The following is a 144,179-nucleotide window of genomic DNA, read 5'->3' as shown; positions in this document are numbered from 1 at the left end:
TGCTCTTGATGGGTCACTGAAAAAATGCTGCTTCCTCATTTTATTACCACAGCCTTTTCCTGGGCTTAGTTTAGAGACTTATGTGAGGAATCAGAAATGGAAAGGAAAGAGCTGAAAATGAGGAGGGCTTGAGGCTCAGAATTACCAAGAAAGGCTCCAGGACAGAGGACAGACTTCGAGGCCACTCCAGTTTTCTGAACACAACAGTGTGAACTGAGAACCCAGAGCCTCTCTAGGATAGTCTATTTGCTAACTTAGATTAGACTAGACTTAACTGGTCCATTGTTTGGGGGGTCTTATAAAGAAAAGAGGCAGAGGGAGGAAAGGAAGTCAGTCCTTAAGGCTAGTGTTACAGTATGCAGAGAACAGCCCAGGCAACAACTTGCCCAAGCTTTCTCAACAACTCAGACAGGAGAGTTTTTTTTCTGGCTTGTGTTGTCAGGATGCTATCAAATAGGCCTTCAGGGTTTTCCCAGAAGGATGCTACCATTGGGAGCTGAAGTACATAGAAATAGTATGCAATGGAATATGATCTCTGTGGCACCTGGTTCCTACAGAGGCCAATCCTGAAATGTTGTTTCATTCAGTTTAGATGAAGAAAGGGGTTGGAAAAAAAAAACCCTAAGTTCTTAGTTTAATTCACTGGTATTGTCACAAACCTACATTCTGTGAGTTTAGTCTCTGATTTCCCTCTTAAGTGTAAAGTGAAAATACAAGGCAAGCATTCCCCATCTTGTGATATTTCAATATAAAATTTGGAGATAGGATAGCATGTATCCCCACATTAAAATCAATAGACATATTAAAATCAATTCACTGTATTGAATTTATAATTGTGAAGTGAGAAGAATCTCAAGAAACATTTTTTTTTAAGTCCTTATTTGGAAGTAAGCTAAGGTTCCCATTTTTCATGAGCCATCCTGGCCTCAACCTCCTTTCACTGTGTGTCAGAACTCCATTCTTTCAGCTACGTCACTTCCTCTCTCATTTCAAGATCCTCTTTCTCACTCTCTACATAACTTGTTCTTTCTTCGTCTTTTCCTTCCCTTCCTTTTTCCCTCCTTCCTCCTCCCCCTTCTTCCTTTGTGGATATAAACCCTCTGTATTTATATGCCAACATTTATTGGCAGAAGTTCTACAGGTTTATCTTCAAACAGACGTTATCTCCGGAACCCAACTTGATATGAGAATATGTCTTCACCATTAAGTCTGTGTAGAAACTAATTACAAAATAAAGGAGTATGAGTTTCATTCATTTTTATTTACATATTCTATAGGTTATATGTATGTATTTAGTGGGTTCCTAGACTGAATAATCATTATGCCAGACTTTGTGTTAGCCTCAAAGAAAATCACAGCCTTGGCTCTTGAGAAGACTATAGTTTAAAGCAAAGACAACTAGAAGGACAGGCTGTGCCTACATGCTACCAACTGGCTCCTCTTGCATAGTGTGGCTGGAACTCTTTGGGTCATTCTTGAAGGCCATTGTTGGTCAGAAGTAACAGTTTGGAAAAAACAACAACAACATATTGTTAGATAAGGCAGGAGACCCTTAGTGCTTTTGAAGAGGTATAATGTACAACAGGAATAAATGTTTTTGACAAAACTAGAACAGAATGATGAGAAATGAAGATGGTGTTAAGGCATTTTTTCCTCTAAAGCAGTGGTTCTCAACTTTTGGGTCTCGACCCTTTGGGGGTCAAATAACCCTTGCACAGGGGTGGCCTAAGATCATCGGAAAACAGGGATATTTATATTATGATTCATAACAGCAACAAAATTATAGTTATGAAGTAGCAGCAAAAATAATTTTATGGTTGGGAGTCACCACAATAGAAGGAACTGTATTAAAGGGTCCAGCATTAGGCAGGTTGAAAATCACTGCTTTTAAGTCAATTGGGTCATTTTGGTTCAGGGAATTGTTACAGTAATTGTGTCAAAAGTAAACAGTTCGAGATTATTTTCGTCCAATAACTTTTTTAAAAACTAGAAATTGAAGCTCAGAGAAGAGGTAACATACCTGACTTTGTAAGGTTAGTTGAATAGATGCCAGAATTCTAAAAATATTATTAGCTACTGTTTAGTATTGAGCATTGTTTTCCTTTCAGAATTTTTTTTGAACATACTCATTTCTAAACAATATATTAAAGTTCTCATATCAAACATAATAAAATCAGAGCATAATATGTTAGGAAAACTTTTAGATAAAGAAATGTAAGCGGTGTGGAAACCTATTGCAGTGGAAACTTCCAGAGTCTATGAGGGTGATCCTAGTGAGGACTCCTAGTAATGGGGGATACTGAATCTGAACTGGCTGCCTCTTGTAGCTAAGCAAGGCTCCCAGTGGCAGGCCTTGATTGTATTCAGTTGAATTGTTGGACTAGGTGGCCCCATGGAGATCTCCAAACATCCCACGTTGATCCTAGAACAGATGGGCTGTCCCTGTAAATGCAGAGCAGGACCCCACTGACTAGGACCGCATCACAAAGCACATTGAATCTGGAGCTTCAGGGCTACATTCTAGTCTCTTTGGTGAGGGAAGGTATTCTGCAGGCTACTGAAAGAGAAATGTGGACACTATCTCAGCTACAAAACCTTTGATCTACAATCTGTCCCGTGAGGGTAGACATGTGCTGAGGCAACGGTGGTACAGAACTCATGGGAGTGGCCAAACAATGTCTGATATAACTTTAGGCCCACTCCATGAGAGGGAACCCATGCTGACCAGGAACAGGATACATACATACATACATACATTAGAAATGATTCCTAATGATAATCTGCTGTATCATTGATGCCTTGTCTGGTCATCATCAGAGAAGCTTCCTCCAGCAGCAGATGGAAACAGGTGCGGAGACTCACAACCGGACGTTATATGAAGAGAGAGTCTAAACTGGAGGTCTTCATGGGTCCCTCCCCTTGGATCTTGGAGAATCTTACAGAAGAGGGGGTGGCAATATTGTAGAAGTCACAGGGAATGGAAGACACCAGGAGAACATGGCCCACTGAATCAGCTAAGCAGGGCTCACATGGGTAACGAATTACCTCCAAGTGCCTGCCTTGAGGACATTTCTATCAGGGTGCAGAACAAATGCTACATGCGGCTAAGGACACTAATCTGAAGGATATCAAATGAATCTAAGCACACTGAGTTCTTAAGTCCATTCACTTTATTCATCTAAGTCAATTCTATCTACACAGTTTCAGCTCTGTCCTCACATTCAGCTCCTCTCTGTGCCATTTTCCTGTCCTCATAGTTTTAGTAAGCTCCTATGCTTTTGACCTGATCTTCGTCCTCTGTGCCTTTGTCCTCCATCTATCATTCCTGGATCCTTTCCTCTGGCCCTGATAAACCCCACTAGAGATCTCCTTTACCCTCTACTGAACCTCTGTCTTCCTCTCCTCTCTCTGGTCACAGGGTTCTGTGTCTCCCCTGGAATTCGCTCCAGTCCTTACTGCACCTGGTAATGTAAAAAGCCCTATTGTCCTCCATCAGTCTCTCTACCATGCCCCTAGGCCTGAAGGAAGGGCATGGTCTAAGCTTCATTTGCACAAGAAACAAAGCTTTGCATCTACAGCCTGTTTGTCTCCTAGGCTTGGGCGGAGGAAAGCGGGGTGGGAGTGGGGGTGTGTGTGGGGGGTAGTACCTAGTAGAACAATGTCTGAGAAACCTAGCTGTTTGTTAAAATGGTCTATAGTATTTGGTCACACAAGAATTTCATAGCAGAACACAGCTGAAATATTAAAAACTGAATAACACCCAATATTTCATAATAAATGACTTACCTCTAGAAAAATACCTTGAAATTTCTAGGTATAGCTTTAATATCTAGCTGAATCTCTATAATGTATTCTTGCAGCCCACAAGACATGGGCTCATAGAGACTGAAATGGCAAGCAAGGAGCCCGCAGGGGTCTGAGGCAGGTCCTATGCATATATGTTGTGGCTGTTAGCTTGGTATTTTTATGGGACTTGTAACTGTGGAAGCGGGTGTGTCTCTGACTCTTTTGCCTGCTCCTGGAATTATTCCTCCATTTGGGTTGCCTTGTCCAGGCTTGCTGTGAGGGCTCTTGCCTCATCTTATTGTGTTTTGTTTTGTCACGTGTTTGGTTGTTGTCTCATGGAAGCCTGCTCTTTTCTGAAGGGAGATGATGGGGGAGAGGATCTGTGAGAAAGGGTAGCGGGAGCTGGGATGAGTGGAAGGAAAGGAATCTGTGGTAGGAATACATTGAATGAGAGAAGAATCTATTGTCAATAAAAAAAAAGAAAGACTTTAAAAAATTCTACTTGTGGAATAAAAATGTTTAAAATAATTTTCATGTAATTTTTCTATACTAACAAAGTTAAACAAGATTCTATCAGTTTCCAACCCTCCCCCCCCTTATTTTAAAAAGAACTGGACTACGGCAGAAATAGCAGATGATCACAGTGTTGATAGGATTTCATCTGAATTATTTAAAGACTCTGATGATTATTTATTTTCAATATAACCAGAAATTTCTTTAGTCATGTTATGTCTGCCCTGACAAAGAGGAATAGGAACCAGTGAATTTGCCAATAAAACTTGCTGTGTACATTGAATAGTGTATGACCCCAACTTGGTTCCAATTTCTATTTAATTTATCCTCTTATCTCCCTGTTTGTTAACTCTTTAGAGGAAAAAGAGTACCTTATTATTTATAGATCATTTACTCAAAACTAGAAAAATGTTCATAAAACTATGAGCATTTGATTCACTTATCAATTAAAAAAATGAGCAAGTTCTGAATCACTGGAGAGGTTACTTAGATACTAAAAATTGAACCAAAATGTGATGCAGATATTCTACTCCCTAGTATATACTAAGAGGAACCAAGTCAGCATACATATAGAGATGCCTCCATGCCCATATTTATTGTTTCAGTATCCATCAGAGCGAATAAGGAAATAAGTCTAGAGACCCATTAGTGTGTGTGGACAATTATGAAGCCATAACGAAGGATAAATCTTGTCTGTTGGAAAGTGACTGGAACTGGAGGAGATCATCACATTAAATAAAATAAGCCAGAATTAAACAGATAAGTATTGGATGTTTTTTCTCATATGTAGATCTTAGACATTTAAAATAAACATATATATGATGGCCCAGTGGAATGGTTTAGTAGGTAATAAGCCTGACAACCTGAGTTTGTTCCCCAAGGTCTATATAGTGAAAGGAGAATACCAACACCCACAAGCTGTTCCCACATTCCATATGCCTTTTGAGGTACACACACACACACACAGAGATACACATATAATTAAAAATATATGTATATAAAGTTAAAAATAACATGGAAGTAGAGGATGATTATTTGGCAAATGGGAGAAGAACTGTAGCAAAAGAAATTAAGGATATTATCAAAGTATATTATATTCATTCATGAGAAAAACAAATGTTTTTTAGCAAATGAATATATGCTAAATGAGATGGCTGGTCTTGGATGCTGATTTGACTGGGTTAGAGGATACACAAGACTGAGGATACACACCCATGTCTTTGGATTTTTTTTCCCCTGAGAGAACTGACACATAGAGCAATGACCCAGAGGAGACATAAGAAGAAAGGCCATGAAGAAAGCAGCCTGCTCACCCAGGGCCAGCCCTCCTTTACTCTCCAGAGAGCATACTGCTGCTGAGCCTCTCCACGGACAACCCACTCCAGCTCCTTAGTTTTTTTGGACTGAACTTTTTGAATACCAGTCATTTTCAAGGGTGATTCCAGGCTTTTCAGTCCCAGATTTATTGAGACTGCCAAGGAATCCAGCTTCTTGGATTTAATAGCCACCCATTCTTTCTGCTTCTTCAATGTAGAGACAGCTATTATTGGACTACTAATGCCCCTACCATGCAAACAAAGCTAATAATCCCCCTACATTGTACATATTGTGTGTGCTGCTCTTGCTTCTTTTCCTCCATAGAACTGTGACTGACTGATGTATCAATGGGAAAATCCAAGATCTGAGGTCTTCAGATGCATGACACTGAATCTTGAGTTTATCTTTGGCAATGGTTCTAAGAATGAAGTATGGTACAGTGAAAATCCATCACTTCAGTATAGACATGCCATCACACTGTTCACACATTCTTTTTCCTTTCATTGATTGAATAAATCACAACCCAGACTCATACATTAACTTACTATGTTATCATGGCAAGATACATTGAAAATAGTTCAAGGGTATGCAGTAGTGTACATGCAATGAGGCACTTGAATCTGGCGCCTCACATCTGGCCTTGACTTTCACGTGCTGTCTCTGAACTCTGTTTTAGCTTGCTTCCTAGTAGTAACAAATCTCTCTGTTGCAAAACCAGCTTTTTTTTTTTTTTTTTCTCCCTCTCCCTCCCATTTTCCATGAAGAGTTACACTATAGTTTTCTCAGCCACAGAATCTGAATCCATGCAACTAAGGGTCCTTTTGAAGAGTCTGTTACTGATCCAGGCAAGACAATTGTGTTTTCACCTCCTAGTGAGACACAACATGAAATGTTGGAGTTAAAATAGGAACCACATTAGCAGTTTTCTTTAAATATTTATTTTTGTTTTATGTGTACTATTTGTCTGTGGGTATGTATGTGTACAATGTATGTGCCCGGTGCCCTCAGAGGACACAATAGATCATGGGATGCCATGGAACTGGAGTTACAGACAGTTGTGAGCCACCACGACAATGCTGGGAACTGGATCTGGGTCCTCTGCAAAAGTAACAAGTGCTCAGTGATTATGCTCCACCTTCTCTCCAGCCCCAGATTTGTGTTTTACCTGCATATTTTCACTTAATCTAACTAATTTTATGTCATTTCACTGCTTTTTCTGTATTTATATCTTGCTTACTTACATATATACTTGGAAAGAAGAAAAATCCAGTTTTTAAACAGAGTAATATGTATCTCCTCAGGAAGCATTTACCACTTTGTTATTAGAGAGAAACTGAAAACGGCATTTAAACAAAAAATTAAGAGGAAAACATTTTAATCAAATTTACATATTAAAGAAAAATTCATGGGTCTATAATCCGAGTAATAATAAGTGTTTTTCAAACACTGCAGGTATTCCATAGTATACATAAAAAAACCAAAGACATTATGAAAATACTAATTAAATAATATCTCTCTCCAAAGCACTGCTTATCTCAAGAGTACATCTATCTAGTTTATGGAATATTGGATTAACCTTGAAGCCAAATTAACATCATTCACTAATAAAGCTTCCCATTTCCCCAAATATCCATTATTTAGAAGGCATTTGTGATAAGGAACAGGTATTATTTATGCACATTGGTGTTTATTTTTACAGCTAACTACAAAAGATACAGAAACTGAAAAGTAGAATTTTTATGGCAGACAAACAGCAAGATAATTGTTTTCTTCTGTGTTTGAAGGTTTGAATATGTTATATTTATTATTTGGAAATCCAGCCATGGCTTAAAAGTGAGTAAATCAATGAAGATAAATCAACTATATTCTACAATTTTCTTTCTAATATTAGATAATTTAGAGCTAGACCAAAAATTGGTAAAGATAATTGACAAAAGAAAAGTTGCCATATCATACTTAATATTTTTGCTTAATTATTGAAGTTAAAATATAAATACAACATTTTCCCCTTTCCCATACCTCCCTCCAAACACACCATGTCTTCTCGCTCAAGCCTTCACATGACCACTCTCACTCTCTCAAATGGTGACCTCTTTTTCTTTGCTTATTAAATATGAAAATGTGTGTGTGCATGCACACATACACAAATATATAACACAAATATATAAATATAACCCACTGAGTGCTTTTTTGTTATTTGTGTGTATGGTTACTTTTAAAAATTAATGATACTATTATTAAAGGTGTTTATTTATTTAATGACTTGATTGTGGATGATTTAAAGAAAGTTGTGATGCATCATGGCTTTGAGTTTCAGGATATTGGGAAGAACCCCAAGATCTTACAAGATCTAAGTGCTCACATCTTCACCTCAGCAAGTCAGGATACATTAGCCGTAATTCTTTAGGTGACAGTCATATCCGTAGTCTTCAAGGAAATCCACACTGAAGGTGTTGGTTCAGCATAGAATTAGCACTGGGGCACTGGTAAAAACCACTCATAATTCCTGCATAGACAGCTTCTATTGACAGAGAGGTGGTTAAGCTCTCATGATCATCAGTAAAGAAATAATATGGCTGAATCTAAATAACCCTGACTTTAAAATCATTTGACACAACTATGAAAAACAGCTCTTCACTGCTCATTCTGAAAAGCTAGAAATCATCCCGACGGAAGGGATTTGATGGAGACATCCCGTTTAAAACTATGTGTTCCAAGGTCTCTCTCTTTGCAAAATGTATTGTTGCGGGTCTATGTATTTGTTCCCATCTGTGGCAGGAGTCCTTTCTGATAATGGCTGAATAAGGCACAGATAAGTATAGCAGAATACCATAAGGAGGAATTTTATTGCTGCATATTTTTAGCCAGTAATATATTTGGTTTTACCCTAAATCTCTAGGCTATCAAGCTCAGGGAACCTCAAGGAAGAGAAGGCAGAAGGAGTAGAGGAGACAGTAGATAATAAGAGAAATAGACGCTCTCAAACAACTGAGCAAAACTCACATGAATTCACAGAGAATAAGGCAGCAAGCACAGGACGTACATGGGTCTGTACCAGGTCCTCTGCATACATAGTATAGCTTTCAGTTTAGTACTTTTATGGGACTCCCGAATGTGTAAATGCATGGGTCTTTGATTCTTGTGCCTTCTTTGGGGGCTCTTTTATTTTTCTGTTGGCTTGGCTTGCCCAGTTTCGACATGAAGGTTTTGTTTTATCTTATATTTTATTTTGTTATGTTTCGGTGTTATCCCCTAGAAGCCTATTCTTTTCTAATGAGAGACAGACAGGGAGTGGATCTGGATGGGAGAGGAGGTGGGGGGAGAACTGGGAAGGAGGGAGGGGAAACTGTATTCAGATTAAGAAATAAAAAATATAATAGTAAAAATTCAGATTAACAAAAAGAAAATGCGATTCCTGTGTTTCAACATATTTTTCAATATGTTGGCACTTTTTGATTCATTCTGTTGTTTTTCTCCTCTGACATGGACAGGATTCCCCTGAAAAAGTGATTAAAACACATTGTGTACATGTTTAAAATAGATACTGCCGGGCGTGGTGGCGCATGCCTTTAATCCCAGCACTTGGGAGGCAGAGCCAGGCGGATCTCTGTGAGTTCGAGGCCAGCCTGGGCTACCAAGTGAGCTCCAGGAAAGGCACAAAGCTACACAGAGAAACCCTGTCTCGAAAAAACCAAAAAAAAAAAAAAAAAAAAAAAAAAAAATAGATACTAAACAATATATATTTTAAAATGATGAAGAAGCTGCATAACATAGGAAATCATTTTTTCCCTTCCCATACTTCCTCATTTTGGTATAGAAAAGGACACAATTGAACACCACTGACACTGCTTTTCAAGTCATTCATCCTAAGATATAATTTCAAGTTCTCATTCAGTACATGGAAGCTACACAAAACACCAAAGGTTCTCTCTCCCTCCATCCCTCCTTCCCTTGCTCCCTCCTCTTTCTTGCTTCTTTTCTTTCAGGCAGGCTGTCACTATAGAACCCAGTCTGAGCCATCTCTTGAGAATCCACACTGAAAGCACCAACCACACATGTGCTGTGCAAATAGCAAAAGTCCAGGCACTGATTCACCATCATTATGTAATCAGAGTCGGCATTAGTCCTGACATTTACCAGTCATGTGACCTTGAGAAAACCTTGACTGAGTTTCTGTCCATCAGGCTCCTCATCTGTACAATGGGAAAAATAATTGTGTATATGTGTCAGAGGGTGATGGATGTGTATATGTGAAGGTATATATTATGTGCTTAACACAGTGATCAAAACAAGGGAACACCTACACACTACACACAGAAAATGCTAACATTGTTGATAAATTTTTATTTACTCTTTTAAAAAGAGGAAACTAGGTCTCAAAAATTGAAGTAATGTAAACAAAGACTAGACAGCTAACAAATGATGAATCACAGATTGGTTTGAATTCAATATATTCTTTTTTGCTTTAGTTTACATTACCAAGAAATTATAATTTTAGCAACATCTACTATAATACTTATGAAAAATGTGATCAAGACTTGTGAAAGAAATAGCTTTTTTCCTAATGTGACTTTTTTTCTGCAAGACATTATTTACCACATTTCTATATACAAATATAAAATATACCAAATAAGAGATTGCAAGAAGTAACAACCCTGGTCAAAATAAGTGTGATTTTATTATTCCAAGATCTCCTTAATTTCTCCTTTCTTCAGGAAGAACAAAGGCAATAGAAAGGGTATGAAAAACAACAACTGATCATCAAGTGTTGACTATGCTTCCTGCCCAGCACTGTGCACCATACATGTAACCCTTCCATACACCAGAAGGATTTTACAAAAACACCTCTAAGCATATATACTATGATTTCATTATCCATTCATCAGATGATGAACATCTAGGCTGACTGAGTTTCTCAGCTTTTGCGAAAGGGCAGCAATTAACATGCATGGCCAGGTATCTCTGTAATGAAACTCAGTCCTCATCAGATAACCTTATTTTTGCTCCACGGTTGGTCAGAGTGCAGAGACTGAGTAACTGCTGAGTGGTCAGCCCTGAATGAGCCAGCTGTATCATATAACCCTCCTCACATGGCTCGTGGAATCCTATGAAGAAAGGGGGAAAAAAGGTTGTGTGAAGCAGAGGTTGGGGAATACTGCTGTGAGACCAGAACTGTGCACTCTAAACTCACAGTGGCTGTGGTTGACTGCACAGATCCTGTGCAGGAGCTAACCAGGTGTAATTCCAGCGTAGATGGGGTAGTTCTCCTGAAGTCTTTTAGTTGATTAACGTTGCCAGTTGAAGGATGCTTGGGAGAGGGAGTGAGTGTTCTTCAGGGAAGTAGTCCACGCTCTAGTGGATGGTCCTAAACCTATGCATATATGGGCAGCACTGAATAAACTCAGAGCTATTAAAAGAGGATGGGAAGCTTGGAAGGGTGTGGTAGAAGTGTTCTGAGAGGACTCTGGGGGGGAAGATGGAGTAGTTGTAATCAATATGCACTGTACAGTTGTCTGAAATTCTAAAAGAACAAATCCTACAAAATAAACTCCGAGGGTTTAAAAATCAAAGCCTCAGCATGTCAATATCATTCCTGGACTGATAATGACTTTTGTTTCAGTAAATACTTCAGTTTAAAGAATTGCTAAAAAAAAAAAAAAGTCCTTTCTTGATCAAAATTTGGAAAAGATACTGCATACTAGGTCATATCATTTATCCTTCTTTGAAGTTATACCATGCATCTATATCACTGTAAAGGCAGTAGTATTTTGTTTTTCAAGCTCACTGCTGGGTCTTTGGTGTGTAGCCTGGTGCCTGAATGGGTGAATTTATTTTTGAATTTAGTAAAGAATGAATGAAGCCAAGAGATTTCTAAGGGTTGTATCCAAGTACTCACAGCTGGCTTGTTGTAGAACTGAAATTTCCACTGCATGTTTGAGTGCCAGCACTGTTGGATACACATTGTGCCAACTGTTTCACCTTGCCTGCAACAGTTAATGCCATTGTGATCATGGAGAGAGGCACAGGGGCATGGGAAATGGTGGAACCTTATGGAATACGTTTTTTTCTTCCTCTTTCTCCTATCTTCTTCCTCTTCCTTTTCTTCATCCTCTTCCCCCTTTTCTCCTCCTCCTCCCTCTTCTTTCTCTTCAAGGCATTTAACCTATAACATTAAGATATAAACAAAAGATATAAAAGATTGTGCCAGTCAGAAGGATCGTCAGTAGAATCGGTAAGTTAAGCGCCCATGTGCTAAGCAAAACACAGGTTATTCTGGAAATAGAAAAGCAATGTAAGCATGGTGAGAAATCAGGGATTAATGAAGAAAGGATTGAAGTAAGAATAGGGTAGTAGGCAAACCAGGCCTTGTGAGGGAATTCAGATTTTATTTTAAGTGCAGTAAGAAGTCTCTGGGGGATTTAAACAGAATAACATTATTTGATCTGGGCTTCTGAAAGGCCACCCTGGCTAAAAGTAAGAAGTAGAAATGGCAAATATATGTACCATGACTATATATGTGCACATGCAAACTTAAATCCTACACATTGACTTTGGAAGGATATAAAGAATGGGAAAAGAACACTGTATGTGTATGGGCATGTGCTAACTCCCCAAATCTCTGGATGTCTGCTGATATTCTCTCTTGTTACTGTTTTGATCCTGCTTTCTGAAGTAGCAAGAATGACCCCAGAGAGAAAAGAACTTGCCTAGAAGTAGCAACCACGATGTGTGGGGAATTCTAAACTAGATATAATTTCATATTGAAAACAGCTGGTGCATGATGTCAATCATAATTCCCTTTAAGATGCAGCTTAACCTGAATACCCTATAGCTATTAACTGTGCTTTTAATTTTTTACATGAACTCATGAATCCTCCATAGAAAATTCTTGAGCTTTCTGTTTTATTTTTATTTTGTAGTATAGAATTCAAGATCTTGAAGGGACTTTATCAGTAATCCTCACTTTTATATTTCTCTCTCTCTGGTTTTCTTTCCTTATTTGTTCATACAGAAATACATACATGCACACAGTGCTGAAGCAGTAGTTTTAGTATTTATCACATATTCATCACATTATATTAATTTCCTCAAGATTTTAGAACATTTGAGATATATTTTTTAATTAGTATGATGAACTTCAATTTTAGTGGTCTTCATTTTCCTTCCAAATACATTTTGACACTTTCTGAAATGGATGGATTAATGTTCTATAACTTCTTTTGTGCCTAATTCATATGTTAATATATGTATATATTATACAATTCATATATATGTGCATCTATTTGTTGAACTGTATGTGTTAGTTCCTTATTACTTCCAAAGTGTGTTTCATAGATGGAATCATTTTAATTTGTGTTTTATTTCTTATGGATAGTAGCATTGTTTCAAAATGGATTATCCTCTTGACAAATATATTCTAGGTTAAATTCTGCCCTTCAAAAATCTAGATATTTTAATTAAGTGATAGAGGTTTGAAAAATAAGTTCATAGAGTATCACATAGACAATTGGTTAAATTGTAAGTACTACAAGGAGTTGTTTTGCCAATTTGATATATGATTATGTGGTATATGTGTGTATTGTATATGCATGCATGGATGTGCAGATGTGTGTGTCCCTGTGTGTGTGCAGAATCCACAAAAGGATGTTAGGTGTCCCATTTTATTATTCCCTATCTGATTCCTTTGAGTCACAAACTCTCACTGAACTTGAGGCTAGGCTGGAGGTCAGAAGTCTCTAGCAATCCTCCAGCCTATGGATCTCACAGCAATAAAGTGATAAGTGCATAGCCATGCCCAGGCTTTTATTAATACATGGATGCTGACGATTTAAATTCAGGCCATTCTGCTTTTCAGTGAATATTCTTATCTGGTGATATGTCTCCTCAACCTAATTATAAGGGATTTTAGTATTTTTCAATGTCACTATGGAATTTTATACTTCTAACATACAAAACTTGAAGTGAAGGATAGATAAAGGGCAACAAGTGTTTATTTTTATAAAGAATAGACTCCAAGAAGGAATGTGTTAACATATTGTAGATCCTAACTTCCTTATTGCTTGGATTTAAAGACTTTAGAATGATGTTTTTCCCGTGGGTCTGTAGCCTGATTTATAAGGGTTTCACTCAGAATGCTGCTGACATTTGAAATTCAAGAAACTCTGAACTAGAAGGAAGGACAAGAATATAGTATTTATGACTTGATAGAGCACTACACTGTAAAAACGCTGTGGGCTCTGAAAAAAAAAGAGACTGAGCTTATGAAGGCACTCAGAGAAGATTATTTTTTTTTTTAATCTCACTTCATAATCCTCATGATATAAAATACCTCCAAACTCAACTTCTCAAGAATTAGAAAATATTCTCCATTAAAAGTTTCAGTGGGGCTGGGCGGTGGTGGCGCACGCCTTTAATCCCAGCACTTGGGAGCAGAGGCAGTGGATCTCTGTGAGTTCGAGGCAGCTGGCTACAGTGAGCTCAGGAAAGGCGCAAAGCTACATAGAGAAACCCTGTCTCGAAAAACCAAAAAAAAAATAAAAAAAAAAGTTTCAGTGAATGTTTTTATTATTCTGTTGGGGATGACTATCCACTTCAGGTTTCTTTGTCTCTGTGAGACCAGTGGAAACAAAGAAAATAGTATTTTTGTGAATTAATTGTATCAGAATAAAAGAAGCCAAGTCCCCAACATTCAACACAGTGATGTGGGTTCCACTAGAGGATGGGTGTTTGTAGGCAGAGTCATTATCTGCATTCTCCTTCTCTGCTGAATGCTGCACCTGAAGAGGGGGGAGTACACCTGGTAAAGTGTCTGCAAATGTGAAAGCAGAGAAGGCTATCCCAAATATCCAACTTAAATGGAAATGGAAATGTGTATATCCTTTCAATGTCATGCTATCTTCACTGACAAAAGCATATATTTAATATTCCATTTTTTGAAATGACAGTTTATATGTGTCATATGTATTTCTTCTCATTGTTAATGTTTGGCACCTTCATTTTCTTACCTAATCAGACACTCTATATACAAATATATATCCATCATATTCCATCTTTCCATGGCATTTCCAAGAACAATATGTAGTTACAGGCTCAACATCACAAGTACTAGAGCATTGAGTTGGTGGGATGTGCAATGTTTGCCCAACATGCATGAAGCTCTGGGTACAGTCCCCAGCACTGAATAATAACAACAGCAAAACCAGGTTACTATTTGTGTTTTTCAAATGTATGTTTTGAACAACTATATTATAATTTTCCAAATCAGGAAAAAAATAATGCAGTACTGCCATCCAAACCTGTCTCTATTTAAATTTTGCTAACTGCCTTATCCCTCATCTTCAGGAGGAGGTAGCTGTGTGTTAATTTTTCTGCTTGGGAGTGTAACATTAATGCCCAAGGTACTGCCATATCTTCCACATCAATCACTCTTTTCTCATTTGTTTAGTGTCTTAGAATCACTCATTTCAATTGTTTAGTGTATTAGAAGGAATATTTTCATGATTATGTAACCTGCTTGTTTCTCATGAAATCCTCAGAAAATGACTGTCCACCCACTATTACATTTGCCTTAATTAACCATACCAATTCTTTTTTTCATAGGCTTTTTTTTAATTCACTGCCAATCTATTTTAAGAAAGAACTTTATCTCTTATTTATTTATCTGTCTGTACCATAAACCCTACAATTTATAATAGAAGTCATAATTCTATTCTCATACTCATCAGAGTTATATAAAATTATAAGCTTCCATGTCATTCAGGTAAGGTTATTGAATTGTCATAATTTTTTTAAATCCTGCTCCCCTAAGCAGTTATCATGTGTTTTTGACATGTCCTCAACAAGACTTGAACAACACTTTAGTGTTGGGCACAATGTGATGCACAAAGGCTTGTATCATAATTTCTCTCTAGTGTCCCATGTATCAAGTCTCTAAAAAGCTCCAGTCTTTTTAGCTAACAAGATTAGAGTGTTTATAATACCCCTATGTGAATTTCATTGCTTCAAGACTCTTTCAATATGAAGAGTTTTCAATTGTGTCCAACTTGCTTCATGACTCACTTGTTTTGCTTCAAGTCTCCTAGGTGGCTCAGTTTCATGGATCTCTAACCCTCTTGTCATGGCTTCTAACCCTCATCATCACTACTTTCCTTGCCTGCATAATCACAATCTAGCAATCCTTCTCAACCATCTCATAAAGCTGAGTTCCTCTATACATAAAACATTTGCCCTGAAAGCATATATAACAGTAATTTTGTGTGGATTGAGTAGATTATATTTATAAATGTGTGTGGTGTGTGTGTGTGTGTGTTGCATGGAATAACAATTAGTGAAAACAAGATGCCATGAATTTGAAGAAGAGTAGGGAGGGTTATAATAAGGCTTTGGAGGGAGGGAAGGGAAAGGAGAAATGTAATTATATTATAATCACAAAAATAAAAATTTAAATAATGTTGAAAAAGGGTAAATGGATTTTAATAACATTTTGATCACTGACAACTACTTTGCAAAATATTCATTGAGAATGTTTCTGAGACACATGCTTAGAAGACCAACAAAAAAGAAGGGAAACAACTTAGTTCTTAGTGCTTGAGTTTTAGGTCACACTTTCTAGTTTATGCCAACTAAAGAATTAATTCTGTAAGTTGTACCTAAGAGTTCATCTCTCTGTAGTTCTTGCTCCAGAAAAATGTTACATGAAAAGTTATTTTTATAGAACTCAAGGCATCTGTAACTCCTGATATTAGAATTAAAACTTTAAGAAGCAAATATGAGTTAGTTAAACTCCACCAAGTCTCTTTAAAGAGATTATATAAATTTATACTTTTTTTTTTTTCCGAGACAGGGTTTCTCTGTGTAGCTTTGCGCCTTTCCTGGAGCTCACTTGGTAGCCCAGGCTGGCCTCGAACTCACAGAGATCCGCCTGGCTCTGCCTCCCGAGTGCTGGGATTAAAGGCGTGCGCCACCAACGCCCGGCTTATAAATTTATACTTTTATAAATTAAATGATAATATGTATTATTTACAATACAAAGTACTATGTAGGTAGGATGGTATACAAACAACAAGGGAGAGGGATGTTATTATGAGATCGCCAACATATTCAGCTCTTCCAATTTCCCTGCATCATGATGTTGACTCTAAAACAACAGAAAGCATTTCTAAATATTATTTCCTTATACAACTTTATGATTTTTCTGGTCAGATGTCTTCTTCTTTCTTCTTCTTCTTCTTCTTCTTCTTCTTCTTCTTCTTCTTCTTCTTCTTCTTCTTCTTCTTCTTCTTCTTCTTTTTCTTAATGTGATGAGGCCTCATGTATTACAGGCAGAGCTTAAACTTGCTATGTAGCCAGAATGATTTTGAACCTCTAATTTTGTCCCTCTCCCTCCAGGACACTTGGATTATAAATGTTCACTGCAATGTCTGATTATATGTATTGTTAGGGACTGATCCTAGGACTTCATGCACGATGATATGCAAGCCTTCTTAGCATTGAGGTGCATCTACAGCCCTGGATATAATGTCATTAGCCAAAGATAATACAATATTCTGTAATATGAAAGTTAATAATTGAGGTATATATAGTTCAAACTGCGGGAAGCCTGGGTCAGCAAACATGACTGAAGGAAGTGCAGAGATGTATAGTTAAGAACACTGGCTGGTTGGACCTGAGCTGAATTCTCATTACCCAAATGAGAGTTCACAACCTTCTGTATCTCCAGTTTCAGGGGATCCAATGCCCTCTTCTGGTCTTCACAGGCACCAACCATGCATGTGGTAGACATACGTACATGTAGGTAAACATACACGTGCACACACACAAAATTAAAATAAACTTTTTTTTAAACATGATAGGTCTGAAATTTTACTCTGCCTTCCAAGTGAAAATAGCTTCCCAACATTTCATGAGTAGATAGAAATACAATACACTGGGTTAAAAACACAAGACTTTATTACTCACAGCATTAGTAATAACCCTGTCACTTTTTTACTAATGCATTACCCCTAATGTTATAAAGCAAATAAAAAGATAAAACAATGTTTGCTCACAAAGACTGTTGACTTTTCTAGGAAAGGGTCCATGCTTAAGGGAAAAGAGTCTCTTCTAATATGCTGGAGACTTTGCTCATCTTTCTTTTGGAAGTGAACATTATCTATCCCACAATAAACAATAAGTAAATCAGTCTTTAGTCTCTAGAGGAGACGATATGTCTTCTAAACCTGTCTGGTATACAAACATCTTTGTAAAGATCACTGGAAAAATAGGTAGCAGCTGTGTCTGTGAGGTTTTTGAAATCCAAGAGACTTTAGGAAAACTGATACCCAGCTGTGGGTGGATTTGGATTGGTTTAGCATCTCAGCAATATCCCTGCAGACTCAGAGGCTTGCTGCTTCTATCCTTTGTTCACCATAGCCTTTGGCAATGTTTTTATTGTGGCTGAAAGATGTTTGCAATAGATTATATATATATATATATATATATATATATATATATATAATATTGGCAATTTTCCATTTATTAGTCAGCTTTTGTGTTCAACAAAATACCAGAGGCAGCTAACTTATCAAGAGAAAGTGTTTACTCAGCCAATAGTTTCAGAGGTTCAAGTCCAAGAGCAGGTTGGGGTGGACAGTGGTGTATCTTCTGGCCTGGGCAGAGAGGGTAGCATATTATGGCATGAGCAGATATTTATGAATGAGTTTGTACTGCCAAACACAATGTCATGCAGAAGAACCCATTCTATAATCCCTATGAGAGAGAGAGACCTCATTGCAAAGGACTTCAAGATTTTTCACTAGGCTTCACTTCCCAAAAAACTTGACAACTGCACAGGGCTACCTGAAGGATCGATCTATCACAGTGTACCTTTCTAGGACACTCAGATCACTCAAACCCTAGCTGTCTGCACAAAATGATAAAAAACAATGTTTCTTCCCTTGCACATGTTTTGTTGGTGAAGCTACATTTGTATACTCCCCCACTTGTCCTCTGCCAAGCTTGGGTCACACATATCATCTTAGTCACAGAATGACAAGGAGAATGAAACAGACTATGACTCAGTTCACTCTCTTTTCTGTAAAATGTGTGGACTAACATCTCAACAAATTGAGAGTCTACAGAAAATGCATAAGCAGATGAGGCACATGAGGTATCAACCCAAGACTGTCAGATTCAGATTCCAAAGACATCTCTAATTCTTTACTGAATTACTGAATAACCAGGTATGAGTTTTGTCTTGCTGAGTGGGTCTTAAGTCCAATTATAAAGCTGCTGGTTACTGCTAAGGTATGCACACCACTACTGCATCCTTGGGGATATTGTGCCATGTTGGTTGTTGTGGTGGTTCATAGACATCGTAACTGGATAAGAATGTTGGTTACTTCTCCACTTTGGAAGTTTGCATGGCACCTTCTTGTATTATAGATGCTATTCCTCAAGGAGAAAGCCTTCAGTCAGTTCCAAGTCAGAGCCTCTGGAATCTTTCTCAAGTGCATGGTTTCTTCAGCAATAGGGGTTTATCTTTCACTGTGAGGGACAACAGTAAAATAGACTTCTACATGGGCAAAAATATATGATCAGTTGAGGATCTTTTGCACTTTGAGAAAACCGTCACTATGGAGTCGAATAGGACATATCCATTCACCCTGAACATGAACACTTCCTGTTCTTACTGTTTGTACTTTTATTGTTATGTGGTATATTTTCCATTGATCAAATTTCTCATATCGTTATATTTTTACTATGAGACTAAGAGATGCATCAACTGTCCAATCCCTTTAATAAACACACCTCAACCTTGCAAAGTGCTGTTTCATATTTTTATCTTTAAACAATGAGTAGCAATATGCCTCCTCATATTCCCTTGTGAGTCTGTCATTATCATCTTCATCAAGAAGTCATCTCTTGAATTACCAGAGAGCTAATTAGCATGATTCTGAGGGCAATTTGTATTTGAGTGGCCTCTAAAAATGGGCTTTATAGAAGAAAAGTGAAAAATCTCCATTTGATTAATTTAATTACTAAAGGTGAAACTCGGCAAAAAAAAAAAAAAAAAAAAAAAATCTGGACACTTCCCTGTAGTAGATTGACTCTTTTTTTTTTCTCCTGAGGCTAAGCTTTACCATCCAAGAGCTCTCAGATACACACCCTGCTGTGATATAATGGGATCTTGAGAAACTGGGTTACTAAGTATTTCTAGAAACCTAAGGAAGATTCTTTAATCTTTTAACCAGCAGAGCCTCAAGTGAATATGATGAAGGATTTTCTTTTTTACTATTTGAAATCATATGTTCTCATTTTTTTCTTTCCTTAAAAGAAATAACCGCATAGAGCATTCTACCTGATCTGAAAAATCTGAATTATGCAACATTGAGTTTCTAAACAATCGACCTTTTAGCATTTGATCTTGGACATTGGTTCAAATGGTGTTTCTTTAGCTGGTTTGTGTTGCCTAAAAAACAAAACAAAACAAAAACCAGAGTTATGCCTTCCACCAAAACCTCAAAAAGCAAATGTGCCCTAGTTCGCAGACTTATACTCTGTAGAGAGAATCAAAGCAGAACTCTGGCACAGAGGGCTTCCCTACAAGAAGGTGGTCCAGAAGTGCACTACTTACTAAAAAAATTCAAGTTGGTATCAGAGAACTCCAGTTAGCTTATGCATTACTTTGTGATTTTTAAATGTTGTTTCAATGCTCTGAGATTTTGGCTCCCCTATTTATGAAATACAGGCTTTGGATTAAATGTTCCTTGAGAATCTCCATCTGCATATCATTATTTCAAGACAGATGTCATTCTATTGGTTCTATTAATTCTGTAAGACTCTTTTGGTATGCTTCCTACCTGGGATGGCATACTCAGATTCTTTTAAAACAATGTTTTTTGAATGCTTAAAAGGTGAAGTTCCATGATTTTTTTTTTGTTCCAGTCTATCTTTTTTTTTTTATTTTCCTTTTGGGATATACCAAGATTGAGAATCATGGTTCTATATCTTCCTAATACTCAAACGGTCTGTTGTTGCTTTTCCAAATCCATTGTTTTTAAGACAATAATAATTCATATTTGAGAGCTTACGAGAAGACAGTTGAACTATGTATCATAATGTGCCTTTCTACTGCTTATATTTACATGGTACAGCCTCTACTAAAACAATAACATTAGTCCAGATGGAGGAAACCCAGTTATCTACTGTAAATTCTTTCTGTTAAAAATGTGGAAGTCAAATAAGTGAAAACATATTTTTATGAGTATGTCATTTTATATTTTAGAGTAATACATTCCTAATATAACTATATTTCCTATTATGTGTTTATATATTAATATTACAAGGTATGCAAATGCATTATGAAATTTCCTCCCAATTTCTTTGCTTAGTTCCTGACTTACTGCACTAAGATGCTTTCTTCCAAAACTTGTTTTGAAAAATAGCTCAAGAACTATTCTTTATCATGTAGTGGTAGAAATATGGGCTTAAAGGAAACATGTTTTTAAAGGATTAAAGTCAGAGGCAAGAGTCTTTACTAAGCCATATAGATGGGAGATAAGAGTGACGTGTGCATATGGAAATGATCTCTTCTATAGTTAGTTTCTCCTAGAAACTCACTTGGCAAGGTGGAGATTGTGAGAGTTGTAGTGTATAAATTATGGCAAAACCCACGACCATAAAAAGCAAGACAATTATCTTCAGTCCCAGCCACAGGAAGACCCCAATGAAATGTGACTCCTCAGGTGGAAGTCTTGTTTTTTAATTAATTATTTTTTTCCCAGCGGGATCACAATTTCTCCTTCATCCTTCTTCTTCTCCTAGTCTTTCCCCACAGTCTCCCTCCTCCCTTTATCTACTCCTCTTTCTTTCTCTTCAGAAAAGTACAGGCCTCTGATGCATATCAGTCAGCCATAGCAAATGAAGTTGCTGTAAGACTAGCCACCTCAACTCCGATTAAGCCTGGATGAAGCAATCCAGTAGGAGGAAAATATCCCAGAAGCAGGTAACAGAGTCAGAGACAGTCCTGTTTCCACTGTTAGGAGCCCCAAAGAAGACTAAGCTATACAAGAGTTACATATGTGCAGAGTCAGTCAGTCCCATGCAAGCACTCTGCTTGGAGGTTCAATCTGTGAGCCGCTATGAGCCCAATTTAGTGGATTCTGTGGGTTTTCAAGCGGCATCTTATTCAGAAGCACTTCACAGCTTTCCATCAAAGGTTGAGAAGTAAACACCCCACGCTGCAGTGGTGAGGTCATTTTTCCCAGCTCAGAATGCTTAGCACTTGGGGCATTTTGTGATGATGTAAAAGAGCCAACGGAACTGGATATGAACTTTAAAAAATTTCAAGTAAGGAAATTAAGAACTTAAAGGGTTCTCGGGGTGTTACTGAGTTCCAGGAAAAGAGTGACTTCCTTTGAACACAGGACTGTACAGATTCTCACTGTCGACATTTGTTCTTTGGTCTGAATGACAGAACTTCAGAGAAAATATCCTTGGTTTCTGTCATAATACCAAAGTGTACAGGTGAAAGTGATGCTTCTCAGCAGCTGGGACAGGGAAAAATGCACCTCCCTGGATAAGGATACAGAATTGTGCAGGCTCTGCTTTTATTCTAGGATGGAGAGAGATCTGCAAAGTGGCAGAGAGATCACAAATTTGTTAGCATGGAAGCTACAAAGGGTTAGTGGGAAGACAAGGTAAAACCAAAACCAGACCTGCATTCCTATGCATCTAAAGAAAGTACAAATGGAATTCACATAACTCATTTCCTCCAATAGGAGCTTTCTTCTCTTGTTAGAGACTATGATCCCTTAATTCCATGGAATTGAAAATTTTGTGAATAAGTACTAGTGATTCTTTTTTTTTTTTTTTTTTTTTTTTTTTTTTTTTTTTTTTTAGTACAGGAACTGGCTAATGCACTGCTTGACCTTGGCCTGTCTTAATTCATGTTCAGAATGATGTTAGTCCTAGTCCCCCACCCCCACTCCAGCTTAGTACTGATGTGTCCATTCTTAGCCACTTACCTATTTCTCTCAAATAGCCCATCTTACTCATCCTCCATATTGGTTGCAAAAATGTCATTCAATAAATTTAATATTGTCTCTCCTTACTCACAACTTCTTAAAGGAACCTGTGGTGATATTGTGTTCCCCAAAATATTGTGTACCCTAGTAAACTTATCTGGGGTCAGAGAACAGAACAGCCACTAGGCATAGAGCCCAGAAAATGGTGGCACACACACCTTTAATACTAGCATTCTGGAGGCAAAGATCCATCTGGATCTCTGTGAGTTCAAAGCCACACTGGAAACAGCCAGGCATGGTGACACACGCCTTTAATCCCAGGAAGTCATGGCAGAAAGCAGAGACTAGGTCTGGTTAAGCTTTTAGGCTTTCAGCAGCAGTTCAGCTGAGATCCATTTGGATGAGGACTCAGAGGCTTCCATTCTGAGGCAACAGGATCAGCTAAGAAGCTGTAGAGGTGAGGTTAGCTGTGACCTGTTTTGTCTTTCTGATCTTTCAGCGTTCACCCCAAAAACTGGCACCGGATTTGTTTTTATTAATAAGACCTTTTAAGATTCATGCTACAGGAACCACGCTGCTAAGAACATATGGATCATTGTGTTCATTATACCGCTAGGTTTATGCACATCTCCAGTATGGAACTTTGTCCCAGGAACACATACTCACTTTCAAGACGAATGCACTTATATTCTGTAGATATAGCAAAGGTGATGGAATTCTTGACAAACATATATCTCTTTTCATTATTACACTTTCTATCTAATTTATATTTCTCTCTATACATATTTCTATTTAGGAAACTCCCATGTGCCTCTCAAAACTATGCTTCTTTGGGGTAGCCTTACTTCTATGATGTATTCAGTCAACTCACCCTTTTATCTTTCCAGTATCTGACATAACAGGATAATGTTTTAACAACTATTTTGTGTATGTTATTTTTTTTTACAGTTTTTTCGGCATCTTTCATCATTAAATGATCTGCAGAATCTTTAGAAAGAAAAGAATATACAAAATATATCAAGTATTGTGACCAACTCTTGGTAACTAGTAGATATGTGACTACAATGGCTTAAGCAAATGATTTACATTCTTACTAAAATATAATTCAGATGGAGGTATATTCAGGCTCATATGGCATTTTCACAAAATCAGTTGAAGTTCCATTTATTAATTTTCAATGCTGGCCTGTCAGTTTTATTTCAAACATAAAACAGTATCACATGGCTGTGGGCCTGTTCCAGCTCCATCATCAAACACAAGCTTCATGCAAAAAATAAAACAAAAGCCAAGTGGCAAAATTAGTACACCATGGGCTTGAGAACTGAATATACTAAGAACTAGACCCAGCATTTATTGATTTCTTTAATAGTTTGAAAAAAATGTATAATTGGGACTTAATGTGACAACTTAGCTTATACTTTTCCCCATATAATACAGAGAACAAAAGCATATTGAAAAAATAAACTAAGGCTTTCAGACTATAAATTGCCTCTACTATGTAGCAGCTCTACTTCCAAAAGCATGCATTCTTTGCATTTCTTAGAAACAATTTAAAACATTTTCTTCAGATGATTATTTTCCTCGTGTAAAAATGTGTCTGACCCTAAACAAATTTGAAATTTCATTAGATTAAAATTTCGCCTTTTCCAAGTTATTATAATCCTTTTGTTTTGTTTTCCCCAGAGCAGGGAATTGAACCTAGAACCACAGGCATGCTAGGCAAGTGCTCTGCCATTGCACTACACTGCCAGCACCTTGTAATCCTTTTGACTTTGTGTACTTAGAAAGTAATCTATCCAATAATAATCATTTTCTTTAAAGATATTTATCAGGAAACTCATCCTTTTTCTTCCAAATGGTCAGAGTCTCAGAGTGCTTGGAATAAAGCCTGGGCCAACTACATCCTCATGGTGAATGATCAAGACAGGCACTTCTGCCCATCTTATTATGTAGATCTCACACATCTGTTCTCTACTATGGCATCAACTGGAAAAATTTATATGCTGTTTCAGACTCTATAAAGAGCCAAGCTTTTTAAACAATGTAGATAAAAGGCACCCATCATTTTGCCCTATTTCTGATGATAGCAATCTTTGTAATACTGCAGTTCTTTATCTGCTGACGACAAGGCTGTTGACTGCATAAGGGAAGCGACATCTGCAGTGTGGAGATGCTGGCTTGGCATATGGCCTGCATATGGCACAGTTATTCTGCCTTGGGGACGAACTGTTGCAAGGTTCAAACCTTGATGTAGGCATTGGCTAACTGGAAAATCTAAAGCTGAGAATTCTCCATCTCTGAAAACATCAAAAGGAATAACTTTGATGTTTGGAAAAATATTAAAGTGTTCATCATTGCTCCTGGCAGATAAATGCCTCTCCATAATATTTTAATTTTATTGTTTTCTCTTTTGTCTTCATCCTCCTTCATTTTTTTGCTTCATCTTATCTTTAGACTGTTATTTTTTTTTAGTAATATTGGAATTCTCTGAGTTTTAGTAGCCATAAGAACAGTAGTTATTAGTTGTGATTATACTTATATCTGTTTTCTGCAGGCTATTAGTTTAAGGGAGTTTTATTATCATTATTTTGAAAGCCATGTTCTGCGCATTGCCATTGTGCTCCTTTTTAAATGTTCGTGACATTAAAAAACTTTACTTTAAAAAAATAATGAGGAAAGCGAGCCAATTAAGCTTTGCAAAGGAAAAGAGACAACATCTTTTCTATCTGACTGAAGAGTCTACAGTAAAATCAGATCCTTTCAGAATTAATGAATTCTCTCTCTCCTCCCCTCCTCTCTCTCCTGGGATGTTGTTCCCCTAATGTCTTACAATGAAGACAGAGCTCCCTTTGATTTACCTTGATAGAGTTTATAGCCAGTTGAATTAAAATGGATATTTATTAAGGCATTTGACTTTTTCCTTGCTCCATAATCTAGGGATGCACAAAAAAAGAGAGAAATTAACAAATTAAAAGAATACCTCCTGCAGGGAAGTGTTCAATAGATGGAGAAATCAATACTAGATGATCCCTTATCAAATGTGGGTGAAAAGACTCTCAGGCTATCTTTTACAATGTTTTTCTGAGTTAGTTTGTTTCCTCTATCACTTCCTTTACTTCCATTCTGAAAAAAACCTATGCTGTTCCTTATGTTCCTTTTAAGTTAATGGTTTATAAATTGCTACACTTTCATATATGCTAGCAGAAGACATAAGATTCCTAGGTCAAAGAGAGGATTTTGTTGTTAAAGGAAAATTCAGCAGCCAGCAAGCATCCTCTGCATCACTTTCCCTTCCCCCACCTCTCATTGAGAGATATGAGGAAGGCTATACTGTACTACACAAGTCCTAACCACAGGAGAGGAAATTCTGCATTCCAGCTGGGCTTTTTGTTTCTTTGTTTGTTTTTGTTTTTTTGTTTTGCTTTGTTTTTAAACACAAAGTGAGTTTCTGTCCTCTCCAGAAGGAAATGCTGTTTCTGCCTTCTAAAGTGAAGGAAAGCCTACTGTTGGGAGAGAGATCTTGTTTATCTTCCAAGGAATTTACTACAAACCTCTGTAACAAGCTAAGTTTGTAAGACAATAAAAAAGTCTACATGCTTCCAGGAGCTCAAGTCACCTGTCTTTGTTTGTTCCTCAGTAATGACCTCACCTCCCTTGGCTCATACAATCTCAACTCCTGGAGCTTGACCCAGTGCTTGACTTTTGGATCTCCACATCTGCTTCCATCAGTTATTGGATAAAGACTCTGTGATGAGCCTACATCGGACCAACCTTGGCCCTCTGCATGTGTGTGACAGTTGTGTAGCTTGGTCTGTTTGTGAGGCTTCCAGAAGTGAGATCAGGACCCCTCTCTGGTGCTTAGCTGGATTTGGGAACCTGTTCCCCATGCTGGATTACCCAGCCCAGCCTTTATACAGGGGGAGGAGCTGGGTCCTACCTCAACTTGATATGCCATGCTTTGTTCAAGCCCATAGGAGGTCTACTCTTTTCTGAATGGAGGAGGAGTGGGTGGATGGGAAGAGTTGTAGATGGGAGTGGGAGGGAAAGGAATGAGAGGAGAGAAGGAGGGGAAATAGTAGATGGTATGTAAAATAAAGGAAAAAATGTTAAAAAAAAAAAAAAGACAGCAAAAGTTCCAGATGCATTTAGATGTTGTTTTTCAATCGGTTCTACTAAGTCTTAAATTTCAAACTAATGTCTGCATTGCTCTTTTAGAGATAACCTTCTGTATGACTCTACAAACCATTGGATTGCTCCTGGCCCTCAAGAAACTGGCAGATATTAATTAGTAAGTAGATACAAACCCTCTAGCTCTAAGTGAAGTCTTCTCCATTCTACCTCAACTTTGTAATGACTACCTCTAAGAAGTATTAGTGGCTAGGCTAATGTTTCTCAGAGATGTCTCCCTAAACATAGCAGTCAAGCCTCCTGGGTGTGTTCTGACAGATTTGGGGATATTAAATCACACAAGAGAAGTTAATCCATGTTTACACTAGAAAATATCTGCCTGTGTGAGTAACTGATGCTGTCATTTTTGGAGATCAGAATTTCCCTAATCAGAGTGGCCCCTGGACTCCTGGATCTTTGCATCAGAAATGTGCTTCTCATAATAAATAATACAGTCAGAGTCGATGTGTAAGAGGTCAGAATTAGCAAGAAAAACCTGGTTAAGAAATTTAGACATCAATACTCAAGCTGTCAAGTTTAAAGCTTCTTGATAAAACTTGCTCTATAGACAATGGATGCATGGGAGGATGTAAGCTAAAATAGTGTTGTGGCCAATGTTAGGAATAGTATACAAAAAAAAAAATCATTACTCAAGATAGAAACCAGGAAACCACACACATAATTCATCAATTAAAGCACTGTCATGTTGTCATCTGTTGAATAAGATTGTCCTTAGAAAGACATTTTTCATAGGGTGCAGTATTTGCACAACTATTTAATGAACTCTCAAGTGGTGGTAACATGAAATATTCCCTAACTGAAAATATTCCAAAGGCAAAGTCTCCATTGAAGATAATCAAGGTGACCCATGGTTTGAATTATTAATATCTAACCCAACATTATGAGGAATTCCTATAAATTAATTCTGTAGATGTAGAAGCTGAGTTTCAAAGAGAGAGGGAAAGGGAGAGGGAGAGGGAGAGAAAGGGAGAGAGAGAGAGAGAGAGAGAGAGAGAGAGAGAGAGAGTACTTCTTTCTTATATGTAACAGTGATAATAACAAATATACAAGATACACTACTAGTAATTTAGTTTTTTGAGACAGGGTCTCACTATGCATTTCTTAACTGGTTTGGAACTTGCTATGTAGGTGATGCTAGGCTCAAACTCATAGAGATCTGCTTGGCTCTATCTCCCACATGCTGGGATGAATGGTGTGTGCCACCAAGTTCAACTCTTACAAACATTTTAGAAATTTTCATTACATATCATAGGTCAGACATTAAGCCAGGTAATTTACCTAAATTATATTTCTATACCTAAATTATATTATAGAAAGCTATGCTTTAAGCAAAGAAAAAAACAGATAGCTAAGTATATATTTACATTTGGCTATGTTGTTACCTTCCTTGGAAAAACTACATGGGAAAAGTTATCCTTTTTCGTGATAATGAAATTAACATTTATGTCTCTATAAGTACTGAGCTGGTATAGAATGTTTTAAACAGAGAAACTTAAGGAGTTCAAACTTATTCTCTATTTCAAGACTGTGTGGGAAACAAATACACATGAGAGGAAAAGAACATTCTTGGTAGAGGTTTGGAGCTGTTTGCTTACATAATTGTTATGCAAAACCACAAAGCCAACCTTCTATGTTTTACCATGTAAGAGATAAAAGGTGATTCATTTTACAGTGAGATGAGTGAAGAGTTCCCAAGTAAACAGACAGGGAAGTGGGAAAAGAACTCTGGTACCCTTCATCATGACACTAACAGACTTAAACATATGCTCCCCAGGGTGTTTACAAGCACAGAATGATTCCTTCTCTCTAAAGGAAAAAAAAGTGGCTGTATATCACCACACTGGCAGTACTGGTAAAATATATGGTATTTATAGCACATGCTGGAGTGTATTTCTTACTCAAATATTTGCTCCACTGATTGACAGCTTCTATTTTCAAGCATTTGTTGTTGAATTTATGGGGACCTATAAGCATGCTCTTTTGGGGAGTCACTGAAATTCTAAACTAAGCTTATTTCTGAAGGGACGTGTTACTCCTGGATGACAAAAGAAGTGAGTATGAGCTTCTAGCACTACGCAGCCACTTCCTCCTCAGCTTCTCAGGGTGCATGAAATCTCAGCAATTCTGAGAAGCCAGTTCTCCCTGGGTGATAATTATAACAAAACCGTCTTTGCTAAATGTTCAGACTTTTGGAATTTCAAATGCACTATGGATGTCATTGAATTACTATGTGTGTATCCAGAAATCTAAATTACATTTTAATCTTACTTTGCTGTTGTTTTGTCTTTTAAAATTGAAAAAAAAATATGCATTAACAATATAGAAGGGGATAGTTAAAAGCATTTGTGCATGGAGGGGTGTAAGGCTGGAGATATGGCTCAGTCATTAAGTACATGTCCTGCTCTCCCAGAGGACACAAGTTCGATTCCCAGCACCCACATGGAGAGGCTCACAATCTCCACTAACTCCAGATTCACGGGAACTGAAGCCTCCTACCCCCCCTTGTTCACGTTCACAGGCACCTGCATTCACATGTGCACATACCTACCAACCAACCCACCCACATATACACGTGTACACATATAAAAAAAACTATCTTAAAAATCAAACAGTAATCCCTATATAACTGTGGACAGTTTTAGATATCAGAATATATATCCCAGGCTTGGCTCAAACCCAAGATAATCTTGCCTCCACCCCTGGAAATTTGAGATGAGAGACAGGCAGCATCATGTCCTGCTTAACTTGTATATTAGAGGTATTTTGTAAATTGGCAACCATTGTATTTGGATTTTTTTCCTCTTGAATAATTATGCATTGTACATACATTTTTTCTTGCCAATGAATAAAGATTTGCTTCATCTATAAAGTTATATACAAACTTAGTGATGTAAATATATCCAAATGTATTCAATAATTCTTCTACTTTTATGCATTTTGAATGCTCCCGTGATAGCTGTATAATAATATTCTACCTAGGTATATGCTTTCATACTTGAATTTTGTTTATTGAATAGATTACTGAAACTGGGTGCAGATTTTGAATTTTGAATGAATTGCCATGGATGTTAACTAACCAACTAACCACTAATAATAAGTGCTGTTTGTCACTAATTATTAGTTTTTATTATTTAGACAGACATGGTATCATATAGCTTCAGTTTGCATCTCCACAACCACAACTGCAGTTAAATGTTATTTCTGTGTTCATTGGCCAAAAGCAGAAACTTCTCATTGTTTATCATTTCATGCTCTTCTTATTAACTGGAGTTTCTCTTCCTCTACCAGAAATCCATTTTAATTTCTGGGTATGAAATAATTTTAAAGGTTATAGTTGGATTTGACTTGCTTTGATTATTTTACCTTGTAACCTACATATAACTCCATGTATTATTTAATAAATAGCAGTTTGGAAAACTATTCATATCAAATCTCATTTATAAAGAGATCTATAATTTTAGAGTCTTCATGGCTCTGCAAGTCTCTCTGTCCAATAACTATTGATTTCTCTTTAGTAAGTTTCATGCCCATGTTTAGATAAGATAGAACAAATGTATGTCTCATTTTCCCTACCTAAAAGATTTTTGATATTGTTCACATTAATTCCTTCAGTAAACTTTTTAATCAACTTAGATTTTGAATAAAAATCGAACTAAACACATCATTGAATATGATTTATTTTATATGAATGGGATTCTGTTCAGGCAGCCAGCTGTTTCTGCCATTTCTCACATTTTTTGCAAGTCGCTTATTTGCACTTCCTGCTTATTCAGTTAATATTATTTCCTTCGTGGGTCTCTGAGGGATTTGAAGATTAGAAAGTTATAGTTATAGTTTTCCTCATTAACAAGTTCAGAAAAGAAACTCACTAAAGAGGAGTAAAGTATATAAGTTTGAAAGACATGAAAAGATATTTTTGATTGGTAATACAAGTTAGGATACAACACGAATTAGGTACAACATTTTGGAATCACCAAAAAAGGTTAAATAGTGAAGTATTTTCTCTGAATCTGCCAAATATTAATGGACTGGACATTGTTAATGTAATTCTTGACTGTATATATTATATATACTTATTGTATTTATTTTATATAGTTTTTTATACTAGTTATAACCTTCTTTTATTATTTTAGACAAAAAAAGGAAAAATGTGGTGATATATTGTGTACCCCCAAAAAGCTTAACTGGGGATCAGAGGACAGAGCCAGTTATTAGTAGACATTAGAGGTCAGGCAGTGATGACATACACCTTTAATCCTATCACTCTGGAGGCAGAGATTCACCTGGATCTCTGTGAGCTCAAGGCCACACTGGGCTACACGAGAGTAACAGATCCAGGTAGTAGTGACACATGCATTTAATCTCAGGAAGTAATATGGCAGGACATAGAAAGGTATATAAGACGTGATGAAACAGGAACTCTCTCTCTCTTGAGGCAGTAAATATCTATGTAGACACGAATTCTCCCAAGGGTCACCAGAAAGTGATGCTACGGGCCTGACAAGAATATGTTTTTATATAGTATGGTGATAAGTGGAGAAATCTCAAATTAGGTTTAGATTTGGAAGCTAGATAAAAAAAATAATCTGTACAAAAGAGATTACTAAAACCTTTTTACACACAATTGAGATACATAGTTTTAATTATCTGTGTTGTCTAGGAAATATGATTTTTGTGCATTTGTATACATTTTTATAAATATTTGACATCATATACTCTGAAAACTGTTTCTAGCTATAGATTGATGTTTTATATAGGATCAATTTTAAAATAATGATATTTAAATGGGAGAGAATGCCTTAAAAATTAGGGGCAATATCATATTTATGAACACTTCAGCAGGTTTAAAAGCATCCAGTGCTTATCTGTGGGTCTCACAATCTTCATTTTCTAGGGCTTTATGTTTTGAAGCAAAGAAAATGCTGGTCTATCTTTTGTTGTAGTTTCATTGTTGTTATTTTTTTGGTATTTTTACTTTTCCTGTGTTGTGACGTATTGTTTAGGATTAAATTACACTTTGATTTTAGGAAATATGAACAGTGGTAGCCACATTTTTGCAGCGGATTCCTTTAAGTCCGTGGAATCTTCTCTGAGCATGTGTATGAAATGTCTGGAAGCCAGGCTTGTACTTGGGCCCCCCTTAAGCTTTTGACAAAGGCTTTCTGAACCTCGTCTGACCTTCAACAGCCATGTTCCTCCAAGCCACAGGGCAATTCCACCAAATTCGATGACTTGTTTGGGAGCCTGACAAAAATTTCTCCAGGCAGTGAAATCATGATTTAAACATATGGCTGTCAGACTAACTTAGGACAGTTCAATCTGTAAAATAGCTACTTTTCCTAGAGGTATGAAGCCTCAAGGTCACCGCAAGAAGAACAAGAGTATTTCAACATAGTTCAAAGACCTAATGATGAAGGAAAACACAGAACAGCAGTCTAGCTGAGCTGCATTTCAGACATTCTTCCTATATTCTGGCTTCATTCCGCATTAACAGATGAGAGGACTACAGACATACCTAAGTTTATATTAGTATAAAACAAGAAGTGTAAAACAAAATAAAAATTGTTTTATTATCAGTATAACAGTAGTGCTGACATATGCCTTTAATCCTAGGAAGTAATATGGCAGGACACAAAAAGGTATATAAGTTGGGAGGAAATAGGAATTTGCTCTCTTGAGGCTGAGGATTTCATAGAGGTAACCTAGTGGCTGGCTGCTCTGCTTCTCTGATCCTTCAGCTTTCACTCTAATATCTGTCTCTGGGTTTTTTATTATAAGACCTTTTAAGATTTGTGTTACATTTGGCACCCAATGTGGGGCTCACACTCATGACCCTGAGATTAAGAGTCTCAGAGAAACCTTGGGTAATTGTCCAGGCAGCCAGCTATTTCTGTCATTTCTTTACATCTTTTGGAAGTCACTTTTTTGTACTTCCTGCTTACCCAGTTAATATTACGTAGCTGGAGCGTTTTCTCTCCGGGTACCGCCAAGCCCTGGCAGTCCGACAGCCCACTTATAAAATAAACAGACACTTATATTATTTACAAACTGTATGGCTGTGGCAGGCTTCTTGCTAACTGTTCTTATATCTTAAATTAATCCATTTCTATAAATCTATACCTTGCCACATGGCTTGTGGCTTATCGGCATCTTCACATGCTGCTTGTCATGATGGCAGGTGGCAGTATCTCCCTCTGCCTTCCTGTTCTCTCAATTCTCCTCTCTGTTAGTCCTGCCTATACTTCCTGTCTGGCTACTGGCCAATCAGTGTTTTATTTATTGGCCAATCAGAGCAACACGTTTGACATAAAGACCATCCCACAGCACTTCCCCTTTTCTTCTTTTCTTTTTTTTTTTTTTAAAGGAAGGTTTTAACTTTTAAACATCTCCAAAGCCAGCTTGGTATATTTGGGAATTTGGGTGTAGCTTCTCTTACTACTTCCTGCTGGAGGGGGGTGCTGTACCTTATGGGGACACAGAGAAAATTTTAGGATTATGGAGTAGTCCGTGAGGGTGTATTGTCTGAGCCAATTGCCTTGAAACCATTCTGGATGTTGGATCATCTGGGCCTTGGTGTGAATGGAGACCTTTCAGGGGGTCTTGGCTGGTCAAACCTGATGTATCTTAATCTGGAACAAATCCATAGCCTCTGGCTTTCTTTGGAAACAAAATCAGCGCCTCCTTTCCAAAGCAACATATCCTTACATCCAAATTTTGAAGTCAAGGTACCTTTAAAATATACATTTTGATTAACTCAACAGCTTTTACCATCAAATGTTTTTCTGTAGTTAAAAATATCAAAGAGAACATAATCCAGATTCTCTGTGTGATATCCATTTTTACGTGGCTTATTTTTTATATTAGTTTTACTATCTCTTTAAATACTTTATTTTTTAAAACTATGTATTTGTTTATATAATTGTATATATCACCTTTTTTGTCTCTTTCAAGCCTACGTGTATTTTACACACATTGTAAGCTATTACATCTGGATCTGTCTTATTGTAAATCTATTGCTTTAATCTGTAGCATTTGTAAGACTGAAATGGCTGCTGTGGCTGCTGGCTGGCTCTGCCCACCTCAGCCTCCCAATATGGCGGTGGTACATTTACCGCCAGCTCTGGGGGCCATCATGGGTCTATGCTTTTATCCAAGCAGTGTGTAGCCCAGAAACCTCTTTTTTTTTTTTTTTTTTTTTTTTTATACTAGCAAAGGCTAAATCCACCACACAGCAGCAGTGTAATGTATTCCTGCCATACTGCAGGTCAAGTGCAAATGCCAGGAACTCGCCAGTAGCTCAAACCTGCATTTTGTGGCAGTGTCTAGCTGCCCGTATGAGACATGAAGCAGGAACCTGGTTTTCGCTCTGTTTAGAATTGCTTATTAAATATTCTCAGGTTTAAGGTGGAAACTCGAGCTCTTGGGGCCATTTGTAGCTGGAGAGTTTTCTCTCTGGGTCCTTCCAAGTCCTGGCAGTCCGACAGCCCACTTATAAAATAAACACACAGATGCTTATATTATTTACAAATTGTATGGCCGTGGCAGGCTTCTTGCTAACTATTCTTATATCTTAAATTAATCCATTTCTATAAATCTGTACCTTGCCATGTGGCTCATGGCTTACCAGTGTCTTTCTGCTTGTCATGGCTTACTTGCTGCTTGTCATGGTGGCAGCAGCTGGCAGTGTCTCCCTCTGCCTTCCTGTTCTCTCAATTCTCCTCTCTGTTAGTCTTGCCTATACTTCCTGTCTGGCTACTGGCCAATCAGTGTTTTATTTATCGACCAATCAGAGCAACACATTTGACATACAGACCATCCCATAGCAAATATTATTTTCTTCTCGGGTCTTTGAGGGATTTGAAGATTAGAAAGTTATAGTTATAGTTTTCCTCATTAACAAATTCAGAAAAGAAACTCATGAAAAAAGTGTAAAGTGTATAAGTTTGAAAGACATCAAAAAATATTTTTGGTTGGTAATACAAGTTAGGATAGAACATGAATTAGGTACATTTGGAATCACCAAAATAGGTTAAATAGTATTTTCTCTGAATCTGTCAAATGTTAATGGACTGGACATTGTAATGTAATTCTTGACTGTATATATTGTATATACTTATTATATATAGTTTTTTATACTAGTTATAACCTTCTTTTACTATTTTAGACAAAAAAAGGGAAAATGTGGTGATATATTGTGTACCCCCAAAAAGCTTAACTGGGGATCAGAGGACAGAGCCAGTCACTAGTAGACACTAGAGGTCAGGCAGTGATGGCACGCACCTTTAATCCTATCACTCTGGAGGCAGAGATTCACCTGGATCTCTGTGAGCTCAAGGCCACACTGGGCTACATGAAAGAAACAGATCCAGGTAGTGGTGACACATACCTTTAATCTCAGGAAGTAATATGGCAGGACACAGAAAGGTATATAAGGCATCAGGAAGCAGGAACTCGCTTTCTTAGGCTGAGGATTTCATAGAAGTAAGCTAGTGGCTGGCTGTTCTGTTTCTCTGATCTTTCAGCTTTCACTCCAATATCTCACTCTGGATTTTTATTATAAGGCCTTTTAAGATTCTTGTTACAAAGTCCCATATAATTTTTGAACCTAGTTTCTTTATCTGTAAATAGTGCTATTATAAAAATGTGATTAATGTTTATTATGGGACTAGACCTTCGTACAATACCTGCTATGTTATTTCTTCTAAAGAAGAAAGAGCTAATCATGTCTATGAGCCAAGAACCTATTGTTCTGAAACTCATCTGTCCTTTGCTTAAAGGCAATTTTAGAATGGTCTACCTATCAGACTCAAAATACTGAGTGTGAGCAAAGGCACATAGCAGTCCATTGAACTAGTATAAAAATTTCACTTGATTTGTTTCAATGACTATCATCTTTACAAGAAGTTAAAGTATGCTGCAAACCAAATACTAGAAACAATGTTTTCCAGAAACAGCAGAGCTGTTCATGTATGAACTCACAGAGTTGAGTCAGGATCCACAAGATCTGTGCAAACTCAAGTCAGAAAAAAACCAAAAACATTTTTTTTTTGAGACAGGGTTTCTCTATGTAGTTTTGGTGCCTGTCCTGGCTCTCATTCTGTAGACCAGGCTGGCCTCGAACTCACAGAGATCTGCCTGGCTCTGCCTCCCGAGTGCTGGGATTAAAGACGTGTGCCACCACAAAAAAATTCTAGCATCAGAAAGGGATGGTTGTAGAGTCCCACTCATAGCTAAGTAGCTATTGCTGGGTGGTGGATGCCTTGAAAGGGGGAATTCATTTTTTTTTTTTTTTTTAAGAGTGTGGCTTTAGGTAGATGGACCATGCTCCAGTGGGTGACCACACAACCAAAAGTACATAGGTAACCCTAATTAGACAGGACGGCAGAGATGACTCAGCAGTTCAGTGCACTTGCTGCTCTCGCTGATGAGCCGAGTATAGTTGTCAGCGCCTAGATGTCAGCTCACGAACATTTGTAATTCTAATTTCAGAGCATCCGGTGTCCTCTTCTCATCTCTAGTGTCACAAAAGCTCGTAAGTATGGAATGGGATGTGGATCTGGGGTGAGTTGGAGGGAAGTGATAAATATGATCAAAATAAATGTGTGAAATTCTCAAAGAATTAATAACACACACACACACACAAAATGTCTTCATTTGTCATCTAGATTATTTTATCTTAAAATGAGCTTTCAAGTATATGGTTTCTGGTGTGTGTGTGTGTGTGTGTGTGTGTGTGTGTGTGTGTGTGTGTGTACTGATCCAGAACACTGCTTTCTGGGCCAAATCCCAAGTTACTATGGTGAATTGTCTGCTCTTTTATGAGATTTGTGTAGTCATAATATTGTTTCACAGATAATCATACAAAAGTGATTGGTACTCAGATTTGATCCTATTAAATTTCCTCATACTTCTATTCAAGCTTTCATATATATGTGCATGTGTGTGTGTGTCCACAAATATGTATATATATATGTATGTATATACACATATGCATATATTTGTATATATGTATAAAATTCCCCACATATGTGTGTGTGTGTGTGTGTGTGTGTGTGAGAGAGAGAGAGAGAGAGAGAGAGAGAGAGAGAGAGAGAGAAAGAGAGAGAGAGACAGAGGACAGACAATTTATATGTATATATGTATACATGAATACATGATATATACATGGATACACACATGTGTATATATATACACTTAGAGAGCAAAAGAGAGAGATTGTATTATACTTTTCTCTAAAGAAATGTTTTTGTGAATTCCATTATAAGTGAAGTCGGAAATGTGTTTAGGTTAAAGATCTTGATGTGTATGGATGAAAATTATAGTAAATAAAATCTAATTTTCACTTTTGCATTTGGATGTATTTATGTACAATCATCATACAAATGCATCTACATCCACACACTTGTTTTCACTTCATTCCACAAAGCACAATTATTGTAAACATCAAAAACTGAGAGCTGTTGAACAGATGGGGCATTAGTGTCTTAATTCTTGATCTTTGTTCCCACAAATCCTTCCGTTTCATATCCTTTCCACAAATCCTGTGACCGTTCAGGGCATGATGAATAGTTTTCCAAATGCTGCTGTAATATTCATGTCATTTTTGTGTGTGGTATGACTTTAAACAAATATGTAAATGCAGATGTCCAACAGGATAATGAGAACACATTAAAGTCTTGAAATACTATAAGCCAGACATTATCATAATCCTACCAGAAGATTCTACATAAGCTATGTGCAGTTTCTTCGAACCAGTTTGTCTATTGTTTTGTTATTATTATTTCTGGTAAGTAAACTAAATTTTTTCCTAGATAGAAAACACTTAATATATGTTGCTAACTGAGTATTTATTCATCTAATTTGCCTGACAAAAGATAGAGAAATAAATGTGCATCTGTACTTACAATTAAAATATATTTGCTTTGTATACCTACCCATGAATTTCAAATCTACCAAATAAAATGCATATGCATATTTAATGTCTTAATTCTGTTCTAAAAATAACATGTCTCTTCATTCAGGCCATTTAGCACGTGTCTGGTATTGCATTTTAAACTACCTTGCACAGTGGATATTTTAACAGTCGTCTGTTTTCATACCTCTTTTCTGACTTGTCTCATTGTCTTCAAATTGCCAAGTGAATCTACTAAGCTGAAAACCCTTCTTCAGGGCTTGGGCAATATGAAGACTTTATTTCTTTTTAAATAAATAAAATCACTTCTAGCTGTCAGCTTATCATTTCATTCAATTCTAAATAAATCTGAATTTATCTACTCGAGTTGATGGATTTGGCATCTGTGAAAAGTCTTTTAAAGAAAATAGGTGAATCCAGGTTACCTGTGAGTCACTGTATTGAAAATTACCAACAGAGGAAACCTCAAGAGTGTCCTACTTAAATAACTATTCAGTTGTCCCTGTCTCCTGCACATGTATGTACATTGTTTTTTTATTGTACAGAAGAGAAGTTGTTTTAAGTTTGTCCTTGGGAGTATCTATGTTTGTGCGAATTAGCTGTGGATGGATCATGTGCTGTGTGGATTCTGTGAGGCCTCATATTCTCTTCAAGGTTTGGGTTTGGGAACTATGTTAAATAATGTATAGCTAAAATTCATTAAAAACAATTATTTTTGTCAGAACACCCTACATATAAGAACATATTCCTTGGATTAAGTTGACATGGGAGTTAGATTCTCCTAAGACCTTGTGTGATGACATCTCTTTTGGAATTTCATTCTCACACAAAAGGGAATACTGATCCCAGTACTGTGAGTTACATGGCCACTCTTTTAGAATGTGTGTTAAATTCCAGCAAATTAATATATTACTTATAATAAGGGCTATAATGAAAAGTGTGTATTCATTAGATACAATATATGTTTCAAATGAAGGAGTCAAGTGAGATATTTTCCCATGCAATGCTGCGACTCATATATGAGGTATTGTTACCTTACTAGAAATTCAGTAAATGGTATTTGCAGAACACTGGAAATAGACCCAGCCTCAGAACTGATACATGTCAGAGACTCCAGTTCTCATACATATATGTGTGTGTATAATTTATAACATTTACATATATAATTTATAACATATATGTGTGTGTGTATGTATTTACCTCCTTTGCAAATATTATTGGGAAACGATGTAACTCTTACAATCTGCCATTGTTGTGGGCATGACCATTCTACACTATCAGATTGCAGGACACACATGGGCAAATGGAAAAAAATGACCTTTTCAATTTTTGTTTTTACATTGTATTTACATGTCCCTTAATGCCTGCAGTTATTAAACTATGCTTCTAATCTGAAAAAAAAATCTTAGATGACAAATGTATCACAAATAAAGTACAAAACATCCTATTTTATAAATCCCATTTGTTTTATTTCAGTGTCAGTTGTACAAAAGGAATATTCTATGCAATATATTTATACGGTTCCTTAAGTAGGGTGGTCTGTGTTATATACTAGGGGAATTAGTAAATTTGGAAATATTGTATGTAATTATTCATTTATGTATAGATAAATATATATTAAAATACAAAATTTATATTTAATGTTATGGATTATTAAACATACTTCATAATATGTTAATATTGAGAAATATTTTCAGCACACACATATTTGAGCCATGTCAATATTTTTTTAAAAGTGACTTTGTTCCAAGTTTCAGCTAAAGATGATTTTTTTATTTATGTTTTATCCTCACCTCACATTACTTTGTAAATGGTAAAAAAGGTTCCCTGAATAAATGAGAACACTCATTACTCATTATTTTACTCTCATTTACTACACATTTAGTTGAGAAAGTAAAAGCAGTTTTCTATTGAATAGAACCAGCTCCACTTCTTCAATTAGGCCAGGGCTTCCTGTCATTTAAGAATGACAGAGAAAGCAATATGGACCAGACTGCAACAACTAGAGATAAAGCTGTTTGGCTTTCCTAGGATCTCTGGTGTTAGGTTTGACCTCAAATTCCTCCTGTTAAGAACTAGTAACTATTAAGAAGTTTTTAGCCATTGGTTTCATGAGAAAGAGGGAAAATAAACTATAGCCAGAAGTCTGAAATAAAAAAGAAATTGTGTGTTGTTTTTCAACACACAGATCTTCAAAATAAAGACTCTTGCTATGAATAAGTATATCCTCACTATCCAGTCTTTCTTTAACTTTTAAAGGGGGATACTTTTGAAATTAAAATGTCCATTGATATTGGAGGGAAGCCATATAACTGACATAAATGGTCAAGTCCAAGCATAGGACAAATGAAAAGAATGTTTGTTTAACACATGGCCTCACAAGAAAGAAACAAAGATATGGAAGCATGAACAAGTGAGTAAATGAGTGAACTTTGAATTCCTAAGATTTAATTTCCATCCTACCACCCTAGAATTATTCACTCATGATCCATGTAACCTTGGGAGTTTGTTTTGATCTCTCTTAGACACAGGTATTGAAAGATTTGTAAAATGGGTATATTAAGGTTTGCTTTAAGAACTAAGTGGAATGAGCTATGCTAAACAATTAAGACATAATTCTGCAAAGTAAACACTTAGAAATGTTAGACATCATGATTTATGCTACTTCAATAACTTATTTTATCAAGTACATACACTTTGTAAGGATTTATTCCAGATATGACAGGAAAAGTATATGCCATCAACTATCTTAAAGAATTAATGGAACTGGACAATATAAAATAAATTGGGTTCTTGTTATTAATTTTTTGTGTTTTATTATTATTTGGAAATAGGGGAATATATCAATATCAGATAGGAAACTAAAAACACATTCATAATTTAGAGTGCTGATTATGGTTTTGGGATTTATGAAGTTATTAATATTTTAAATGCGTGTACTTTATTAAAAACATAAGTGTGCTAAAACAAATGTATATGTACTGCAAAGTTTATCCAACATATGTGGGGATAGATACCAGAACCAAGATTATATACATGGAAATGATGTAATATACTCTACTTTGCTTTTTATTTTAAGGGGCATTTCCATTTCTGCATTCACATTACAGCTCCAGAATTATTCATATGTATGTCTTTTTTGTGTGTGGAAATGTTGTATAACTGCATGCAGTTGTTATTGTACATACAGCAGTATGTGATTGGAATTGTTTGAAGAGACTTCTGCTCAAATGATGATATTTTGGGGCCAGCATTTACGAAAATTATAATCAATAGAGATTTGGTTGTATGACATGATATGTAAGAGCTAAAGTTTTCCCCAATTTGTTGAGAAATGTAAAAAAAAAAGCTACAATAATTTAAACAGGAGAAGAAAAGACTTTAAAAAATAACACATTTTATTGACTATTGATTGTTTTTCAAAAGGCACTGAAACTATGGAATATTACACATTTTTGAGAGATAAGAAGACAGTTTGTAGTTGTTAACTTGGGGTTTCAGAACCTTAGTAAAACCAGTTTTGCTTTACAAACTGCTCGATGAATATGTAAATTGATTGATAAGTAAATAAGTATGCTGCATGAGGGAACTGCAGGGGACTTCAGTGCCTAAGAGTGCATCCACGATTGTTACCTGCTTCACTGACAACACACTACTGTTTAAAAAAGCGACACCTGAAGTCAGGCTTCAAACTTACCTTCCAAATGTTTATCTCTAAAATACTTTGTTAGTAAATCACCCCCCAAAAGAAAGAGAACAAAGTCACATATGAATGTGGGCTACCATTCTGTAGGCCACATCAGTGCAACCACCCAGTTTAAGTTTTAATCTTACAAGCTGATTTCCTTGCAGCATAAGCCAAGAACACTTGTAGAATACTAAACGCAGAAGTGCTTGGGGCCGGTTAATTAGTTTTTCCTTTATATATATATTTTTGACAACACTCAGCCTCCGTTTCAAATTTCTCCTCTGCGAGAAGTACACCCAGAAGAAAATGGCCAGCGGGCTTACCAAAACTCGGACTTCATCCACCAGAAGTATGCTCTCATTTTCAGCATCTCCTTCCTGTGGTGTTTAAGTGCTGAAAGACAGCTCCTGGCAGGCTGGTCCTGTCTACCAGCGCCCCCAGGAAGATAGCACCCATGACCTGAGCTATAGTCATTCACAAAACCTGAGCAAGGAATCACAGCCATCGCTCATTCCCTGAAAATTCAGTTAGGAAGATGTCGAACACACACACACACACACACACACACACACACACACACACACTCCCTAAGTGTATAATTATCTGTAGGTGGAGAACTCCTAGGGAAGGTAATAAAAGAGGGCAGAGAAGGAAAAAAAAAAAAAAAGCTACTTTTTTTTTTTTTTTTGGCCTGACTCCTAAACATCCCTCCCCCCCTCCCATTTTTCTGATCCAAGAATGATGGAGTTCACGGCAAAGGCATGTTTCCGGAAATGGAGATATGTCTCTCAAACCCGAAAATGATTTATGTGAAGTTAAATATTCCACATTCGGAAACCCAGCAAAATCCAGAGTTAGGGACGTCTGTGCTTTCTTCTCCACAACGCACACAGACAAAGGTTAAAAACCCGGTTCCGAAGCCTTTCTGGCTGTCCTCTATGCTACAGATGAAAGGCTGGGTGCAAAGCGCTCAGAATCTGAGAAAGTACGGAGGACTGAAAGCTAGGGGCCCATTCCCTAGCGGACAGGGTTCTTCCCTGCTGTCCCTCACTGTTCCTGGCTCTGCAACATGCAGGGATTTAGACATATGTGTGGGAGTGTTCGAGGGAGAACAAGTCGAGAGGACAGAGCGCTCCCCACACGTGTAAGTCTGCATCTCCCTGCTTAGTAGCTTGTGTTCATTCATATGGATGCAGTGGTTAAATATTTGATCAGAGGTAGCAGAGTTACAAGGATCAGGTTTGCTCTAATGAGCACACCTTAGAACTGTGTGCTCATAAATCGCAAGAGAGAAAAAATCCTAAGTGTAGTCCCCATGTCTAACCCTTTTTACCCTTCCTTCATCCTATTTCCAGTCCCACCTCCCACCCCTCAAAATAAAGGAATGCTCGTAGCAGATTGAAGAAAGATTTGAGTCTGTAGCTACAGAGCAGGGGATTAGGGCCAGAGCGGTTCAAGTTAAATTGCGCTGCATATAAAAAATGGGCGGATTGGTGTCCAGATCCAGATCCAGTGGCTGGTACCACCTTCCTTTCTAAAATAAAATCTCTCTGGCATGAAGTCACCGCCTATTTCACATCCGGTTTGCGCTGGGACGTATTACTACTGTCTTGGTACAGAGAAATCTTTTGTTGTATAGCTGCAGATTGGATATTGGGAAGCAAATTTGGGTATGAAATCTCCAGTGCAGGAGCACGCAGAGTCCATGATGGCTCAGACCGAGTGAGTGAGCGCGGCGCGAGGACGCCCTCCGCCCGGCGCGCCCGCGCTCGCACACTCGCGCAGCTCCAGCTCACCGCGATCCTCTCTCCCACACTTTTCTCCCCGGTCTGGAGCGATCCGGTGCCCAGAGGGGGCCCCGAGGTAAGTGAGACTTCGGACCGCGTAAACCCAGAGCTTGCAACGTGCCTTTGTCTTAGCTGGAGAGGCACGGATGCTCTAGTGAGGAAGAGAGCAGGAGCCAGCAGGACAGGAGCTGAAGCTGGGAGCAGGTAGAAACAAGGAATGTTTTTCTTTCAGGGCGAAAACTGCAGCTATATAGGAGCAGAATTTTCTCTCTTCCTTCTCTCCTCTCTGAGGCAGATTTGAATGTACCCTGAGGGGTGGGTGGTGACATGTTGTTTTGATTTTTTTTTTTGACCAAGGGGAGCTGGGGTGAGTTGGGGAGGGGCGTTGGGGCTTGCCATCAGCTGAAGTTAAGAGGCTAGAACAGAAAACCTGTCACCCTGTTCCATGCTAAGGAAGACTCGCTCACCGTGCCTGTACATGTCCCTTCTCCCCTTCCCAGCTGCCGCTGTTGAAATGCCCTCTGGTGTAGGGGTCTCTCTCTTTCGGGAAATGAGAGGCTGAACTTCCTTGATCTGGGTGGCAGGGGAGGTGGGTAGAGGAGCATGTGTCTGGCTAGGGGCAGGATGGAGGTGGAAATGGGTAAGGAAACAGCTCTGTGCTCCCTTTTCAAGTGTTAGCTTTGTATTCGCAAGAAACTTTCTTCCTCCACAACTGAAGTGCCATGGCAGATTTTGTTTTCCTCCAGATATCAGAGGAGTGCAAAAGCCATGGTGTCTTGGCTTGGGGTTCTGTTTTCTTCACCCCTTTAGGACTTTCTCCCTTTTTCTAGAATCAATGGGAACTAATAGGGCTAAGAGAAGTTGTTCTCTTCAGAACAGATGTCATTTTTTTTTTAAAGGATGAATTATCATCGTGCGATTTGGATCCAATATTTTAATTTAATGATATTTATCCAAGATGTCATATCATATTCTACTCCTGTATGTCAAAAACCAGTCACCAAAGGAAGGGAAAGCTATGATGAAGCTCACAGCTCTTATCTTTACATCATTTCACTCTAAAGAAATTTGGGTTCCTTGCTTTCATGCCTGTTTGTGAGGGTTTTTCCTGATTGGAATGATCCAGGAGAGTGTGAAGAGCATTTTGTTGATGTACTTAAAGGCATACCACATGGAACTAGAGAGTGCTCAATGTAAAAAAAAAAAAAATAGGTTTTAGAATGCTTCCATCTATCCATTCCTGATCTTACTAAGGAGTTAAGATTTAGGAGAGTGGTTAAAATAAAATACATGGGATAGTTTTCATAGTAGGACTGGAAATAATTTCAGTGCATTTAAGTAATTATATCTGCTTCTTAACCAGGTGGTGCACAGAATGTCAAAATTTGGCCTAATAATTGTGTATATATACACACATAATTATATGAATGCATACAACACACACATATATATTTCTATAAGCGCTCCATTCTATACTCCTTTATTCTTGCAGTATTCCCCCTACCATATCCAAATTTCAGCAACCAGATAATGATTGATTGCACTTTACCTAAGTGGGAATAAATACCCCCTTCTTCTTATGCAAAGCAAACTACTTAAGCTTCCATCTGTTTGAGATGAAGCATTTTCTAGCAGCAACCTGGAAGAAATTAGAGAATGCATGCAAGATATGTGTGGGTATGTTTGTATGCATTGATGTGTGTGTGTGTGTGTGTGAGAGAGAGAGAGAGAGAGAGAGAGAGAGAGAGAGAGAGAGAGAGAGAGAGGGAGGGAGGGAGGGAGGAGAGAGAGAGAGAGAGAGAGAGAGAGAGAGAGAGAGAGAGAGAGAGAGAAGCACATGGCCTGACTATAAAGTGTATTCTTTAGCTTCACAGAAACATTAGTGAGCATATTTAACAACCCCAGAGAAGCACGACTCTGGCATTCAACAGTGTTGTTTCTAATGGTGTTTATGAAAAGGTAAATAGAGTTGCTTCTGAAATCAAGGTACATCCAGAATTCAGAGATGCATTCAGTCAACAGGAGGTGTTAACCTCCCACCTCCCACCTACCCACATGCTCTCCTGATACAGACACCAAGCTTAAATCTTTCAATACAGATTCTGCTACAGGGACTCAAATCACAAAGGTCAAATTTTTCAGATGATAAACAACAACAGAAAGGAATAAGCCAGCAGATAATGGAAATTTAAAGGCTATTTTAGAAAACAACCCACAGCTTTCGTGTTGAGCAATCTTGTCACCTGAAAGCATTTCAACTTGAATTCTTTTACAGGCTAAACTAAAATACTGGTGTATCTCTGAATGGAGAGATGGTAAGAAAAGTGGCGAGTGGATGGCCCAGGTTTCCATTGCTTCCAATGAGGTGTCATATTCCAGTGAGGTCATTTCCTGACTTCAAAGCTTCATCTGGACTGCCTCAGTCAGCCCTAGTGGTTATAACCTGATGTTTCTTGCAAGACACATTGATCTCTACTTATTCCACTTTTCAGTTGCACAAGCCCGTGATGAAGAAAAGTCGGGGTCTCTCTGACTATCTCTGGGCCTGGACCCTCGTTCTCAGCACTCTGTCAGGAAGAAGGTGGGGCCACTTTATTTTAATTCTGCATGAAAATTTCTGTAATTTTTCATTTATTCCATCAGGGGGAAGAAAATTGTCCATGGATGCATACATGACTAAGGGAATTCAGAAAACTTTACTGCAATAAAATTTCAGCTAAAACTAAAGAAGAATAGAACATGAAAATAACTTTCTTATTAGGATGTTCGCTAGAATACACTTAAGTTTTATTTTGCTAAGAAATACATGAGTTCAACTTTACAGTCTGATATTGAACTTTGCAGTTTTCATTTGTAACTGAACAAAGCATGCAGTTTCCTAATTTATGGAAAAGTTACTCTATTAAACTCTGCATGCCCTATAAGTTGTAAATTTTCCAACAAAAAATTTCTAACCATTTGCAAAAATCATAGAGTAACTTGTAAAAGCATGGGAGTAGAAAACTTAAAATAATATTTGTAACTTGATTGTCATGTCTATAAACACATTCATATTGTATTTTTAAACCAACAGAGATGGGCTGTACCAGATGAATATTTTAAAATACTAGATAAAAATTAAACTGCGCTAATCAAGCATGTATACTAGGAAGGGATGCTGTGAATAAATTTCAGTAGGTTGAACTAACAAAAATATTTTCTAATTATTCAATAAAGAATATGAGATATTGTAATAGCAACTATCTAAATGACTAAATAGTTTATATTGTCCTTTATCTACTTTAATAGCTTTTGAGTAGTTTATTCTTGTGCCTCATTGGAATGTATTCATCATATGCTAAAGTCCTGCACTCCTTGAAATGTAATAGGAAGTGAGTCTTCATGGGTTAAAGTCAGAGATATGGAGTCACCTGGAAAAGCAGAAATTTCTGAGGATTGGTTTTAAATGAGATGTGGACTGTGTTATTTTTATTACTTTTAAGTATTATCATGTAAATAAATATCAGATGAATAAGACACACATTACTGTCAGATACTTTTAATTTGAGGAGTTAAGTGATGACTGAATTTTGAAAAATTATATGAAGTGTTACTATTATAATGACCTGTAGATGGAGTTAGTGCACAGTGTTTTATTACAGAGTAGTTCATATGGAATCAAAAGCAGGTTTAGCAGCTGACATTTATCTTCCAAATGCATATTCAGTTTAGGGCACTCTACACTGTTATTAGTATTTGTACCCCCAAAAGTCATCTTAATCTTTCTCCCAGAGTTCTTTTGTGGCAGTTGGCACTTTATATAGAGAATGAATAGTCAGGTTGAACATGAGCCTGATTACAAAATCACAATAAAGGAAGATTTCATTCCAAAATGAGATAGATGGGCTGGTCTTGTTTGGGAGGGGGCTGATCTCTTTGGTATTTGTATTCCAATGCTAACCATTGTTGAAAGTGAGATTCCTAAACTGGGAAGATTTCTTGCATTTTACGTAAGCTGTGGAAACACAGGGAACACAGATAAAGGTAACAGATACTAGGGATTCTGAGGGTTGTGTTAGCAGTCTAAGTACCCTCTGATGTCACCCTAACTCATCTTCTTTCCCCTCTTAAACGTATTACTTCCTCCCTAAGAGTTTTCTCTGTGGAGAGTTTCCTGAATCCTAAGGTGTGTTTGTATTTCCTTTTCATCTTTATCAAGATGACCTTCCAGTGTCCTTGGAAGACACATGGATGGCATTTGGTTTTGTGACAATGAATTTTATAAACAATCCCTTTCATAAAACTGCTTTTGCTTTTGCCTTACTGCTGTCATCTGCCAATGAGACATGCGGAAAGTCACAAGCTCACTGAAAATTTGATTTAAAAAAACAAAATGAAACAGCAAGACGCTTAATTTTGCTAAAGGAGAGTAAGTCCTCAATCTGTGTGACATGGATGGATGAATGTGTAATTGAAGAGAATGAAAAATGATTTCAGAGAAATAAATTCCATCTATTTAACATCACAGAGAACTTTTACTTATAACTATTGAATTAAAACTCTATCAGAAAAATAGTCATTGGAAGTATATATAACTTAATGAACTTCTATGCAGTCAGAATAGGTATTCAGAACAGGAGCAGTGAAGATTCTCATTGAATTCTACCCTTTCATGTTGAATGTGTTTTATGCACTTTTCCATTACGGAACTGGAAAACTAAATATTTTTGTATCCTTAAAGTGGCCATTATCTGCAGTCAGGCCTTCCTTATTTCCTTCTAGTCAGTCTAGTTAACTTGGTGTGTGATGTTTTCATCTGCAAGTTTTAAATACAATTTTATAAAATTAAAAAAAAAGAAAAGTGGTATTTGAACTCTGCTTATAAGAAATCAATTACTTGAAAGACAGCATTTGTTTCTGAAGTGATAATAGATTATATTTGGTGTTCCTATCAAATAAGTGAATTCTGGTTTAAAATGCCACTATTTTGTATATGTTTATTAACTTGTAACTACACATGAGTAAAGCAAAAGAATAATAAAATTCAAATATGAAGTATGTAGATTTGTTACCCTTTCTTAGTTTTACACCCTTTATCTACTTACTCCTTCTACTCAAGGTCAGAGCTATCGCTGAAATCTGTCAGGGAGTGTATAGTCTTTCTAGGGTAGAAATTGCTTCTCTCTAAAGATTTTGAAGGTGTCATGCTAATCATTACATAAAATAAGATTAAATCTGCGTAGATAACAAAATGATTGGTATAAGAAACACACAGTGTATGCAGTGCAGCCCTATATGGTTGAAAGCCAGAATAAGAACACTAAGGGATAGAAGCCATATCCTTAAACAGAAAGAAATAGGAATTGCCGTTCCTCTACAGAGGATGGAAATAAAGTGTTAGCTCACAAGATGAAAAAACCTGAGTTCTAGCCTGAGCTGTGCTCTTAAGCAGTGGTATCTTAAAACCCAATGCACAAGGTTTTGTGCACCTTAACATCAAGAGTGTTAATCTTGACTTTTTTCAATGGTTCTATTGAATTTAATCCCAGAAATGACAAAAATCTGCCAAATTTTAAATAAAATTTCAAGATTTGTTCATATATCTTAGGGGAAATCAACATTTCCACATTGATAAAAATGTAATTAACATAAGAAATCATTTGCATATCTTCTTTTCCTAAGTATCTTAAAAGAGCATTTAAAAATCAAAAGCACAAATATATGGAAAAGAAAATTAGAGAAGGAAGTTTGGTAGGTGAAAATTTGCATATTACATTTTTAAAAGGACCTTTGAATTAGCTTTATAACCCACATATAGATGTATGTATGTAGATAAACAAAAATAATATGGATAGAAGCCTCCAAGATGGTTTTTATAGTATGAGTTAACATTCTTGTTTGCTCAGGGAAGATCTGTCTCTTCTAACACACTCTACCTTCTGAGAACTGAAAATGTAGACTTAGAACTCATTTTCTATATTACAATTAAAAGCCTGTCACCAATGAGGCCAGAAATGGAAAAAGGACAAGAATTATAATTACTTTCAAACTCGCAACAGCAAGGAAAGTAAGACAATCTGAGAAAGGTTTTGAATAGTAAGCTTTTAGTGGAAATTTATAATTTCATGCTATTTTTTTATTCTTTCCTCAGCTATGGACAGCCCTCCCAAGATGAACTTAAAGACAATACCACTGTCTTCACGAGGATTTTGGATCGACTCCTGGATGGTTATGACAATCGTTTGAGACCAGGATTGGGAGGTGAGTTATAGTCTCACATTTTTCTTGAGAAGATTTAATATTATTAAATCCTTACTAGTATATTTCCATTTTCTCTTCAAACAGTAAATAAAAATGTTTGCATACTGATTGATAATTAATTGTATTTTAATAGATCACTTTTTGTGCACATACATACATATATATTGAAAGACAGACACAAAATTCTCACGACACAAAAGAGATATATATTCTTGACAAGCACAATGATTTTCTCTCTCTAATAACTTGGTTATATAAAAAGAAAGATAATACTCTCCCTTTTAGTATAAGATTTGCCAACTTCACCTGCATTGCTTTGCCTGCACTGAATTCTATTTCTGATTCTACGCTAGAAATATTTACCTAAGAAGATTGTGTATTTCATCATATCTTTGTGTTGTATTACCCCATCTCTATGGTCATGATCAAAGGTAAATAAAATAGAAGGCAATGTTTTATTTTTTAAACCAGGCCTTTGAATGTATTCTCTAATTTTCTGTAGTAAAGTTTATGCTTCTTATAAAATTAATTAATTGATTAAGGAATTTCTGCTTAGGGAGAAAATAATGTTCAATATTATGTATTTAATACTATATGTACAACAGTGCACAGTACCAGAACTTACATGCTAATTTGAATAATCCTGGAAAATATAATGCACTACCTCCTTGTGACTAAGTAAAGACTAATGAAGCCACATCAGGATACTGATCTTAAAGCAAAATAAGGAAAGCAAAGAAAGAAATTGCTATTTAAAGTTTCATAGGAAACCAGCATATGACTCTATGACTCCAAGTTACAGCCAAATTCTCACCTTCACAAAGCAGCAGAAATGAATAGTAACATTTAACTAGCACTATCAAAAGTCAGTTATTATAAAGTTAGATAGAACAGATAAATGAAGCTAAGTTTAAGAACTCAAACACTGGTTTTCAAACAAAATGATATCATGGATTTAGAATTATTTATTTATTCTTTCATTGCTCAGAGGTGGGACTGGAAAGAAAGATTTCACATATGCTCGTCATGCTCTACTCCTGAGCTACATTCCCAGACTCAGAGTCTCTAAAAATATATATAGCTTGCTTACTATAATCACATTGATGGAAATCATGGGTCTATTTTGAAGCTGCCAAATATCATTATCATCTCATAGGTTTCAAGGAAAACTCCTCACCAAAGTCACAGCTCGATATATGATATATATGTCCATTCATCCATATATATATATATGGTCTTACCAGGTATACTTTCTTATCAAGTTCAAACATTAATCTTTGGACATGGTTTCTTCAGGTTTGGCCTTCACATTGTGTTATTTTAACTTCTTGGGGAGTAAAGAATATTATAAAGATGCTAAATATAATATCATGTACTCGTAGATTCAGATACTAAAAAATCTGAAGAAGGAAGGTAGACACATCGGAGCTAGTGCTTCCAAAGCAGCCTCTCTGCCAAGAAAAGTAAAATCTTATGTTTGAAATGGAGTAGTCATAAAATGGACAGCACAGATCTGTTCATAATGCAGGAATATAATGTCATTGCATGTGGATTGACTCTTAAGAAATTTGCCATCTTTGCATACAATTTGAATAAATTGCAAAGACTTGAGATAAGGGTGAATGTACAAAAGGAGGCAACCAATGGGTTATTGATACAAATAACTAAAAGGAAGGCTTCTGAAAATGCTGACATATGTTTCTTTTACTTAATGTCCAGCCTGTCTCAGGTCAATCCTTGTATAGCAGAATAAACCTCATATGCAAATAGTTTAGGAAAAAAAATTGATACTTTATTATGTGTATATAAATATCCTCTGAAAGGTGTGCATGTGACTTTCAATTTGTTAGAGAATGTTGTATAAACACACGTACACACTTCCTTTAATGATCATTTGTGATTGCACAGTTATTACAGTCTAAGTAAAAAGGCATGACTGTTAATTTTCACTTAATTTTGTATCTAACTCCTTAATAAATATAATGTACATACACCTAAACCACAGAGAACCATATATTGCAAATGAACAGACAGCCTAAAGTACATATTCAAAGTTAATTTTTGAGATCTAGGACATTGTGATATTTTCTTAAAGAAATAGCTACATCAGTTTATCAGAATATTACTATTTTTAGTTCACAATTACTTAATCTCTGTAAATAGCAAAAATAGACTTGTGGGTTAGAGAACAGAAATAATAGTTAATTTCATAAAGATTAACTATGCTCTTGTAAGATAATAGAAACTCAGGATTTAGAAAAGTACATTTTTAAATGAAAGTCTTTTAATCTCTAGGAAAGAATTTATTTTTCCATTTTTCATTCTTGAAAATGCTGACGTAAAGAATATGATGGTTATAAAATCAAAGAAAACATAGTTGAAATATTTTTTCTGTTTGTATTTTAAATGTTGGCTTAGAATGTAGTGAATCAAGATGTGAAGAATTTGACATTTGTTTTTTTTTTGAAATTTTAATATTGACTAACCTTATTTTGCACCTTTTGAAGGACATTCTTAATTTTTAAGACACAAACAGCCGGGCGTGTGCGACGCTTTATAGATCAGAGGCAGGATCTCTTATTGAGCAGCTGCTACAATGATCCAGGAAACGCAAGCTACACAGAAACTGTCTCAAAAAAAAAAAAAAAAAAAAAAAAAAAAAAAAAAAAAAAAAGACACAAAGCCATGTGACTGTTATACGCTCAAAATAGTTTATGTACATTTTGATACTAAATATATAGACAATTACAGTTAGAATTTGAAGTATATTTCCAGGACATTGATTTTTATCACATAATCAGCTATGAATTTACAGAAAATGGTCAACTCTGATACTGACTGGTTAAATTGAAATTATCTCATTTTCTTTAGGAATATAATATTTAATTTCATTTTTACTATAGATTTCAGATAATTTAAGCATGGCTTGGTTACTAGTAAATTCCTGCTTCGAAATGGATTTTCACACTTATTGTTATTATTACTATTATTTTTATGTAACTTACTTTAAGACTGTGGAACAGAAGAGCTTAGTCTTTATCTTATATGAAAGCAAGGCAAATGCTACCCAGTAGTTTGTTCATGGTAATATCCGAGATGACTTTCTCCTAGGAAGGGGTCTTGCTGTCTTCTTCATCATGTGAAAAAGACAGGGCTGCTTATTCTGAGTATCCTCAGAAAATAGAGCTATGACAAGGAAGCTTAAGGTTGTGTAAGCAATTATTCAATATGCAGATCCGTTATGACATCTTCAGCTTTGTTATTTGGGAGTGTACACCTGAATGTTATTAGAAATGAAATTCATGACTTGGTTGATGCAGGTATTGGAAATCAGCTTGCAGACATTATAATCCTATTGTAGAAGGCTAGCTCCTGCCCCCCTTAGCACCAAGAGTCAACCAGAGAGAGAGTCAATCAAAATTGTAAATAGCTAGAAAGTGTATAGAATCACAAATAATTACTGAATTCCTTCTCATTTACAATCTCTTGCTTCTGTGGCAAGAAAACAAGAGACTCTTCTTGCAGCCAGGAAACTCAAAGCATGTTTGACTAACCCAAGTTCAAGTCTAAAAGGGTGACACAGTTGGGAAAATAAAGGTGAAAAATCAGAAAGAGTAGGAAGATAAGAACAGACAAGTTCAAGAAGAAAGAAAGTAAATCAGAAGCCAGGGGATGGGAGTGGTACTGAAGTGTAGCAAGAAGTATCAGTATGACCAGAGGACCAGAGACAGTTCTGAAGCAGAGGAGAGGCATGGGCAGGATGCAAGGACATGAGCTTTTTATGTTTCTCTGTAAACAGGACCAAACTGGAAGTTCTCAATAAATTCATGTTCTGAAATTTTCTCCATATGTTAAAAAGATGAAGGATGGCTGGGTGTTCTCAGCTTTTCCCAAAACTAAGCAACCCTATAGACTTGGATGAAATTTGATTTGCCTTTATATATAGGCTCCATTCCAGCTCCGGGAATTGTAAAAAATAATCCTCAGGCAGTCACCCAATGCTTAATGCTGAAGAGCGATTTCAGAGGTTCTAAGAACAAGCAATAACCTTTGGCCACATCCTTTCTTTTTGCCCCTTCTGTAGAGACCTTTTTCATTTTATGGTATGCTTCAGTCCCACTGTGAACCAGACTGGCACATAGTGAACGTATTGTACTAGTCTCCTCATCTCACTCTTTCCAAAACAAATTTCAGTAAATCCATGTTTAACTAGAATACTAATGGGATGGAGAACAAGGGAGAAAACATTGGAAAGTCACAACTAAAGGGCTCACAGAAACTCTTCACACCTTCCTCTTTTTGTTTCCAGTATTTCCTGGAAGAACTGTAAACAATTTCTAAATTTATTTTTAAATTTAATTGCAACGACTAATGCATAGAATGAAGGATGGCTCTCAAAAGATTTCAACACTAAGCTACACAAATAAAGAAAGCCAAGGAAAGTGATATGAGGGAATATTTCTAGTGTTACAAGCCCAGCTGGGTGAGTGGAAAAGTAGTTTATAAATATATAGGCTTTTAGACAGACAGTGATTCTATCCCTGTTACATACTAACAGTAGTTAGTTAAATACTTTTTCTTTGTGTTATAAGTATCTTTCATTTAAATTCTTTGGTTTTGTTCTTGTTTTATTTTTTGCTAAATAAAAATAAATAGGCTAATAGGGATTTAAGTAACTCTTTGGGGGCATCAGCAACTTTAGATACTCAAGGTATTTTAGAAGCAGCATGTTTAAGAAGTAATCTTTGCCTCTAGGTACATGAACTGGCTACTTTTATGTCAAATTGACACAATATATAGTCATTTGAAAGCAGGAACATCAATTGGGGGAAAAATGCCCCCTAGATTGGCCTGTGGCCTGCCTGTGCTTCATTTCTTAATTGACGATTGATGTGGAAGGGCACTGTAGGTAGTACCACCCCGGGCAGGTAGTCCTGCATGTTGTAAGAAAGTAGGCAAATTAACCTATGAGGAAGTAAGCCAGTAAGAAGCATATCTCCATAACTTCTGCATCAGCTCCTTCCTCCAGGTTTGCTTGAAGTTAGTTCTGGCTTTGACCTCTCCCCTCGGTGATAACGTATGATGTGGAAATGTATGCTGAAATAAACCCTTTTCCCCAAGCTTTGTTTAGTCCTGGTGCTTATCTCAGCCATAGGAACCTTAACTAAAACAGTACCCTTTACCTTTATCATTAGGATTTTCCTAACCCCAGCCTGTAATTGAAGCTCTTGATAGCAAGAGGCGGGAGGATCAGCAGTTCAAAGTCATCATCTGTCTCAGAATAAGTTCATGCCAGCTCTGCTACAAGAGACCCTGTAGAAATAAACAAGTAAAGCAAAGTAGTTTTCTCAATCTTGAGATAGTTAAACACTTATAAACCTTTTGAAATAATTGTTAACCCAACCATTGCAAGAGACTCAGCTTGAAAGAGCCGACTGGCTTGAAGTCCTTTGCCACTGGGAAAAAAAAATGTTACTGGGAATTTGCTTGTGTTTTGGATTGTGTTTTTCTTTCAAATATGAGAAAAGTGGAAAACTAAAGGAAAGAAAATGTGAGTAAATTGTATATTTTGTGCAATGGATAAACATTTAAGTCACTAGAAATGAGGAAAATATTACAGTGTAATTCTTTTTATTTTTATTTTAAATTAAAAATCAATTCATGAACTTAGTATTTAACAAAAAGATTTGCAAATAAAATAAACATCAACATTCCAAGTTAATCAGACCCAAAATCTATGCAGGAAAATGAACTTCTGTGCAGTTAGGTGATGAACATGAGTTATGGAGGAAATCTTAAAGCAAATAAATGGTTTTGCAAGTTCTAATTCTCTTTCAGAGTTTTCATTTTTGGTAGTGGATAAGTGCATAAAAATAGGTTTGATAGCAAAGAAGTAGAATCCAATGTGAAGTTCCACAGCACCAGAACAGCTATTTTACACTTTTTTTTTTAAAAAAAAATCCATATTTAATTGGCTAACTTATAAGATAGCTGATATTCAAAAACCTTTTATGATTATTTGGCATCCCAAGTAGTACCGAGATCAGAGAGAAAAATTATATTCATGTTTAACATTAAAATACTGGGTTTGCATTTGTGTTTGGAGCAATTTCAAACAGCTTATATTTCTTTCACAATGTAATAGTGTTAGATAAAATTAAAAATACATATACTGAAAAAAATCACAAAATACAAATAAAAAGACTATGCTTATTTAATAAAACATTGATGTTTTATTTACTTTACAAGAAAATGATCTTGAATAGAGTATTTAAAATTTCTACACTTAGAATTCTTCACTTTAAGTTTATTATAGTTTTATGGAGTTTGAATGCAAGTTGTGGAACAGATGTTCAGATATTTGCAAATGCAACATCCTTCCACAGAAATAGTAGATCTAGACAGTCTTTGACATAGTTGTATTTCAAGAGAAAGACAGCTACCAAAACCCCGGGAGATACGGTTCAATAAAATTCAAACCCCTCTGAATGTTTACTGGCTGAAATCTCCTGTTGGCTCATGAATCCAGCTTATGTAATGAATTACCATAATACACTAAGGAATGTTCTAGCACATTTATAAATATTCTATTCTAGTCTTTCCTGTTGTATGTCAATCATCTACATGATCAATGCCAGGAATTTCCTCAGATAAGAGGAAATCATTGAGACTATACTCAAGCTAGGAAGGTCAGTCCTGGAAAATGAGAATAGGTAATTTCTTGTGCCCCTGTAACTAATCTTTTCCTATTCTTTCCATTTCTCATATTTATTTCAGTTCCATGGGAAAGATGTAAAATGTTTTATGTAGATGATTTTATTTTATGGTAGAATGTGAGTTCTTTAAAGGAAAATTTATATAATTTTCCTGAGATAAGAAACTCAGAGTTAAGAATCACAGAAAATGACTTTGGGAATTCTAACAGAGAGCTAGTTCCTATGTGGTGGAATAGTACCCAATATTGCTATGCTGTTATCATATACCTCAAATACTACATGGGGTATCATGCCTCAAAGCTTTATATTAATGTATACATATAAAAAGAAACTCATTTTTCCAAGACTACCATGGACACCCTTCCCTTTGATTGAGCAATCTCTCAGAAAACACTACTTCTAAGACCACAGAAGGAAGAAAGTTTTCAGTGGAAATGAAATGTACATCATGTTACATAGTAAAATCAATCTTTTTTTCTTTAGATACTTGTTTCATTTGAGGTCTCTGAACCTTGACCCACTAAGTGGTCAGGGGCCTGTTAGACATATTAAAACATATCTCTTTATCTTATATCTAGTTTTAGTAGGTAAACAAGTTAGTTTGATTTACAAATTAACCAGAGAAGAGCTCTCATTTTTTCCCTATGGTATGAGGAAGATAGCAAGATTGGGAGATAAATGTTGCTTTGGCAGGTTGATCTGGAGCCGAGACATGGCCCACTCTAATATGATGGTGTTTATGCAGAAACCCAGGGTATTTCCAGTGCTTAAACAGGACCATTTTAATCTAAGATTTTTGGATTTATTTTATGATGCTAACTAATGTCAGTCCATTTGGTCTCAATATAGGATTTCATAAATTAAGAGTGCATGAAAACTTTCCCAATGAATATTTCTGGATTGCTCAATTGACAGCATTTTCATCGAACATGTGGCTAATGTCCCATTAAACAAGCTGTTCTGATGGGTATTGCTAAAATGTTGCCTACAACTCTCCCATCTCCCTTTTCTTTTTATTATATTCACTCTCATACTCCACTCTTCACACAGTATCAGTTATTTTCTGGAGGTTCAAGTAACATAATGTTACTTCTGTACCCAAAGGCTTTCTGTGGCATTAGCAGAATGGTCAGCTGCCTTCTCCCATCCACAGTGACCTCCACCATACTCCCACTTACTTCAAAACATAATCTCGTATTGTGATCATCAGCATCACCAGGCTCCAGATGCACCGATCTTTTTCTTCTGTCTTCTCTATAGTCATCTATCTACCTACCTGTCTATCTAGTATCTACCCATCAAATCTTGGTTACATATGTTTTCATTTAAAAAGCTAAGAGATGTGGTCCAGCACAGAAACATTAGTCACTTTACTCAGCTTTATTACTGTGATAAAGAATTGTGTCGAGCCAGCACATTGAAAATGAGAAGTAAACTAAATTCACACACACAACAAATGCTTCCTCGGCTGTACAGTCTTGGTTAAAAATCATTTCAGGGATAGTTCCTTTATTATTTCTTCATTAATAACTTGAAATATAGATTTAGAAAGATGTAAGGCTGGTACCTGAAATCACACAGCTTTTACTAGAAGAAAATCAGAGTTAAAATCTGAGCACTTAAACTCTCAGTCCAATGCATGTTCTACTTGCTTTACCTAAGTAAAGCTTTTTTCTTTTATGTCTCTGGCACTAATCATCCCTTTGGAATATCACTTCAGAACCTCTATTATTTCAATACTTTCAGTAGCATCTCAATATTGTAGGAAAGTCTAGGTCAAAGAGTTTCTTGTGTGGCATTTAGAAGGTGATGCAGTATTTGTATATATTTAAACACAGCCCTGAAAGGTGGGTTTGTTTAAGGACTGAATTTAAAATAAAAATTTATTACTTTGATTTTTTTTTATTATATTCTCCAAAATGTAGTAACAATCATCATTGTGATCCCATTTTATATGAAGCAATCACATATTTTCCTCGACTGATGAATATATGCATACATTTACACTTAAAGAATCCATTGAGTTTCAATTATATTGACTGTGGCAAGGCTACTGTGAAGAATACACTTTTAGGAAAATTATTTGAATATTTTGATATTCGAACAGTTCTTCCATTCAAGTTATTTTAACTGATTTATAATTTTCAGCCAGTTCCCTAGTTATATAAGGAATTTGGTCATATTTGGCTTTTGTTAGGTTATAAGTATTTTTACATAAGTTCCTTTTAAGGATCCTGATTCCTGCTGTATGCTCTCAAGAAGAAGACATTGAAATGTAAAATGTCTTGGCTTTTTGTCATGTGATCTCAGGAAAAATGTTGGGTGTTGTCCAAAAATACCTAATGAAATGTTAGTGTGGTATTAAATCAATAAATTCTGGTATTAGAGCATATGATTAATTTTAATTTTTCTTAGTTTAGATAGATAATAGATAAATGATGGATAAATAATAGATAGATAGTTAGAAGGCAGATGATAAATAGATGATAGATTGATAAATGATAGATATATGATAGATAAATTTATAGATAAATAAATGTTAGATAGATAGATAGATAGATAGATAGATAGATAGATAGATAGATAGATAGATAGATGGCAGATAGATATTACTTGGGAATCTCATTGAGGAGAAGGACCTGGGAAAAATATGTTTTCCAAGCACATGAGCAAAATAAGGTTCCTTAGCTGTGTTTCAAGAGCTTAACTAGAGCACTGAGAAATGAGGATATTTCCACTTATCCTCGGTCCTCAGCCTAAAGAAGTGTTAATGTCAAGTCGCTTCTTAGTCAACCACAGTAAGGTAACCATGCCACCGAGTTTTGCTTAGATTCATTTATAGAGAGAGATGCTTTCTCCTGAACTCTGTGCTTGGGGTTATAAAGAAGATTGACTCGCAGAGTTCTCAGGGCATTCCTGCTACCTTTGAAAGTTCTGTTGTGGTCAAAGAGCTTGTGCTTTACTCTGAGTTCATGCTGGGCTGAAAGAAATATAGTGTTAAGGAAAGACACAGAATTTAGAGAAATGATTATTTACATGTTGGCATTTTGTATCTTCATATCTTTTTGAGATTTCTAAACTTGTTAACAATAGATTTTTCCCACAAAACATCATCTTTTACATTGGCCTCAAACTCAGCATGAAAGTGTTGTATCGTTTTGAGAGTATTGCCAAATATCTTTGGGAAACAAACAGGTCAATGTGGCTGAATATATCTACTTGAAACAGTGTCTTAGAGTCATTTATAAGGAAAGAAAAAGCAGAGGTCGTGTTCATTCTCCTGTTGTAATTGCTCTATGATACTCAAGACCTGAGTGGCAGGCAGTTTCCCTTGACTGTGCTTCTGTCTCCTGTGACATCACTCATCCTTACTATCTAGTTTCTGCTTTACCTCATAGGCATGCTTCAGGTTTGCAACTTCTGTTTCTCTCCTCTCCCTTCTTTCCTCTTCCCTCCCCTCTCCTCCCTCCCCTCCCCGCCCCTTCCTTCTCCTTGTCCTCCCTTCCTTTCCCTTCAGTTCTCTACCTCATTCAATTCTCTTCCCCTTCCCTTCTTTCCCATTTACCCATCTCCCCTCCATCTCTCTGCCTGCCCTTCTCTCTTTTCCGTTTGGAGGCTAACAGAAAATGTCAGAAAACAACAGTGAGAAACTCTCTAAAGATAAATATATGATTAGAGAATATAGTGAGGAAGCTATTTCAGATTATTATGATATAGTGACTTGAGGCCAGATTTCTTGTTTTGGAATGCAGTTAAAACGAGTGCTACCAAATCTCAGAGCAAGTGGCTGCTAAATAATAAGATGAAGTATCTGAAGGTTAAGTATTGACATGATGAATAAGTTTCAGGCCAAGGATGGATAAAAGATGATACAATTTTTTAAATGTAGTTATAAATTTTTAAAATTTAAAAAATTTAAAATGTAGTTATAGTCATTCAAATAAATTGCTTTCCATTTTTATTTACTCTTCACATGGCACAGGTACAATTATGCATGGCAATAGATGTACTTAAACTTAACCATGTTTCATGTTTTACTTGTTTGGCACAGTGGACTTTATAAATAAGATTTTAGACTTTCAAAATTGATGATTATGTAGTTGGTCATCCATTTACCATCAATCTTAAAACAGCAGAGAGAAAATGGTATCTATATTCTATAAATTTTCATCTCACTTCTTCAGGCTACTTCATCATGAATGATTTAGTATCAACAAATTGGTTGATACTAAAAAATCTGCTAGTCCAATTTCCTTAAAGTATCTACCTTGTGGAATTTCTATAATAAAAACTTAGTTTTCTACATACACAATAAAGAAACAATAGTGATATAGATTTGTAAGAGTGCCCTAGGTTGGCAAATGTATGCCAAAGTGCAGACAAATGAGTCAGCATTCCCTAAAAGAACATGCATTTCAAGAATGAAAAGCAAAATGTAAAAACAGACATAACTTTTATTTTGCATGTCACTAGGTTACATAAGATAATTATTATAGATTATATATTTAATAGTCACCATACAATAAAACTTGAACCTTGAAAATAATATTAATTATTTATTTTAATTAATTGAGCTCAACTCAATTAATTAAAAACAAATATACAACAAAAATATCAGATCATATTATAAAAAATTATTAGAAAACTAATTTGGTTACAAATTCTTCCTATTGCACAGCTTCAGTAGGATTTAACAGCACAAAATGAATTGCAAATAATATAAAACAAATTATTTCTCACTAGAGGCATACTTGGTAGGAAATAATAAAGTGTAAATTTTCCTGAGACTCTAATATCTACTATCTTTCTTTTTGTACCTTTTCATGATAAGAGATGTCTATTTTATTGTATCAAATAAAATCTAAGTGTTACGTGTGGACGAGAAGAATTAAAAGCGACACCACATAATATGATAAGCTTTAGCTTTTATAAATATGTGGCATTGGTTTTCCTGTTGCTATTGTTAATTGAAAAATGGTCACAATATTGGTATAAAATGTGACTAATTGAAGGAATCTTTAGCTGAATAGAACAAACAGGCATGAAAATATTGTCGTGAAATACATTATATAATTAAATTTTAGTTGTCATATAAGATAATGAGGTGCTTTAAATCAGAGAAAAAACTATAGTTAAAAATATATGGAGAAAAAGTCTGTGATAGAGGCAGAGGTACATATGAGGGTGGATACTAGATGATGCAGAGCGAAGGATGTACGAGAAGAATGGGTAGCCTAGCCGAGGTGCTTTGCTGAGCACCTGCCTGTTTTCAGTTACAGGGTGTAAGGCTGAGGTTAGACATTAGAGCTAAACACACAACTCTATGGTTTCTTGTTATGGTTATGAAAAAATTAAAATGCTTCAAGGGTAAACTAGAGATAGTTCTCAAATGAAGAAGCTTATTGGGTTGTCTTAATATCAAGGAAATATTTTGCTCAGACAAGAACAAGGGAAATGGTTGTCTCAAACAATATTTTCTCCTCTACCTGTTTTTGTTAACTGAGATTAACATCTTTGCAATAAATTTGTCCTGAAGTCTTGAGTATCCACAAATGAATAGCTGAAGGAGACAGGCTAGCTTTTGATCCCCCAAAGACTTTACTGTTGCAGCAATGGGGTGACGTTTTCAATGTCCTATGATAAAGATAGAAAGAGAAACACACATGATAGGAGCCCTTACGAGACTGGATTGTCATTTTCCAGAGTGTATCGGAAAGCTGTGTAGCCTTCTGTCCCATCCTCACTCCTCAACAAATCATGTCCTTTCAGCTAGAGATGTTTTCCTGTTTCTTGGTTAGCAACTGCATTTCTTTGAAAATATCTGTGTTGAGTTGTCACAAAAGTGCAATAAATATGGTTTATTGGTTTATATATTGGCCATCAGAGGCCACTATAAAAATTACATTCAACATGAAAACAGCATTCTAAATTAACTTTTTCTATGCCACAGTATGTTCTCCTCATCATCAAAACTAAAAATGCTTCCATCAGTTGTCACATTTTTCCCAGGAAGTGATTTAGATAATTCAGTTATGATTTAGTAACAGAAAGCAATCATTTGTAAAGCATACACTTGAGACTTCAGAGTCCATAAAGCCTGCTAAGCTCTTCTCTATGCCTCCCAAGGGTAGACAATGTACATGAAAGGTCTGTCTAACTATTTAAAAATATTTAAACTTCAGGCATATTGCTATGCTAACATATTGCTTATTATAATTTGAAGTGGTTCAGTATCACTTAAACAAGTGTGTCTGTTCTTTAAAAAAATCATTAAGAAGCAGTTGAGATCTCCTGAAAGTCAGCCTCCCAAGGTGGCATTTTTAGGATCTTTCCTTCATTGAAAATATTAACTGTGAAATTTCATATGTATTCAGGCAATTATCAGAACTACACAGTGGATAAGTTTTAGAAATGGCTAATCAAAGCCAATAAATTTCCCATTTGGGTGTGAGCATGTGATAGTGAGCTCTAATAGGGGCTGTTGATAGACACTCACTAGCACAATTTCCTGCTTCATCAGAGCGTGTAACTGAAGTGAAGACTGACATCTTCGTCACCAGTTTTGGACCTGTTTCAGACCATGATATGGTAAGTGACACTATATGTTTGATTTTTGGGGTTTTGTTTACATTTTCAAAATTAAAATATAATTACATCATTTCCCCCTTCTCTTTCCTCCCCCATTCCCTCTTGAAATCAAGATCTCCTTTTCTTTGATTGTTATTGCTATATATGTCTAACTATGCGCACGCACGTGTGTGTGTTTGTGTGTGTGTGTGTGTGTGTGTGTGTGTGTGTGTGTGAGAGAGAGAGAGAGAGAGAGAGAGAGAGAGAGAGAGAGAGAGAGAGAGAGAGAGAGAGAGAGAGAGATATTTCAGGGCCAACCACTTGGTATTGAATAACCAATTAGGGGACTCATTCCTAGGGAAAACTAATTCTCTCCTTCTCAGCCTTCCTTAGTTGCGTGTAATTCTTTGTCGTTTGGTAGAGCCCTGTGAGATTTTCCCCCTTTCATGTTAGCAAGACTACTGGTGTTGGAGTTCAGGTCTTGTTTAGGCAGATGCATTGTTGTATTATGAGTGAAGCTTACCTGCCATTTCTAGTATTGCCATTATTAGTATTTTTAAAATCTGTATTTTAAAAGAAAAGTATAGACTATTTGAGAACCAACTTGAAAAGGCTGGGTTGCCTTAATTTGCGTCATTGTGTGTATTATAACAAATACATGTGTATAAACTGACAATATATATTTTACAACATCACACACACACACACACACACACACACACACACACACACGTTTCTGTGCTTATCAAGCAACCACTACAGTGTTCCCCTTTTCACCCGTAAAATGACTACTCAGCTCAGCTTCTGTCCACGGGACTCCCCGTGCCTCGTGCCTTTCACTTCAATTGTGAGGCCATGGTGATTCAGGGATGTCAGATAAGCACTACTACTCCAGAGCAAGCAGCCATTTGTGCTACCATGTCCCAATCCTTTTTGGATATATATGGAAAATGAATTTCAAAGTTGTGAGAACACTTGACCCAAATTAAAAGAAAAGAATACTTGAGAGGAAGAAATACAGGACAGAGAAATGTTCTTTGTTGCAAAACGTGCACCAAATAATTTCCAAAAGTGGAACTGTGTGTGTCTGTCCTTCCTTTTCCTATGGAACATCTTGGAAAATTTAAGATGTCTATCAATTTTACCAAACCATGGTAAAGAGGCCACTATGACTATTTCAAATACGTATTATTATTATTAGATGTCTTTTATTAGTACTTAATGCAAATGTGTTTTGATTTCCTAGTAGCTTAGGGAGAACTCAAATAAAAGTTGCAGATTTTCCTGGTTTAAAAGGAAACTCAGATTATTCTGCCTGTATCCTTACAATGTATACTTAATCTTGGCATTCTCTCTCACTAATTCACAGGCTTAACTACATGCATATTGTCATTATGCAAGTCAGTCCTGATTACTATAAGGTGATACAGCCTGGAACTTCTCAAGCCTGGCTCTAGGAGTAAATAAGTTAAAAGTTAAAGTTAAAGTCTGAGTTGAAGTCTCACCACCATCCACAGTCTCCTATCAAAGACAATATTATAAAATCAAGTTCATATGAAACAGAACATTAAGTATTCTGGGTAAAAATTTAAAAACCAAAGGCTTAAAATATCTCAGATGTCTAGGTACCCATTCATGTAAGATTATACATGATTTAAATCACATACTCAACATCCCCCCACACCCTCACCCCAAACCCCACATGCACGCTTATCCCCCCCTACACACACACACTCACACACACTCCCTTAAAGGTCATTTTCTCATTTCTATACTCATCTAAACCCTATATTTTCACAGGGACCAAATTGAGAAAGAAAAACTTTTCATTGGCACAATACCAAATTAAGTCCTTGTATTTGTGTTTCAATCAAATTCCTTGACATTAAATTCAACGCTGCTCTTGGCTGCATGCATAGCATTGTTTGGTGAAATTATTTTTTTTAATTGCAAATTAATGTCTTATTTTCTTAAAGTGATGTGAAAAGTTGCAAAGACAAACATGTCTTACTGATGTCACAGTGTGAGCGCATTGCTCATTTAAAGGGAGTAAAGAATTACTAGTTGCTTGATGATAGAGGTAGAGCCCAGTTCCCATTAAAAATTGAATTCTGACTGGATGGCGGTGGCGCACACCTTTAATCTCATCACTTGGGAGGCAGAGCCAGGCAGATCTCTGTGAGTTCGAGGCCAGCCTGGTCTACAGAGCGAGATCCAGGACAGGCACCAGAACTACACAGGGAAACTCTGTCTTAAAGAACCAAAAATAAATAAATAAATAAATAAATAAATAAATAAATAAATAAATAAATAAATAAAATTGAATTCTTGTGGGCCAATGTAACCTGAATCCTCCTCCTTGACTTCTGACTATTTTGATAAAGAAGGCAATGGAGGAAAGGGCATGGGATTAGAATAACATATTGTTCGTTTTTATATTTACTTTTAAAATTATTATTTATTTATTTATTTTACAATAATTCTACCTTTGTCTCTTCCACTTGGCAGACTGCCTCACGGTGTTAAGGGACAGTGCCCAAAGGAAACCAAATGTGAAAAATAAGTAAATTCCCTTAAAATAGTAAGCCTTAATTGTTTTTTATTTTAAAAATATGTTTGTGTTTATTCTTTTAAGAATTTGATCCATCCACCCCTGTTCTTGTCTCTCCACTCTAAGTACTACCACAGCCACCCAAGTCTCTTTTCCAACTTCATGTACTATTTTGAACCCACTGAGTCCTATGTGTACTGACAATATTTATGATTGTAGGACTATCCACTAGAGAGAGTATGGGCAGCCAAGCAGAGATCACATTCCAAGAAAACTGATTTTCCCTCCCCCAGCAGCCACCAGTGGCCAATAACTCCTCAGCTAGGGGCGGGGTTTTGTGAGTTCCTCTTCCATCTGTGCTGGATGTTGACAGACTTGACTATGCTTTTCAGTTACTGATTCAGCTTAATGGGTATTCGAAGGGCCAAGGAAGTTGTGCTTTTGGCTTAGAATAAAGATACATAATAGTATTATTTCTTTTGGCCAATATGCCTATAGCAGTCAAATTTGCATTTCACATATAAATTTCAGGAAAAAAATAGAAAAGAAAAGCAGAGGATGTTCAGAAGCGATTCTTTTTCATTGCTTATAATTTCTGAAACATCAATCAAGTTGTTTCATAGAAAAATCAAATTAGGCTTCACAACTGATTTCCAAAGTGGATCCTGGAACGTGTACCTGATCTTTTGCTATAGAAGATTATTTAAATTGTATTATGTGAGGGAGATTAAGTATAAAAAGGAGTTTTATTTAGAGGCAATCAAAGTTTGAAGAAAGAATGATAAGGTTACTTTTTAAAAACAGGAAAAGCTTTCTCTATTTTTTAAACAGGAACTGATAAAATATCTAATTAGTAATAACCATATTTGAACTTGTCGTTACTGAGTGTTTTCAAGGTTCTAGTACATTTTAAATGTTATTCTATCTAATCCTCATTTCAAACCTTTAAGCTCAATAATATTGTTATCTGCATGCTCTCAGGAAAGGAAAGTGACCCACTAGCTAAGGGTACCTATTGAAACCTGAGCAGTCCATCCCTGAAGACTGCTTAGCTCCCAAGGCATCCAACTTCACCTAGAATAAAAAACAAAATGAGGTCAGCTCCTTAAGCTTATTTTAAAAACCATTAATTGGCCATCAAACAGTACATTCCCATGGCACTAGGCTCTGACAGAAATATCCAGGCTGCACAATCACACAGCCTTGCTTTCTGTGGTGCTTAAAATGTATTAAGTCAAGGCACATACAGATGTTAATAAATAGCATGAACCAGAACACTTCAATACAATATTTATTTAGGTACAAAGTCGATGTTTTGTCCCAGATCTGGAGAATAAGGCTCATATTCTCCAGGGACCTACTCTATTAAGCAGAGAAACTTGGGGAGAATTTTCTCTTATGAGGTAGAGACTATAATTCTGAAACTTGAATAAATCCTTCAGAAATACTTTGCATTTATTTAATCTTTTCTACTGAGTCTCGTCTTTTGTATTCTGCTTTTGTCTGTCTTGGTTATGACTGCTTCTCACCTTCTTCAAGTTCCCATCCTGTAATTTTTCCAAAGTTTTCCAAATAGCTCTTTTTTTTTTAAATCCTAAGCTATAAAGAATTCTAGTTTAAAAATTGTGCTGATAAAATTGGAAATCAAATAATAGGTACTGATTTCATACCCATAGTCACTAATACTATAGATCTTCCCTAAACCTTATTTTAGCATCTCTGAAAAGGGAAACATGGCTCATATTGTCCCACATGGTAATTTTTGATTAAATAAATTGTGGTCATGGGGGCTAGATCATATTGTATAAGGACATCCTGGAAGGTGTTTACTGCCACCACGTCAATCACATGGATAGGTTCAGAAAATATGAGACAGAGAGTGTTTCTATTTGTAGTTAGATAGTATATGGTCCCAGCCAACTACTTTTGTTTAGGTTTTTATTTCTCCTCTAACAGAGGAAAGGAGAGATTATATTTTACCCTTAGTGTTGCTGTGTGTGTGTGTGTGTGTGTGTGTGTGTGTGTGTGTGTGTGTGTGTCTGTGTATTATATTTGAAGGTGAACTGTCTCAAAATTGGGGAAAAGGGGTTTCACTGTCAGCCTTTAGCACAGATAAATAAAGCTGAATGGAAACATAATAAAAACACAAATGTTAGGACATGGACAATATGGACATATTTTTTTGAGTCATTGCCTTTGTGCATTATCTTGTTGAAAATTTAAACTCAATCTCTTTCAACTTTAATTTATATTGAACACTTACTATGCTTTCAAAAACTAACCAAACCCAAACAAACAAGCAAAATCTTCCTCAGAGCTAGGAAATGAAGTAAGTGTTTTGATTCCTGAGAACAAGATCTGTTTAAGTATGCGTGGGATCTGGATTTACCTGCAGACATTCTCTGTGGTTCTGACCAGTCTAAAGCCATTCAGTTATTTTGAGAGCAGTTGGCTATAGCTAGATAAATAAGAATGGAAAGGTCATCAGATATGGTACTTCTGTCTCAGAAGCCTGCCTGTTATCTAGACAAGGAGACATATGCACAAGGAGGCTAGATATAGTATGAGTAATAAGCACTGTCCTCATGTAATTTTGCCTCATCATCTAATCCACAATCCCTATCCTCCATGAGTTCTTCTAGTAGCAGTCAAGGCTTACAAATTTCTTCCTCTGCTGAGTTTAATGGATGTTTAACAAATGTTTGCCATGAATAAATTCCTATCATGTGTCACAGTGACTTCCATCTGACACTTCCTGACACAGAAAAGCCTAACAACAAACATGGTAACTTGTCTGGCCTGTCTCAACAGAATAGCATCATTCACCTCCTTCTTTATATGTCAGTCACCCCAATTAGCCACATGGTGAATTACACATACACTAATGATGTAACTTTATGGATCAGTGATGGCTGAGTAATATCAAACCTCTGCCAGAAGAGTGGACATACATCCAGACTTTATTGCATATTGTTTAAATTCCAGGAAAGAGACAGGTAGTTATAGCCATGCACAAAATGCCTAAAGACAGAAAGTATTCATTTTATATGTCCTAAGGATGACATGTATAGGATTTAAAAACAGCTGCTTTCAGAGGCACCAAGCTTCACAGGACTAGGAAAACGTGGCATAATGTTTTCCAGCGCCCGCCCCCCCGCCCCCTGCATCCTTTCTGGTTTTGAGTATGCTAAGATTAATGGAGAATGTGGTAATCTTTATTTCGAACCATTGAGTTCTAAATTTAGTGCCAATGTAGCAAGTACCGCAAGGAAGACGAACACTATCCTTTTCAATTTCAGGAGCTGGTAAGTCACATCGCTTGTTTTTAGATGAGCAGATGTTCGTCTCTGGGTAATGCCATAAGGAATGCTCTGCTTATTCAAATAAATCGATTCCCTGGCTGTGAATGATGATGAGGTTCACACATCTCTCATGTGATATACACACACATGCAATCACTAAGGCACACACCTTCACACTTTGCATTCTTCTCTCTCCCTTTTCTTTGGAACAAAAGTCCAAATTAACAGTGGAAATTGATTAGCTTCTACCACATTTTTATAGTCTTGATCACTATGTAGGAGAACTGGAAGGCTACATGCATTATTTTAGAAAAGAATAGGAAACAAAAATCCATTTCCTTCGTCAATGGATTTTTACATCTGTATCAGCACCATGATTGGCTTAAGTTTGAGTATGAGGTTTTCAAGAAACACAGATGGGCCTGTAAAATATTTTGTTTTGTTCTTACTCCTGAAATTCATTAACTTAAATATTCTCCTTGCATACAACTTGCAAATATGAGTTCATTTTTAATTCTTTTTTTGAGACAGGGTTTCTCTGTGTAGCTTTGCGCCTTTCCTGGAACTCACTTGAAAGCTCAGGCTGGCCTTGAACTCACAGAGAACCACCTGCCTATGTCTCCTGAGTGCTGGGATTAAAGGCGTGCGCCACCACTGCCCAGCATGAGTTTATTTTTTTCAACTGTCATTTATTGTTTTCATTTTTCTATTGTGACAAAGGGAGTTTCTGTTTTACTTTCAGATATCTGAGGAGAAAATTGAGAACATTTTTTTTCCCATAAATCTTACAGATTGTTTGTGTGTGTCTCTCTGTGTGTATGCACATACCTACATATATATGTTAAAAATTATTACCAAAAGCCATCAGTGATTCCTCTAATACTAACACATAAGTGCCACCACACATTTGCCTGTGAGAATGTCACCTAAGTCACACTGAGCTTCCAAAATCTCATTTGTAAGTTATTTGTATGGCAACATGTAACACTGTGAACTCTGCTCTTTCCCCAAATTATCCAGGAATATACAATAGATGTGTTTTTCCGTCAAAGCTGGAAGGATGAAAGATTAAAATTCAAAGGGCCCATGACAGTTCTTCGGTTAAACAACCTCATGGCCAGTAAAATCTGGACTCCCGATACCTTTTTCCACAATGGAAAGAAGTCTGTGGCCCACAACATGACGATGCCTAACAAACTCCTGCGAATCACAGAGGATGGCACGCTGCTTTACACCATGAGGTAATGACAGCCTCGGTTCCTGCAGGAAACTGTCCCCAGTCTTACTCTGCTATAAGAACTACATCATCAGGGTGCTAATGGGCCATGATTGGTCTTTGAGCTTCCTGTTGTTTTAGGCATTAAATTTATTCTGCTAAGCAATAGTAATGCTCTGAAATAGCATGCATGCATGTATGCAATATTAAATAAAACATAAATGAAGTCTAGGTTAAGTAATACAACATTGCAGAGGCAGTATTTCCAACTTGTTTTAATTAAAAATGAGGATCTTTCAATCCCTGTTATGAATGGCATATCTCCCTGTATTCAAATAAGGTGTAGGTTAAATTTCTAGAAGTTATCAAAATTTGAATATTTGGTAGTAATATTTCTGCAAAAAGGGAAGACAAAATGAAAAATATGACTATACAAAGTTCTTTTAAAAATTCACATGGAACTATGTATGGGAAGACATACATGATTTCTCAAATAGTATTCTTAGCTAGAGATAGTTCATTTTGCTTAGCCTGAAGACTGTATGTATATGTATGTGTGTATGATGTGAAAATTTCCCCCCTTTGAAGTGACTGAAAAAAAAATGTCATAAGTGTACAGTGTCTTAGAGACAGAATGAAGGAAGCATGAATCACAAAACCAAAACTATTAAATAATTTTTATAAAAGGACATTTTTACATATTCTTAACTTGGAAACTTTGAATGGTCTATGATTTATTCTTTGATTTTTTTTATTAAAAATTTTCTTTTTGTTCAGATGGAAGTTGGTTGCCTGGTGTGACTATTGATTGGAATGGTCAGTGTTTGCTATATTTGGTTATTTCTTTCATTAAAATTTGGCACATCTGCCTTCTGTCCCTAACCTCACAGTACCTATCCCAACCACTTCATTAAACTGAGATATCTAATCGAACACTACCTGTCCCTAATTTCATCTAGCAATTGCAAAATTCTTTCTCTACTAACAAATAATTGAGAGCAAAGGTTTTCTTCTCATATGAAATTCTGACTTTTCATATAAAGCACCTGAGATAACAAGGCAACCATTACCACTACCAACCCTTGTTTTCTTTCACTGCTTTTTTAACTAAACGCAAGCACACATTAACAGGGCTGGCTAGTCCATCTTTAGAAGAATGAAAAACTACTAAAAATATCTAATTGTCCAGAGCCTTCTGAAGAAGTCAGCAAGAAGTTCCTTCTCCAAAAATAATAATAAAAAACCTCCATTGAAATATGTGGGTTTGCACATGGAAGAAGTGTATTGCAATTTCTTTCACACATAGAATCCCTTTTGACCTCTTGTCTTTATGAAGTTTCCATTCTTGTCAAGTATTTCTTTGTGCCAGGATGAGCTACAATTCAGTTAGTGTGTGCTACTTTTTAAATATCCCTCTCATTTCAAGTTACACTGCATATGTGTAAGCTGCTGCAGCTTCAACTGTACTAATCACAGTATTATCAAAACTGGAGAGATCTTATATGGAGAAAGGGGAAAGAATTTACAACTACCACAAACTAAGCACCTGTTTGAAATTTATCTATCTATCTATCTATCTATCTATCTATCTATCTATCTATCATCTATCTATCTATATATATTTCAATGAATAAGTTTTTAGCATTTTTTAAAAAGAACATGAATAGTATGTCTGGGTGGTGGTGGCACATGCCTTTAATTCCAGCATTTGGGAGGCAGAAGCAGGCAGATCTCTGTGAGTTTGAGGCCAGCTTGGTCTACAAAGTGAGTTTCTGGACAGCCAGAGCTGTTGCGCAGAGAAAGCCTGTCTTAAAAGCTAAACAAAAAAATAAATAGAAATATGAATAGAGTTCACATTCCCAGAACATGTGATATACATGTGAAATAGAGTACAGACCTGCCTCAACCTGGCAATGGCTTTGTAAATTAAACTAACTATTGGAAATTCAGTCATACTTCCTAAAAATCACCAAGGAAGGTTTGCACCTTGCATGAACCACAATCTCACAAAGCCTAGAGACACTTTCTACTTCACCTGTTCTATTTCTGTCCCCTTTGTTGGTGCTATCAGGGGAAGGATTTGGAGAATGATTAGGACAGGAGGACTATTCTTGGTATTGCTGCCAATGTCTTTTTCTCAATCAAGGATCAAGTGGCAATTATGCATGTTCTTTTATACTTTTTTTTTGTATCTTTAATTGACTGATAATAATCATACATATTTAGGCCTTCCAATATGATTTAAATTTAGGTATACATTATATAATAATCAAATCAGGAAAATTACTATATCCATCATTTGGTTATGCAATTATATATTTGATTATAACTACTTTAATTCTCAGAACAATTCCCATAGCCAGATGGATTAGTGGATGCTTTCTGTTTTAAGAAATACCAGTAATGTTTTCCCCTTCTTCAAAATCCAATCTTGTTGATTTTCATAAAGTAAACAAAAATTATAGAAAACAGTCATGGTATCTAATAAATCTTTCAAGATCATTTGATTATTGGGAATATAGCATAGGTGTACATTTTATGTCCATCTAATCTGATTTGTTAATATATTTGCTATAGTTAATAACATCCTTATCTAATTATCATCACATGTCTAATCTATAGAGTTTTGTTTGTATTCTCTTTCCTTAATTGATAAGGCTGACGGTGAGAGCTGAATGCCCAATGCACTTGGAAGACTTCCCTATGGATGCCCATGCCTGCCCATTAAAATTTGGAAGCTGTAAGTAAATTTACTTTAAATTATCATTATTCTTACACAAGATCCATGAACTTAAGAGATTTCCAATTAGTTATGGCCTGTTAGAGAGTCACAAATATATTTCAAGAAAATTAAGACAGCAATTTATTACAAAAGTTGCCTATGAGTAGCAGCCCTTATGTGTTTCGTATTTTTGCTTTTTAAAAGGGATTTTATTTTTGTGTATGTATGTGTGCACCTATATATGCTGGATAATTTTATGTCAGCTTACACAAGCTAGATTTATCTGAAAGAAAGGAGCCTCATTGAGAAAATGCCGCTGTAAGATATTTTCTTAATTAGTGATTGGTGTGTGTGGGTTTAGACCACTGAAGATGGTGCCATTCCTGCTCTGGTAGGTCTGGATTGTATAAGAAAGTAGGCTGAGTAAGCCATGGGAAGCAACCTGTAAACAGCTCCCCTCCATGGCCCTTGTATCAGCTCCTAACTCCAGGTTCCTGCTCTGCTTGAGTTCCTGCCCTGACTTCTCTCAGTGATGAACTGATACATAGCATTGTAAGCTGAAACAAACCATTTCCTTCCCATGTTCTTCTGTCATGGTGTTTCATCACAGCAATATCAATTCTAACTAGGACACTATATGAATGCATAGCATGCATGCATGTGCACCTGTGGAGGCCATAAGAGGACATCATCAAATCTCCTGGAGCTGTAGTTACAAGTGGTCGTGAATTGCCTGATTTGTGTGCAGGGAACTAAACTCAGGATCCCGAGAAGAGCAGTGCACACTCTTAACCACTGAGCCATCTCTCCAGCTCCCATGTTATTTTTTTATTTATTTACTAAAATAGAAACCATGGATTAAACCATCTAGTAGAAAAACAGTATCAAGTAGTATTCGTGGAAAAGGGAAAATAATCTTGGATCTCATAGATACATATCCACCCCAATAAAAGGGGATTGCTGTATTTACTTTACAATGTCTGACAAGGTTTTAAGAAAATATTCATTGGTGGCCAAAGACAATATGTAGTCATTTTTCTTAATAGAGGCATGTTAAAGAGATATCCAGAAAATAAATTATTGACATGATCATCTCTAATTTTCTCCAGTCAGTGTGACTGTCCCATGGAATTCATGAATGTATTTATGCTTTTGTTTTCATTTGATGGTATCATAGACACATCTCCATTGTGTTAACTTTATGGATCCGTACAGTTTGAAATCATCAAAGAGTACCTATGGGGAGACAAAGGAACTTTGGGCTGTAGAGCTAGACTTTCTGAGCTACTCTCTCCCGTTCGATTTCTGACTCTAATGCAGACATGGAGTGAAGATAATGTATTCCTGGCTTCCTGCAGGGGGGGCGGGGTTCAGACAGGGACTGAGTCAATCCTGGTTTACCTAACCGGCTTACTCTTCCCACAAGACAGGCAGACTGAGCAACTATTTTGGTAAAATATGATTCATAGAAGAAAAATAGTGATAGTGTAGGATGACAGCAGGCAAAGAAAATAGCAAAGGGCCTTCATGCACCTCACAGCTCTAGTCATGGGGAGACATTGTTCTCTATTTATAGATCACATTCTATCCTGCAAACTCAAGATTAATCTCTTCCAAACCTTTCAGCTAAACAAGACTTTAGGGAAGAATGTCTTTTTGCACCCCTTTTTTGTTTTAATGTGCTCTTTACATAGTGGGCTCTCCAGTTCTATTTCTAACAGGGATGCTATTATTTGTTATTTGGAGATCAAATAGTTCATCAAATTTATGCTCCCTTGTAAGTTCTCCTAGTCTATGATATAATCTTAGGAGGAAGATCACCCACTATATTATTCCTGAGCCAGTGCTGATCCATCACCACTACCACAGTATCATTACCAATAATGCCCCCCACCCCCCCAGATAAAAGTATTTTATTCCCAACTTCGATTAGGCTTCAAATGTGTTCTTATTTGCTCAGTGAATTACAGTTTATTTTTCAGTAAGGTTTGCTTCAGTGGTGTGAACTGAATGGAGTGAAAGAAAAGGGGCGACGCACTTTCATATAAGATGTGTAAAGGTCATTGTTCATTGACGTCTGCTCAGTCCCAAGTCTTAACAAAGAATGTCTTTACATGAAGTTCCTCATCACAAAATGGCACCTCAAGCACCTGCATCTGCTTTCAGGGAGAAAATAAGAAATTAGTGGCCACACCGATCAAAGCTTTTCCTAAAATCCTAAGAATCATCTACCTGTATCTCAGTATAATAAAATGTGTTTTACCTTGCTGATGTTCTCAGAGGAGGTTGAGCAGAATGTTTTCATATAGACGCATTTTCATTTGAAGGATTTGGGAGGTATTTTACAAAGAAGGCAATGGATCGTGAGGAGAGAACAAATAGTGTAGCATACAAAAAGAATGAAGTTTAAAAAATGCATAAAGCAGTTTTGCACCTGGGTGTTTGGCCTGTGCTCTTCCCTGTCCATGTTGCTCTTCTCTTTGTAGCATCTGTGTGGATAGCCTTCCCATCTTCCACAACTCAGCATAAACAGCACCTCTCAAGTTTCTTCCTGATGATTCTGTAGTAATTCATATATGGCACTATCAATTTTCTCAGTCCTTTTCCCCTGCTTATTTTATGACATTTGCCCCTGTATTCATTATCATTTGTGTTTATTAATGAACACTTTCTATTGTGCGCAGATGACCACAACTTTTATAAGAGCAGGGTATATTTTATTTATCATTTTCTGTTGCAGAGGTTAATATGATTCAATAAATATATATTTACTGAATAAAGAAAGATTATACTAACCAGGTTTTAAGTTTCTTTTTGCTTTTCAACACTTAAGCAGGTAGAAAGAAGAGGTCTGAGGAATGAAAGGAAAACATGGAACTCTGGCCACTGAGGCTGATAAAAGGCACTGGTACTTCATTTTACAGCTCTTCTCTTGACATTAAATCTAGGCTTTAGTGAAGTATTAACACTAGGCTACTTCTAAACCTCAACCAATGCCTTTTGTTTTACCATTTCTTACTAGGGAATATGATTTCTTTGATATCTTGTCCTAAAGTGTTTGACTATGCAGTTGAAGACGTTTGCCAGCTTTTACTTCCTTCTATTTAAGAATTATCAGTTCACATAAACTATCCTTGTTCCTTCCTTCTGTCTTCTCTACCATAAAGCATCAGCTTGCATCATGGGAGTGCATTCTTCATTTAGGGAAATTTCCAGGAGGAGCTCTAAGTAGTAAGTGATGTAAACCTTCACTGCACTGCAGAAGAGGGCTTGTGCATGTTCAAACACCATGGTACTTCTAAAATATGAAGCATGAGGCACCAAAGATAGCACACCACTTTTCCCGCTATAACTATATAGGCATTCCAGAGACAACTCAAGTTATAAAATGATACCATCCAGCCACTGTTGCCAACAACTGTACAATATAGTAGCAGGAGATTTAGCTTGTTCCAAAATGGCACAAGCTCTAGAATTAGCTTCCTCGACATTTACAGAACTAGCAGACTTCCGTGGCTTATGTACAACGTGGACTATTTTTTCTAGAAAAAAAAATATTTCCAATGAGATGGAGCAGAATGAACAGCATCTTAAGCTCTTATCTCTGTTTCCCTACTAAATAGTGGCATGCCATGAAAAAAGTATTTGGTTCTATGCCCCACTTTACTGTCTATAAAATGTGATGAAAGTATGTGGCCATTGAGGCTTTTTGAAGAGGCACATTCAGTCAATTCGCACTATAATAAATGCAGTGTGTCTACTTCAGTAAGAAAACAAGAATTCGCTATGATCAGAAAGTAATATAATATATTGCGTCTCCAACTAGTGTGCTCTGCCCTCTTCTAAGAGCCTTTTAAAGTCTAATTTTATACCTTCCTCATTGATAAAATCATCCTACTCTGTGCCATGCTAAGACACCTTGCCCCTTTACCCACTGAAAATAGCCACAAGAAAATAAGGAAAATTTTAAAGTCTATGCAAAGGGGCAAATTTTAGATTACTCATTTGTCACTTAAAGGTGTCTCAGGATAAATTAAATTATTTTCTCTCAAACTTACATAAATGTTTTCTCAAGAGATAACTGGTATTAATTGACTTATAAGTGATGATGGGGCAGACAGGATGCCACATAACACAAGGAAGCAAGATTTCAGTTTTCCTGCTTCACTCAGAGTAAAGTGACATTCCAGGTTGTGTTTCAAAGTCAGAGTATGTTTTGCAGATAGTATCATTTTCATATAAAAGGCAACCATAATTTAATATCTTATAATATTTTAGCTTGGGGAGTACATATTTGTACACAATTCTCAGTCCCGAGTTTGAAGGTTGTATTGAACACATCAGTGCTAAGAATTCAATGAGCTCTAAGCATTTTTGTCTTTCTTGGGGAGGGGCATTCCTCCAAAGCATAATTCAAATTATAGTTTATAACTGTTGGTTTAAAGATGAATACATGCCAATTTAGGTTATATTGATCTTAGATCTTAAATAAATTAAAACATTTTCGTAGCCTTCTGAAAGTGGTTTGGTCCCTGGGAGGGGTGCCAAATGTGACTAATGGATGAGCTGGCCATTGGCCAGTGAATCAAGCTTGTATCATAAGGCCAACCTTTGCTGTCATGCCCTCCCATCAAATAATCTAAAGCAGCTTACTCTTCCTCACCTGGTACTCCTTAAAAGGTTAACATCATTGTGCATCTAAACAGAGGATGGCATTTCAGCCGATGTGAAATGGGTCTTCTATGACTGGAAAAGAGAAAAGCTGTGACATCTTTTCTTCCATCCTGCCACCTTCTTTTCTTCCGTCTGTCTATCCTTTCCTCCCTCACTTCCTGCTTTCCTTCATTTCTATTCACGGGTCTCTAATCTGAGTGGATTAAAGACTTACGAATGAGAACCTCATACGGGAGATTTCTGGACTACCAGTGACTTGGCTTGTGACCATGAGTGAGAAGGAAGGTTTTGTAAGGTCACTTATCACCATCTTCGGCAGCAGCATCATGATTGTAAATATCTACACAAATCATCAGTTTAACAGGATGTCAGTGTGAGCCTCTGCAGCAACACTCTTCCATTTACTGTAAGCTTCCCATGGCTCAACGTCTTATGTACCCAGGGTTGTTGACTTTATTTCACTTTAGGTCTCATGTTTTCTACTGTGCATATACTAATCTTCTTCAACTGAGTCATGCCTGTGTCTGAAATAAAGATAAATAAACAACAACAACAAAAAACATGTTGCCTATTGAACAAGTTTTTTTCCCTCTCATGATCTCTGCTCTGCCCACCTTCTGTTTTTAGGTCTCACATTCATAAAAGTGTTGACTTGAACATCTCTAAGTCCTTTTCCATACCTAAATGCAGACTTTCTCCCTCCCTCCCTTCACCTAGTAGTGTATGGCTTCCTTGCATTAAACACTCTGTAGAATTACATCTTTATTTGGCTATATGCTTGTGACTCTATTACGCCAATATAAGTCACACAAAATCAGCCACCTTGTGTATGTTTATTATTGCAACACTAGCACAGTGCTGTATCCTTTGTATGAGCTTAACATGTTAGGAGTGGACAAGTGACTGAAAGAAAAACCTCAGAAAAAAATATGTATTACATTACCAAGCAACTGAATGTGAGCTTTCATTTTCTGGCTTGCCCTCTGCAACACTGTGGTAGGAAATATGAAGCTGATGGTACAATCAGCTCATTAGGAGGAGTTAAGGGGCAAGATGCATAACTATGTTCTTTTTTTCTCACTCTCAGATGCTTATACAAGAGCAGAAGTTGTCTATGAGTGGACCAGAGAGCCAGCTCGCTCAGTAGTTGTGGCAGAAGATGGGTCACGCTTAAACCAATATGACCTTCTTGGACAAACAGTTGACTCTGGAATTGTTCAGTCCAGTACGGGTAAGTTACATCTGATTATTCTGGAGATGATGAAAGGAAAAATAAAAGAGAACTCTGACTCCCTTAATGACAGAAAAGTCAGGAAAGGAGTAAACTCTGGGCCTCCAGTGCTCTACGTGCCATTCAGTATTTCTGGCTTCCCTTGATTACCATAATAAGCTGGTTCTGTATGATCAGGGCAGCCTGGGATATAAACAGAAAACTTGGGGTAAAAACTGTTATGGATGAAAGTCTGTACTACTTTGTCATGCCTTCAATTTTCCAACGGATTGTGGGAACTCTATAGTATGTTGGGAAGAATAAATTAAACCGGTGCAGATGATTTTCTGCAAGTCTTTGCACATAGTGTCCTTACATAAATACTAGCTGTATGTGATCTCTAGGTCCCACTTATTGTCATACATCAAAGGATTGCATATAAATTTAAGCATTGATCATTATACACAGGATATGCACACAAAATAAATTTCCTTATTTTCTGAGGCTAATACTATCTCACACCTGAAGCCAGTGGAGGTATACAATACTGATCACTCCATTTTGGAGTTAAAAGTATATAAAGTTTGATCCTTTTAGTGTTGAAACCAACTGTGCCCAAAGATTCTAAGGTTGTTACAAAGAGTTAAGTAATATACAAGGGACCATCTTGAATTATTTGAAATCTGATAATAAAAAATTACTAAATTAATTAAATTAAATATGGGAAATAAAAAATCAGAAAATTTATGCTTTCTCTCAATGTTCTGCATTTTAAATGTGTTCAACTGATAAAATATTTGTCAAGAGCTAATAATAATTTTCATACACATCTTACAGAAATTAAATTTATTTAATGCACTTGAATTTGTAAAAAAAAAAAAAGTGACTGAGTCGTGTACAAAAACAGTGATGCTAATTTCATCAAAAAACCACCACCACCACCACTACCATCACCACCACCACCAACAAAAACAATAACAACAACAATAATATCAAAAACAAAACTCTTCTGTTTTCAGATTTCATTTTGAGACCCTAAGAATGTTAGCATTTTCAAGCAATAGATCAATCACTTAATTTTTTACATAAGATGTGACTTTTCCTTATTTAAAAACACTTCCTTAGGAGCTAAAATACTTATGCTTCGTGTTTTATAAGATGAAGAAGAGCTGCCCTCAGCTTTGCCCTTATTAGAAATGTGGTAGCAAGGTGGAAAGCCTGTCTCTCTACTGTTGGGAGGATGTGGATAGACATCCTGGTGCTGCCATCAGAAGTCTGGGGATGTTGAGTGGCTTCTTTCTCTAGACAGAAACTTTCCCTCCATCTAAGGAGTCAGAGAAGCATACTTTCCATTAACAATGAGACAGTGGCTGGGGATGTTTGTAGTTCACTGTGAGAGCACTTGCAAAACATGAATAAAAGTCAGGGTTCTGTCCCCATACCTAAAAAGATAACTAGAAGTGGGTGTGAAACTCTAGTACAAAACACACAGTAGATGCTCAGATTGTTGCATAATGGCCGTTGCTCCAGTCTTAAATTCTTTTCTTTTCTTTTTTCTTTTTGTCTTACAACATGTGCTGAAAAAAGATACCAAAATAGGCTCTGCTTACTTCTTAAAAATGGATGTTATGATAAGTCAGGTATCATGACTAGCACTGGAGTTTCAATGATAGCCACGGCAAAGACCTTGCTCTTATGGAAGGCAAAGTCTAGGGTGGATGAACACATAAACTGTAATTATCAAAATGGGTGCTAAGTGCTGTGCTAACGCTTTTGTTAGGGCAGAGATCATTTCCATTTTCTTTATCCCTATTATTTTCTGTAGTAGCTATGGCAGAGGAAGCATTGCATAAATATTTTGTGCAAATAAGGGGAAAATGTAGTTTAGGCTAATTGAGGAAAGATTACTATAGGAGGTAGCTTTTCATGTTGGTAGCATATATCTCTGTTGGAAAACAGTAGCCAATATTCTAGGTCCTATGCATTTAGTATCATATAACACAGACCCACTTAATCTTTTATGATTGTGGTTGGTAATATCAAAGAGACAAATCCCATTGCTGTAATTCACATGCAATAATATATACAAGTCTGGAAGACCATTTGGAGAAAAAGACTCTACTGTACTTCTATCCTTAATGACTGTGACCATACCATGACATCACTCTCCAGGACCAGATAGTACATCTTTAAACTTAATGGTTTTGTCAAATGATCCTTTGCTTACTAAGGAGTTATGCCAACAAAATTCCAGTTATTCAGAGAAGAAAATCTAATTTAAAAAAGGTGGATTGAGGCAAGGAGATAAGAGGGCAACACTTGGGTCACTGAGCTGGACAGCAGCATAGTTGGGCTTACTTGGAATAGTCATTATGTAACAGAACATTGAGTATACCTGAACAGAAGGGGACCCCCACTTATTATTAAATATTGGGGAGCAAATTCTCAAATACAAGAGCTCAGTGTGATGTCCATCTTCAACACTGCAATAACAAATGGAATTATACATCCTCTGGGCCCACTTTAGCTCATCAAGAATCTATCTCTGCAGGTTTCAGAGAGAAGGAAAAAAGGTTTTGTCAAGGCTGTCGATACTACATTTCACAACCCATTGTGGAACTCTGAAGAAGTTAAAATAGATGACACTGAGTGCAATTATCTCCCTATTCCTGCCAGGAAACCAGAGAATGATGGCACTAGAACACAAAACAACAGTAACTAGACAGAAAAAAAAACTCTGTCCACCTTAATATCCTTTGAGGGACCTAGTCAATTCTAGATGGCCTTTTACAAGGTTAGAACGTGGTATCTAGCTTACCTGTAAACACACATCATGTAATCCCAGTGAGATGCTTCATGTCCAAATAACTCTATATCATTTCAATGATCTGAGAAAGAGAATGGTAGAGATACTACCACAATACCTGAGATTTTTAGGTCAGTAATATACAGGTCATATACAGCAACATGAAATAACTGTGTTGGTCATTGGGACAAGAATAACATCAGTATCCAGAAAAGAATAAGAAAGTAGTTCATGCAATGGTTTTAAAGTTCAAGGACAACTTGACATTATCTTGTTTTCCAAAGCAAATTTGATCACAAGGCATTCTAGTAAGCCTGGAAAGTAAGCTGTTTCTTCTCAATTACTATCTTTTATCCTCAGAAAAAATGACTAAGAAAAATGACAGGATCACCTTTCTTAAATAAGGAGACTTTTCTAGACTTTGTCTGAAAGATGAGTTCCAAGGTCAACATCATGAGGGATCATCTTATCTGACTGTGGGTCGAACTGTGATCAACATTCAGGGATCCCATCTGTAATGCCTAGTGCATGATCACTAGAGAAAAGACTTCTGTGGTTTTCTCATTAACTAATTCATATTTCAAATGAGAGAAAAGATCTAGTTTGGCTAAGAGTTCTATTACTCATTCGTGTTCCCTTATTTCCATGGAATGTGGAAAAAATTCTTGTGAACTCAATGTTCAATATCGTTTTACAACTTGACTGAGGGTTGATTTCCCAAGCCAGAAAGAATATAAATCTACTGCTCTATCCTTACACTGTAAATCTACCTAGGATTAAGATTATAAGTACTGTCACACATGCTGTTAAATTTTATCCTCAGAGCATTCCAGGGAATAGGCTAGTTCAACAGTATCATATGATGTAGAAAAATCAGGAGAGTGAAGTCTAAGAAAACTAACCACAGTGATTAACAAATATTTGAGAAATCCACTTCTAAACTAACTCCAAATGCCAATTTGCCAAATTATACCCACTTTCATTCTTGCATTCTCCTTATTCTTACTGTGTAATGTATCAGGAACTTTGTCACTTTTTATTTAAAAACTTCCCTCAGGGTTGGATGATTTCTGAGGACATTTAACTTACAATTCTTCTACACTGTTCATTTGTTATGCTGAGTACATACACACTTGGTGTCTAGACTTTCAATTCATATTAAGATATGGGCTTTTCTTTTTGTTTTTTTTCTTCCACTTTTAAATGATTATAATTTGATTCTGATGTTGCTGCCACTTCTGTCCCTTATTTGAAAGTTTTGGGCCAATGCTCTTTAGATTTTATTTAATTTAAGATGCTTTCAAAACAGGAGAAGCCCTTCTATTCTTTCCTAATCTCTCAGGAAAACACATTATTTATAATATGGTATAATGTCAAATAGTAACTCCCCAGAACCATATTCTTTACAGACTCTTCACAAAAATGTCACAGTAGAAATGACAAAAGATGATGGAATATATGTAGATACTTATCTTCCTGACATTTTATGAAAGATGGCATTTTTTTCCCTTTAAGCTGATGGCATTTTTCAGGCTACAGTAGAATGAATAGTTAGGAATAATAAAGTGTACTCCTGGGATGGTCAAGCAACATGAGCATATATCTAACAAAGATCTCAGAAAATTGAGTTTTTATCCTTTTAGGATTTCTTGCTCTTCTTTCTATTGACCTTGAAGACATCACCAACAATATAAAGACACATTCAGCTGAAACTACTTAAAGTTGTGCATAGCATTCAAATGGAGAGTTTAAAATGCAAACCTAGTTTTATTAATGAGTATAAAGAACACCTTTATAGTGTTCTAAAGTACAAAGTATGTAGTAAGTATTCAATAAATGGATGTTGTCATTACTAACAATTGATGAATGAAGGAATGTTTTTCTTCTGTAACATTGGATGCATTTCTTTTGTCAATACTTCTCCAAGTTCTGATATTGGTGAAGAATGAAGAAAATTGAGAAAGGAACTAAAATTTATTTTAGGGTTTTTAATGGAAGGTCCTATTAGAGGAGTTATTCTTCATTCAGTTACATTGCAGTTTTATTATTATACAGATAAGAAAACTGAGAGTAAGAAAGTCTACATGAGGTGCCCAAGACAATATAACTAGAAAATAGATTTGAGTATCAAACTCAAATAAACTCATTTCCTTCCAAGGCTAATACAATTTCCCCTCAGGACATTGCTTGCTACCCTGCTGAGGATCTGGTATTTGGGCTTTCCTCAATTGATCAATGAACAAAATGTTTGGTAATAGAAGTCAAATGAGTTTGCTTGGCCAAGGTACAGAGATGTGAAGATGTATGGAAAGGCATGATCCATGTTAATAGTATTGCATATTAAATCTACCTTGTAGAGAGCCTTGAATACAGGGAAGAGATTATTCCTTACTGTGTGTAATGCAGACCATTTCTATTTTCATTCCAGGGAAGGAAGCATCACATGATGTTGTTATCTAGTAGTTATGTAAACAGGTGCTTAGCTACACAAACAGTGGCTTTTTTTCAAACATTGTAAAGGAATTGGAAAATACAAGTTGATAGTAGAGAATTGATGTGGCTCTGACTAGGAAGAGCAAAATGTTCCTAGAGTCTGTTTCTCCTTTAAAAGGACTATAATTTCACAGAGAAGATGAAACGAAAGCCATGAAATATTTACATGTTGATTTGCTGGTAGTAATCCTAGATAAACTGTTGGAACAGTATGAAATTTCATCTGGGAGGCAAGTTCCTCCTCCTTTGAACTAGAGTTTTAGTTCTTTCCTCCTCTAGTGTAGGATTATTTGGGAAATTTAATTCTGTGGGGTCTATTGCTTTAGGGTCCCTGTATCAGGTAAAATCTAGAGATAGATAAATAATATGCAGTGCACAAGATAGATTTTTAATAATCACAAACAATTATTTGGTCCCAGATGCAAATTGCAAGTTTGAGAAACTTTGACATAGATAATTTTATACATTAGCTTTCTTCTGCTGTGAAAAAAATACTCAAGGAAAATATTTAAAATGGAAAAAGGTAGGCCTTGGTTCAGGATTTTTCATATGTGAGTCCATGATTGGATAGTTCCATGGGTTTGAAGCATGTTTCATAGTAAGTAAACTATCTGGCACCAAGTCTGAGGCAGATTAAACCTGCTCAGCTCAAGAAATTCAGAGTCTCAGAACAAGAGAGACTTGCGGTTATAGAAATTCTCAGGAGTGTTGCTAGTGTAAGTTTATCTTCAAGAACTGAAGAAGTAACCACAGACTAATGCCTGTAAGTTAGGACAGCAGCAAAATCACTCTAAGACAGAGTTGTGCACATTTGCATACTTAGGCTTCCAGCTTCTTGGCCCCTGGGTTCTTCAACCTACACTCAGAGTAGGTCTTCACCTCTTAGCTCCCTGAGTCATTTCCCATCTTCAGAAACACCATTGCTGACATTTCCAGAAGTGTGCTATACCAGTCCACTCAAGTTGGCTACAAAAGTTAATCACCTCAAGGGAATCTGTTTAGATATTTTAAGTAGGAAGGATATTATAATCACAAATAAAAGATCCCTGTACATTTGAAGGTAGGAAAAAACTGGAGTTAGATGCCACTCGTGGCACAGAAGACAGCTGATAGCTTATTGTGATTAGTCTCCAAAAGAGATGGGAACAGTAACCATAAGAAAGTAAAGGAGGGCTGAAAGACGCTGCAAAGGTGAAATCAAATGTCGTGATAGAATCCTCTCCTTCTGAACCACCTTTTGATATATGAAGGCTAATCCAATATATTATTGGCATTGATTAGACAGCTATGTGCTGGTCAATCTTTTTGAGGGAAGTAACCTAGTATAATTTTTTTTTTTTCTGGCTATGTAACTCAGGATAGACTAGAACTCGCTGTTCTCCAGTATTAGAATATTAGGTATATAACTATGCTAGGTGAACTGCAATGTGGATTTTAAACATAACTGTTGGTGGAACATGAAAAGCTATTATTTGCCTTCTTTGAATTTTGGATCAGAAGTCCTTATTTTTAGAATCAAGTTAGTTCACTGCCCAATTGGCAGGCATTTTTATATCCCCACACAACCAGTAAGAAGAGAGATGGAGAGTAATCTTTTCGTCCAAGAAAGATTAAGGGAGGGACCTGAGGACAGAGGGATTTTACATCATTTACTTAAGAATAAAAAGGAAAATGATGATTTGACCCAGAACTCAGTAATTTATGGAGGAAATAATCAGTTATTAAAAGAAGCCAAAACATAAAAATGAAAAAAAAAAAGATGGTTGTGAGAGTGTGTTATTGAGAGGGGAGATTCACTACTGAGTTCTATGAGTAGAGTAAGCAGCTAGGTATGAGACTGATGAATACTGAGCCAGGATATTTGGAGAACTTTTAGTCACATTACAGGAGCTGAAGTCAGATACCCAGCGGTTATTGTTAAATAATAAATCAAGTACCGAGAAGTCTAGAATGGGGAGAAGGGGGCTGGTAGGGAACTATTCTAAGAGGGATGAGGATTTCTTGTTCTGAACACATCTATTTTCTCATGTATTCATCCACATATAGATTCTATGTGAATCAGGCTTAACATTTTAAAGATTTGCAATTGAATAAGATCTAACGTAAAGAAAAATCAACCCTTCTACAGTTTGTGCTGTTTGGCTACTCTTTCAGACCAGTAAAACAGAAAAATCTTAGAGAGTGCCTAGCATTGTTTCCCAGGCCAGACTGGGGACAGAAACAAACCCTAAGGGTGGTTATAGAGCTGTGGATGCTGTGTAGCTTGAGGACTTGCCTTGTGTGTGGGATGTCCTAGGTTCCATCCCCAGTACTGAAAAAAAATACTAAGAGGAAAAGAAAATTATTATTATCATCAGTATAGATGTCCTTGTAAATTCAAAGAATGCTTTATATGCTTGAATATTTGAGAGTTATATCTTCCCAAATATTAACAGCTGATTCTGGGAAATAAATTTTGAGAAACAATGGAGTTAAGCTCACTATTAATTTTCTCTTTCTGACCAAACTCCATCACTAATCTGAGATCCAAGGAAGTCTTGGAACTAAAATTCAGCTGTCCCAACTTTCATATGAAAGCTCCTTCAGTTGGCATTCCAAATCCGTTTTGCAAAGGCCACACTTGAAACCAGGTCTGGTTTTGTTTGTTGGGCTCGCTGAATCTAAAACATCACTTTGAGGATCAATCTGGAAATATAAACTCAACTGTACCCCTTAGGTATATGATACAGCAAGGGTAAAGGGAAGGAATCACAGAAAGATTCTAATACCTCTGTCTTGTCCTCAGAGAGAATGTTTCTTTTCTCTCTTGGACAAAGGCTTTGCCCTCTAGCATATTGATGTCATGTGGAAAACAAGATGTGTCTAACCTCTAGAACTTTGCTTCCTTTGAAACCCTAGGGAATAACTTCTTTTCATTGGCAAATCATTCACACTTACTGTCCATTTCACCCTCTAGGAGAATATGTGGTTATGACTACTCATTTCCACTTGAAGAGGAAAATTGGCTACTTTGTTATCCAAACTTATCTGCCATGCATAATGACAGTTATTCTCTCACAAGTCTCCTTCTGGCTCAATAGAGAGTCAGTACCAGCACGAACCGTCTTTGGTAAGTGGCAATCAATATATATGTGTATGGGTCTAGAGGGCAGTTATTCCATGATGGTGACATTGCAAAGAAAATGAAAAAAATGTCACTCTATGTTCAAATCTAAACTTTGTATGAACTTTGAAGAATTACCATTTCTATTATTGTGTGATTTTAAAACTAGTGTTTTTATACAGAAAACTGTTTTGTTAATACAAATAGAATGGCTTAATATAAATTTAATTTGCTGTTTTGACATAGAAGACAGTGAAATAAACTTCAAAATCACTTACTAGATTAAAAATATAATAACCTAAAAATTTAAATCCTGTATAGTATATGATTTTTGAGAATCTTAAAAAATAGCAAGAATACTTTCTTATATTGTTGAAACCAGGATTGCATTAAGTAGGGAGAGGTCATCAGTTAATCTAGCAATAGATAGATACTTCCTTTTACCTCCCACGTACACTCATAAAGAGTTAGAATTCTATTAGAGCTCTCTAAAATAACCTGAGCATTGCAAGTTAAAGCAACAGAATAGAAAGATATTTGAACAGTAAACACCCTTGTATAATGTGAAAACCTACCTACTGATATATTATTTTAAAGTTTACATTTCATAGACAGGAGTGTTTTCTGACTGAATCCCAGCCACACCATCTCAACTGTCTTTTTCAGACTGATGAAAGCAATATTTGTTACAGTTAACTTATCCAGTCACTTAATCACTGAGTTTTTTTGAAGTGCACCAAGTTATGGCTCTGGTATGGAAATAAAATGCAGTAGTAAACTATTTGCACACTATTGCCTTCATGAAATACATGCTTGAACTTGAAATGTTAATGATCATAAAATATGAATACTTATGTGATTTTATACTAGTTGTTTTCAATGTGATTCACCATATTATATTATTTAAACCTAAAATATTTCAGACACTATTATTATGAACATCATATTAACTTGAAACCAAATGAATACAAAGTTAAATTATTTATCTCATGTTAGGAGTTACTAGGTGAGGTGATGAGGAATCAAGATAAGGTATGAGCTCCAAATTCCTTGTACTTCATGGTAACACAAAACCATCACTTTTGTTTCATACTGCTACGTTAATCCAGCACATGATGGGTTCACTCTGGTCTGTGTCATTCATTTAGAAGTAATAACCACATGCTCATTGGTGGAAGACATATTCATCCAGGTTTCTTCTACAAGCAACTACTATGTACCTGCTGTGTTGAAGGCCACATGTTCCACACTGAAAACCCTTTAAACATGTGCAAATCAATTCATATGCAGAGATTCTGATGTCCCTAATACTCATGGTGTTTAAGGGATAACATATAAGTTCTCTCAAGAGATACAGACTCTGCCCCATCATACCAGGAGTGTCTTGTCTTCTGAACTTAGCAATGCTTGCAGGTTGAAAACCATCTAATCTGTTCTCTGGTCTTCTGACAACAGCTTAAGCACACAACTAAATTAACCTGCAAAATGATTTCCAGCTGCAGAGTAAATGAGCAGTTCATTTCAAATTCATTTTTATTTGTACCCATTTGTCAATGTTAACAACCATTGAATACACTAAAGACCGGCCTCCTGAGAGATTCTTAGCTCTATATGGGCATTCCATCTGAGCCCTCATCACACTAGGAAATAAACATTGAATTAAATGCAAGATTTAGGTTTTGGGTCTTGTTTTATTTTATTTCAGAAGAATGAAACCAATACTATAAGGAAATGGTTTTTTTCATACCTGTTTTTCCTACCTAAGACTATCCTTTCTATTTGGAAATTCACCAAAGTCTTTCAGTGTTTTATGAATCCAAAACACTGCTTATAACATTTTCAATGATCTTATACCACAATGACCAATGACCTTTTGGTGAACATAAGTGTACAATAGTAAACTCAGCTATAGCAAATATTTCTGTGTGCAAAGTCATATATTTGTGGTGTTTAAGTTCAATAGAAATCACAAATACATTTTTTCCTAGCCCTTTAGCCCTTTAACATTTATTCAGTACATGTTTCTGTTCCTTTTAGCTTGAACTTAGCACATTCTTCTGCGCTCTGTGGATGCCAAAGAAAGTCCCTAGTATGTAAAGAAATATCAAAAGAGAAAAAATAATCTCACTAGAGTTATAACAGTTTGATATAAAGCAGTCCAAACTGAGGCCAAGCCGGTCCACTTTATGACTTGAAAATATGATCTTTTTTTTCTTCCTATGCTCTCTTATTTGCTGGCAATCTCATGTAAATTTGCTGCTTAAAAAGATCCAAGCTTTAGGTTTAATTTTACCCAGTAATAGCTGTATAACATTGGCCTTTTAAAATTCTTTGTCCGAGCTCCTATTTCTAGTCAAATGCAAGTACAAGGAAGGAAAAACAATGTTTAAATGGATCCACAGGAAAGATAAAATATTAATTGTCAGGCTTAACCATTGGAATTTAATAGCCATGTAACACATTTTGTTCCTTTGCATTTTTATATGACAGTAATTTCAAATCACACACACACACACACACACACACACACACACACTCACTCACTCACTCACCTTAAACTATTCTGTACTGTTCCTAGTTTACAGGGTTTTTGGGGTAAGATAATTAATTTCTAGATTACTCTCAATATTTACATATCTAAACTGAACATTATAAAACTGGAGTTTATGGTAGTAATGATACATGAAATAGAACCAGACATTTTCCTTCATAGTCATTAATATTTCCTTTAACCCTTTGGCTAAGAATTAAATATTTTATTATATTATCTTATTTAATACTCCCAATAACACTGTGAGTTAGAGTTAATAAAATCAATTAGCAAGGCAGAAATTAAAAGCAACAGTCCAGAAGCCTGCGATTGTGGGGAAATTGTCCCAAGGTCATTTAGCAATTATAGAGTTGGGATTTGGAATTGGGCTGCTCTGTTCCCCAATTACTGACTTTTAATTACCTTGCTATCTGCTCTAGTTAATATTGATATGTAAATTTGGGGGCAGTTTGCCAGCTAATATTCTTTAGGTTGGTTATGTAATAAGGAACTTGCCCTAGAATTTGCTGAACTCTGTGCCATCCAAACTTAAAATAAATACATTTCCTTCAATCCTGACCATATGTCAAGAATATCATTTAATAGATATACTACTGTATTTTGTTTTCTATTGTAGTTAAAAGACTAACTATTGGCCGGGCGGTGGTGGTGCACACCTTTAATCCCAGCACTTGGGAGCCAGAGCCAGGTGGATCTTTGTGAGTTTGAGGCCAGCCTGATTTACAGAGCGAGATCCAGGAAAGGCACAAAGCTACCCAGAGCAACCTTGTCTCGAAAAACCAAAAAAAAAAAAAAAAAAAAAAAAAAAGACTAACTATCTTGACATTCCTGGAAAACCTAAGAACACTTGTTGGTTTAAAACAGATTACAAAAATTTTCTATAAGCTATGTAGCCCAACTGATTTTCTAAAGCTATCAACAGGAGGAGTTAATCCCAGATTGAGAATCATAGATCGACAGCTCCTTCCTCAGCAATGCATTGGTTATCATCTTCACGTTATTTTATATAATCCTCACAATAGTGTGAGTGACTGTGCAAAAATGGTCCTTTCTGAGAATTTTAGTGATGGCATGGACAGTAGAGAGACTGGAGATGGAATTAACTATTTTACAGGCATAGTGGCTTAGGTCTGTGAATTCATTTACAAGGGTGCTAATGTCTGGACCAGTCCCTGCAGGAGCTCAGGGTTGCCTGGTGGTGATCTTTAAGCCTTTCTGGTAGGATTGCTTTGAACTATTTTTAAACATTTGTAAATTTTTCTAAAGGCATCTCAAAGCATTATCAATCCAGTGTGTTTCATATGATAGTTCAATCAACAGTAAAGAGTATCATTACCCACACTCTGTCTCATTGAAAGATCTAAATAGATTAGAAAGAACCAACTTAACAAAGTGTTTTGACTTTGAATATAGATCACTTAAATCATTAGGCCTGGAACTGCAGAGTAGAGAAGATGGGGCAACATTAGAAAAAAGAAAGATCGTGGACATTTGAATCAGGCTTGTGTTTACAGACCAGATTTGCCACCACTTAGCCACTTGCTTTTAAGCAAGCTGTATAAAATCTATAAGCAAGTATGTGTACGTAGTATTTTGCCCATAGTAACTTTAATGTAACTTGCTACATTTATGCATACCCACGTTGCTTCTAGGAAATGAGTAGCTCTTTTGAGTGAGACATGTTATAGCAGGAAAGTTACAAATGTGGCAAATCAGCACTCCCCAAATTGTGACTTAGCTTTCCTCTATCAAGGGCTAATTGAGTTTCAAGTTTCTACATTTGGGACAAAGACTATTAAACACTATAAATATTTCTAGAATATCCCAGGCAGTTGTTATCTAAGATTTTTACATCAAGAGTTGGGTGCATGGAATGATATTATCTTCTTTCTTACTCAGGATACACATACAAGATGCCTATTTAAAGAAGTTCACTGTTTCAGGAACAGATTCTCAATTAGCAGAGTAGTTTATCTCTTCCTAATGACCCTTAGCATTGCTGTGCTATTGACCTCAAACTATATTGAGGCTACATCATGACTCTTCCACTACAAATATGATGCTGTTAGTACCCTTTGATCAAGGGAAAAGCTTAGGCCTGCTGTTATGACATTTTCTGCAAATGAACCAGTGTCTTTACTTAATTTCTCCCGTTACAGGAGTGACAACTGTTCTGACCATGACAACCTTGAGTATAAGTGCCAGAAATTCCCTCCCGAAGGTGGCCTATGCAACAGCTATGGACTGGTTTATTGCAGTGTGCTATGCCTTTGTTTTCTCAGCTCTGATTGAGTTTGCCACAGTGAACTATTTCACCAAGAGAGGCTATGCGTGGGATGGCAAAAGCGTGGTTCCAGAAAAGGTAAATACCACAGTGGCTCTTTGCTATATCAGGATTTTGAGGCCTTAAGCCTTGTTGATTTGTGGAATTAGATGCAAGAGGGGAATGGTGAAGACTCTTTCTTGTTTCCTTAGACTGTAAAAAACAAAGTGCAGTGGGTTAATTATTTTCTTATTGGACATTTGAATCAGGCTTGTGTTTAAAGACCAGTTTTGCTACTACTTACTCACTTGCTTGTAAGCAGGCTGTATTAACTCTATAAGCAAGTATGCGTACATAGTATTTTGCACATGGTAACTTTTATGTAACCTGCTACACATTTGTGCATACACACATTGCTTCTAGGAAATGAGTAGCTCTTTTGAGTGAGACGTGGTATAGCAGGAAAGTTACAAACGTGGCAAATCAGTATTCCCCAAATTGTGACTTAGCTTTCCTCTAGTGGAGGTTGTTTGGTCGCATCAATGTGCAGGTAGAGAATAAGAGAAAGAAGAAGAGACATTCAAAGATGAAAGTATCTATTAAAATGTGCCTCCCATGGTTTCAGAAACTGTTTTTTTTTAAACAAAACAAAATAAAATGTGATATCAAATGCAAAAACAAATCCATTATTTTTCTAGTTTTGTATATTTTTTGTAACCAAAAAGATACCCCTTTGGCTGTTTTCTGAGCTTAATTATTTCCATGTTTTAGTCGGGTTAATTTGAAAAATTAACTACCTTTGACTTTCAGTAAAGTCAAGAGTTGGTCTGCCTTCCTTATCCTCACACAAAGATTTCCTTGATTTAGTGGACACAAAACAATGGGAAGCCCTCTGCTATAGCTGCTGCCTCGTGCAAATGTTGTAGTGCACAAATGTAAACCGCACAGGCCACTTAACAATTTCTAGTAGCCTTATTTTAAATGTGTAAATAGCCAGGCATGTTGGTACACATATCTTTAACTCCAGCACTTGAGAGGCAGAAGCAGGTGATCTCTATGAGATCCAGACTAACCAAAGTTATATAGTGATACCCTATCTCAGAAAAGTAATCTAAAAATAATAATACATGAAAAAAGTATAAGTAAACATTAATCATGATGAGATGATGAATATACTTCTTTCCAATATATATAATACATAAATCATACTGGCTTTGTAGTTGTAACCCATTGAGGACGAACACTGTATTATATTTTTATTTACACAAATTATCAAAATCCCATGCATATTATTGCATTTAGTACATTTCAAGTCAGTCTAGATATATTTCAAGTGCTCAATATCTACACATGGCTAATGGCAACTGTATGAGATCACATAACTCTGAAAAAGGACAACTGTTTAGAAAAAGCCTACTGGTGGAAGGCCTATGAACTAGCCTGAAGCAGTAGTTAGTTAGTTGCTGGTAATTCTGAATTTGTGGTTGGAGACAGCCTGGAGTGTTCCTTTCATGTTATTTGGGCTCATTCACACTACTGTGATTAACTGGAGGGTCCATCAAAGTGGGGTAACATTTGGCCTCCTCACACACCTGAGACCTCAACTGGCTGTCAGGGATTCTAGCACTCTACCCATTCTCAGGGTACTCTCTAGTCTATCCTGGGCTTCGTTTCTTGATCAGGAAGCATCTAGAAGGGGAAGGCTGAGACTAAAAAGTTTGAATCCAGTATCCTAAGCTTGCATAACATCCCTTCTATAATACCAAGTCTGCTTTGCATTCAATCCGTGAAGGAACAGATTCCACCTCTTGATCTAAAAGGTTACAAATATCATCTGGCTTTTCAAATGGTGACAGTATGTTAGTCATAAGTTATAGATTTTTAGATTTTTTTTTATTGAACCATAGGGTTTAATTGGAGTTGCTAACACAAATATGGGTGAGGGATTTCCCACACGAACAGAAATGACTCAAAGACAGCTGTGTCACCAAAGTCCCTCACAACATGGATGACCAGACTTACTAAGGCCCTCCCTGCCCACAAATATAGAAACAGTGAAAACTGTTGAGAGACATTTTGACAAGCTGAGCTGTCTAGAAGAGGTTCAGATTTTTAGATTTTTAAATCAAGCAAAGATTTTGATTTTGCAGCAAGTGCTGTTTTGCTCAGAAACTTATCATTTTGTTCCTCACTGCTTGCTAAATAAATTGCCTTTTCCTCTCCAGCCAAAGAAAGTGAAGGATCCTCTCATTAAGAAAAACAACACATATGCTCCGACAGCCACCAGCTACACCCCTAACTTGGCCAGGGGTGATCCTGGCTTGGCGACTATTGCTAAAAGTGCGACCATAGAACCAAAAGAAGTCAAGCCTGAGACAAAACCACCAGAACCCAAGAAAACTTTTAACAGCGTCAGCAAAATCGACCGACTGTCAAGAATAGCCTTCCCACTGCTATTTGGAATCTTCAACCTAGTCTATTGGGCCACGTATTTAAACAGAGAGCCTCAGCTAAAAGCCCCCACACCACATCAATAGGTTCCTTTAGTCGCATTCTGTTGTTCAGTCCTCTGCACAGAGAATTGCTTTCTGTTCTCAACGCAGTGATTCCTATCTGCTTTACTGCCTCTGTCTTAAAGAATCTGAAGGTTTCCTTATTTCCATATTTTATACAAGAACAAGAGACCCCTGTCTGACAGTCCAGAGCAGACAGAGTATTCAGCTTCGAGACAGGATTCTGAGAGGAAGCCAGGGAGCAAAATCATGTCAGGTGACATAATGTGAGAGGAAGGGGGAGGGGAAGGAGGTCCAGAGATAGGACGAAAAGTAGAAGAAAAATAGAGCTTAACTATAACCACAGAGTCATTTGTAGATATATATTTCCAAATATTCTCAAAAAATATATATGTCAAAATATTTTTGTGTGAAGGTGTTTAAAAAAAGATAAACGACAAATGTTTAATGAACTTTAAATTCATGTCGTTATTGCGCAAATAATGGTGTGCTTATGTTTTTACTTGTTTCATGGTTTAAGCCGATATAGAGATTTAATGTTTTGTTTGTCAACTTGAAAATTCCCTAGGCTTTCTCTTTTTAGATCTCATTATGTAATATTTTGTTGTTCAATGCTCTTTTCGAATTTATTGAAGTCTGACAGGGTAAGATGCGGCTGTCAAAGTAGCACTCTGAATCTGATGGAGAGAAACCCTTTCAACCGGCTACATTGTCGTCATCTGAGCTTTTGCCAGTAGACTATGGAGATCAGCCAGCCTAACACAGAAGTTTACTTGGTAGAAGAGGAAATAAATAAATTAATTGAATAATTTAGAAAACTATTTCCCTTTTCACTCTTATTCCCATATAGCCTATTCATCCAAAAATCACTCTATTCTTATGATGAAGATTTTTTTCAGAAGGGCAAAACTATTTTGCAAGCTCTAGAATTGTTGAATGTATTCTTTTTATATAACTACATCAAAAGCTTTAGATTGAAATTTATGACTAGCAAACAAAAAATAGAATATATAAATTATATATGTAAATATTCAGCATGAGATTGTACATTTAAACATTTTTTAAAAGTTATGTTCTTAAAATATCATTGAGAAATCTCCACTTTTAGCTGTTAGAATGTTGTTAAATGCTATGGAAATACATTTAGAGCCTGCATTTAAGAACAGAACAGCCTGTAGGAGACAGATGCCACTTAAAACATATTGAGTATGAAATCCAATTATATAGAGAACGCTCATAACTTCACTGTTGCCCGGTGTTCAATAGAAGATCAGTTGCTACCTGCTCGAGTTCTATCATACCATATTTTCCCTACTTTAGGCTATTGTGATAAAGAGAAAAAAAATAGGGAACAGTAGTTGGAGCTAGAAAACCAATTGTATATTATTTCTTTATTTGCTGATACCAACTATTTCAATAAGTGCTCTACCATATGTAGCATCCAATATAAAATACATGAAAGAATGTACAGGAAATAGCTTTTATTGAGTAATATTATTACATTTCATTTATATTGCAGCAATATATTTGTAGGTATACTATGTAAGGGCTTTAAATAAAAGAGGTCCATTAATATTCCTTATAAAAAAATTCTAGCCTTTCATTACTGCCCAGATGTTTTAGAAGTAAATATTTATGAAGAAGGTATTTTTGAAGTCTCCTTTTGTCTGATAGATTTTCACAGATATTTAACTCTAGTGTTCAGAATCCACAGATCATGGTCTAATCACATTTATAAGACCATGACATAAACCTTTAGCATCATTGCCAAATAAGACAATTAGAATGCATACCTGAGTTTTGAGTGATTTTTTTCAACAAGCTGCTATCCAATGATTTTGGAAAACACACTGCTTGTGTTTCCCTAAAGATGACAAATCTCTGGTTTCATTTTAAATGTGCTTCATTGTTCGATTTGGTCCTGCCTAAATTTCATGAGCTATGCCAAAAATGGCTGAACCAAGGACATTTCGTGTATAGATATGTATAGAAAATAAAATAAATTATGGCTCTAACATCTGTGTTGCCGTTTATCTTGTTATTTTCCGACGTTAACCTAACATGTTTAGTGAGAGCATTTTATCTTCTAGACTCCTCATGCCTAGTTTTGGGTCTGTGTTTTGCTCATTAGATGTGAATATCTCTTATTAGTCTGCTTACTGCTTTGCAATGATTGCATTGCCCTTATTTCTTAGTTCATTAGTACATGTGAGTAATATTCTATTGTGTAAATTGATAGCAAACTTATCAAAGAGAAATTATTCTATGTAGCTTTACAAGAGTGCTTTGCTAAACCATGTAATACTAGTTAAGTCTTCCTTGAAAAAAAATAAAGATACACTCTTATAGAGGGCAGTTCCTGTTGACTCCCAGGAATATTTTAAAAAGATGACACTGAATGTTTATGCACCTCAGTGCAGTGAAGTGGCAATAAAAACCCAACCTGAGTCAAGATTGCTCATGGCAGCTGCATGTCTCGCTCTACAGCGTTTAGCAAAAGCTTTTACTCTCATGTCTCACTGTATTCTATTATAATAATAAAGCTTACATTATTAAATAATAAACTGGAATACTTGATTCTGTTTACACAAGATGCAAAGGTCCCTTCATTGCCCCGTTTAACGCATTTTCGGGCTAGAAACACCTGCAAGTACCAAGTAGCAACAGCAACCTGGTAACTCAGAAGTTTTTGAAGCTGTGTCAATGGTAGGATCTTAAATTATTATTTGCAAATGATTGCTTAAGAACTAGAATTTACCAAATTATTGGTGTTTGATATTGCTAGTAACATTTGAGCAGTTTTGAAGCATAGAAGGAACAGAACAAAATCCAATGCAGATATAAAATTATGTTTGGTTATGACAGAGGAGATAATGTAGGGGTAATCTGTCCTTTGGGGACAGGACCAAAATAATGTAGATTCAATGACAACAAATGCAGCAGCCTTCAAACTTAAAAGAAACCAGAAATATTAATCATGTTATATAATGTAGAATAGTATGCATTACTTGATCCAGTTACACCTGTGCATGTAAACTGTGTAACTGTCCAGGTTCATTAATTTCTGAGCATATCTAGGAAGGAACACAGGGAATGATGGTTATTTGGCTAAGTAACTGGGTCTATATCAAGGCTTCTCATAAACATCAAGGGAATACAAGAGGCTTAGAACATCACTGCCAATAATCTGTTCACTGAAATACATAGAGATCTTTAAATTTATATACCATTTTTAGTAAACCAAAACAAATATCTGACTTCATTCTATTGCAACATGATTTAGCCAAAACAATTGCCTTTCAATGTTGGTTTAGTTCATTGCAAGACCAGTAGTAACATTTTCCAAGGCTTTTTGCTGTGCTCATCCCTTCTATTACACTAGAGAGGGTGAGAGGATATATATTCCATGTTCTTTTATTCTTTTAGCTGACAATTTACACTTAGTAAAAAATGGAGTAAAAGTGAATATGAAGCTGCTATACTTCCTAAGAGAATTATAATCATTGTACAGATGTAAAGAATTCATATTTTGAGAAGGGTAGGAAGACATTTTTTAAAATGAACTAGTTACCTAGATTGGGTTTTGAAAGATAAATGGACAGCTATCACTCACTAGGAGGAGTGGTGAACGCTCTTAAAAGGAATAAATTTTTCATTTAAAACCATCCCATTGATGAATTAACATCATGGTGGGATACTATTTAGTCTACAAAAAGGTAACTTCTGTCACTGTGACAGCTTGTGTGATACTAGAAGACATTATATTAAGTGAAAAAGCAGGACAGAAAGGCAAAAGGTACAGGGGCTTACATGTCAAATTTAAGCACTATTAAATCTATACGTTTGAGAATAGAACAGTAAGAATTGGGAAGATATTGTCCAAATGATTCAAATTTTAGATATATGTTGTATAACACAGTGATTATATTAATAACAAAACATTCTTTTATTGATATAATATAATTATGATATTTCTCCCTTCCCTTTCTCCCTCCAAAACTTGTCCATATATACTTTCCAAATCTCCTTCAAATTCATGACCTGTTTTTTCACTAATTGTTATTGCATATATATATATATATATTCCAAATATATAATATAATATATATATATATTCCAAAATATAATCTGCTCTGTAGGTGCAATAATTCTTGTTGAAAATTTCTAACACACTCTATTTTAACTCTTCTTACAACAAAATGATAAATGCATTTGGAATTGAAGATGATAAGAAGCTCAATTTTGCTATATTACAATGGCCACATTTCAAAATGTGTGCTGTAATAAAATGGGTATTTTAATCAGTTAAATATAAAATATTAAAGAATGTGATTTGAATTGTTAAAATTTCAAATCAAAATAGTAAAGGGATTAAGGTTATGCTAAAAATGATGATTTAATACACCAAGAAAATAAAATAGGTATATTATATTATCAAATTATCTATTATATTATTTTTGTTTTATCAAATTAATTCAAAGCTAAGAGCCCAAACTGTAACATATCTAGGCAAAAGACATGGTAAAAGTCTTCATTATTTTAGCTAACTCAACAGTTCTTGCAAACTTCCAAATAAAATATATTACAAGAACAGTGATAATAAATTATACTTCATTAAATATTAAATACCTTTGTGCTTCAAAGACTAAATTACATTATGAAGAAAAATATAAAAGCTGAAATCATTGTCTATGAGAGAAATTTTATGTTAGTAGACAAATATTCAGAATACATAAAGAACTTATAGAACCAGATAAAAAGACTGATAACTAATTTTTAAATGTACTAATACATGGATATTAAAATGCAGTCAATAAGTGTATTAAATAATTTTTAATAACTAATATAATTAGTTACTAGAAGAAAGTAAATTAAAATCACAATGCTAAAATAATTTATACTCACAAAAGGAATGTAATATAATATAGGCCAGAAAATGTACTGAGGAGAATATGGAAAATTTTAAATATCATACATCTAACAAAGCAGTATGGACATTGTGGGAAATGGTTTAGTTTCTTCTTAAAATGTTTAATATTAGATCAACATAAATGTCCACAGTTTCATTTCTCCATAAAAATAAAAATACAAACCTCTACAGAATTATGTATGAATACTGATAGGAACATCATCCATGATCACCCAAGCTTGGAAACCTCACAAATGTCAACAAAACTAAATACTAACAAAATTTTATTCAGGAATGGTGAGAAGGAGAAGCGGAGTCCCAGAAGGGGAGATGTTGTGGTGCAAATCAGCTATATGGATCAACTGAAAAACATGTTAAGTGAAAGAAGATACAAAGGACCCCACTTTAAAAAGCTTCCCTATACACAAAATGTCCTGTGAAAGAAAAGTAGACAATGGCATCTTCTGGGTCTTTTTGATACAGTGAAAGAGTGTTATGCTTTGGTCATTGCTATGTATTATCAACTTAGTAAAATTTATACTACTTTATACTGTTGATAGTTAACTATTATATTTTTAAGTTATCTTGTAACACAGTCGTGAAAATACTAACAGTAAATGGGATGAAATGAGATGAAGTATCACTTATACAGTGTGCGCAAGTGAATCTGGCAGACTGCCTATCTTCCAGTGTCTCTCAAAATTTTTATTCTTTCTTAAGATAGTTCCATGGGGCAACAAATAGTTGAAAATGAAAAGAGAAAAGAAACATCAGTGGACAACCCATATAGTAAAAAACAAAAGAAAGTAGGGAAAATTTTAAATCTGTAAATTGTAAGGGACAGTGTAAACCAATATATGCAAATTATATAGTCCACATACAGAAACCAGTGTGACTATCCCACACATTGATGGAGAGATGTATTCTGTTGCTTCATGTGCAGTGTTCATATTCCTACACTTGAAGAAATTCTATGAGCTAATAGGACAATTCAGCTTGAGGATTCTGGAAGGCAATCTCTCAGTGGCTGTCACATTTAAGCCTACATAAACATTGCCCAGAAGGGCTTTGTGGAACTGATGACCTGTTGTAACCTATACTTTCCAATTCAATAAGTCTGGATGAAGCTAATGAATTTGTATTTCTAAAATGTCCCCAGATACTGCTGGTTAATGGAATCCTGAAGAGTTCACAGGTGGGATAAACATCACCCACCACTTATGCTATGGATTCAACAATCCATGTGAATGGGGACAAGGGAAAGAAGAGTGACAGGTCTTTAGGGGAAGCATATAGATTTTTACTGTTAATGACAGAGAATTCAAAGTTTATTGAAAGACATCCTAGTGAGTTTGTCCCACTCAGCATAAAACTGGTAACTGTCAAATTGCACCACAAATGGAAAGATACATACAAGCAAAATGGGGAAATAAAATTCAATGAACCTGCTAAATCAGAGGAAGTGTTTTTCTTAATATAAAAACTCGATTACTGTTGAAAGTAATATTGTTTTCCTCAATTTCAGACACCGTAAGTGAAAGATTTTTCACTTTCCTACATTATAGCCCAACTCTTTGTAGGTCAACCAGTAAATGTAATTTTCCCTCTTTGTTTGTGGCTCTGTCTACTTTCTCCAAAAGCTCCAATTTTGAACTAATTTATGTATAGGGAAACATTTTGGGGATATTTTCACTATTATCAGCTTCAACAGTGTTGAAAACAAATTGTGGATTGCAATAATAAAGATCTAGTGTTAGAGACTGGAAAATGTGCAAGCTGCATGCAACACTGCCTAGCAGTGTTTGTGAAAACACCTTTTGAAATATAATTTGATTTTCTTGATCCCTACTACCTCAGAGTGGAGAGACTAAAATCTCCTCCATAACACTGTTGTGTGTTTCCCATCAAAACACAGGTATTTAGGCAAGAAATTGTGATGACTTAAGGATGTCTATATCGATATTCACTGCTTCTGGCTTAACAGTTACATTTCTTTTTACAGACTACCCCTGAAAGTGAGTAAATTCTAGAAGCTTATTATCCTTATAAATTCAGCTTTATTATATAAATAAAATATAAAGAGAGCTACAATGGATAAGTCCTTCACTAAAGGTAGATCAGAGACCACCATGCACATTTCTCAAATTCTCTAAGAGACCGAATAAAAACTTCACTTTTTACTATGGCAAGTACCACAGCACCTTAACACTTTACTCTTCTACTTTATAAATAAGAAAGAATTGAGACAGGTGGCATAAAAATCTTTTTAAAAATATAAATATTGGTACAGCTTTCAGGTTGGAGGTATTAAAACAACTTATTGAGTAGATTTGTGTTGTGAGTGGGTGTCTGTCAGAAAACAGCCTTGACCTTGGGGATAGAAAAATGTATATAATAAGCCTTTTATTGCTGGAAATCTCTCTCCCTCTTTTTAGACATAGGTGGCATATAGAGTAATAAGCTAGCAGTTCTATAAAGCACATTTTTAGGCAGTTTGATTGCCTTGGATGGTAGCTATTCAAAAATAAATACCAACATTGCTCAAACCTTAAAACTTGTGGCTTAATTTCTATTATGTGTGGCGGTGCTTGCAACCATAATAAAAAGCCTCAAGAAGATATTCTCAACTATCAAGGCCTAAGTTTAATGACCACCATTTAAAGCTTATTATGTTATAACAGCATGGATAGGCTTGACTGCGGCTGGAGGAAATGGCACAGGAAGGCCACAGAAGATGGAGACCTGATTGGAGTGATGTTCATGAGCTCCTGATGCCAGCAGAGCTAGAAGAGACAGGAAAATAATTCCCTCCAGAATCAGGGAAAGAGTCCAGCAGTGACAACGTTTTGAAGTTTCTAGAATATTGAAAAAAAAAAGTTCTGCTGATTACAACCATCTGCTTGTGCTAATTTGTTACAATGACCCTAAGAAATTATTCCAGAAACATCTAGTTCTAGCTGAAAGGGTGCTTTCTTTCTCATAACAAACTCCTTTTATTTGTTCTCTAAATACCAATATACATAGGCTATATCAGACATCTATTAGCTAAAACTTAACTTTAAGCAGTTTACTACTGTGCTAGTAAGATAGTTCACTAAACAAAGGCAATTCCCAAATCTGACAAACTGAGTTTAGTTCCTGAACCAAGATGGTGGAAGGAGGAATCTATAAGTTGTCTTCTAACCTACACACTGGTGCCATAGCATCCCCGTATGCTGCCCAACCCCACACTCACATATGCACACACTCGCAAATATAGTTGAAATTCTTTAAAAAGAAAAAATACATTTATTATTCATCTTGTGCACTAAAAGAGTCTTCAATCATGTCATTGTGTAGCACATGGATGTTCAAGATTTCATCAAAGTAATCCATAATGGCATAGTAGAGTATTGAAGGTATTCAGTATCTCTTCAGCATACCACTATTTAGAACCGGATAATTATCATGAATTAATACAAGCATAAGCAAATGTTATTTTTAAGTTTACATTTTTAATAAAGATGGAAAACACTTTCATGTTTTGTTTTGTTATAGATACATGTATGTATGTTTGTATGTATGTATGTAAACCTGGATCTTTCTGGAGATGAGATGGCATCTTTGGTCAGTATTTGTCGTCTCATCCTTCACCTTTATCATATTCATCATCAACTAGCAAAATCCTGAGAAATGTATGTTGTTGAATAAACATACCAACACAGAGAAGTACTGTTGTAAGAAGTAGGAACATAAATAAACCCTAATGGATTTTATTTAAACATTCATATACAAGGGACCAGAGCCACTTATTTTAGGAATGAAATTTAGGTCATGAAGTTGGAAAGGCACATCCAGGGCAGCAGCCTCATTTCATAGAGGAGGTCACAGCAGCAGAGCAGTGAGTTACCTCTTTTGCACAGTTTATGGTAATGGTGTTATCTAAATGTGATGCTTCCTCCCTAGCCACTGTTGCTCCAAGCTGCTTGATTCACATCTCTATGTAAACAGGACATCAATATCAAAGTTACTAAGAAAACTGAAAGTTGATTACAAACATTGAATTTGAGAGGGGAAGTTAGTGATTGTTCTCTTTTGAGAATGTCTACAAATGTCACATATTCATGCAAATAGTGACCCAAATTATATTTAGTGGTCATAGATGCACAACAGCTGAATTCTGTTGGCTTAAAAATAATATGATGCCTCGAGACATGGTATTTTATAATGGATAATATTAAGATTCTACTGAATCTGGGTGTTATTAAATTAGAATGTAATAAAAATCTACAGTATGTTATCCAACCAAAAGCCTTGGCCTCCTAATGTCTATAAGGCTATTTATTATGTGATCATTTATTTAAACCACACATCCTTTTCAAGTTACATAGAGGTTTACAACTCTTTTATAAATTTTATCAATTTTTTTTTTGGTTTTTTTGAGACAGGGTTTCTCTGTGTAGCTTTGCGCCTTTCCCAGAACTCACTTGGTAGCCCAGGCTGGCCTTGAACTCACAGAGATCCACCTGCCTCTGCCTCCTGAGTGCTGGGACTAAAGGCATGCAAATTAAAGTAACATTGCTTGCTGGGCAGTGGTGGCACACGCCTTTAATCTCAACACTCTGGAAGCAGAGGCAGGCAGATCTCTGTGAGTTTGAGGCCAGCCAGGGCTACAGAGCGAGTTCCAAGAAAGGTGCAAAGATACACAGAGAAGCCCTGTCTCAAACCCCACCCCCCAAAGGCAACATTGCTTGTAATATCTTTACCACACTTTTCAAGTACCAATATTACACACGTGGTGGGTACTATTCAGTTGTTTTGCTCATAAATATCACTTTCGTAGAGAAGATATTAGAATGGGCAGAGTTAACTAAATTCCTCTTCAGAAATTCACTACTTAAATCTTAAAAAGTAATTTTTCTAGCAGGGATATGAGTAATAGAAATATTATTTTGGTGAGCATTTGAAACAATGCTTGAAGATGTTTAACCATCACACAATTAACACCCACCTTACTTTTTACTTCTTCTAAAAATTATCTTGCTGAAATTAAGCTCCATTCTCCACAAAACACATTGCATTATGATGCTCCCATTGCATTTGACAATGAGTCATAAGGCATGATATAATTTTGTTCAAGTAAAGGTGAAGCTCCTATTGGGCTATGGAAGAGAATTCTTGTTATATTGAAGAAGTAGACTGTTATATATGAAGAGTAGACTGTAAGTCCAATTAGGTTATCCTAATTGTCAGTTATCCCAAAGATATAAGTGCCACTTTTGTACCATGGGGGATATATTGCTGGGCTGGACCTAGTGGTTTGTAAAAGGAGGATAATACATATGGAAAGGGAGGAAAGAGGGGTATATAATGCTGAGAATGTTTGAAAATAAATGGCACAAGGAAACATTATTTTTTTATTGTTACCATAAACATATGTGTACACACATAGAGTTTAAATGAAGCTACTCTCTGTGAGGTGATTTTTCTCTCCCTTGGAGCCAGATTCTCCCTAGCAAAAATCCAGTGTAAAACAATAGAAATAGTTGTTAATTAGGACGAGTCCAAGAGACAACCCCAAACATTAGTGCCATTGTTCTTATTTGACTCCTGGAACATCAAGGAAAACTGTATGACTGAAGATATCACATGTGAAGACACAGGAGAAGTCAAGCTGGTACTGAACTAGATGCCTCCTCACTGACTACTAACTCTCCTAGTATCAGAAGTTGCTATGCCAGCTTCCAAGGAAGGCAAGTAATCAATAGTTCTACCCAGATGGCTCTATTTTTTAACATGGGCAAGAGAATCAGTCTATCCATAGATTATTAAATATTCATCTTTGCATCTCTTATTCTGTAAACAAGATACTTTAAATGATTTACTTATTACATAGCCAATAAAATCTACTTGTTAGCTTTTATCCAAAAAGCACAGACCAATATTTGAAGTGACTTTTCCTTGAATAGCAAGTTAAATTCTTCATTCTAGTTTCTAGCAATATAATTTTGTGTATCCAACTGAGAAAGAGTAAGATTTATTGAATATCTGTCAGTTTTAACCAAGCTTTGTTTAGATGGATGCAAATGAATTAAGGAGGAAGATATGAGTCTTTAAATCTAATAAGATTACAAGCTATGCTATGTGGAACTCAGAGATTTCTTTGAAATATTTAGAGGTTTAGTATCAAAGGATTCTTGGATCTGTTTCAAAGTAATGGCATTTATACTGAGGATGTAATAGCATCTGTGATTAAAACTGTTTGCTTTTCAGAGTGAATCAACATAAACTCCGAGTTTCTAGGAGCCTGTATTGTTTATCACTCTACAACACAGAGAAAGCACAGCCGGTTGTACTCAGCAATGCCCTTGATATAACAGTAAAGACTATTGATTTATTAAATATCAACTGCTGAGTTCATGCCTTCTTAGTATTCTGTGGGCTGAAAGGGAATGCATAGAAAAGATGCCTTCACTGCTTGATAAATTACCATGATGCCTCAATGAAAAGCCCTGGAATATTTTCTATAATTTCCATCAAAAATCTTGTGTTATAAAATATTTTCACTTAAAAACAATGGATGGGCTCTAAATCAGGTCTAAAGCGGACATTTCCTCAAAATGAATGAACATATACAATCTCCTAAAAAAAGCAACTAATAATTTTTATCTCCCATGGTCAAGTTTGAGCTTTTAATAAACATTTTCACAACTCATTGAAATACCAGGTTTTCTAAATGACTGATGTGTAATGTTAAAAACCAAATATGAAAAATTTTCTACTCAGTGTCACATACACAATACTGAATGTAGCAGAGTGAGAAAATTTAATGAATAAGATTTTAGCTTCTACAGTGCTCTTTTCCCATTCTGTAGGCTGCCTTTCAGTCTCTGAAAGGCTTCTGCAAAGGAAAGGATATTGTCAATAGGATAATACGGCAGCCCATAGAATGGGAAAAGATTTTCATCAATTCCACACCTGACAGAGGGCCAATATTCAAAATATAGAAAGAACTCAAGAAACTAGGCATCAACAAGTTAAATAATCCAATTAAAAAATGATGTACAGATCTTAACAGAGAATTCTCAATAGAGGGAACCAAAATGGCTGAGAAACACTTAAAGAATGTTCAATATCTTTATTCATCAGGGAAATACAACTAAAAATGACTTTGAGATTCCATCCTATACCTGTCATAATGGCTAAGATTAAAAATTCAGGTGACAGCTCATACTGGCAAGGATATGGAGTAAGAGGAGCACTTCTCTACTACTGGTGGGAGTACAAACTTGTACAGACACTTTGGAAATCAATATGGTGACTTGTTAGAAAATTGGGAATCAATCTACCTCAAGACCCAGTTGTAGTGGGTAGCTGTTCCAGCTTTGATATGGAAGTACTACCCCCATTGAGGCCTCAGTAACTGTCATGCCTACAAGGCAGGGCCAAGACAAGAGCCAGCTTTCTTGGTTCCTGGATCCTGGACACTGGAGGTAGATTGAGCAGAGTTCTCTAGAGAACACTGCTGGACTGCACTACACCTTTCCCTGACCCTGTAACCTATTCCTTTACTTGTAAGTTACCCCACAAAATAAATCTCCCTTTTAACTACCTGGAGTGGCCTTAATACTACAACCAATACTCAGTGATACCACTCTTGGGCATATAACCAAAGGATGCTCAATCATACCACAAGGACATTTGCTCAACTATGTTCATAGCAGTTTTACTCATAGTAGCCAGAAACTGGAAACAACCTATGTTGTTTTTTCCACTGAAGAATGGGTAAAGAAAAAGTGGTTCATTTATACAATGGAGAAGTACTCAGCTGTTACAAACAATGACATCGAGAAATTTGTAGGCAAAAGGATGAAACTAAAAAAAAAAAAAAATGATCTCAAGCGAGGTATCCCAAACCCAGAAAGACAAACATAGTATGTACTCACTTGTAAGTGGATATTAGTTGTAAAGTAAAAGATATACTAGGGTTCACAGACACAGAGAGGTTAAGTAAAAAGGAGGGCTTAGCGGGGTAGGAAAGAGTCTTCCTAAGAAGGGGAAATAGAATAGATTTCATGGATGGACCAGGGTTGGGTGGTGTTCGGTGTTAGGAACAGCAGGGATCAGGTTAGGAAGAAGGGAGGGAGAAAACACTGGGAGAAATGACTGAAATTGCAGGGCATTTACTGGCTGAAGTGGAAACATAGTGCAATGGAAACTCCATGGAATTTATGAGATTAATTCCAGCAAAAGCTCCTAGTAATGGGGGACATGGAGCCTGACCAGCCATCTTCTGTAACCAGGAAAGGCCTCAAGTGGAGGGACTGGGACACCAACCCAGCCACGAAGCCTTCGATCTACAGTGTGTCCTGCCTGTAGAGTATTCTGGGACCAGAGCCTGGTTGTATCTTCATCAAAGAAACCTGAGAGACTTCATCCAGAAACTGATTGAAGAAGATGCAGAGTCTCACAGTCAAACATTAGGCAGAGATTATGGAGTCCTGTGGAGGAAAGGGAGAATGGAACAGAAGAACCAGAGTGGTCAGGGATACCATGAGAACATGGCCCATGGAATCAATTGACCAGAAGTCTTGAGGGCTTGCAAGAATCCTGGAGACTGTAGGGTCTGACCTATGTTCTCTGCATATATGTTATGGCTGAGAAGCGTGGTGTTCTTGTGGGATTCCCAACAGTGGGATCAGCGGCTCTCTCTGCCTCTTTTGCCTACATGTGGGGGCCCTTTTCCTCCTACTAGGTTGTTTCTTCCATCCTTGATGTGATGGTATGTGCTTGGCCTTGTTGTAACTTGTTATGCCAAGTTTCCTTGAAGTCCCTGGGAGGCCTACTCTTTTCTGAGGGGAGTCAGACAGGAAGGTAGGGGGTGGATGTTAGGGAGAGGGGAGATGGGGAGTATAGACTAGGGGAAGAGGAGGGAGAGGTAATGTGGTCAGTATGTAAAAAATGAGATAAGAACAAAAAAGAATATATGAATATATATTATTCTTCTTGAAAAAGAAGGACTAGTTATATCTTTAAAGCTATATGTGTGACCAGAATTTTTTTTGTATACTTCAACCACAACAATAAATCATTAGAATGGGAAAAATAAACAGATATATAAGTTTAGCTTTCTTCTATTAATCTATATCACATAGAAGTTACAAAGAATATGAAAGAGTAACATACTTTTTATTATACTTTATTTTTTTAAAAAGTGTATATGTATATACTTGTGTGTGTATTTACCAGGCATGTGTGGATACCAACATACGCCAGAAGTGAGTATCAGATCCCCTGGAGGTGGAGGTACAGGCAGTTGTGAGAAGCCAGATGTGAGTGTTGAGAATTGAACTGAGGTCCTCTGCAAGAGCAGTAAGTGCCATTAACCATTAAGCTATCTCTTCAGGTAAAATTGGACTTTGGGTGTGATGCTATAGATTAGAACCCAAGAACTTACCAATGCTAGGCATGTTCTCTCTCATTGAGCCACATCCCCAGGAAAACTTTGTTTCCATTGCTCATTTCCGCTAAAATACGTGTCATACCTAATGGATTTATTTTAATGTTCAGATAAATATTTAAGTATTTTCTCATCCTGCTTTTAGTATAGCAAATACCAAGGGCATAAAGCACACAGGACAATCCTTGGCTTACTTAGTACTTTGTTATAATGCAAAGGGACTTTGAGAGCAAAGTTTTAAGAACTCATGCCAGATGATAGAGAGAGCAGCAATCATAATTCAAGATGGTTTTGAGAGCAGAGTTGGGAGAATAATGATAGATAATAGAGATATTTGTATTGCATTAGAAAGAGCCATGTAGCATAGCTAAAACCCTTGAATCTGAAATGCTCCTTCTTATTTTGTAAGACTTTACTCCATGTTTCTTTGGTCCCCTCGAGTCTCTTATGGCATTTACCAGAAATTTCCAGGACATCTTTGGTTGTATTGTAAAAATAACATTATCTATTCTCTTTGGTTATGTACATATGTAACATTATTAAACATCAGTAAAAAATGAGTTTATAGGTTTAAAATTGTAGACATTATTTAATAGAAAATATTGCTGTTGTGATACGAAACAAACAATAAATTCAAATGAGTGCCAATTTGTAACATCAACTAAATTTTGTCCAAAATAAAGAATGCTAATTATAAACAATTTTTACCACTGTGTTTACTTTCAACTATTTTTATACTCTAAAGCAATGATTACAATTTTGTTTTTGCTTTGTTTTGTTATTTGAGTGATCACACTGCAGTCTCCCACAAGCTAGGCAGGTGATTTACTACCGACCTACTTTCCAATCTTGAAGACTTTTCTAAAAAGAAAAATCATCTTTAAGTTTAAGGCTCTTTATGGAGGAGAGAAATGGGAAGGGTGGAGTGAGATGAGAGAGCTGGACCCAAACTGGGCAGTTTGATGGTAAAGGCATATGCTGTAGAGTATGTTTTAAAAACGAGATTCAGCCTGTGGAATTACCATTTCCAAGTCAGTAGAACTGGCATGCATTCTGGTAGATCAGCTTCACTTGAAAAGAAAGCATCTGCCAACACTGAACCTGCATCTGTCAGACAGTAGTGTACTGGAGACCAGTAGTAGCTGCCCCTTCCTGATTGGGCTTGAAACATTCAGTCTTCCACAGGCCCACCCATCCTCTACCATGTCTTGACACCCATAAGCTGACTTAGTGGTTATCTTGTCAACCTTGTAGGAATTGGAGACACCTACACTGTGGGGTGTCAATGGAATCTGAGCACCTAGACTTGTAGGTGTAGCATTCACATAGCTGGATATTTAGTTCTATTCATAGTAAAAGATATTAAAAATATACCTGTACATTTCTCTCCTCTGTCTCTCTGTGATTATTTCTTTCTTTATACCCCTCTCTTTCTCTCTGTCACAGACAGACAGACAGACAGACAGACACACACACACACACACACACGAGGGGTGTTTACATATGTTTTGTGATTATCTCTGTCTTTACACCTGTCTCTGTCTGCCAAACACACACACACAGACACACACACAGACACAAACATCCACAGCCACACAGCCACAAACACACACACACACACACACACACACACACACACACACACACGAGATGTTTACGTATATTCTGTGATTATCTCGGTCTTTATACCTCTCTCTGTTACACACACACACACACACACACACACACACACACACACACACACACCCAGAGTCACACACTCACATAGACACACACACACACACACACACACACACACACACACACAGAGATGGGTGTTTACATATATTCTTAACAACCTTGGTTTTAAAACACTGTCCCAACTCTCCATACCCTGTGAAAAAAGGTACTAAGTAGCATAAAAAGATGATCACTCTAAATCTACATGTTATTTGATCTAGAATTGTAGTGAGCACAGGTGTGCTCTTGATTCTTAGAGAAACCCCCAAATGACTTCTTGTGGTGACAGAGATAATTATTAAAAATAATAAGTAAAGGGCAAATCCTCTCTATTGTCACCCCTCTGCCTTGAAGCACCTGTTAGCTTTTGCTGTTGCCAAAGGTTATTGGGACACAGCAGAATGACAGATTGTCTGGAGACAGCAAGACTTCTTGCAGCCCAAGGCGGTCCAGGTGGCACCAGGGAATAGCCGCTCACAGATTGCCAGGCCTTGTGCTCTTTAATCAGGACTGCTAAATGATCCAGGTGGCAGGGAGCTTGGGCACCTTGGTATAACACAAGGAAAATAAGTGACCATCCCTTCCCCAACTGTTCCATTGGCCTGGCCTCCTTGAATAGAGATGTCCTCTAGAGCAGAGTGTGTCTACTTTTAAGGAGCGATCACATGCCCTTTGATTGATAAGAATTAAAAATAAAATAAAACCTTTAAACACACACACACACACACACACAAACACGTTCACCAGAATTAGAAAAGGTCAGAAGCAACCACAAGGTAAAAATGTCCAGAAATTTTACAGAGCGTGCTCAATTTTAACCCTTTATTTTCCTGAGAACTAAGAAACTGTCTTCCCCAAGGTGCTGGACAAGTTTAACACTAAAACTTGCCTCTGAGTATTTGCCTCCTGGGATGTATATAAGTCATCCCGAGATCTTTGTAATCTCTGTAGAAACCTATTGTTTTAGGTTAATTTGTGGTTCTTCATCCTTTTGCCTACAAGTCTATCTTTTCTTTCTTTCTTTTTTTCCTCTCATATATTGCATCCTGATCTCAGTTTCCTCTCCTTTCTATTCTGCCATTCTCTTCTCCAGAACACCTCTTTCTCAAATCCAGCCCCCTCTGGTTCCCCTCAGAAAAGAGCAGGCCTCCCAGGGACATGAACCAAACTCATCATAGCAAGCTACAATAAGACGAGGCACATACTCTCACATCAAGGATGAACAATGCAACACAGGAGGAGGAAAAGGGTCCCCCAAGTCGACAAACCATCAGAGATAGATCCCCCATCCCTGACTCACTCTCTTAGGAATCCTACAAGAATGTCAACTTACTCAGCTACAACTTATATACGGAGGGCCTCTGTCAGACCCCCTACAGGCTGCCAGATCTCTGCAAGTCCCCATGCATCCAGGTCAGTTGATGCTGTGGGTCATGTTATCGTGGTAGTGGTGTCCCTGACTTCTCTAGTTCCTCTAATCCTTCCTCCTTTTCCTCTACAGGACTCATCAAGCTCCACTTAATATTTGGCTGTGAAACTCTGGATCTGTTCCCATCAGTTTCTGGACGAAGTCTCTCTGGTCTCGTTGCTGCTGCTGCTGCTGCTAGGTTCCAGAGAGAGAACACTCTGCAGGCAGGACAAACTGTAGGTCGAAGGTTTTGTGGCTGCCTTGATGTCCTAATCCCTCCATTTGAGGCCTTGGCTGGTAGCAAAAGATGGCTGATTCAGGCTCTGTGTGTCCTCCATTCCTAGGAGTCTTTGTGAGGGTTTCTTTCGTAGAGTCCATGGAGTTTCCATAGCACTAGGTTTCCTCCTCACCTCTGAAATGCCCCCACTGATTCCAGTCATTTCTCCCAGTATTTTCTCATTCCTTCCGCAATCTGATCCCCTCCTTTACTCACCCCTCACGCCACTCCCCCCAGCCCTCACCCCCAGACCCTCCCCTATGAAATCTACTCTATTTCCATTTCCAAGGGAGATCATTGCATCCCTTACTAAGCCCTCATTGTTAATTAGCCTTCCTGGGTCTGTGGAACCTAGCCTGATTATCCTTTGCTTTACATCTTGTATCCACTTACAATTGAGTGTATACCATGTTTGTCTTTCTGGGTCTGGGTTACCTCACTCAAGATGATTTTTTTCTAGTTCTATCCATTTGTCTGCAAACTTTCTGATGCTATTGTTTTTAACAGCTGAATACTTCTCCATTGTATAAATGAACCACTTTTCTTTATCCATCCTTCTGTGGAAAAAACAACATAGGTTGTTTCCAGTTTCTGGCTACTATGAGTAAAACTGATACGAACATAGTTGAGCAAGTGCCCTTGTGGTAGGATGGAGCTTCCTTTGGGTATATGCCCAAGAGTGGCATAGCTGGATTTTGAGGTAGATCTATTCCCAGTTTTCTGAGAAACCACCATATTGATTTCCAAAGTGTCTATGCAAGTTTGCACTCCCACCATTAACAGAGAAGTGCTCCCTTTTCTCCACATCCTTGCCAGCATGAGCTGTCACTTGTGGTTTTGATCTTAGCTATTCTAACAGATGTAAGATGGAATCTCAGAGTTGTTTTGATTTGTGCTTCCCTGATGGCTAAGGATATTTAACAATTCTTTAAGTGTTTCTCCACCATTTGAGATTCTTCTGTTGAGAATCCTGGGTACATGAACTGGCTGTTTAGAACCCATTCCCTATGGTGCAGTGCCTTACTCAGCCTTCATACAGGAGGGAGGGGCTTGGTCCTGACCCAACTTGGTATGCCAGTCTGTATTGACTACCCAAGGGAGGCCTTACCCCCTATGAGAAATGGATAGGGCTGGAATGGGGAGAGGTAGGGGTAATGGGAGGAGGGGAGGGAGGGGGAACAGTGGTTGAAATGTAAAATGAAATAAAAAAATTTTAAACGTAATTCTTTATTGATCCTTTGAAAATTTTACATCATGCACTCCAATCCAGCTCACCTCCCAGTCCCTCCATATCTGCCCCTCACCCCTGCAGTATGATCCCCCCAAATTAATTAAAAACCAACTAATCAACAAACAAACAAAAGAACCTACCTTTCTCCTCCCTCTTTCCAACACCTCTTCATTCTTCCTAGTGGCTTCAGGAGCTGCAGTGTGTCACATGATATACTCCTTTTGTCCAATCAGCCCCACTCAAAAAAAAAAAAAAAAAAAAAAAAAAAAAAAAAAAAAAAAAAAAAGCTGCATTTTCTCTTTGTCAGGTTCAGTGTATTTGATCCATTTAGACTTGATTTTTGTTCAGGGTGATAGATATGGATCTATTTGCATTCTTCTGCACACCTGCATACCAACATCCAGTCAAATCAGCATCATTTGTTGAAAATGCTGTCTTTTTCCCATTGTATATTTCTGGCTTCTTTATCAAAAATCAGATGTCCATAGGTGTGTGAATTTATGTCTGGGTCTTTGAGTCCATTCCATTGTTGAACATGTCTGTTTTCATGCCAGTACCATATGGATTTTATTACTGCAGCTCTGTAGTGCAGTTTGGAACTGGGGATGGTGATGCCTTCACAAGTTCTTTTGTTGTTCAGCACTGTTTTAGCTGTCCTTGGGTTTCTGTTTTTTCATTTGAAGTTTAGTATTGTCCTTTCAAGGTCTGTAAAGAATTGTGTTGGGATTTTGATGGGAATTGCTTTGAATATGTAGACTGCTTTTAGTAAGATGGCCATTTTTACTATGCTAATCCTACTGATCCATGATCATGGGAGATCTTTCTATAGGTTGATATCTTCTTCAGTTTTCTTCTTTAAATATTTGAAATATTTGCCTCACAGATCTTTGATTGCTTAGAGTTAGAACAAGATAGTTTATATTATTTGTGGTTATTGTGAAGGGTGTTTCTCTTGATTTCCTTGATTTCTTTGTCAGCCATTTGTCATTTGTATATAGGAGGCCTACTGAGTTTTTTTTTTTTTTTTTTTTTTTTTTTTTTTTTTTTTTTTTTTTTTTTTCAGTTAATTTGTATCCAGCCACTTTGCTGAAGGAGTTTATTAGCTGTTGGAGTTCCCTGGTAGAATTTTTGGCATCACTCATATATAGTGTCATATCACTTGAAAATACCAATACTTTGAGAGTGGGCAGCCTTGTCTTTTTTCTGATTTTAGTAGAATTGCTTTGATTTTCTTTTGGTTTTGCTTGATGTTGGCTATAGGCTTGCTGTAAGTTACCTTTATTATGTTTAGGTATATCTCTTGTATCTCTGATCACTCCAAGACTTTGATCATGAAGGGGTGTTAGATTCTGTCAAAGGACTTTTTAGCTTCTAATGAGACAGTCATGTGATTTTCGTTTTTTTCAGTTTGTTTATATGGCAGATTGCATTGACAGATTTTTTTTTTTTATCTGTCAGAATTAAACATCTTTAATTTCACACAACTATCAAATTCCAAAACAGGGTTAAGAGTCTGCTATTGGACAAAGAGGAAAATGGGGGAAATTAATATTTGAAATGCTCAAAGGATATATTACCATGACATAGCTACCACTGGCCAATAGGAAAGAGAATATTTAAAAAAATGGGCAAAAGATATAAATGACATTTCATAGTTGAGAAGCACCTCTTAGCTTAACAGTTGAAGCCATCATGCTGGGAAATAGGGCAGACAACTCAATGGTATGCCAGTTTTCACTGACTGGGCCAGTGAAATAAGGCATTGACAGATTTTTATATGTTGAATCATCCTTGCATCTCTGTAATGAAGCATACGTGATCATGTTGTGTAGATGGAAGCTATCCTGTCCTGCCTGGTCTTGTAGCTGCTCAGACCCAAATAAACATACAGAGGCTCATATCAATTACAAATTGCATGGTCATAGCCTATGGCCCAGTTTTCTTACTAGCTAGCTCTTCTAACTAAACTCAGCCCATTTCTGTTAATCTACATGTCACCATGTGTTCAGTGGCTTACCTGTGTGCCATTACATGCTGCTCCCTGGACAGTGGGATTGCGTTTCCTTGCCTCTCCGTTCTCCTTCTGTCCATCTGCTTGGATTTCCCAGTACCTCTAAGCTGCCTTGCCATAGGCCAATGCAGCTTTATTTATTAACCAATGAGAATAACATATATTCATAGTGTACAGAAAGACATCCCTTAGCAATGGGGGATGATCTATGTGTTCTTGGACTGTGTTTGCAAATATTTTATTGAGTATTTTTATTTCAGTGTTCATGAGGGAAATTGGTCTGTAATTCTCTTTCTTTGTTGAGTCTTTGTGTGATATGGATATCAGACTGACTGTGGCCTCAAACAACTTATTTTGCAGTATCCCTTCTGTTTCTATATTGTGGAATAATTTAAGAAGAACTGGTATTAGGTCTTCTGTGAATGTCTGGTAAAATTCTGCACTAAAACTATTTGGACCTTGGCTTTTTTTTTTTTTTTAAGTTGGGAGACTTCTAATAACTGCTTCTATATCCATAGGAGTTGTAGGTCTATTTAAATTGTTTATCTGATTTTGATTTAACTTTGGTAAGTATTATTCTCTCAAGAAAAATTTCTATTTCTTTTGGATTTTCCAATTTTGTGGAGTACAGGGTTTTGAAGCATGACTTAATGATTCTCTGGATTTCTTCAGTGTCTTTGGTTAGGTTCCCCTTTTCTTTTCTGACTTTAGTTTGGAAATTCTTGCTGTGGGATGGTCTGTATGTCAAATTGCTCTGATTGGTCAATAAATAAAACACTGATTGGCCAGTGGCAAGGCAGGAAGTATAGGCGGGACTAACAGAGAGGAGAAAGAAGAGAACAGGAAGGCGGAGAGAGTCACTGTCAGCCGCCACCATGACCAGTAGCATGTGAAGATTTTGGTAAGCCACGAGCCACATGGCAAGGTATAGATTTATGGAAATGGATTAATTTAAGCTATAAGAGCAGTTAGCAAGAAACCTGCCATGGCCATACAGTTTGTAAGCAATATAAGTCTCTGTGTTTACTTGGTTGGGTCTGAGTGGCTGGGGGACTGGCGGTAGACAGAGATTTGTCCTGACTGTGGGCAAGGCAGGAAAACTCTAGCTACAAATTCTCTCTCTGCCTTTTAGTTTGGATTAGGGTTTGTCTATCTTGTTGATTTTTTTCAAAGAAAGAATTCTTTGTTTCGTTGATTCTTTGTATTGCTTTCTTTGTTTCTATTTTATTGATTTCAGTTCTGAGTTTGATTATTTCCTGCTGTCTACTCCACTTGGGAGTGTTTGCTTCTTTTTGTTCTAGAGCTTTCAGGTATGTTGTTAAGTTGCTAGTATGAGATTACTCCAATTTCTTTAATGAAGACACTTAGTGTCTTAAAATTTCCTCTTAGCACCACTTTCATTGTGTTCCATAACTTTGGGAATGTTTTGCATTCATTTTCATTGATTTCTTGGAAGTATTTAATTTCTTTCTTTGTTTCTGCCTTGACCCAATAGTTTTTCAGTAGGGAGTTTTTCAGTTTCCATGAGTTTGTAGGCCTTTTGTTGTTTCTGTTATTGTTGATATCCACCTTTAATCTGTGCTTGTCTGATAGGATACAGGGTGTTATTTCAGTTTCTTGTATCTGTTGAGACTTGCTTTGTGACTAAATATGTGGTCAATATTGTAGAATGTTTCATGAGGTGCTGAGAAATTATACTTTTGTATTTGACTTAAATGTGTTATAGATGTTTGTTAGGTCCAATAGGTTAGTAATGTCTCTAGGTTCCATATTTCTCTGTTTTGTTTTGTCTGGATAACCTGTCCTTTGGTTATGGTGGGATATTAAAGTATTTTTAAATTTTGTATTTAAAAAGATTTTTTTTACTCATTTTACATACAAACCACAGATCCCCCTCTTATCCCCCCTCCTACTTCCCCCCTACCTAACCCCTCCCCCAGCCAACCCCTCATCCTCTCCTCCAAAAGGGTAAGCTCTCCTATGGGGGGACAGCAAAGCCTGGTACATTCAGGTGAGACAGGACCCAGCCCCTACCCCCTGCCTCAAGGGTGAGTAAGGTAACCGACCATAGGTAATGGGATCCAGAAAGTCAGCTCATGCACCAGGAATAGATCCTGATCACACTGCCAGGGCCCCCTCCAACAGACTCAGCTACATAACTATCTCCTGTGTGCAGAAGGTCTAGTCCGATTCCATGCAGGTTCTACAGCTGTCAGAGTAAGTTTGTGAGTTCCTATGAGCTTAATTCAATTGTCTCTGTAGATTTCCCCATCATGATCTTGACCCCCCCCCCTCAGCTCACAGATTCCCTCTTCCCTCTCTTCAACTGGACTCCCAGAGCTCAGTCCGGTGCTTGGTTGTGGATCTCTGCTTCCATCAGATGCTGGATGAAGGCTCTACGATGCAAGTTAGGGTATGCACCAATCTGATTACCAGGGTAGGCTGGTTCAGGCACCCTTACCACTGTTGCTAGTAGTCTAATCTGGGGCCATCCTTGTGGATTCCTGGGAATTTCTCTAGCATCAATTTTCTCCCTATCCCCATATTGTCTCCTTCTATCACAGTATCTCTTTCATTGCTCTCCCACTCCGTCCTTCCCCCAGCTCAACCATCCTTTTCCCTTATGTTCTAATTCCCCATTCCCTCCCGTCTACCCCCCCTCATCCCTAGTTTACTCATGGAGCTTTCCTTTGTTTCCCCTTCCCAAGATGATCCATGCATCCCTCATAGGGCACTCCTTGTTTCTTAGCTTCTTTGGAGCTATGGGTTGTAGTCTGATTATCCTTTGTTTTACAGCTACTATCCCAGTATTAATATGTGAGGTCCGATGTGTTATTTAAGCTTTAGTAATGTTTCTGTTACAAATGTGGTGTCCTTGCATTAGAGACATAGATGTCAGGAATTGAAATGTTGTCTTGGTGGATTTTTCCTTTGATGAGTATGAATTGTCTTCCATTTGTAGCTGGAGAGTTTCTCTCCAGCTCCCGCTAAGCCCCAACAGTCCTGCAGCCCACTTATAAAATAAACACACAGACGGTATATTATTTAAACTGTTTGGCCTAATGGCTCAGGCTTTTAGCTATCTAGTTCTTATATCTTAAATTAAACCATTTCTATAAATCTATACTTTGCCATACGGCTCATGGCTTACCAGTATCTTACATGTCAGTACTCATGGTGATAGCTGGCACCATCTCCTGACTCAGCCTTCCTGTTCCCAGAATTCTCTTCTCTACTTATCCTGCCTATACTTCCTACCTGGCTACTGGCCAATCAGCATTTTATTTATACAGAGCAATATCCACAGCACTTCCTCTTTTCTTTTTTTCTTTCAAAAAGGAAGGTTTTAACTTTCACATAGTAAAATTACATATAACAAAACAATTATCAAGTAAGAATTACAGTTACACTATCTAATCTATTTATAATATCTAGTCTATTGGTATTTGGCAAAATTAAAGAAGATATCCTATCTATCCTATATATTGTGAGTCTAAGGTTTCATCTCTAACTTACCTTTTATCATAACTAAGGAAAATTAAAACTATCTAGTCTTCAACTACATCAAAGACCTCAGAAGGATATAATATTACCTGAGAAACGGAGATGGACGCAAGCAATTTTCTGGAATCTTGCAAGAGTAGGCAGAGACAGCTGGCAGCCTCAACAGTTATCCAAAGATCCTTTGTAAAGTTGGGGCATCTGTCTTCAACCCATAGGCCTAGAGTTTCCCAGTCACTTTTCTCTGTGTCCTGTAGAATGTCTGGCAGTTTCCTCTGCAAAGTAGGAACACAAAGGACCATTTTGCCAAGCAAAGTTCAGTGGTCACCTTCCTATGGGTCCTGCATGTCCAGTCAATCAGGCAGTCCAGACAAGAATAGTTTTTTGCCCAAATGCCCATCCTCCTCTCTGAAGTAAATTGGTGTTGCCAGGAGCAGACATGTCTCATTGTCCAGAAAGTCTAAATTTTTTAAAACATTTTAAATGCCATATTCTGTAGGTCTTTGAAGTATTTGAAGATTGCCTATCTATCTGAAATATATCTATGCATACCTAGAAAACTTAACATGACTATAAGTTTGACTATCCTAGAAGACTAATTGTTCCATTACAATTTAAATGAATTGTATAAACATAATACCTCAAACAAGAGTAAAAATACACATACAGTATACCAAAATTAACTTTAAATTTGTATCAATAAACTAAAATCCATAGCAATGTAAAACATTTTTAAACATGTTGCTATTTAAAAGTAGGTTCTCATTTATCTTATCATTATCTATACTGTCCCCCTTTGTTTTTTATAAAGAGATTGTATTTATAATCAACCTGTTTTAAATAAAAATATTGGTTTTACTCTGTTCCACACCAGAGGGCTCTTTTGATATGGGACAAAAGAACCTGTCAACCTTTTTTTTTTTTTTTGAAAATACTTGGGTTTAGACAAGGAGTGAGCCAATTCCATCCCCAAAGCCAGTTTGGTATATTTGTAAATTTGGGCATAGCTTCTCATACTACTTCCTGCTGGAGGGGGCACTGTATCTTATAGGAACACAAAGAAAATTTTAGGATTATGGAGTAATCTGTGAGGGTGTATTGTCTGAGCTAGTTGCCTTGAAACTGTTCTGGATGTTGGATCATCTGGGCCATGGCGTCATCAGAGACCTTTCAGGGGGTCTTGGCTGGTCAAACCTGATTTATCTTAAAATGGAACAAATCCATAGCCTCTTGTTTTCTATAGAAACAAAAGCAGAGCCTCCTTTCCAAAGCAACATATCCTTACATCCAAATTTTGAAGTCAAGGTATCTTTAAAATACACATATTGGCTTAACTCAACAGCTTTTACAATCAAATGTCTTTCTACAGTTAAGAATATCAAAGACAACATAATCCAGATTTTCTGTGTGATATCCATTTTTATGTGGCTTACTTTTTATATTAATTTTACTGCAATCTTTTGATTAATTTTGTCTTGAAGTCTATTTTGTTAGATATTAGAATAACTACACCAGTTTTCCTCTTAGGTCTATTTGCTTGAAAAATCTTTTTCCAAACCTTTACTCTGAGGTAATGTCTATCTTTGATGTTGAGGTGTGTTTTTTGTATGTAGCAGAAAGATAGATCCTAAATGTATATTGCTTCTGTTAGCCTGTCTTTTTTATTGGGGAATTGAGTCCATTGACATTAAGAGATATTAATGACCAATGATTGTTAATTCTTGTTATTTAGTTATTGTTGTTGGTTTTATTTTAGTGTGTGTGTGTGTGTGTGTGTGTGTGTGTGTGTGTGTGTTTGTGCATGTGTGTTTGTGTTTCCCTTCTTTGGGTTTTGCTGGTGTAAAATTATTTATTGCTTTGTGTTTTGGGGTATAGTTAACTTTCTTGGGTTGGAGTTTTCCTTCTAGTACCTTCTGTAGGGCTGAATTTATGGATGATATTGTTTAAATTTGATTTTGTCATGAAATATCTTGTTTGCTCCATTTACAGTGATTGAAAGTTTTGCTGTGTATAGTATTCTGGGCTGGTATCATGGTCTCTTAGAGTCTATAAGACATCTGTCCAGGCCCTTCTAGCTTTTAGATTCTCCATTGAGAATTTGGGTGTAATTCTAATAGGTCTGCCTTTATATTATACTTGGCTTTTTTTTGTTTGTTTGTTTGTTTTTTTTTTTTTCGAGACAGGGTTTCTCTGTGTAGCTTTGTGCCTTTCCTGGAACTCGCTTTGGAGACCAGGCTGGCCTCGAACTCACAGAGATCCGCCTGGCTCTGCCTCCCGAGTGCTAGGATTAAAGGCGTGCGCCACCACTGCCCGGCATACTTGGCTTTTTTTTAATGTAGCTCTTAATATTCTTTCTTTATTAGGTATGTTTACTGTTTTGATTATTATATGGCAAGGAGAAATTCTTTTCTGGTGCAATATTTTTGGTGTTCTGTAAGCTTCTTGTACCTTTATAGGCATGTCCTTCTTTAGGTTAGGAAAATTTTCTTCTATGACTTTGTTAAATATATTTTCTGGGATTTTAGCCAGGTTTCTTCTCCTTCTTCTATTCCTATTATTTTTAGGTTTGTTGTTTTCATATTATCCCTGATTTCCTGGATGTTTTGTGCTAGAAATTTTTTTAGAGTTAACATTTTATTTGACTGATGAATCTATTTCTTCTACTGTATCTTCATTGCCTGAAATTCTTTTTTCCATCTCATTTCTTCTTTTGATGTTGCTAGAGTCTGTAGTTCCTGTTCACTTACTTAGATTTTCCATTTCCAGAATTCTCTTAGTTTGTGCTTTCTTTCTTGCTCTTATTTCCATATTCATGTCTTAACAGTTTCTTCAACTGCTTGTATGTTTTATCTTTTCATTCATTTCCTCCAATTTTTTGTTTGTATTTTCCTCAATTTCTTTAAAGGAATTTTTCCATTTCCTCTTTAAGGACCTCTATCATCTTCATAAAGTTGCCTTTATGTCATTTTCTTCTTTTTCAGGTGCATTGGAATATTAAGGTCTTGCTGATGTAGGGTAGTTGGGCTCTGGTTATGCTACACTGTCCTAGTTATTGATGACTGTGTTCTTACTTGAGTGTTTAAGCATCTGGGTTTGGGGTGATTATAGTTCTAGGAACTGATTTCTGAGTTTGTCCTTGTTGGGTGGGTGTTTTGTTTCTTAGTTTCTGTTTTCTCTTTGGTCTTCTGGTCTTGTGGCCTATACTTCTGGTTGCCATTATGACCACTGATTCAGTGAAGAGTCTCTGTCTAAGTTGGGAGTTGGACTTCTGGTGCCTAGCTGGGCCTTTGGTGCAGTAAGGGGTCTCTGCCAGAGTTGAAAAGTGAGGTATGATGATGAGGAAGCAGTGAAGTTTGGGAACACTGAGTGAATGGAGAAGGTGGGCTGGTGGGCTGCCTATCTGTGGTTCTGGTAGCAGATGTGGTTTCTGGTCCAGCAGAAAGTCTGATCTCAGTGGAGATGGAGGAAGATACTGCTTTCTGTGGGAAAATCACAAGGAAAAAGAATATGGAAGGAAAGCAGCTTTACAGATTGCTTTGTGACTTACAGAGGGTTTGGGGACAGATGGTTTCATGTGCTTTCTTGTCTTCACGGCTTTGAATCAGTTGACTGTTTCAGATTCCATTTTTTTTCTTAGCTGTAAGACAAGATCATTAAAAAACAAACAGAAACTCACAGTGATTCTTAAGTAAGGTGGTGCAAATACAGCAATTACTTCAATGCTTGAAATAAAATAAGTGAGTGTACTTGCTAACTCTACTTATCACTGATTATTTTATTTTTAATAGTTTTAGGCATGAGTTTTATGGGGTTCCAAACCATTCCTGCTGCTGTCTGTCACCGGTTTCATTTGTGCAAATAAAATATAATAGCCAAGTGAAATTTTCACAAGAAACAGAAAACTTAATCTTGAAAATTGAATGGTAGATTGCAAAAGACATAGACACATGCCTGTTTTAATAACTTATTTGATGTTCTGATTTCTCTACCATATTTCCTCTTTATTTCAGCAACCCTCTGTCCCTTCACTTCTCTTTCCATGACCCAAGTCCCACTTATAAGATTCTAATATAAGTTCATCCCTGTGCAATGACAAGTATAGAAAAATCTGTTTTAAAGGCACTACAGTGCAATGAATATCTCGTATAAAATATAATCTTTCTCCATGAAATATACCCAGTTTTATATGAAATGTCTCAGATAGAATTCAAGAGGGACACTGAGAAGGATTATTGGGGGCATGGAGCTTATTGAAACAGTTGTTTATGTGATGGACAGACACACAGCTAAATAAGCATGGAGGTCTCTGAAAAGAGAAAATCATTGTTTAGGGGAGTAGGATAGCTCTTCTTGTAACTTTCTGAGGATGAGTGTGGGGTAGCCAGGCTCTTTGATTCCTAGACAGGAAACAGGAAAGGAGGTGGAGAGCAAAATGTGTTTTCACAAATACTCCTTATGATGTAAACTCACTTTCACAGGTGAGACAACCTGGTACTAGGGACTCACTTAGCTAAGGATTCACTGACATTGTTTTAGTGGTGTACCTGTGTGTACCTCCAAAAAAGGAAAGGCTGCTGCTTGTACAGTGAATTGATCATAAGACAGATTTTAACATTACTTTCATATATTGACAACTCTGGAAAACTAACAGAAATCAGTAAATGTCCCCCATATAAATGAACTGAAAGAAAAACATGATAATCTTTTAGACATTGAAAGGCCCTTGACAAAAGCCAACACCCCTTCATGATAAAAGTCCTGGGGAGAATAGGGATATAAGGGACATGCCTAAACATAATAAAAGAAATATACAGCAAACCTGTAACCAACATCAAATTAAATGGAGAGCTACAAAATTCTGTACAATAAAAGAACTGCTGGAGCTATAGACATCCCTGCTTTCAAGCTTTACCACAGAACTATAGTAATAAAAACCACATGGTATTGGCATAAAAACAGACACGTAAATCAATGAAATTGAATTGAAGACGCAGAAGTAAAACCAGACACCTATGGACATCTGACTTTTGATAAAGGAGTCAGAAATACAAAATGGAAAAAAGAAAGCATCTTTACCAAATGGTGCTGGTCAAACTGGATGGATGCATGTAAAAGAATACAAATAGATCCGTTATTATCAACCTGAATAAAACTCAAGTCCAAGTAGATCAAAGACCACAACATAAAGCTAGACACAGGGAACCTGGTAGAAGAGAAAGTGGGGAATAGCCTTGAACTCATTGGCACAAGATACAACTTTTTGAACAGAACATTGATAGAACAGGTACTAAGATTAATAATTACTAAATGAGACCTCTTGAAACTGTAAAGCTTCTGTAAGGCAAGGGAACCATCAATTGGACAAAGCAGTAGCCTGGAGAATTGGAAAAGTGTTTTTACCAACTTCATATATCTGATAGAGGCTTAATATCCAAAATATATAAAGAACTCAAGAAACTAGCTATCTTAAAACCAAGTAATCCAAATGAAAAACAGAGTACAGATCTAAACAATTCTCATTAGAAGAATCATAAATGGATGAGAACCACTTAAAGAAATGTTCAACATCCTTAGCTATGAGGAAAATGCAAATTAAAAATCATTTGGGAATCCATCTTATATGTGTCAGAATGGCTAAGATCAATAACACAAGTGAGAGCTCATACTGTTGAGGGTGTGGAGCAAGGGGAACAATACTCCATTGTTGGTGGGAGTACAAACTTGTACAGCCACTTTTGAAATAAATATGGGAATCAATCTAGTTCAAGATCCAGCTATACCACTGTTGGGAATATATCCAAAGGAGGTTCTATCCTACCACAAGGACGCTTCTTCAACTATGTTCATTGTGGCTTTATTCATAATAACCAGAAATGGAAAACAACCAAAATGTCCCTCAACTGAAGAAGACAATGTGGTACATTTATACAATAGAGTATTATTTGCTGTTAAGAAACAATGACAAAATAAAATGTTCAGGAAAATGGATGGCACTAGAAAAAACAAACAAACAAACCAAAAAACATCCTGAGCAAGGTAACCCAGACCCAGAAAGACAAACATGGTATGTTGGAAGATGAGGTATCGGGTGGTCAGAGAAGAAAGGAGGGAGACAGTGCAGGGAGAGTCAGTTGGAACTGGTAGCATTTGGGGAGTAGTGTGGAAACCTAGTACAGTGGAAACTTCCTGGAATCTATGAGGATGACCCTAATGAGGTCTGCTAGTAATGAAGGATACAGATTCTGAACTGCTCATTGTTTGTAGTCAGGCAAGTCTTTCAGTGGTAGAACCGGGTTGCATTCAGTTGAGTTGTTGGCCTCATGGGTCCCATAGAGATCCCTAAACAACCTAGGCTGATTCTAGAACCAAGGGTCACTCTCTGAAAACTGAAAATGCTGTGTTCGACCTCTGAGGACAGCATCCACACAGCTCATTGAACTAAAGAGATAGAGTTGTTGCACGCACAGATTCTTCACCCCTGTGCTCTAGTCTTTTTGCCACAGAAAGGTACTCTGAAGGCTATGGAAGGACATAGTTGGACACTGACCCAGCCACAAAACCCTTGACCAAGAATCTATCCTGCCTGCCAGATGTGCTGGGGGCAATGGTGAAACAGAAGTTGTGGGAGTGGCCAACCGACATCTGATTTAACTTAAGGCCCATACCAGGAGAGGGAGCCCATACCCTACACTGCCTGGGTGGCCAGGAACAGGAGACTGGACATCCCAGAGACACAGGAAACACAACAGGAAAAAAATCAATGAAATTATTTCTGACAATATTCTGTCATTAGAGTTGCTTCCTCTGGCACCAGAAGGGAACAGATGCAGGGACCCACAGCCAGACATTATGCACCAAGAGTTTAAACTGGAGGTGTCTATGGGTCATTCCTTCCCTCTGAGATCGGTAACCCCTCAGAAGAGGGGGAGGAAAGATCGTAGGAGTCAGGGAATACTTTGGAGGACACCAGGAAAACATGGCCCACTGAATCAACTAAGCAGGGATTCACAGAGACTGGAGTGGCAAACATGGGGACTACATGAGCCTGTACTAGGTCCTCTGCTCATATGTTAGGGCTGTTAGCTTGGTGTTTTTGTGGGACTCCCAAGAGAGGGAGAGGATGTATTTCTGACTCCCTTGCCTACTCTTGGGACCCTTTCCATCCTACTGAGTTGCTTTGTCTGGTCTTGATATCAGGGCTTCTGCCTTTTCTTATTTTATTTTGTTTTATCATGTTTGAATGTTGTCTCTAGGAGGCTCTTTCCTGAAGGAAATCAAGGGGAAGTGGATTGGATGAGAGTAAGGTAGAGGAGTGAAGCTGGGAGAAGTGGAGGGAGGAGAAACTGTGGTTGGGATGTATTGTATGTGAGAAAAATCTGTTTTCAATAAAGAATTAAAAATAAATAAAATTATATAGAAAGGCATGGAGAAAGTACTTTTTTTCTAGCTGCCTGTTTCTTTATGATCCAACATTCAGCATATTATATAAATTTTAAAATGGGGGAAGAGTAAACAAAATTGGACAAGTTATCACAAGTATTAAGTTGTTTTATTGATTTATACACAGTCTTTGGTTTAAAATTAAATTGGATTGTGCATGTTGAAAATGCTAGACCAGGAAATAGAACATGTAAGATTTAGTGATAATCAAATGGTCAGCATTTCTGAGCAAGCCTTTGTACTCCTTGTAGTTCCTGAATTCTATATCTGTAGAATGAACAATTATGCTTCAGGCATTTTACAATTTTACATTTTTATAGTTTTGCATCAGTTTTCTATAGGTTTCTTAGTCACAGTGTTATTTTCTATATCTCCCTAGGAATTTTCTGGAAAAATTGAATAAAAAAGCAACTAGAAGATAATTTATTACATAAACACATGAGCATAGCAATGGAAAATACCTATCACTCTTCTATTAGGCAATTTCTCTTCTCAGGCAGGCATTGCCAATCAATCACCACACTCATTCATGCCAAGGCTAGATGAGGCCTCATTATCCCACTCGAACTCAGAAATGATAAATGAGATAAACCTTGTCAGCCTATCTACATAGTGATGAAATGCTACCTCAGGGAAAAGCCCAAATTCACAATCATCGATTTGAATTGCAAAGTTTACAATGCCAGAGCCAAAATGTCCTGCTGAGTTTTTGTTTGTTTGTAACTCATTGAATATTGCCTCTCTATTAATCATGTAGTTGCCTATTAATTTTCTAGTGGTCTGAAGTATCCATCTCAGTACTAATCATCTTCTGCTTTCCATATTTTTTTCTGACTTCTTGGGCATTGAGTATATTCTGTTTGTGACATGATATTATAATACTTGATAGAGTTCAAAGATCTTTACTCTAGTGTAAATAATAATAAAGTAATAAAATATGAACAATTTAAACACAATCTGTATACTTATTAAAACCCCCTTTTCACAGGAAATAATCAACCTTTGAAAGTATGGTCTATGTAGATCACAAGAAGTCATAGTAGAAGGACATATAATGTGAAGCAATTTTTCTTGTGGAAAAAAAAAAGAGTTGAGTTGTACAGACATGTAGGAATTAAAGAAATAAATACCAGAGCACTGGGGTTTCCATGTGAAGAAGACATGAACAGTAATGATTTTGAGTAAAATGAACTAGCAAAGTACAATGTTTTCAATAAGTCTCAGATTTAAAATTAGGAGTTGGGAAGAGATAAACTACCATTGTATTTTTGGAAATTAAACAAGTTTACTTGTACTACCTAATTTACATAGCTGAAAGAGAAGCAAACAAATCTCAAGAAATACATATACAAAGACAGTATTAGGGGTCAACAGAAAGGATATATGCCATTCTCACAGGCACAATGATTGGATTGACTCAAGTCCACTTCCTTATTCCTTCATGGTGCTTTATTCTGGACTGAACTCTTAGAAGATTTTGATTGTCCAGTTTTAGTCATGCACTCACCTACTTCTGAAAAGTTGCTGGACTTACCAGTCTTAACAAAATACTGTGAAATTGGAGGGATAATTATCTTAAAAGAAAAGTGCATTATGAGTATATCTTTGTTCAATGAAGAGATTCTGTATGTCAAAGGATACCATCAGTCAGACAAATTGGCAGATTACAGAATGGCAAACAATTTTACCAACTATGCACCCAATAGAGGGCTATGGAAATAGAGGAAATGTGGGAAGGGACAGTTAAAACTAAGGAACATTTGAAGGGTCATATGGAAATTTAATACAGTAGAAATGTGTTGTTGTTTGTTTTCTATTCTTTTACTCTATCTGGGGGGGGTCTGCCACCCAGCTCCCAAAAAATGACACATGGAGGCTTATTCTTAATTATAAATGCCTGGCCTTAGCTTGGCTTGTTTATTGCCAGCTTTTCATAACTTATATTATCCCATCTAGCTTTTGCCTCTTGGCTTTTAACTTTCTCTATTTTTGTATACCTTCCTTTCTTATTCTGTTGCTGGTTGTATAACTGGGTGTCTGGCCCTGATGTCCTCCTCCTTCTCTGGCTACTTCTTCTCTTCTCTTCCCAGATTTCTCAGTAGCATGAATCCTAATTGGTCTTAATAAAAACCCAGAGCCAGGTATTGGGGTAAATGCTGAAAGATCAGAAAAGCAGAGCAGCCAGCAACTAAAGTTCTTACCTCTACTGAATCCTCAGGCAAAAGGGCGCTGAGCTTCTGTCTTCTCCTGCCTTATATTCCTTTTCTCCACCCAGCCATATCACTTCCTGTCTTAACCTCCCTAGTGCTGGGATTAAAGGTGTGAAATCCAAAACGCTGGGATCAAAGGTGTGTGCTACCACCTCCTGTCTCTGTTTATCTTTTAGACTGGATCAGTCTTGTGTAGCTCAGGGTGGCCTTGAACTTCTGATCTTCCTTCTTCCTCCTCCCAAGTGCTGGGATTAAAGATTTGTGTTACCACTTCCTGGCCTCTATGGCTAACTAGTGGCTGTCTTTGCCCTCTGATCTTCAGGCAAGCTTTATTTGTTAGAGCATACACAAAATATCACCACATTTCTCCTTCTATATATTCTCTCTGCCTGTCAGCCCCACCTATCCTTTCTCCTGCCTTGCTATTTATTAGCTCTTCAATTCTTTATTAGACCATCAGGTGTTTTAGACAGGCAAAGTAACGCAGCTTCACAGATTTAAACAAATGCAACATAAACACACACACACACACACACACACACACACACACCTTGAACTAATATTCTACAACAAACATCTTAAAATTTATACATATATGAAGGTGATCTAAATGGAATCACAAAATAGTGAGTGAGCTGGACACCCAACTGGACATAACTCTTCATTAAATGAAGCCTCCAGTTCTGGGAATGGGATATATTTAATTGAGTTGTTGGCCAAAGGGGTCCCATGGGCTATTGGCTGCTCTCCACTAACTGATGGTAAGGCCCTATTGAAGACAACAATTACTTAACGCATTGAACATGCAGAAGTTAAGCTTGTGCCTAACTAGAGTGTAACCTGAATCTTGAAAGATCTTATTAAATAAAAAACACGGAACCAGAAATTTGTATTAAGGCCTTAGAGAGATCAGGGAAATACGAAAAGCCACCAGCTAACCTTACCTTATCAACTCCACAGCTTCCAAGAAGAGTGACTTCCTGTCTACCTAGGCTTATATGCCTTCGTTTTCTGCCCTCTCATTGACTCTTAGCCCAGTCACTTCAATTCCTCTTACTACACAGCTCTGTCATTGTCTGTCTGTACAGACCTCCAGGTCTCTATGGTTGGTCCTGGGATTAAAGGTGTGTGTCACCATACTTGTCTCTGTTCCCTAGTGTGGCCTTGAACACACAGAGATCCTGCCTGCTAAGGTATTAAGGGCGTGTGCTGTCTGACTTCTTTGTTTACTTAAAATGGCTGCCCCCCCATCTCCAGGTAAGCTTTATTTATTAACATACAAATAAAATATCACCACATTTCATCACAAATAAAATATCACTACATTTCCCCCATTTTTGTTTAATAAAAATAAAAATTAAGTTATAACTAATATAAGAGAAATTATATACAATAAGTACAATAACTATATACAATATATACAAGCAATAAATACATCAACAATGTCTAGTCCATTTGCATTTGACAAATTCAGAGAAAATATTCCATTATCTATCCTATTTTGGTGAGTCCAAAATGTATCTAATTCACTTTCTATCCTAAATTATATTACCAACAGAAAACTATCTTATGATGTATGATGTCTTTCAAACTTATACACTTAACACCTCTTTGTTTTTTTTTTCTGAATTTCTTAACAGTGAAAATTGTTACTACAACGATCTAATCTTCAACTCCCTCAGAGACCTGAGAAGGGAATAATATTACCAAGTAAAGCAGGAAGTACAAACAAACGACTTCTAAAAAATGAGTTATGACAGAAACAGCCAGCTGCCTGGAAAGTCACCAGAGGTTTCTCTGCACTTTGGGGCATCATCTTCAGTCTACAGGCTTAACACATCTGACAGACTCATTTGTGAAGTGGGATGTACACAAGGCCTACAGGTGGACCTTACATTCAGTGAGAGTATTCCATGTATCAGATATACTTGAATTCTGCCAGTGTCCTGTCATGATTCAGGATTTTAAATTCTGGAAATTGTTAGTGTTTTTGGAATTCAACTACCCATTCTTCTCGGTTTGTGGGTGGCTTCATCTTAGCATCCCATTCTTCTCATGTTGTGGGTGGCTTCATCTCCTTTATTAAATGCCAGTCTACCATTGAGAGGTTAGACTCCATCAGCCTAGTTACTCTTTCAGGAATAACTGTTTCAGCTATTGTTCCACTGCACACCAGAAGCCATCGGTCCATTGCCTGTTCAGCTGCACTGTACCTTTTGTGGATTGCAAAGCCACCTCAGCTATGGTGCCATATTGTCCTGGCCTCAGAGAACACCTGTTGCCAAAGCTGCAACCATACTTGTCTTGGCAAGGATTGGTAGTCCTTTGTTTTGTGTCCTGTTTGTCCATTTTGGATACCATACTGTCAGCAGTCAATGTGAGGGCACTTTGTTGCCCAGTGGTTAAATTTTGCCACAGTGAAAGTTAACTCCATATGCATTTTCTTCAATGCCTATATCTTCTCTGAAGTAGATTGGTGCTGCCAGGAGTCGACATGTCTCATAGTTATAAAAAAAAAAGAAAAAAAAACTGTTATCAAAACATTTTAAATGCCATATTCTGTAGATCTCTGAAGGGTTTGAAGATGACCTGTCTATCTAAAATATATCTTTGCTTGACCTTGAAAACACTTAATATGTCTACAAGTCAATTGTAATATCTAACTGCTAACTTTCATTTCTTTATACCCTAATTGTTGGTAATAATAACATTTAAGAATTAGAAAATTGCATTAAATTGTTAAATGAACTGTATGGGTTCAGTATCCTGAATAAGATTAGAAATATACATACAGCATTTTCTAACAACACCAATCTCAATATATATATATATATATAACTTGTATACAATATATAAAAATCCAATCCAATGTAAAGTATTTAAAACTAGTAGTTGTCTTTTAAAAGTAGATTTAATAATCTACCTTTCTATCTATATCATATCTATATCATCTCTTTTTACTTTTCAGAGTAGACTCAATAATTTACCCTTTATTCTATTGTTTCTATATCCCCTTTTTTTCAGAGTAGATTCAATAATCTACCTCATATCTATATCCTCTTTTTTCTTTTCTTTAGATTCAATAATCTACCTCTTATCTATACTAGAACCTTCACCCCTACTACTAGTGTTCATGGTACTGGAAGGTCCTCTGTACCTTACCAAAGGAGAAAGGTAAATGGCATCCAGTTAAAAACACTTTGATCTATAATGGTGATCTGCCTACAAGATACACAATATTGGCACAAAGCTTGTGGTAGTATCTAACAAATATCTGATTAGATTTAAGGCCCTTTCTGTGGGATGGAACCCATTCCTGATACTTCTGGGTATCTAAGAACCTGAGACAAGATAGGCCAGGGACCTGTGGAAAAACAAAATACTACTCTTCTGCTAAAGGAACATAGCAAGAAAGTGACTCCTAATGACATTGTGCTATATTCATAGATCAGTGTTTTAGTCAGTCATCATCAGAGACACTTCCTCTTCCAGTAGATGAGAATAGAGACCCACAGCTAGACAATGTATAGATAGACCTTGAAATTCTCAATTTTAAAGGAATGCCTACATCAAATCCCTCTGCTCAGGACCAGGGAACATTGTTGTAGAGGAAGCAGAAAAACTGTAAGAACCAGAGGGAATGGAGGACACCATGGAAACAAGGCCTCCTAAACACAGCAGGACCAATACAAAGATGAACTCAGAGATTATAGCATTATGCACAAAGCCTGCACAGGCTTGGGCATGATAGGATCCCAGCACCGAGAGGGGAAGTGGAGACAAAGTTCTACCCCTAACCCAGAAGCTATCTCCAGTTGGTAACCACTAGCAGTTGAAAAGTTAGTTCTCTTCAATAGAGTTTCACTGGTAATACAAACAAATATTACAGCCAGGCCCCATGTCCAGCATTAGATGGCCTATACAAAATGAACTCATTGGCATTTTTTGAGGTTCTTTGTCTCATAATGCTTTACAGTTCCTTTACATAAATATTATAATTTCTGATTTGTGGGTTTTTTGTTTTTTTTTTTTTTAGCTTTTTATTGATTTTTTATGGGTTTCACATCATGCACCCTTCTCTCTGTCCCTTGGAATCCACTCTCTGGCCATGCAACCACCCCCAAAGTCAAAATAAAATAAATTTAAAAGGAAAGAAAAGATCTCACAATGGAAGCCACAGTATGACACCGTGAATCACACAGTCTACCTTTCAGTCCGTACATCTTTACTTGAACGTGTTTACTGAATGAGTCACTGGTCTGGTTCCAGGACTCTGGCTTCTGGTTGGCCCTCTTGGACATCCTGCTGTTGCCCTGTGTCATGGAGATCCTGCAGCTTTGCATCTACAGGGTGGGGCTCCTCCACATGCTCCAGCAGATCATAGATGAAGAGTGGTAAGGAGGGGGCAGGGCTTCTTTGTGTGTTCATAAGCTTTCTGTTTGTGTGAATGTAAGTGTCTCAGCATCCATATATGTTTCTTGTTCCTTTTCTTGGCCTCTCTTTCTTTAGCTGTTTGTTTGTTTGTTTGTTTTTACCTATAATAGCTTGTTTGTTTTTATTTTAACTAATTTCATTTTTATTATTATTTCTATAATTTAAAGCAATTTTTAAATTTAAATAGATTTTGATCATGTTCTTCCCCTTCCTCAAGTAAGTCTTCCTCCCTATCTACCCAACTTCAAGTCCTTTCTCAAAAACAAACCCAAAACCCTGTACAACAACAAAATTCCCCACACTTAAGAACAAAATACAGCATTATCTAAGAAGAAACTAAACTACAACAGAAACAAGTATACATCAAACTCTAACCAAATAAAAACACACTCACAGCCCTGTGGTGGTGGTGCACACCTTTAATCCCAGCACTTGGGAGGCAGAGGCAGGCAGATCTCTGTGCGTCCAGGCCAGCCTGGTCTGCAGAGTGAGTTCCAGGACAGGCTCCCAAAGCTACACAGAAGAAACCCTGTCTCCAAAAAAAAAAAAAGCACACTCAAACAACTGTGGAGTCCATTATTTGTTAGTACAGATGCTTGTTTGTATCCTAATGTAATCCTAATGTAAGAGAGAAAGAAAGGTATAGATTTTGATGAATGAGGAAGGGTGGAGTCTGGAAGGAGTTGGGAGAGGGGAAACCATAATTACAATACACTGTATTAAAATTCCATTTTCATTAAAAAAGAAGAAAAAAAGCTGGAGGAGCTAATATACTCCAGAGAATTCAGTCACATCATGATGAGAAATGGGGATGCTAGAGTAGGGCAATTGTTTGACACTAGTTTATAAACTGTATAAACTGTATACAATGGTTTATAAGGAGAAGAATATGAGACAGTATGCATTCAAGACAAAAACAGTGCAGTACGGATTAGGGATGGACCATTATGGAAACCTGCCATCATATATTGTTGTGTAGTTCTTATCAAAACACGCCTTCCTAGCGGGAGGAGGGGAGACCATAGGGCTCTGAAAATTCAAAAGCTTTACGAGACTTTGCAAGTCCAGGAAACTAGAAGACCAACTTCCCTCCCAGCTCCCGGTAATTGTATAATCTAGAACTAACTTGTAGGACAAAGAAGATTGTTCTTTGCAGCAGATTTATGTTGGGGATGGAGCTCCTCGGGCACACCTTTGTGAGGTATCAGCCATGCTGGGGTGGGTTTTCATTGGTGCAGCCGTCTTTAACTCCACCATTCTCCTTTGAACAATCAGAACCAGCACAGGGGCAGGAAAGAAGAACTGGAATTATTTCTTTGGCAAGTCATGTAGGGTTATTAGCTGTTAGTCCATGTCTCCTAGGGAAAAGTATACAGTGAAGAAAATAGAAGGAAAACTGCAAAAAAAGGTAGAAGGGACAGATAGAATGAAAAACACTTCCAAAGATAGTCGCTCCTCTGAATGAAAGGGCGTGGGGGAAGTACCATGTATCAAAAAATATCTAGGCTATTTACGAGAACAAAGAAACATCTCAGCACATTACTACTGCTGCTGCTACTACTATTTGGTTTTTCAAGACAGTCCTCGCTGTTTTCTGGAACTCGCTTTGTAGACCAGGCTGGCCTTGAACTCACAGAGATCTGCCTGCCTCTGCCTCCTGAGTGCTAGGATTAAAGGCGTGCACCACACTGTCTACCAGCACATTTTTATTGATATAAATTAAACACAGAACTCTGAGAATAAATAAGAAATGAATTATTAATTTTTAACATGTAAAACATTTACTTAACATTTATTTTAACATGTAAATTTTAACTTTATTTTCATTTTTCTAAGATTATATTTCCTTCTAAATATACAATTATTAGTTTTATTGCCTAGCTTTAAGTATTTTCCCATTCACAGGGAAAAAGCATCTACTTCCTTTGTGAAGAAAATAGGTCCATAGTGTAGGGGTGGAGGGCAGAGTTCCAGTTGTGAAGGTGTTGCTTAAAATATCATAAGGTAGATCATCTTGGAAAGTGGTCATGTTGATGCAAGTTTATTAGTTTAACAGAACCTTACTCAGCCTGATTTTGCTTAGCTCAAGAGCATATGATACTGTCACAAAAGGCCCACTCCAGACACTGGCCCCTGTGTTCCTTGTCTTATGTCAATTAAGATGAAAAATTCTACACAAGAGGGAGTGAACACAGCTGAAGCAAGGTTTGATAAGAAGTATCAAGAACAGATTGGAAGTCAAGTGAGAGAAACTCCCAAGAGTGGGGGGACCCCCAAGAGAGGAAAGTATTGTTGAACTCTCTTATCTGGGGGCTTTTATGCAGCTATGGCTGAGACAAAGTTTCAGGTATCTATCATGAGAAGGATGAGCTATCTGAGCTACCATGAGCGTGTCCACCTCTAACTTGGCAGTTTTATTGTTGACCCTGCTTGTTTACTAGTTGTTAGTCACTTGGCCAGGATTGCCATCCTCTGACTTTGCAAGTGTCTCAGGTGATGTTAATTGCAGTAAGTTCTTTTGTTCTCCCAGCCACAAAGAAGTACTTAATTCCTTGTCTCCAGGATGGTCTGGATTCTGTAACTAGAGTTTTCCTGCCTTGCTCACACTCAGGACAAATCTTTGCCACCCGCCAGTCCCCCAGCCGCTCAGACCCAACCAAGTAAACACATGGACTTATATCGCTTACAAACTGTATGGCTATGGCAGGCTTCTTGTTATCTGTTCTGATAGCTTAAATTTATCCAATTCCATAAATCTATACCTTGCCACGTGGCTTGTGGCTTACCAGCGTCTTCACATGCTGCTTGTCCTGGCGGTGGCTGGCAGTGACTCCTTCTGCCTTCCTGTTCTTTCTTTTCTCCTCTCTGTTAGTCCTGCCTATACTTCCTGCCTAGCCACTGGCCAATCAGTGTTTTATTTATTGACCAATAAGAGTAATTTGACATACAGACCATCCCACAGCAGGATTCTCTTTCCTGAAATAGGAGGAGGCTTTCTTAGCAGCTACCTTTACTTGGTCTGTTACAATGAGCTATATAGGAAGCAAAAAAAATAAATAAATAAATAAATCTGAAATAGTGACTTACACCCACTCAAAAAGGACCTGTATGGCCAGCCAGCCTGCCATTCCAGGCTGGGAGCCCCATCCTTCTGCTCATCCATTAGGTTATCTAACATCCAGCTGCAAGCCCTCTTACTCCTCTTCCTTATTGCACCGGCCTTTGCCCTTTCAGCTCTCAATCTTTTCTTTAACCAGTGTCAATTTTTACTGCAACATATGTGAGCAACTTGTATTTACTATGGGTCATTTTCCCTTACTGCATATTGTGAGCAAACTTCTGTAGGAATGTAAAAGTCAAAGTGATAAATAGCCTAATACTCTAGTTTGCTAATGATTTTTACAAAGCTCATACTACAGCTTCTGTCTTTCACAGATGTAGCAGACACTGCAGCAATCTTTACTCATTTGGAGAAAATAAAAAATATTTTTATTATTTAATTTTTTATGGAATATATTTTGATCATATTCTTTTTTACTCCTCAAACTCTTCCCAGATCATTACTCACCTTATACCCAATCTCATGTTTTTTCTCTCTTAAAAAGAAAAAAAATCCAAAAAAAATCACAAACAAACAAACAAAAATCATTGGAGTCATTTTGGTGTTGGCCTACTACTCTTGAGCATGGAGCTTGTCCTGAAGTGTGGCTGATATACACACTATTGTTCCTTTGAAGAAAAATGATTTTCCATTACCCAGAAACTATCAATTGCAAGTAGTGTTTTTCATTATCAGTGGGACTTTTGCATATTTCTCTTCAAAAATTATTTTCTAGGATCATGGTATTTGACTAATTGAGTAGAGATACTGAAGTTGGTAAGTGTGATATAACTGGTTCTAAATGAAGTCAACTTTTGCTAAACTGGAATAATCATTCAATTTTATATTTCTAGATGAAAGTAAGATGTTTAAAGTGAGGAAGAAAAATCACAAAAATTTCCAAGGAAAAATGATACCAATAGACACATTGCAAGGGAAAAATTTTGTAGTTTTAAACTTGACTAGAGATTTGAGAGTTACTGATGAAAATCTGAAGTTATCACCCTATGTGCCAAAGGAAAATGAGAAAGCAGATCCAGGGCTCAAGAGAATTACAATTGAAACAGAAATTAAATGTAATCATACAGTGTATTATCACCTATGTCCTTGTTCAGCAGCTCAAAACTCATTTCAGTACAAACACAGTGACAGCCCAAGTCCACACTCCCGAGCTGACCTCCTCAGGAGGGAGAACAAAATGATCTGTTTTCACAACTGATGCTGACACTTGAGTCAGGGAGGAAAATTGTGTGTGCAGAGTTGGTGTAATGTTGCATCAAAATGAACTCTGCAAGTCTGAGTGCGCATCACAGATCAATCCTTCAGCAAACCTCACCTCCACTTTCTTCCCCTTGTCTCTCACATCCCTTCCTTCCCTCTCTCGTTTCAAACAATAGACAAATAAGATGCAAGACTCTAAGGAAGAGAAACAAATGATGAAAAAAATCAAAGATTCAAAATTCGCTGGAAGCAAGTTTCCCAGTTATAAATTTTAGTGTGTGTGTGTGTGTGTGTGTGTGTGTGTAAAATCATTCCACATGTTAAAGCAAAATGGCAATAACGTAGATAGAGAAACTGTAATTATCTTATTGTGACACCTGCTTAGATTCTCACATAGGCTCTGGGTAATTATTCAAGTAGTGAGTGACTGCTTCATAGCAAATACTACAAAACTAAAATAATACTGTTACTACCCTGCTTAGAAATATTTCAAGGGAACATTGAATAGAAGATTCTTCCTATTTAGAATTCTAACTTCTTTAACTTCAGTTTTATATACCGATTCATGGTGGTTATAATCACTACTTTAAAATCCTTCTGAATCCGAACTTCTTCAACCTTCTAGCCTTCATTTGTTAATTTAATTTTAAAGATTCTATGAGACAAATTTCATTGGTATTTTAATTTATACCTCAAGTAACTGAGATGGGTGGAGGCTATGACTTAACTAAAGCTACTCAATGAAATAGATAGCTAGCGTAGAAAGTGTGAATTTGATTCAGGCCCTCAGGACTCTGAAACCTTGCTGATTACAATGAATAGACAGTAAACATCTCTCCATTTGTTTTAAGAAGTAGTAATCTATGTTTTCTGATAGATTCTAACAAAGTCTCCAATCACAGCACATAAAGTAGACAACAGAGGGCATTATTATTACAAAATATGGTCAATTTTAGTCTATAAAATATTCCTGACAAATTGTGGGTCTCTGTATTAAAAATATGCTTTCATATACAGTTAAATATGATGTTTTAATATCTAGAGAAATATTGACTAGTTAAGATGCATATGAAATAATGCTTATGTTACTGGGACTTTGAGAAAGCAATAACATACTGTGATCAAATTCATAAAAAGATAAAATGTCTGAAAATGTCAACTGTGGGAAATATATGGGGAATTATGAGATCTTACGCTTGCCTTGTGGGGGAGTAAGTTGGTTAGTAGTTCTGGGAGTATCTAGTAGGTTTGAGTGTGCCTGCTGTAATTTCATGCTGAAGGGTTCATGTAGTCAGACTGTCTGTGTTTAAGTCTTCCTTCTCTACTTATTAATAGCTCTTGCTTTGATTTCATTGCAAGTAGAAATTAATTATTGATGACGTCTAATTATAATGTTATGATCATTATATTGCTATAATCAATATATGTTAAGTGACAGAACAACATGACTTGGAAGGGTTAGAAATAATGTCAGTATTTTCTCCCAGCATTTGGTTTTGTTTGAATTTTTTAATAATATCTGTGACTAATAATATTAAATACTACAAAATATTTGTTCCATCAAAAATGATTACTTTATTTGAATGAGTTGACATAATTTATAATAATTCTGACTCACAAATTATAATTTTAAATCATGTTGGAAATAAAATGCTAGGAATATAAGCCTTGAAGCTTTTTTTTTCTACTCTCATGAATTCATTTGATTATTTGATAACACTGGTGCTGCTTATCTAAATGATCCAAATGTTATTGTCTCTTAAAATATGAGGGACTTTCAGCAAGCAATCCCATTATATTTCATATTGAATGATTTATTTTACATGTTTGTATACACATTATTATTTTTGTCAGAAACAGGTGTTAAAACTGAATTTCCCTCATTCAACTGTAGTCTTTGTATTTTCCTTAATAACGCTCCTTTTAGCCAGGTTTAATTGTAGATGGGCTATACACAGACATCTGTTGGCAAGTTATACCTTTTATAAATTTAAGTACTGATTTTGTTAATCATTTTTGTTCCTGTCAAATTTCCATACATTTTCAGTCTTATTCCAGCGCCCTATATTCTATTTTTGGTAATAGCATTTTGACAAAGGAGTTCCTCATCACATCATAAATCATTTTAAAACATTTTCTGGGAATCAATGACTAAAATAATGCAATTTCAATGTTTTCAATTTCACTGTCTTCCTTAAATTTAATTTGGATTGTTAGACTGAATGATTGGGAAACTGTTGCAACACAATTGAAAGTCGTTCAGAGAGAGAAATCAAGAAGGATGTAAATAATAAAGCACTTGCTTGCAAGAAGATTTTTCATAGTTTAGAGCTTTTTTCTTTTTTTTTTTTTTTAATGAAACCAAGCTTTAGAACCTTTAATACCACCACTATAATATGCAGTGGGGATAGTAAGAAATACAAACAAATACCCATTGAACATATTTAAAATGGAATTGATGTCATTACTTAAAATAAAAAATCAGATAAAATATTTTCTCATCCACTAGGAAATTATGTCTGTCAGTGTTTTACCTACAATTGTATTAGTATTTCTGGGCAATGGCTTTTTAGGTGAGCTTGGTAATTTATTACCTCAATGTTTAACTATATATATGATACTCTTACTTTTGGACAAGTATTTTATTAAATATTTATTGAGTATTAATAAATATTTGACATCTTACAGCACTACTGAATTCAGAAAAAATATCATTGTGGTGTCCTCAGCAGCTGGAATTTTTGTAGTTTCTGAATCCAGGCAGTTGTTAACAGGAAGAAAATGGTGGCAGCCATTCCACAGACATGGTATACAGCTTTAACTTGCTGCATTCCTATGTCTCTCATTTTCTCCATTCCCTAGGGTGAGATTTTTAAAGACTCTTACTCCAATGAGTTTGATGTAAGAACTCCACTAAATTAGCCTACAAAGCACATAGTTTACTCTTTCATAGTCCATACTTGCTAAACAAAGGTCAGATTCAATTGTTCACTGTTTTGATCAGCAAGAACATACTTTTCATTCAAACTTTTATTTAAACACCGTTACTAAAATGATAAAGAGGGAAATCAAGAAAATACAAACTAAAAAAAATTGGACAAGTGTGTTACAACTGCCTGTGTACTTTCATTTTAGGATTTATAACACAAAAATTATCCTAATATTCCAGGTAACAAGTAGTCAGTGACTAGAGGCATGAGGTCTCTCCTCCCTGAGTTGGTGTCCTCCCCTCCCCCAGCCATGGAATGTGCTGTTTACTTAAATAGCTTTTTTTCAAAGAGTAATGCATTATAAGAACATAGTTAAGAATGGCAAATATATAATAACTCAATTACTTACTTTTAAGAACTTAAAACAAATCTGTTGATTTCCATTGTTTGTTGTGAGTTAGAAATCCTCTGTAAAATGATATTGGTGACTTCAGTTCTGGCTGTGTAGTTAATTGGTTGTCATATTTTGGGACTTTTAGAAAAATATGACAGCTTCAACACTGAGTTGTCAACACAATTCCTTCACGTCTCCATTAAAATATCAGCAAACAAATAGTATAGATATGTATCCACAAGGATAATTTAAATGAGAGAAGACAGCCGTGTTTTGGCCAGGAGAGCCAATAGAAATTTGGAAAGTAGGTAACTAGTGGTCAGCTGATAATTAAAGCATTCCAACAGCAAAAGCAGAACCTATATGCAGTGACTTCCATGGGCAAGAAGTTATCCAGTATGTAAAAAGCCATGAGAGGTCAAGAACTGAGGAACTAGGTACTTAGGACTAAGCCTTAAGAATGAGAATAGAAAGTAAAATTGATAGAAATCTATTTCAGAAACATGGAGCCCTGCAGTGGTATGCTCCACAACTTCTTTCTCCCTCATGTACATATGCATGCAAAAAACCCACCTCTCCAACCAAAGGAAGACAGCAATCACATACCCAAGAAAAACTAAGTCCAGAATACTTTATCTAGAGTCAGGTACGGTAATAGTGAACTCGGATTTTGAGAAATTTTAGTGAACAATGCCATTTCCTATCTGAGAATCACCTAAAATACTACCAAATAAAAATAAAACATTTATGATAAATATTATATAATTGCTAAGATGTATCTTCTTATTGTAAATAAAAATAAGTTTGTTAACTCTTTTCCTCAGAATTTCACTGAGCCCCTCATTCAAACTGGGGAACTCACAGATTCCCCTATATATATCCCCAGTCAAAAAACTTGGCAAAGAAAGTCAAGATAGTGCATGGTCATGCTGGCTTTCCAAGGATGGAGAACAGGGGAGATAAAGCTTATGCCCACTTTCCTCTAATGTATTAACTGTCTGATCATGAACTGCAAAGTTCTCCAAGGGAAATCCAGATACCAATGTAAATGACAGTTACACATAATTTTGTAGCTAATATTGTTTTGAGACAGGGTATAACTTTCTCATTTGGCTAGCACCAAAATACTGAGAATCCCTCTTGTTGAGTGCTAGGATTACAGGCATGAACCGACATGAGCCACCCTCTCCAGTTTAAAGAAAACTGAATCTTAAAAATGTCCAACCTCTGTCTTCTCACATTTCAAGAACTCTGGCATGACACGCTCTCTCAGTATCTACTTTCAGCCTACCTAGGAAAATGGATTGAAAACTATTCTTTAGATCAGTAGTTATCAACCTTCCTAATACTGTGATATTAATACAGCTTATAGTGTCATGGTGACCCCCAACCATAAAAGTATGTTGTTGCTATTTCATATTGGTAATTTTGAAGTGAAGTATAGTGTAAATATTTGATATGCAGGATTTCTAATATGCAACACCTACAGGGGTCATGACCCACGGATTGAGACCCACGGCTTTAGAGAAATTCAATTGCTCAATGATAGTATCTGCAGACAACACAATTTCTATGTAGTTTTCAAAATATACTTATTTCTGTTTATTTCATTGGTTTGGTCATTTTGCATGTAGATAGAGTCCTCTGAGTGCCTTTTGCCGATCTTCAGTGAGTTTTTTCTCATACTGTCTTTCACATCTGTGATTTAAGTGATTTTCTAACCTAATAGGTTTGTAGATTTGCTGTCTTTTACCATCCCCATTTTCTACTTTGTTCAGAAATTATATATCCATCATTCTTCACTTACCAGACTTCAATGGTCACCTTAACAAGAATCTCTGCCACCTACCTATTCCTTTTCTAAGGACCATGCAGCCTATAGATATGGATTCTTTCAAAACTCAGTTCTGAAACTGTGAATCTTGCCTGTGGTCTGCTATTTACAAGTAAATTGTGTCTTTGCTTATTTGCATGGTTTCTTGCTTCATGACTTTTGCTAATTCCAATTTATTACCAAAAACATAAGAACAAAGCTTATCAAAAGGGAGAAAAAGTTGCCTGTACAACTAATCCCACTCCTCCCAAGGTGAATCTCTGAATGTGTGGATATGCATCTTCTCAGTAGAGCCAAGTCTTCAATCTACTCTCCTCCCTGCATTACTGTCCTCCTAAAGACCAAGTTGCTTGTGAGGACATTTTGATTTTGCTCTGAGAGCAACTACAATCAGAAAAAAAGAACAATAATTCAGTAATTTAAGTGAGTCACCACTGTAAGATTATCAGAATTCTTTCTATTGAAAATAATGTTTAATGGTAATTACATTTATTCAAAGACTACATTTCCTTACTGAGTTAACATCAGAAAAGTTTTGCTAAAGATAAATATTGACATAATTTGCTTAAATTATATTCCAATAAACTGAAACTAAATGAGGCTGGATAGATGGATCAGCAGTTAAGAGTGCTTGTTGCTCTTATAGAGGACTTAAGCTGGGTTATCAGTACCCACATCAGGTTGATCACAGCCTCCTGTAATTCATCTCTCAGGATCCATCTCCTCTGTCTTCCACAGCCACTTACAATCACATACGGAGATAACTAAAAATAATAAAATAAATCGTTCAAAACAAACACCCAGAAATTAAAATGATTAGGTGAATAGAAGAACAAATGATAACAGAATCTCACATGTGTCCACTTCTCATGTTGGATGAAAAGCATCATACTACACATTCCATTTGCCTCCCAATATTTTTGCATGGAAAATTATAAATAGTAATCATTGGTTGTAATTACACAGTGAATTTATTTTGACTTTGACTATATTCTGCATCTTAAAAAATAAGAAGCATTATGGCTTAAAGAAATCAAGACCAATGCAGTTGAAACTACGTGCCCTTCTGTAATCATAGTCTCATAGCTTGCTAGAAAAAAAAGTAGCTTCATCCTACTTTTGATACATATTTTTCCACTTGTAGATATTCAGGAGTCCAGAGAGACTTTGTTTAATCCTGGGTTTGTTGTTCATTAGTGGCAGGATCCTTTTTTTATGAGCTACTTAATCCTTTGAACTCAAAGTTTCCTCAATATCAAATTAAAGAAATAATGTTATAATATCTTTTTTCCTCCTGTGTAATCCAAACATATCGTACATAAAAGAAGTACTGGCACAATGGTTGCTCGTGGGTACATGTCTAATGAAAGTGGAGCTGTCATTGTCATCCTAATCTTTAATAAAATTAGGATTGCTGCATAAATCCACACAATTCTTTTGTCTTTGGAATGGCTGTCAGCTAAGGTCAATATCCAAGTATTTAGGAGTAGATAAAAATCTTATTTCAAAATTCACATTTTATAAAAAGAAACAATACGCCAGGACAAATATTGAATTATTTATATAATGATATAGTAAAAATATTAAGATGTAATGTAACCTTTTCAAGATTCATTAATAATTGACTTCAGTTTTGGCAGGACAGACAAATATAGTCTTCTAAAGGCAATGTTGCCTGATGGCATAAAAAACAATCTCAAATGTCTACACGGTCTCTACACTAGGCACAAAAATGTGAAATTGTTTATGCATGGTAATACTATGCCCATATCATGGAGAAATAAATGATATATTATGAAGATGTGTGTGACACACAGATACCACATCTATTTGGAGTGCTAAATTTACTTTGTGTGTTATTTTTTGTTTTAAAACATTGTTTAGTACAACTAAATCTAGGTAAATTGAATCACAGGTATGTTTAAATTATATTAAGCTATCAGCTTTGTCAAAAAAAAGTGTCCTACAAACTGATTAGCAACATAAAAATTCCATTT

General features: G+C 36.5%; 1 protein-coding gene across 3 annotated transcripts; it reads left to right on the top strand.

Annotated features, from left to right (window-relative positions):
* Positions 1 to 42,453: 42,453 nt before the first annotated feature.
* Gabra1 (gamma-aminobutyric acid type A receptor subunit alpha1) lies at positions 42,454 to 96,688 on the top strand. Of its 3 annotated transcripts, none has more exons than XM_028864286.2 (10): positions 42,454 to 42,554; positions 45,690 to 45,778; positions 49,328 to 49,437; positions 62,674 to 62,741; positions 69,594 to 69,814; positions 72,447 to 72,529; positions 78,273 to 78,416; positions 86,651 to 86,803; positions 91,508 to 91,710; positions 93,837 to 96,141. In XM_028864286.2, the coding sequence occupies exons 1-10, from the start codon at positions 42,480 to 42,482 to the stop codon at positions 94,146 to 94,148; spliced, it is 1,458 nt and encodes a 485-aa protein (XP_028720119.1). In that variant the 5' UTR covers positions 42,454 to 42,479; the 3' UTR covers positions 94,149 to 96,141. The 3 variants fall into 3 exon arrangements, with proteins under 3 accessions (XP_028720119.1, XP_028720120.1, XP_028720121.1); XM_028864287.1 differs by having other exon boundaries at positions 42,496 to 43,273; positions 93,837 to 96,688; XM_028864288.2 differs by lacking the exon at positions 42,454 to 42,554 and adding an exon at positions 42,900 to 43,401 and having other exon boundaries at positions 93,837 to 96,688.
* The last annotated feature ends 47,491 nt before the right edge of the window (positions 96,689 to 144,179 follow it).

This window comes from Peromyscus leucopus, chromosome 8b, assembly GCF_004664715.2.
Source record: "Peromyscus leucopus breed LL Stock chromosome 8b, UCI_PerLeu_2.1, whole genome shotgun sequence".
Lineage (NCBI taxonomy): Eukaryota > Metazoa > Chordata > Mammalia > Rodentia > Cricetidae > Peromyscus > Peromyscus leucopus.
The sequence above is the reverse complement of the archived record's forward strand: the minus strand, read 5'-3'. Positions and strand labels throughout refer to the sequence as shown.

Bases quoted from the DNA above. Each gene is read 5' to 3' on its own strand.
- Gabra1 (XM_028864286.2), top strand. From the start codon at position 42,480: ATGCAGGGATTTAGACATATGTGTGGGAGTGTTCGAGGGAGAACAAGT. The intron at 49,438-62,673 runs GTGAGTTATAGT...CTGCTTCATCAG, and splicing joins TTTGAGACCAGGATTGGGAG to AGCGTGTAACTGAAGTGAAG. The intron at 69,815-72,446 runs GTAATGACAGCC...TTAATTGATAAG, and splicing joins ACGCTGCTTTACACCATGAG to GCTGACGGTGAGAGCTGAAT.